Here is a 135,366-nt window from a genome sequence, read left to right on the forward strand (position 1 = left end):
TATCAAATCTATGTATCAAAATCATAACAGTTCTAAAACAGCCCGTATAAATCATGAGAGGAAACTTCTAAATATTAGTGTAAGAACCATTTGGCAGGGTGGTCTATTAGTCATTCAGGGTAGTAGTATCATGAATCATGCAGGCAGACAAAGGGAAGGGAACTTCACTTTCTTTGTTACAAGAAGCAGAGGGACAAGCTTAGTAACTATCCAACTCACCCCAAAGTGACTATATCCTTATAGGCTGATTCAGGCAAAGCAAGAATGTGAAAGACTTTACCCACAGACTACATCCCGATTTTACACTTCACCGTACAAAAGTGTATAAATCATCCCTAATACAATGTTTGGACAGGAATTTGACTTGGTGACAATAGGTGCAGGTACACCACAAGACACCACAACACACACGACTGACAAGAAGAGGGACTTATATAGGCTATACACGCATGAGTGCAAAATGACTTAAGAATAAAAATATGTGTTGTTGGCTTGAACCCGCGTTACATGAGAGACTGGAGAGTGAATTGTCCCTGTTGTGCACTGCCTCTACTACAGTGATGGCCATGTGGTGTTTCCTATTTAGTGTCTAGGCTACCGCCGGCACCCATGTTGCCTTCAGCAGTGTTATAATGACAGGCCAGGCTTAGTGAGAAAGTCATAATTACACACTGCCATGCAAATTGTATGTCTGTGTGTGTCCTAAAACAATACACTGGGAAAGGCAAAGCCCTTCAGTACTGGGGATAAGCATGGCCTGTTATAGCACGGTCACAGCAGGTTTGGCTTGGTAGCGAAAACCATGCAAGTAGATAGCAGGTTGGATCTCCAGGCCTCCCACCTTGACAGGACAGCCCTGGCTCAGTGCCCCCATAGACTCTGAAATACATGGCTGCATTGTTGACTCGAGGAATTGGGTTGGAGTCCTGATTCTGCCTGCACACACTCTTAAAAAGAGCAGAAAGAAGTCCTTGTGACTTTCTTTGTTCGTCCAAAAAGAACTTGCCGTATAAAACTTTAGCAATTCTTAAGTTGGAGGATATGTGGTTTAAAATGCAAGAAGAGAGAAAAACTGCAATGCAAACTCCAAGATGGGCACGGGAATCAAAGTTTTCCTCCTCATTTCCCCCAAAACATCTCCTGCCGTGTTACCTATTATTCTGAGTCTGTCTCTTAAGTTTTAGCCCGCTTTCATACCCTCTCTCACCTTTCTCAGCGAAAACTCCTATGGACTTCCGATTTCTCTTAGCTTCGGATGCAATTTGACAGGCTTCCCTCTGTTTGAGAGGGAGAAACTCATTGATGTTGTCGACCACGTGTCAGCAAGCTGAGGTTTGATTGACAATCCAGCAGTGTCTCCAAGGGCCTCATTAGAACCCCACACCTCATGGGTGCTTGTGTGTGTGTTTGTGCGTGTCAGTCAGAGTGTGTGTGTGTCAATGTGTGTGTGTGTGTGTGTGTGTGTGTGTGTGTGTGTGTGTGTGTGTGTGTGTGTGTGTGTGTGTGTGTGTGTCTGTGTTTTCAGTTAAGAGCAATGTGTGGTTGCATACTGTATCACTAAGAATCGAATGCATGGTGGTCTTGGACAATGGGTTTCCCCCCCCCCACACACACACACACACACACACACACACACACACACACACACACACACACACACACACACACACACACACACACACACACACACACACACACACACACACACACACACACACACACACACACACACACACACACACACACACACATTCATGCATGCATGCACTAGCAGGTGAATATTTGCCCTCCGGGCTACATATCATTGTCTTTCTGTATGGCAGTGAGCGGCAGAACGTAATATAATGCAATTTCCAAATGATGCTTACACAAGCCATGTTCATTTCAGTCATCCAAATTAATGATGCAACCGTCCCGCTTTCCCTCAGCAATGACACCTAAGTTATATTCTTAAGCTAAAATAAAAAGAGTGAAAGCATAGACTGTAGAAAAGTTTGGGGAAAAGATAAGTATTACAAGTGAGAAATATAACGGATTCATTGCGCATGTCCCAGGAGGCATAATTACATTATATCCAGAGTTCATATAGAATATACACTTATGAATGATTAATACATATCAAATATTAAATCAAATCAACATAAAAACATCACAATGAGACACATTAGAGGTCATTGGTGAATCTAAACAAGATGATTTCTCAAACATTGACACTTCTCACCCATGCACAAGTTTCAGTGGTGTGCTATTAAGTGCCATTGGCATGTAGTATTTACACTGTTGTCCACAGTAACCTGTAACAGGACAATGAGATATGACACGTCCATGAAAAATGAAAAACGAAAAAAGAAAGGGAAAAAAACACATTCTCATAGCCCTGTATTTGAAAAGGTTCATTGCAAAACGAGATAATCACCAACTGGAAGAAAAGGAAAATGATGCTTAGGCTATACTCTTACAAAATGATTGCTGGCTGTCTCAAAAGTAAAGCACATTATAGCATTACTACGCTGCACGCATCTCAAAAACCTCTGCTTGCAAAATAGTTTGATACATAACAGAATTAACCACATGAACCCTAGCGTGAATGTTCTGTTTTAACATCGGATTTGGAGTGGAGTGAAAAAAGGAAGGGATAGAGCCCTGGGCAACCCCGGTCAGCAAAGTATTTAGGTTTAAGTGGTTAATAAGTTGGGGTTTTTTAATACTTGTGAAATTTCAGATATCGAAAACCTGAAAATTAGCCTATGTGTGTAGTATCCTCTGAGTGAAAACCCTCAGTTTCCTCAATATTTCATTCATAGGCTAAACTGCACTATTAAATGAGCCGTAGCTTTTCCAGAGATTATGCTAAGTGAGTGTTTGATGAAAATGGAATGTAAGCTTTATATTCCTTACACCCACTACACGTTGTACAGTAGAAGGTTTTTTATCTCCTTTAAATCTACCTACTGTATGTATCTCTTCCTCTCTCTATGGCTCCCTTGCTAGTGTGGGATCGGTCTTAACTGGAAGCTGATGAGGGGTCAGGAGAGATGCGAACAGCCACAATCTTAGCCCGAGGGCAGATCGACTGGTGGCCAGAAAATTAATTCAGTGAGAGCTGTCCCCGCATCTGCCTTACTTTGAAGTTGCTCTCTCAACTCTGACTTGTCGTACGTGACTGTGTGTTCATTTTTTTCCCCCTGCGAAAAGAGGGAGACTGTGGATAAGTGTGAAAAAGAGAGGGATTGTGCACTTGTGTGTACACGTGTGTGCGTGTGTGTGTGTGTGTGTGTGTGTGTGTGTGTGTGTGTGTGTGTGTGTGTGTGTGTGTGTGTGTGTGTGTGTGTGTGTGTGTGTGTGTGTGTGTGTGTGTGTGTGTGTGCGTTCGTGCATGTGTGTGTGTGCATGTGTGTATATGTGTGTGTTGACATGCTTGTCCATTCCACTTACTTGTTTCTGTGTGCATTTGTGTGTGTGTGTGTGTGTGTGTGTGTGTGTGTGTGTGTGTGTGTGTGTGTGTGTGTGTGTGTGTGTGTGTGTGTGTGTGTGTGTGTGTGTGTGTGTGTGTGTGTGTGTGTGTGTGTGTGTGTGTGTGTGTGTGTGTGTGTGTGTGTGTGTGTGTGTGTGTGTGCATGAGGATTTGGATGTGTATTGGGGAGACATACGCAGAGAGAGAGAGAGAGAGCTAGAGGTGCTGTGTGCCAATCCATACTCGCTTTGGAGAATTCAAGGTCATCCTTTCATGTTTTGCCAACCATCGGTCAATCAGTTTCTGATCAAAGTGGTGCTTAATTCAGCAGTAATTCCCAGCCCAACTCCATCACATTTTTTTCCGCTTTTTCTTTTTGTGCCTCACTGTTTGAGAGGTGTAAAAGACTTCCTCATGTCATTCCTCTGATCTGTTGCAGCGTGTTCGACATATCTGCCTGTGCCAAATCTACTGTACATTATCAATTTGAACCTGAATTAGGGTTGGGCAATATAGTCAACATCAAATATCACTATATACATACATACATTAACTTTTTTATTTGACCAAATATTGCTGTATCGATATTGTGATTGTGGGGATAACTATTGGTGCTTTCACAAGATATTCACACAATGAGAGTTTTGCAAAATATTTATCAGTAATGACCATATAATAACTAAGAGGGCAAATAATAGAACCACCAGAACAATCTGGTACGTTCAGAAAATTACTTCACTTTACTGAAGTTATGCAGCCTTTAAAACCAGGAGAAGACTTGTGCTTAAGACTTATTAAAATGTCCAAAATCCCTGACGATATCTAGTGTCATTATGATATGATATAAAGTTGATATATCACCCATGCAGCCTTAAAGCTAATACTATTTAATGTGTGTCATTCTTATTGTCTTTGAAGCTTACATCACTTTGGATCCTTATTATATTATTTTTTTTGTATTATCTTGTAATGTTATATTTTTGATGTATTTTGTTTTTGCCATGTGTCCCAGCCAGGTCACTATAGTAATTATAACTATAACTATAATAGTAATAGTAGTAATTGAGACCTAACCTAGGACCCCAATGGAATGGAAACAAGACCGCAAGGACTTTTTTGGTGTTATCCTTTTAGACAAAGTGTTTGACTGTACTCGTGCTGTTTTTACATTTCTGTCTAATAAAACATTAAATCAAAATAACTGGTTCTCTATTAGCTTACCTGTTAAATAAAGGCTAAACAAACAATAAACAAATAAACAAAATACTATGCTTCAATTGTACAATTTTACATACAAAGCACATGCATGTGCATTCACACATAGAGATAAAACACAGACAGACACACACGCACACGCACACGCACACACACACACACACACACACACACACACACACACACACACACACACACACACACACACACACACCACAAGATATGCTTTCATCCCATAAGTTGTGATTGATTTTAGCCACATTATGTATTACTGGTTTGTTACAATCAAAATAAAATCATGACTTATTTATTTCCTTTAAACCATATTGGATGACAGTTTGCCAACAAAATAAGTGTGTATGTTGTTATAAAGCTCCTCATGGTCCGGCACCTAGTTTTACCTAACTGAGCTCCTAATCTCATATATGCCAGTTTGTAACCTGTGGTCATCTGATACGCCTTTACTGATCGTTTCTTTGTCAAAGTTGGTGACCAAGGGTGACCGGGCTTTGGCCATCAAGCCCCTAAGACTCTGGAACAGCCTCCACCGGTATAAATGCATGATGCCACTTTATTTTATCTATTTTTATCTTTAGTTTATTTTACTGCACAAGCACTAAGTAACATTGTTTTAAAAAGTGTGTCACCCTGCGGAGTAAAATCTGGAATGTCAATTTAACCCGTACAGGTCAGTTTTAAGTTAAATTTAATTAGCGCGGCAGAGTTTACAGTCTAGCTTTTAAATGGAACCCCTGTCTTTTGTTTAACTAAGAAGGACAGGACCTGATTTGAGCTGAGCTGCTTTGCATCACCTCTTTGCTATTAGCTCAGTACTTAATCCCAACCTCCCTCCCTCCTATCACCTCCTCAGTCAGTCATCATTGCTGACTCTGGATGGGAGTGCCTCGTGGCCTCATGCAATCACACATCTCACCAAAATAACCTCATATCCTTTTTTTTCTCTCTCTCTCTCTCTCTCCACAGAAAGATCCCCTTTTCAGGCGGGCATGGGCGTATATGGCATTTAAGACTGTGAGCACACTATTAGATGACAATTTTTACTGCCTGGAGGGTGTAACTGAAACACTAAACTGAGCTTGAGAAGGGAAAATAAAAGACCATGTTTTGAAATGTTATTCCCGCCTCTGCTTCTCTCTGGTGTTGTGTTGCGCTTAAACAGTGTACCTTTCCAAAACGTTCCTATTTTCAAGACAGGAATTTTGTTGATTGTGTACTGTGCAGTGATTCAAACTGTAGGCGTTTCTTATCCACTGAAGCCCTGTTTTATTTATAATTTGTCATACGATGGTGTCGCGCTGCGAAAATTTAGCACATCTATAAGCTCGCAATGTGTCACATCGCGACGCACTGTGAGCTTGTAAACACGTACTAAGAGAAGCGACAGGTGCTGATGTCCTCATAAAGCGATAATATTGACCGTTTTGAATACCATACGATCCACACTGATGAATCAGTCAACTTTGTTTCTTTAATAATATTTGTTCACATCATAAATTGAATAAAATATCCTCACCGTAACGTAGGCTCATCAATACTGCTTTACCAGACACTGTAGCAATATGATTGAAAGGCTCCTCAAATTGCCTAATTCTGAATTTACATGGCTGTTAAAGAAGTGCTCACAGGCCTTTTGAAATGGCTATCCGCCTTTTTCCGTATCGCAGAAGATGCTTTTAAGGAGCATTATTTCTGAGAACTTCAAAGCCCTGCCAAAAGCACTCTCCTTCTGAATGTGAGGCCTCTTGAAAACATACTTATATTTTCCAAATGGACAGGAAGAGGCCCTCAATGGTATTGAGGTGATGCTAATGCAGTGTGTCGCTTGTTTTCCATGTCGCCAGTGAGGAAGTATATGCTATAGTCATTCCTATTTACCTCTTGCCGACAAACTGTGCGAGCTTTGCACTTTAAATAGAACAAATGTAAACCGCACGAAAATGTACAGTTGTACTGTACAACTGTGCTACACTAACAGAGCAAAAATATGGCAAATATACATCCACCAATTCACAGTAGAAATACTGATTTACTTTCTACAACTCTCGAGATGCTATGACTTGAGCGACCTCTCTAATTGCTATCCACAATGCCATAGTCAGGCTCTGTCCAGATGCTGTATCCATCAGGCATTCTGCTATCACTAGTTTCATTCAGTACTTCTCAAACATTTTGTCAATGTCAAGGACTCCCATATGAATATATTAGGCCGTAGACCCCCATTGAAAAGAGTTTGTGCCAGGGACCCCCATAAGAGATTATTTTTGTTGTTTGATTAGATGTAGTACAGAATTCTACAACTGTCTGCACTGTAGGGGGAGACAGTGATACCTATGATCTGAATAGTCATTTATAGTCCTTATAACTTCTAGTGAATAGAGAAATTTACCTCTTTGCAAAAATAGCAGATCTATAATTACATTACATTACAGTCATTTAGCAGACGCTTTTATCCAAAGCGACTTACAATAAGTGCATTCAACGTAAGTAGGCAAGAAAACTACTAATCACCAGAAGTCTTAAGTGCATTCTCTTCAAAAACAAGAAACTAAGAGTATACCTAGCGCTAAGGTAAAAGTGCAATATATCAGCTACCTACTTTCTTAAACAGATGAGACAAATAGGAAAATCAAATGAGCAAGAGCTAAAACAAATAAGTGTATCAAATAAACAAGATCCAATAAAACAAGAGCTCGTGCAAATAATTGACAACAAGTAGGCAAGGCTAAGAGGAAGGGTCAGGGCAGTGTTTCCTGAAGAGGTGGGTTTTCAGCCTGCGGCGAAAGATGGGCATAAATCTCACAACGTCTTGCAATGCAACGCCATTTTTGAAAATTTTGATAGTGTAAATGAAGTATAAAATGGGGCTTAAATTGTTCAACTGTTTCTCATTTTGCTGGGGACCCCCATAACTTCCCCAGGGTCCCCGGACCCCACTTTGCAAACCATTGGTTTTATTGATCCAGTTAACATGATCGGTTACGAGTCCAGTGCCTTTAACAGTCTGTGTTTTCTCAGCTGAGGGATGCATTGCACTGCTCCTTGGAGGATTGGATGCGCTTTCCTGTGATGTAAACCCTATGCAAGTGAGAGGCTGTTGACTTTATTTAATACGTCCGCCAGATTTTTTTATGAGTGTTCCGCGAATGAAATGGTTTGCATTATGCGTGAACCATACGTTCCACAGAGGCATGCATGGCTGCAGACAGCTGGAAGTAACTCGAGCCCCTCAGTCACTTATCAGCATTGGCATCCCTGCCATTTCCCATAGCCATCTTCAAGCCAGAAGAATCCTGCCATTGTTTTCATCTCTGTGGCCCCTGTGTTAACCCAGCAATGCCTTACTGATTGTTGCAGAGATATTAAAGAAAATGGCAGATTTGTCTTTGTCCATATACCCCTGTCTTGTGACATCCAAGCTGTGTGCATGCGTGCGTGCATGCATGCTTGTGCATGCGTGCGTGCGTGTATGTGTGTCAGTATTTGTGTGTGTGCCCGTGAGTGTTTGTGTCTCTGTTGCATGCATGTGTGTGTGTGTGTGTGTGTGTGTGTGTGTGTGTGTGTGTGTGTGTGTGTGTGTGTGTGTGTGTGTGTGTGCGTGTGCGTGTGCGTGTGCGTGTGCGTGTGTGTGTGTGTGTGTGTGTGCGTGTGCGTGCGTGGTGTGTGTGTGTGTGTGCGTGTGCGTGTGCGTGTGCGTGTGTGTGTTGCAGTCAGAGAGAGCAGCTGCACCTGCCCTGTATGTCAACAACCGGGTCTGGAGCAGACACTCAAGAGGAGAGGTGGCTTTCACACCACTGGACCCACTAAAGCTGCTTACTTTCCAAAGACAACAATGACTACACTGCTCTTCTGTGGAAAGGGCCAGAGCCCATGCTTGCAGGGGAGCTTGTCCTATGGGCTTGGCGCCTGGTCTGTGTGGCCTCCAGATTATCTCCTGACTGAGCCCTCTACATACAAGCTTATTGGACTTCCTCATGTCCCCTTGTTTTTTCGGAGCTCTAAAGTTTCCAGGATGCTTTTTGACTGTCTGTTTTACACATAGAGACAGGATCCCCCACGGGGGTTGTTACAAGGTTAGAGGGGGGTAGTGAAGAGGTCAGGGAGAAACTGTCAGTCTATTTCCTTTCTCTGGCCTTGGGAAACTGCACCACAAGTTCTTTGCATATTTTTAGTGTGCACGTTTTTTTTTTTTTTTCTTCTCCGCGTCTACGAATACACAGGAGAAGATATTATTCCCAGTTTATATGGGGGGGGGGGGGGGTTAGTTTCTCTCATGGATTACTTATTATTAGTCTTTTATTTTTTTTTCCTAGGTATTGAAAGACCATGACCAGCACACAATCTGTTGGAATAATGCGCTGGGTCTGGAAGTCATCATCTTTATGTGTTGGTGTATAAAAACTTGGCTCCATTAGAATTACAGAACAGTTCTTCTGCTAGTAGTTGACTCGTACTTACTGAGTACCAATACTGTGTCTATACAGCTGTGAAATATGGGTGTGGAGGAGATGAACGCTGTGGAAAAACAAGTCATATTTAGTAGCGTTACTTACTCGTTTTCTCTTTGAGACACTGATGATGAGGCTATGATGTTTTCGCTGTAACAAATCATCACTAACTCTAACTTAAGTATACTTTTGTTTTTACACTTTTGTTTTTACTGGATTGTTATGTCTACTTGACATTTTTTTTGTTTTTCCCTTAACTAGAGACACTTTCTGTTTCTGGTGGAAAAATCCAGAGCAGAAAATTTCCAGGCAGAACGTAAGAATGACATTGAATGTAATCATTAAATGCAGAGGGGTGAAATGGGCAACGTGTTTGTTATTTACTAAATTGATGTGCTGGCAGTATATTCCACCGGGAAATGGAGGCTGGGTTGATTGGGAGGGAGGCATAGAGAACTCTGAGTACTCAAAATTGATGTGCCGGCAGAGGAGAGGGAGAAGGAGAAAAAAAAAAGTCTTGTGAGCGAAATAGTATTGGATATGTCAGAGTATTGAGTAGAGCTCAGACTGTCTCTCTTCTTTGGCCAACTCCAAGGTCAGGCCGTATTGAGTGAGTGTATTCAGCAGAGGGGAGAGGGAGAACTCCTCAGGACCTGCTGGGCAGTCACACTCTTTTCCTGTACTTTTGCACAGTGGTGGAAGAAGTACTCAGATATTTTACTCATATTTTACTTAAGTAAAAGTAGCAATACCACAATATGAAAACACTCTGTTACAAGTAAAAGGCCTGTGTTCAAAATGTTACTTGAGTAAAAGTACAAAAGTATTGGCATCAAAATATACTTAAAGTACCAAAAGTTAAAGTGCTAATGTTTGAAAATAGCAGATCTACAAGCTCACAACTGGTAAAAAGTAACTCAAAATTGTACTTAAGTACATGTACTTAGTTACTTTCCACCACAGCTTTTGCAGTCAACCTTTACAGCCAGTGGTGGAAAGTATAAGTACAATTTACTAGTACTGAACTTGCAGTACAATTTTTAGGTACTTTTACTTTACTTGAGTATTTCCATATGTCAATACTCCACTAAGTCTACTCCACTATACAACTCAGCTGCAAATAATGTACTATTTACTATTTACTACAATTATTGGAAAAGCTTTAGTTACTATAGTTACTTTGCCGATTCAGATTATTAATACAAAAGAAACATTAACCAAATAAAGCCCTATTTTGTACTTAGGCTATAAGCCCACAATGCATTGCAATGCAAAGCGTTGTGTGAGCTTGTAGAGCTGCTATTTTTTTAATGATTCTTCGAAAACATTAACAAGAACTTGAAATGGAATATTCTGCATAGTGAGTACTTTTACTTTGGTACTGTAGGTACATTTTGATACCAATACATTTTACTTTTGCTCGAGTAAAATTTTGAATGCAGGAGTTTTACTTGTAACTGTATTTACATATATATACATTGTATTGCTACTTGAGTAACAAATCTGAGTACGTCTTCCATCACTGTCTACAGCAGAACAGTCAACCTGTGGGTCGGGACCCCCAGGGGGCTCCCCACGTGATTTTGGGGGGTCCCCAGATGACAGTGAAGTGACAATTTAAGGACTTTTAAGACCTCAAAATAAAGGAAGAAAGAAAGAAAAGAAAAAAGACCATTCCTGCATCAAAAGTAATCAACAAACTAACTGGTCAAACATTGGCCAAATTGTCAAATAATATAAGAAAGAGGCAAAAAAAAATATGCGTTGTGAGCTTGTAGATCAGCTAGTTTCACAATATTTATCTGTGGAACCGAGTGAAACTAAATGTAATGCCTCAACTCCTACAATTCCAAATGCTTGTCAGGGTGGGGGTCCCCAGTTCAAATATGATTGTTTTGGGGGGTCCCCAGTTCAAATATGATTATTTGGGGGGGTCCCCAGGTCAAATATGATTATTTTGGGGGGTCGCGGGCACGGCCTGAAAAGGTTGAGATCCACTGCCATAGATCAGCTGTTCCCACACTTTTTCAGCAGGAGAACCAGCAGAGATGGGATTTTTTTTTCTTTATGAATGAGTCACTTAAAGGCAGTGGTTCTCAACCTGTGGGCCGGGGCCCACTGGTGGGCCACGAGGGTATTGCACGTGGGCCTGCTCTGACAATGCATCTGTCAGATGGGTGGGCCGCGAATGCATTCAACTTTTTCAAGTGGGCCCTGATCCAGAAAAGGCTGAGAACCACTGACTTAAAGGAGCACTTCACCCATTTTTAACATAATCTTCATATAATTGGTGCTGACAAATGCTCATTAAGAGGATCCCTGGTGAATAAGCCTTATATGCCTTAATACATTATAATTGCCCTCTGTAACTAAAAATGTTCTATTTACTATAGAAATAGTTCATCTTTTACTGAAGGGGGACAACGCCCGTCGCAAGTTGATGATGTCATTCATTTGTCCACGTGTGGTCCAGCCCTGTGGAATGCATGTGCTAACTGAAAGCCAACTTAATACTTCCTACGGTTAATATATCAAAACACAATTTTAAATATGTTTTTATTATGCATTCCACACATTCCATATGGCTGCACCACACATGGACAAATGACATGGGAGCTTGTAGATCTGCCATTTGCAGAGCGCAACCAAAGATAAAATGACTTGTCTTTTAGTTCTACTTGATCTCTTCTCCACTAGTCCCTCCCTAACATCTTTGTCTGTTTTTTGTTTGTTGATGAAATTGTCAATTATATGTAGTCTTAGTTTTAGTCATCGTAGCGTAGCCTAGTTTTTATTTAGTTCTTACTTAGTTTTCGTCAGTGAAAAAAGGTAGTCGACGAACATTTTTCGTCATGGTTTGAGTCGACGAAATCATCAACACTGCCACAGACAATACACTGCCCACAGACGTGTCTCACTCGCTCCCCCGCATTCCTACCGGTGTCGAGCTGTCCCAAGATTCACCTTAACTTAACACCTCTCTCCACGTCCTTATGCATACAACGCTCTTCCTGCAGGTTATGCAGAATGACCAACAAGCCCTGTGTGATGCCGAAGAGATAAGCAAACATTCTAAATTAGATATAGCATGAGTAAATAGGCTTATGCAACAGGTCGAACCTCATCATTAATGTGTAGTGGTATAGCTAGTTCTCTGAAATAGCTCGTGGGGGAGTTGCGTGTACTGTAGGGTTAAAAATTCGCCTACAGTATGGAATATCTAAGTAGAGTGCATATTTGGCCACATTAAAATGGTGTTAACCAGACTGTTGTTCTTATCGTCTAATTCCACAATGTAATTATCACACGGTGAATGGGGACCGTACGTGCCAACGAAAATAAGTCATTTCTGTTTAGCTTCGGCCTACCTCTCCTAATGCACTGCTCTGCAGCTGCACGGTGCTGTGGAAAACAAACAGTGCAGTGCAGCTGGGCTCCTCAAGACAGCGAAAGGGGAATTTTAATCCCCTTTTTTTTTTTCTTTGGCACCAGACAGATTTATTTGGTCATAAAGAAAGGAAAAAAGCACCCCCACCACCACCACCACCACCATCTGAGTAGGGATTGCGTGAAGTGAGAAAGCCTAGTTGTGCCAGACCCCCAGTTCTGCACTGCAGACGTACAGTGTAGAAACACAACGGACCAGGAAATTAAGCCCACGAAGGGTCAAAGTGCTCCAGGAAAATTCAAAGCACACAGTGTCTAACTGGCTCAGATAGTGGCACATTGCTGGCATGCCAGGACGGCACAGCCTGCTCACGGGGGGGTGATCCCTCGGAGCCAACCTGACATTCTGTGCTGCAAAATGTTCGCTGTGACATCGTTCACAGTAAAGTTATTAGCACCAAGAGGAGAGCAGCACCATCGAACCGACGGCTAAAGCGTACCACGCGTCCGTCATCCACGTCTCCCTGCTCATTCCCCCCGAAGCCTGGTCTGAAAACAAACTATCCCAGGACCCCCCCCCCCCCCACACACACACCCCCCAAACCATTTCCAGCTGTCACCTCCCTGCTCCAGTAACTCCTAACCTGATACGATAGGGCAGGTTGGGGGGTGAGGGTCAGGCCCGGGGGAAAATGCAGAGTATGTAACTCAAACTATGAGCATTATATTCAGAATTGCCCGTGGTTAGAAAAAAGTTTAAGATCACGGTGTGTAACACCTAACGTCGATCGCATTACCGTTTGACGTCTCACTTTACAGCTACAATTTCTAAGTTGTCAGAAATACAAGTACAAGGTTAAAAATAAGGTGCAGTCATTGAGCCGTACTCGACACGTTTTAGGATCTCTTTTCTTTTATGCAAAAGATAGTAGTAGCCTAGGCCCTATAGTAGCCACTGATCGAAGTGTACTGCTGTATGTATGTGTAGCCTACAGCAATGGTTTTTAAACTTTTGGGGTCCAAGGCACACTATTGGGCAAGTCACAAACTCAAGGCCACGTGGTGAGAAGAAGTACTCAAATGTTTTACTTAAGTAAATACTGCAATGTAGAAATACTCTGTTACAAGTAAAAGTCCGGAATTCAAAATGTACTTGGAGTAAAAGTATAAAGGTATTGGCATCAAAATGTACTTAAAGTACCAAAAGTAAAAGAACTCATTATGCAGAATGTCCCATTTCAAGTTTTCAAATGTATAAAAATCTTTTGAAAATAGCAGATCTACAAGCTCACAATGCGTCGCATCTTGACGCATTGTGAGCAAATGGACGAAATGTATATAGGGCTGAAGTGGTTAATGTATGTTTTGTAATAATAATCAAAATCTACAAAGTAACTAGTAACTTAAGTTTTCAAATAATTGTAGTGGAGTAAAATTACAATATTTGCCTCTGAGATGTAGTGGAGTAGAAGTAAAAGTATTGGAAATTGGAAATACTCAAGTAAAGTACAAATACCTTAAAAATTGTACTTAAGTACAGTACTTGAGCACATGAACTTAGTTACTTTCCACCACTGGTCAAGGCACACCTGTATTCTAAAGCAGACATACAAGCTCACAACGCGTAGCGATGCATTTATGTTGTGAGCTTAGACAGTAGATAAGCTATTTTTGCCAATTTGAGAAAACATTTCATATTATCAAAATTTATATTAAACTTTTCGCCTATATAATGACATTCCCAAAATAGGGACTAGTTGTAGTTGTTGCAATAATAATGTCAGGTTGTTACAAAATCCCAAAGCACACCTGGAGGGCACATCAGTTTGATTCGGTACACCGTTTGGGAACCACTGGCCAACAGCATGTTTTGCTGCGTTTCTGCACCGTGTACTATGCTTCAGACTGATTTGGAAATGGCAGATGAAAAAAAATCTAAATGCATTCAAATGCAAAAACATCACATTACTGTTGTTGTCTGAAGGCACTGCAAAAAAATTACTATAGATGGCATGCCACTAAAAGACAGGTAATAATAAGATGACAATATGCTATGGAAGGAGCATCTGGTATATTGTTCAAAGCCGTGGCCCTTGCATCATAAAAAAGATGAATGTGTGTCTGAAAATGTCCAGAGAGAAGTGTAATGTCTCATCCTCAGTCCCTCAGTACACTGGGTAGAGGACCAGCGCTTCAGGGCCCTAAATCTCTTTAGTTCAAGTGCAATAAACAAAAAAGTAAGAGAATATTTCTCAAAGTCTTCAAAAATAAACTGAATAACTTTACAGGAAATGTCATGTACAGGCTGTTACGCACACACAGACGCGCACGCGCATGCACGCACGCACACACACACACACACACACACAAACCTCAGCACCTGCTGCCATCCTGTAGCCCCAAGAGTGGTGCAAAGAGATTTCATTATGGTTGTAACGGTGTCTCCATTCTGATTTTATAAAAATGCCATTCTTAATCTAGCTGTAAAAACAATATTTATACGCCTGTTTATACAGTTCTGTTGAAAGGACTAGTCATTGTCAATGTAAGCACATCCAATGCGGTGCATGGATATCATAGCTTCGGTCAAGTCTGGGCTCACTGTGGCTGAGGTTGGCTGAACATTGTGTGACAAGATACAAATAGACCTTTCTTAGCTGTTTTTTTTTTCTTTCTTTAATGATACGCCTTACCCCTAATTTGCTGGTCAGAATGAATTCCTCATACTTCTGTGGGAAAGCATGCATACTATGCCCTCCATTAAAGGAAAATGGCTACACTGAAGGACCTAATAAAGACATACAAAGGACGCAAACAGGGAACAGTGGTCTACACATTGGAGCATTGACCAAAGGCAATCAGGATGTTTAGTATTAAATGGTCAGTCCTCCCCATTGTGCTTTCACAAGACCCTGACTTAGTTTCCTGAAATGCTTGAAATGAATGTGTTTCAGAGTGAAGGATGGCATGACAAGAGAGAAAAAGGACCAATTTTGGAGTTTTGTTTTTAAAGGGGGGGGTTGGGGGGGGGACGAGGACTCTTTATCATACCTCAAATCCAACCTCTTACCTCCCCCTTTGGGCCTTTAGGAGCATCCTGTGACCCCTGACCTCGCGCACAATAGAGGCCAGGACGTTTCCCAGTGAGCAGCGACGGAGCCAACAACAGGAACATGAGGGGTGCTCCTGGGAAACAAACTGTTTATTGTGTGACAGGATGGACAGGCCCCCGTGTCCCACTCACTTATACTTTCACACACACACACACACACACACACACACACACACACACACACACACACATGCGCGCGCGCACACACGCGCGCGAGCACACACACACACACACACGCGCGAGCACACACACACACACACACACACACACACACACACACACACACACACACACACACACACACTCTAATATTAACATAATTCTGGTAAATAATAACACAATTTGTATTACTCTTATCCCTGATCTAAACTACCAAATCTATTTTACCAGTAAAGAGTGGAAGAATGACACATGCTGTCATAATGTTTGAAAGGTTTTATGCTTTTTTGGTTTTGTTAAGTGGTAGTGGTGGTGGTGGTGGTAGTGGTATGTGTGTGTGTGTGTGTGTGTGTGTGTGTGTGTGTGTGTGTGTGTGTGTGTGTGTGTGTGTGTGTGTGTGTGTGTGTGTGTGTGTGTGTGTGTGTGTGTGTGTGTGTGTGTGTGTGTGTGTGTGTGTCTACTACTATCAAAAGCTAAAGATACAAAGGACATTTTTCATCATCCGACCTAAGTCATGAAATATTACAGTTGTCTGAAGTAATCAACTGAACTGAGTTCTCTTCTCCCATTTTCCGGTTCTGAGCTTATTCTATTGTACCCCCTGACAGGTCACTTTACCTTTGTACTTGACTCAAAAAGTAAATGAACCTTGTCTGTCCTTTGTTGTTTTTATTCAATATAAACAGGCCTGTGTCTCTCTACCTGGTTTCAAGGACAGAGTCAATAGTGAGGCCACTGCTTCAGTCAAGGCAACAAGACTGTGGTGAAAAATCCCAGTTAAGAGCTGGCTATACCTGTGTAGATCTGCTATTTATGAAAATTGTGACCAAATATTTTCCCCAAAATTATTTCATTGAAATATTTTTTTATAATCGATTAAATTGAATAGTTTGAATAACTTCTTCTTCTTCTTTCGGGTAATTCCCACTGGGATCGCCACAGCAGATTATGTTTCCAGCTGGTTCTGTTTTCTGCATCTTCCTCGGTCACTCCAGCCACCTCACCTGCTTGTCCTCTCTCACCACATCCATAAACCTCCTCTTGGGGCCTTCCTCTTCTCCTCTTGCCTGCATGGCAGCTCCATCTTCAGAATCCTTTCTCCCAACGTACCCCTCATCCCTGCTCCGCACGTGTCCAAACCATCTCAACCTCGCCTCTCTTGCTTTATATCCTCAAACCCTCTGATCCTCTGATGCAGTCAGTTCTGTTCTGGCCTTGTCCCCCCCTTGTCATTTCTAATGAGAATCGTAACGTCCTCAATTCTGTCACCTCCAGCTCCACCTCCTGTCTTTTCGTCAGTGCCACCATATATCCAAGCCGTACAGCATGGCTGGACTCACTACTGTCTTATACATTATTTCCTCTCACGCTGGCTGGTACCCTTCTGTCACAAATCACTCCTGTCACACTTTCCTACATCTGTTCCAACCTGCTTGTACTCTATTCTTCACCTCTCTTCCACACTCCCCCATTACTTTGGATAGTTGACCCCAGGCATTTAAACTGCTTCACCTTTCGCCACCTCTACTCCTTGCATCCTCACCATCTCCATTGGTCCATCCGACGGGACGCTAGGCCAATCAGTTAAGCCGGAGGGCTGTGTTGGCCAATCAGGGAAGCTGGTGCCCACACTCCCCAAAACACACTGAGATTGGGTGCATCCTCCGCAGGCCAGACAGATACAGACATTCGGTTCTCGGAAACTGTTGGGCCTCAGCACATCCCCAGGTCATATGAGACACACACCAAGTTGGAGGCTGTTTGGTCAGACAGTGCCCGAGCTGTACTCGTGACAAACAGACAGAAAGACAGACAGACAGGTTTCGTTAATTCTCCTCCTGGAAGTAATGAACTTGCACGATGAACGGCCGTGGTCGGGCCCTCTATGTCCAGCCGTCAGGCCTCCATTGCTCCTTCTTAGGTTATACACTGCTTCGATTGGTTTGGTTTTTGGGGAGTATACGCTGCCCTGATTGGTTGGCAAAGTTGGTCCCTAGAATATATGTATTGCAATATTTATCGGCCATTCAAATGTATAGCAACATCCCATTGCTGGCAAAGTCGATCCTTTGAAATGCATTGTGCAATGCAAAGTGTCCACAACATATTCGTTCTGGTCTCTCCACTAGAGCTGCCCTTCAGCCAGCTCTAAAAAACATAAGATCTATAAATCAGCAGGACACTCACTTCCCACAGAAAACAATCTGGCGCATTTCTGAAGCATAAGCACTATGCTAATTAGGCTAATGATGATGCCAATCTACTTTTTCCAGCAATGTATTGCTTTCGGAGATCCTTTCTCTTTTGGTCTAAGTGCAACCACAGGCATTAACATTGAAGCAAGTTACCATTGATTTTCCAGGGTATTATAATTTTTTTAATAATAATAATAAAATCTGTATGAGTGATATTTCTTATCATTGCATAATGCATTTCAATGCATTGGTCCTCATATTTGTTTATACGGAGGCTAGACCTTCTATCTGATAACAGCACTAAGCCTGTTCGTTGGCATTACCACCGCCTGTCCGTTTCAGAGGAAATCCCTCCTTTGTCTCCCAAGGAAGCTCGACAAAACTGTGAAAACCTGAATTTGTCATAGAAATTCAAACAGCTGGAACACATTTAATAATGGTTACACAGAGACGGTAATAAGCGCTATTCTAGACAATATTCCAGACTTGTTATTACCTCAAGCTCTGGGGACCACTCATTTCAAGAGCAGCACAGTAAAACAGTTGCTATAGCTGTCAATCAAAATTGCCAGACCTGAGGTGAATCATACGGACAAAGGGGGCTCTGGGGGATCGTTGTTTAAGTACTTATCCCCCAAGGATTACTGGTTCTTTATGACTTTATGTGTTGCGTTTCTCTTTCCACCACACAGCGTGATAAGGGTGGCTCAGAGAGGTGATAGACAATGGTGACTTGGCTCACTGTGTTCTCATTCAATTCCTTGACTCTTTAGTAACACAGCGTTCCAATATGATAAACAAAGAAATGCTAACCAACCAAACACAAGGTCACAGCAACAGAACTGTGTTGTCCTACAACACCATATAGGGTTCAACAAATAAACACAAGGAAGGGAAAAATGTGTGTTATTTACTATTACAATACAGCATTGTTGGCATCATTCTTATTCAGAAATCTTTAGCAAATAAACTGAACTGAGCCCCTTAAGTTAAACTCATTTAAAGACATCATTGAGCCGAACGAATTAACCACATGTTATCTCAAGCTAAGGCTGTACGCCTATTGGTCTGGAGATTTTTAATTATATGAAAAATACTTCAGCGTTGCACTAGAAAACCTAATTCTATACAATAGCCCTCTTCACCAGTTAACTAATGTCATCAGTTACATCCCACAGAGTTCACTACAGCCAAGCGCACAGTTAAAGCAAATAATGCCACTTAATGAATATATCCTTGAGGCTATAAATGTTTACACTGTTGTGTCATAGGTTTTTGCAACAAGCTCTGCAAATCTGAACATGCCACTGACCCTGGAAAGGAAAGCAGGCTAACACAGTCATGTAACATATGGTATTCATTTCCACAGATATGGAAGAAAAGGGGAGGCTACTGTAAAAGCACTCATCCCGCATCCTTAGTGGACTGACCAAGGCAAGCAACTGGAATAGGAATATTCAAGTAAAGATTTAAGATATCTTCAGGGTCAAAACGGCTGTCAGCTGCCACCTAAACGATGACAAACAAAATCAAATCAACCCGAGGAAATGAGCCATGAAAAAGTGATTGCTCTAGTCTAGTCTAGTCTATACTATAATGCCTTCTTTTTTTTTTGCAATTCCGTAACTGGAGAATTATGGGATTGTGTAAGGCTGCTGACTTCACTGCAAACATGAGAACTGCATGCGCATATTGCCTGAGTGTATAATCAAATCAAGAACATTGATACAGAAGAGTGTACAAATATCTCTTAGTATGTGGAGAACAATGGATCTTTGTTTCATGTGAGGGCTCTTTAGAAAGCTGACGGACTGGCCGAAGGTAGTGCACCTCCAGGGACTCTCAGAGGGCCACTCTGTGCTCAGCGTTAATTTGTTGTGCTTTTATTGGATAATTCAGACATCAGCAGGGTCCATTTAAGATAATTGTGTAAATTATTTGCGAGCATATGTGCTTTGTCATGGCAACCATGGGAAACGTATCACAGAGAAGATAATGCAACAAAAAAAGAGAGCTAGAGCTTTTTGGTATGACGCACAATGAATTGAGTTTGCACAATGCATGCGTCCACCAGAGATGATCCATGTGAGCGAGAAGACGGATCAGTAATACACTGTGCTTAGTGCGTAGGTCTCAAATTACAAAACTAGACTACGCTCTTGTGCAGCACCGGATAGGTCAACTCTAAGCCCCCACCCCCACCACCCACCCATATCATCCCATTGCTGATGCATCCACACCTTGGCTCATACATCAAGTTTGGATCTTTCTTGGGGCGCCAGTCCTGTAACTAAAACCTCAACTACAGGGGATAGGTGGGGATTTCCCTATACAGCCCAGCGAGGAAGATACCCAAGACACAAAGAAAGAAAGTGCAGAGTAAAACCCTAAAGTGTTAATTAACCCTAAAGTGTAAAATATTTACACTTTCAGAGTTAAAATTAACATTGGATTTTTACAGCGTACGCGTGGTCATGGCCTTGGAGGTTTCCTCCTTTGTCTGTATGGCTCTTAAAGGGATAGTTCACCCCAAAAAAAATCTTGTTTTATATCAATTACAGAGATTAAATCTCCTAAGCCAATAATTTGATGACCGGCAGAAAGATGCTAATGTCTGCGGTAGGAGACTCAAAGTTGACACTTTGAGTCATCAAATGATTGGCTTAGGAATGCGACAAAAAGAAAAAAGATTCCATGAATTCAAGTCTCCACGGGGTGTGTAATTGATAGAAAAAAAGTCATTTTGGGGTTGAACTATCCCTTTAATACTTATGTCACTCTTAAGCCCTATTTCAAAACATTGCGAAAAAGCTGATCTACAAGCTCGCGACGCATCAAGATGCGACATGTCGTGAGCTTGTAGATCTGCTATTTGAACTATTTTTTCACGATTTCGTTTTTTTTCTCCACTTCACCTATTATGACGTGCCCAAAATAGAGACGCCAGGGTGAAAGTGGTTAACACTCCTGTATAGTAGCAGTCGCTGCTAACTATGAAGGGCTCTCTTGTGGCCTGGAGTCACAAACCCCCCCAGAGTTTGAAGTGCATACAGTAGCAGTTAACAAAACAGTGCACTTTGAAATTTCAGAGGAAAAACTACAGTAAAATGACTGTGGGAAGCGTTGCGAGCCAAGGCTTCGGGCCAACAACGTGTGGGCTTGACTGAGCCTGAAAAACCTCATGCTGATAAATGGCCTTTCCAAGTAGACAAACTAGGAACACAAGGCCCCCGCTCCGCAAGACTCAAACTGCTACCTTCTACTGCTGGCTGAATCTGATTACAGGCAGCCCCCGAGGACAGTCAGGTCATTGAGAGCACAGAGATGAGCAAACAATAAGATATTATCTGAAGGAATCTCCAGCCCTTCCAAAGGAAAATGCTCCCTCTCAGTGTCACATTGACGATAGGATCCTCAACCTGACATTGAATCAGCCATTTAAGAAGAATGAACACTGCTACCCATTCATAGATACTCACTAAAATAATGAGAGCTCTTTTTTCACCCTTGTTTAAGACATATAAAGGGAAGCTCATGAGGCTTTTGCGAGACAAGGCTGTGCAGAAATTGGAGCATGCAGCTGACTCAGATGAATATGCCTTTACAATGATTGGGTATTGAATGAACAATTCTATAGTCTTTCATTACAGTTCTTTGAAAGAGGGATATAGAATACGTGTGCTTGATTTCTTGGCAATTTGCTGAGTAAGTGTATGCAAATTTGTACTTGCCAGTAAAAAAAGAAAGAATATATATATAAGAATATATATATAAGAATATATATATATATATATATATATATATATATATATATATATATATATATATATATATATATATATATATATATATATATATATATATATATATATATATGTGTGTGTGTGTGTTATTTTCATGTCAATATATGTTATGTTATATATATAACATTAAAACATTTTTTTTAAATGGTTTCTCATGTTAGGCTGGCTACTCCAGCTTATCTAATATGTTGCTAGTTTGTAAAGGACTAAATGTATTTCCCATAAATTTCCCAGCAGTCTTTCATTACTATGAGAGCTGTAGGCTGAACAAAACCTACTTCTCTGGTCATGAAGTTTTTGGACGTGGCAAATTCCACTTCCTCGTCTTTTCATACAGTGACATCTTGTGGTCATACACCCTCATGCATTGTTGAACTGCACTGAATACATTCATTGTAATGGCAATTGGTAAACATTAGTGTCAGTAAACAAACACTGCAGTGGTTCTCACCAAGGGGTCCAGGCAGGGACCCCAGAGGTGCTTGAGGGGGTTCCAGGGGGTCCCTAGATAATTGAATGATAACCAAATGTACCCTTAGGGGTCTGCGTTAAATTTACATTAAGGATTTTACAATGTAGATTGGGTCCCAGGAATTTAACATTTTTTAAAATGGGGGTCTGAGGCCTAATGGCATCTTGAAATTAAAAAGGTTTTGAATCACTGCTGTAGTCGACTGATCATAATATTCACTTACTGTATGCAGGTTGGAACAATCACCCATTGAAAATTTGACTATGTTACAACTACTCCTAGTTAAAAGAAAAACTAAAATACTACAATACTAAAAATCATCACTAATATATAAAATCCCAGTCAGTTCATAAGGACACAGAAATAGTGCACAACAAGAAGTCCTCAGCAGCATATAGGAGAAAGGTTAGGGGATATTGCGCTTGTAGGGGAGTATTTTAAACAGTGAAATAGTCTACATTACATATGTGTATATTATCAAAGCAATTACACTTCAGTCAATGATCGGTTCCACATTTCAGTCAAGCCATCCAATCAACATGTGTCCCCTTAATAACGTTGTGCTTATATGAGAAATATTATTTGGGGACACAAAAATATTGTTCCAGGGACCCCCCAGAAGCAAAGATTTTGGCAAAAAAAATTGGCTTTAAAAATATATGTATATTCAAAGATTTGCACCTATTTTCAAGATTTTTCTAAATTAGCAGATCTACAAGCTCATAGCGCGGCACCGAGGCGCTATGAGCTTGTATATCTGCTATTTTTTTTATAGCAGATATAGTATAAAATAATAGTTAAAGTGGTTAAATGATTGTGACACTAAATAAACTTTTGCTGGGGGACCCCTTGGTACACCCTTTGGTCAATGACCCCTAGGGATCCCCGGACCCCACTTTGAGAACCAATGGCCTACAATGCCCATCCTATATATGGCTGTAACTACATGGGCCCCGGCCCCCGGCCTTTCTATAGCGCGAGATAATCTGACCATAAATCCTGTTAACAGGTTTCCACAGGTGCTTTCTTGACCCACAAATGCCTTACAATTGAGCAGGCCTACTAGTACTACATGTGTTTGCGTGCCCACCCTAACTGTCCATTCTGGGCATGGGAGCATGGGGGGGCCCTCAAAGATAATTGGCCCAGCCAAGTGTCCCTTCACATCCGTTCCTGATTGTATCCAGTCTAATTGAGCAAAATTAGCTCTTCCTATACTATAACTATAATGAACAGTTAACAGTTTAAAAACGTTTAAAAGTTGCTACTTACTTGCAATTTTATTTGTAGACTCTTCATAGGATCTTCTTGACTGAATCTTCATTTAATGAATCCTAAATTCTATTATTTATCTCCTCTAGTCCAGTGGTCCTCAAAGTGGGGTCCAGTGACCCCCAGGGGTCCTTGAGGGGGTTCCCAGCTAAATGTGTTTATGCAGCGTCACAATAACTTTAACCACTTTAGCAGATCTACAAGATTGCAGCGCGCCACTTTGTGCCGCGCTGAGAGCTTGTACATCTGCTATTTTTGAACATTTTTTTTTTAAATCTTGAAAGTGTTGGAAATTTTTGATTTTAACACAAATCTTTAGAGAACTTGCTAACCCTCTGGACCAGAGGGCTCCCTGGCACAAAACCTTGTCAGATAGGGGTCCACGGCCAAATATATATCAATTTGGGGGTCCTCGGCACGAAAAGGTTTGAGAGCTATTGCTGTGCACTACACACCAAATCTCTTCGCCGAAAATAGCCGAAGAACAGGGTCGCCAATCTGCATGTATGTGGTTAAAAAGTATGGGATAAAATTAGGGTTTGAAGTTGAACTACAATCATGGAGGCACCCGTAGCAACTCTCGTAACACGTAACAACGCGATATTGCCAAGCCTGCAAGGCACAGCACGAAGAAGGAGAAGAAGAGTAGGATGATGAGAGGAGAGAAACTGAGCCAGTGAAACATCTATAGGTTTGCTGTGGTTGTAAAGCTGAAGTAAAAAGAAGAAGAATTGATCAAAACATTTTTGAACGTATAGATATCGTGCTTTTAAACCGAGAAAAGAACAGTGTCTTCAAGGGCTGTCTTCCGTTGCCAGGTAGTGATTTGAAAGCCAAGCTAGCTGAACCCCAAATCGTATGGTGTCAAGTGCTAACTGTTAGCTGTCAAGCTAGCTAGCTTAGCTTTAGCCATTGAGGGAGCAATGGCGTTGAAAAGAATCCAAAAGGTGAGTGACTAGAGTGCTCGATTATATTTGTTTGTATGTTTGTTGTATGTTTGTGTCCTATAGAACGACTATAACGGTTTTGGAACGCAAGGCGCTCGATGAAAATACTTGATAAATTACCGTATAGCTTGAGACTTATGGTGGCTGTTTTGCTTTGTGTTTTTGTGCCACAAACATACTTGGACAGTTTGCTCATTTGTTATACTTATAAGACATATTGTTTTCCATCGACACGATAGTGGCACGATCGTGTCGATGGTCTTATTCGCTCGATAAATACAATAAAAAAAGACGTATTTTCTACTTATAATAGAGGTGTTGACGCGCCTCTTCTGTCGAGAATATACGTATTGTTTGATTTATTTATTGCCGAAAATACGTAATTTTCCGCGTTTTTCATTTGAAAACAGCGTAACTTTTTGTTGTTGACACTGTGGTGCGAAGAAGTATTATTATTATTAGACAAAAGATGAGCTAAACAATGGTGGCCATTTGACGCATTGCTTGCTTGCCACTGTGGCAAGTAAGTCACAACATTTACATATTTTACTTTATCACCACGCTACTATTAAAATGGTTTAGTTGTACACATTATTTTAATGGTGGACTAGTTGATGTCTAAGGGGATCTGATTGATTTGACAACTATAATTTGCCTTGCCATGAAATAATCTTGTCAACTATAACTGGTCCTGGTAGGTTTTTGAACCACGAAGATGGTTGTGCTTGTTGCTTGACAGCTGTTTGCACGTTGCCAAAATTGAACCCCCAACGTCAATGTGGCCATATATGGGATGGCAAATGGGGCACTGGAGCAGGCCAGTGTGTGTATTTATATAACAGAATGGACTGGCTTCTTCATGTGAAGACTTTGTAATAATTCACTTTAAGAAATGCTAAGTTTTGTTTGTATTTAGCTCTTAGTTTTGTGTTGGTATCTTTGGCATGAATGGTTTTAGTAAAGCAGATATAGGTCAAAATGTGTAATGTTTACTGGTGGTATGACAAGCCAATGTGCTGTTTGTCATACTAGTTTAGATGATCTTGTCTTTATTATGCCTTTTATATATTTGCTGAATCAGCTCTCAAAACCACCAGGCTACTTGGCAACAGTCACAGAGAATTTATGTGAACTGAACATGGCTGCCACTGGAACTTGAAATGGCCATGTTTGTCAATAGACTAGTTACACACAGTATGGCTGTGTCCATTTAAGTGATTATAATTCGCCACTCTCAGGGAAATTATTGTGGCGTTTTAACCATTCAAACTGGTTATATTTAAGAAAGGCTTATCAATAACTACTCAATAACTACAAAATACTGTGCTCAGTGAGCACAGATCTCCTCCAAGCAAGGTGGCAGTTTGCTAACCAGCACTGCCACACCCCCCTTTATTTGACCAATCTGTGTAAAAAGGGTAACCAGTTCTTGATTGGCCCAGGACCAACCTTTCTATCAAGTCTTGAGCAAATCAGACAGGCAAGTGGACAGACAGACATACAGTCAGACAGGGACTGTAGTACTTAGTTGGTAGAGTTAATAATAATAATTAGACTAAAGTTGTGAGCTACGTATGTGTGTGTCTACCTCTCCGTGGCTAATTTTCGCAAACCACCTGAATGCACCAGACAGATCAGTGCCAAATGTCTTGTGCACGCTGCCAGTAGGCCAAGGAAGTAAATCCCCGGTTGTGCATATTCTTTGTTTTTTGTGAATTCATAATCTCAGATTCACCGTCCCCGCCGTCTGTATTTTGGCAAGACTGATGTTATGAATATGACATCATCAACATGACAACGGATGTTTTATTAGAGCTGGAGTTTTTAATATAATAGCATTGCTGTGAAGTTGTGGTAGAAATTAACCAGCCCAGCACAAAAGGAATGGCCTAGAATATTTTGTTGGAGGGGTATTGAGCAGTTTTACATCTTGGAGGGGGGGGGGATTGAGCAGTGTTACATCTTGGAAATGTCCTTGGTCTACTTAACATTGAATGCAATGGCATCTTTGTAAAGAATGAGACTGAATATCAAAGTTGCATTTTGCAACTGAAAGAAACATTCAGTTAAACTCTGTTTACTGATATATCTTGCTGACTTTTTTTTTTTTTTATCTAAGAGAAAACATTTCCCATGTTTTTTCATTCAGTTTGTTTGTGTGAAGGACTTTAGCACTGTTGATTTGTGATTATCAGCTTGGCTGGCCTCAGCACAGGTTTTTACCTTCATCTCATACTTAGGCACTAATTAGAGTGCAGATGTTTTTACTTATTACACAGTTTAAAATAGCCAGAATTCAATGCCTGCCCCATAGGGATGTAATGGAATTAGTGATGGGTTAATTAATGGTGGAGACGTTTTTATACTGTCTTAATTTTATTATGGATAGGAACTCACAGACCTGCAGAGGGACCCACCTGCACAGTGTTCCGCTGGACCAGTTGGAGATGACTGTAAGTAACAACACAATCGATTCTTCATCTTAACTCTTTCTCTGCCAGGAATTCACTCATTCATTCATCTATCTCCGGTCCCCTTTGCCAGCGAAAACGGCGATTTTACTGTACCTTTAAAAAAAATCATGGAATATTCTCTGTGTCCTCCTTCCTCACGGAGATTGGCTCATTACACGCACGGGGGTCCAGTAGAATCGGGGGGGAAAGAATTGGCCGGCCGCGATCCTCCATTCCAAAACTATGGCCGTTTGAATGTGGCTTGTTTTTTGAAAAACACTTAGAAAACAACAAATCTTTTGTGAAAAATTACTTTTGTGAATCCTTCAACATGGAAGCAGGCGATCTTTTTTGTTGTTGTGATCACGTGATTTCTGGGTGTACTCTTCTTCCGCTGGTGCTTGGATCATTCACAGGCTGTGAATGATCGCCGCCGCCCCCCCACCTCCACCAAAAAAACACGCTCTCGTCAAATCTCATCTTTGGCGGCGTGGGCGTTTGGACAAATTCTCGTAAATTCTTGTCGTTGGCAGCGAATGAGTTAAGCATAAACATAATTTCAGTACTTCATCAACGTTGTATACAGTGCTTGGTTTCTTGAGAAGGCACACTTATTCTCAGAATGTATTCCGAATCAGGGATTTGTTTTGACAGAAGGCACCCGCACTAGTTGTGTGCAGTTGTGTTATTGCAACGTAGCGTGAATACATGCCTTGACTAGATGGCTGCCCTGTTATTACAACCTGTGTTTTCCTTTTTTTTTCAGTGTTTCATTGGCAAGCGACAATAATGGGCCCAGTAAGTGAATCTAACTGTTCACTTATACTAAGTAGCAGATATTATTATGATTTATCTCACTAACTACCATGTTTTTACATTATTTTAACAGAATGACAGCCCTTATCAAGGTGGAGTGTTTTTCCTCACCATTCACTTCCCCACAGACTACCCCTTCAAACCACCAAAAGTAAGTAAATTGGACTGCTGTCATTATAGGTGAACATTTTCCAAAATGGTAAAAGAATATCAGATCTGTAAGCTCGGAACGCTTCGCGATGCAACACGTTCTGAGCTTGTAGATCAGCTATTTTTGTTACATAACACCATCATACAGTACAGACAGAAGTATAAAATAGGACTTAAGTGCTTAAGAATTAAAATTCAGTCTGCTTGGGTGCCCCAGTGACTCAGTCTATTGATGCATGTACAACATAATTGCAGTGTCATAATTTAGAGTCTGTCTCAAGAGCTGTGTGTGTGTGTGTGTGTGTGTGTGTGTGTGTGTGTGTGTGTATATATATATATATATATATATATATATATCCACACTTAATACTTTCCCTTCTTCATCTATTGTGCTATTGTACTCTCTTACTACTAATCTTAAAAATAAAATGATAATAATAAAGAATTTAGCTAATCTAAAAGAGATCGTTACCTGCATTAAACAAAATGCTGTTACTGTTCCATCACAGGTTGCATTCACGACAAAAATCTACCATCCGAACATCAACAGCAACGGAAGCATTTGTCTGGATATATTGCGATCACAGTGGTCACCTGCGCTAACGGTATCAAAAGGTAGGTCATGGCGGGATGTTTACTGTAAATATTTGGTATTTTGATCCAGCAATGGGATTTATTAATGTCATCATGCCTGTCTATTAACCTGTGTTCAAGATGGTCCCATAATACAGAAAAGGAAGTGTTTGTATTGGATTGTGTAACAAAACATACATTTATTTGCAGATATGAGTATAATTCTTTTTCCCCAAAAGTGCAGTAAGGTTGTATTTAGTAAACCAAATGGTACATGAGAATATACTATTCACTGGGCATAGGCATTTTTACATAGACATTTTTTTTAAAGTTTGCATTCAGTACCTGAAACTTTCCAAAGATAACCAGCTTATACCCAGTAATTATAATGAGTAGCCTGTTTTTTTTAAAGCAGAGGGTGGTCAAAATAAATGTCCCATAGTCCACACAAGTTCTGACTGAGTGTTCGAATGCCCTTTTTTGTTACACTTAAAAGCATGGTTATAAATTCTCTGTGAAGCTTTGATTTAATATAATATTAAAATATTTCTCCCACGGCGGCCGCCAGGCAAGCCGTGGGCACTGGGCATACAACACCAAATTCAGAAAAAACACATGCCTGAAAATGTCCATGGACGAATGGTGCATGTACGGGACCAACTGTTAAGTCCATGAACAAACGGCACATGCGTGGGACAAATTTTAAGATGTCCATGGTAAAACGGTGCATGTGTGGGACAAACCGCTAACATCCATAGACGAAACAGCACATGTGTGGAGCGAACTGTCCATGGATGAATGGCGCGTGCATGAGATGAACACATCCAGGGAAGCTGACACTGCAACAGTGTATGTTATCTCTCTGTGAAACTGTGTGGGTGAACGTTGGCATGAACTACATCACATTATTGGTGTTTATTACACCAAAGCATGTCGTTCGTAATCATCATACGTAACGTTATGTGATGCTGGAAGCTGTCATGACTGATAAGCTAACCTGATTAAGTGCCCATTTACCTTATTTGCAACAAGTATAGCATTTGAATAGCACTACACCACCAATCCTGATCATTTTCTACCCACTCAATGGGTGTTTATTAAACTCCATCCTTTCACACATTTGAAATATATTAAATCTTACTGCTTTAGGTTACTACAATATGAGGTTAAATTGTGTTTCAAAGTCTCCAAAGGTATTGCACAGACTGCAATACCTGCTGCTGCATAAACTCTGCCTTTGCGTAATGCTTTACACTGGAGAGAAAACAAACGCACACACAAAAACATGAACAAAGAGGCTAAAAGCCGAGCAGAACTATCTGAATCTAGAATCTTAATCCGAGTCCAATGAACACAGATGCATTCGGCTCTGTCCAGTTGAGACCTTTAGTGTTTTGTATTTTTGAAAACGTTGTGGGTGGTTTTAAAAGGATCCCTGCCTAATAAGCCAAATATGCCTTAATATATTATAATTGCCCTCTATAACAAAACTCATTCACTGCCGGAACTTTTTTTTTTTGCGTTTGCCCACTGCCAGAGATTTTTAATTGAAAAAAAAAAGTACTCAGGAGCCGAGATACAAAATGTTTAAGTTCACAAGGAAGTGTATGGGAGGCTAGATCTTCGAAAAATCATATCTCCTTGGTCTTTGGGTCATTTTTTTTTTTAAATTAAAAGTCGTTTTAGTCGTTCTTGGCAGACAGGGCTTATGGGACAGAAGTCATTTTAGTCGTTCTAGGCAGGGAATGAGTTGATTGATTGATGCAAAAAAATTTAAACATCACAATTACATTTATAATACTTTGTCTAAAAGGTCTGTCCAAAAAAGTCCTTGCGGTCTTGTTTCCATTGAGGTCCTTGGTAATCTTGTACTCAAGAGGGGCAATGCCCGTCGCAAGTTGATGATGTCATTTGTCCATGTGTAGCCCCCCAAAACAAGGTTTTATAGTTATAAAGTTATAGAGGACAATTATAATGTATTAAGGCATATTTGGCCAATTAGCCAGGGATCCTTTTAACAGTTTTTGCTGCATAGATACTTTTCCATCATTATGAATCATATACATTTATTATGCTATCTTTTGTTTTGATTTCTAATAAACTTCTTTCTTCTATAGTTCTATTGTCTATCTGCTCTCTTCTTTGTGATCCAAATCCGGACGACCCGCTGGTGCCAGAGATTGCTCACACGTACAAAGCTGACAGGGAAAAGTGAGTGTCTCTATCAAACTTAAGTTGCAATGTTCTTACTCTCATTAGAATTTAACTGTATGAACTTTCAATTTGTTGTTTGTTGTGTATGAACTTTTCAATTCTTTCCCAGGTACAACAGACTTGCAAGAGAATGGACACAGAAGTATGCAATGTGAGAGAACAATGGTGAAATCAAAAATATAAAAAGAAAAAAAAAGAAGTAAAGAAACATGTTTGTGATATAACGCAAGGCAAATGAGCAAGAGAGGGGCGAAAAAACTAATTACACTACACACTATTGTCCGGAGAAGGAGGTACAGCGCCACCTGGCTTCCATGTGCTGAGCTGCTGCCGTGTGCTCGCTGTTCTTCATGACTTTTTATGGAATCCGTTGAGCAGGACCCAATGAACTCCTGAACACCCTCCCATACGGATTACAGGAGCCTGCTCAACGATCCCTTGCCACCCACCACAATGACTACCACCACCACCTACATCACTCAGACTTAATCTATTTACTACTGCTATCGTGATTATTACTATCAGTGTTAATCGACATACTCTTATCATGATCACTGTGGATATAAATGTCATATCATTGTGTTACTGAATGGTTAAAATATTTTTTGGTTGATGCAGGAGATTGGAGGTCTCCCTCATTGTCAACGGTACTGTGTCCCACTGGATGTCTTCTTGTGTTGCTGTATTTCCATGTATGCAGTGGCCTTTTCTGTATTGTTATTGTTTTTTTCAGACATTTAGATGTGCAATTTGAGGCAGAATGTTCACTGTGGAGCACAATGCGGTGCATGGCTGTTTTAAACCAGAAGTTGGTCTGTTGCTCACATTCAGAGACTGGCTTTGCTTGTATACTGTCTCTCTCTAGCCCCCCAAAACAATGTGAAAGAGAAGAAGGATTTTTTTTATTTTTTATCATACATGGCATTTGTGAGATGCAGTAGTATTTTGCGGAGACTGGAAAGCTACTGTAGAAGCTATAGGGGGGGCTTAATTGGCAGAAGACAATGGGAATGTCCTTTTACCATTTTTCTCACTCATGTCCTTTAGGGCTGAACAGTTAGTAGAAAAATAATCAAAATTGCAATGTATGATGATCTACTGCAATTTCCAAATCAGAGGCTGCAATGAATTGCATACAAGAGAGGGGAAATGTACTTTTGAACCAGGTATTCTAGGGTTTTTAGGTAAATATGTGGCCCTTGAATCACGTACAATATTCTTTTCACCCTAACAAAAGGACCATATGTTTTTTCATGTTTAGCTCACTGTTTAGCTCACAGTCATATATTGTATACTTTATATTTCTACTGACAATTTTCCATTTTCGTGGCCTTCCACAAAGCCATTGGTGTCCTTTCATTTCAGTATGGTAATGCAAATCAACTTGCAGAGAGCTGCTTGAGAGAAGTAATCTAGCACAGTGGACTTAACATTGCTTTTATTTGTATCAGTTGCATTAATGTTGCATTTTAATGCAGTTGAAGGATACTTAGTCTTGCTGAGAAGCTTGTTTTATTAATTAAATTCCAATGCACATGACCTCATGTTGACGTGGATATTATCTATAGAAGCTTATGTTTATGTGGGCTTATCACCTGAATGTTTGAGCTACAACTCAAACTGGCTTAAATCTGGAATTATAATATATATACATGGTTGGGGAAACTGTCAATAGTAATGTAAAATATTCATGCCTTGTAGAGACATTCAGTGGGCAATAAAACCAGTATGGTCCTTAAAATATCAAATTTGTTGACAGTATCTAATGTAGTAGTTATACTGTACTGTAAAGTAATACTGTAAATAGAACAGCTTGACCTAAAAGACTAAAATAGCAAATCGAATCGCAATATTGGTCTGAAAAATCATAATTGGCACATTTTTTTATTGTTCAGCCCTATTGTCCTTGCCCTTACGCCATATTAATTTCCCATCCATGGCTGGTGTTCTAGTACAGTGGTTCTCAACCTGTGGGTCGGGGACCCCCACATGATTTTGGGGGGTCCCCAGATGACTCAAGTGACAATTTAATGAAAAAAAAAAAAAAGACTTACTGCATCAAAAGTACGGTAATCAAACTACTATAAAAACTGTTCAAACTTTGGCCAAATTGTCACATAAGAGGCAAACATTTTGAGGCTTTGTGAGCTTGTAGATCTGCTATTTTCTCTATTTATCTGGAACCGAGTCAAACTAAATTAATTCCTCAACTCTTGTGAGGGTTGGGGTTCAAATATGATTATTTTGGGGGGCGGTTACGGCCTGAAAAGGTTCAGAACCACTGTTATAGTACACTCCTACTGTTGTATTATGTCGCTCTTTCTGTAGTTATGAACATAGCTTCACTTTGGCATACAACTCAGCCGTGTGCCACCTTCTCAATATAATTGCTCAGGTATCTAGCCAAGTCATCAGCCTTTTAACGGCGTTACCGTGACCCATGGTGAGAAGAATGACCAGGGCCCATGTCGTCATACTGTACTTCAAAGAAACGGTACTGATCTAGGATCAGTGGTCAGTTTACATGACAAAATAGAAACCACGCTATGACGGAAGAGTCAAAACCGTCTCAGAGCAGCACTCTTCAGATACTTGGTGCAAATAGGCCCTGATCAACACAATACTATACAGTTCTAGAAGTACTGGCATTTTCCCTTTGAGACGGGACTCCTGCTCACTATTCTCGCCATCGCCACAGGTTTTCATTGTTTTTGAACAACACTTGGATGTGAATGTTTCTATTAAGCAGCTTTCATGCTGTTGACAAACGTGTACTGTACATGCTACTGTTTTTGAAAAATGAAATAGCCTTTGGTTATGCTGGGGGTCATTTATTACAGTACCAAGATGGGAACTTAAACAGACATGACACTTTGCAGACCTTAGGATTTTGAAATAATGTTGGAATATTTACGTATTTGTGGAAATTCTTGGTATTGTCCATGATTTAATTGGTTATTATAACATAGGCCATTGTAACTTAATTCAATTCATAATAATTGATCATATGAAGCATTGTACTCTTTTGTTCATCGTTCATGTTCATATCTAATTTATCCATGGGTCTGTCGGTTTGTTTAGTATTAACATCTTAACAGCAAAACAAGTTTGCCTAGGTGATCTATTCACAACCTTTTATTTTGATTGAAATCTTATACAAAAGCTTAAGTTTTTTTTGTCATAGGAAATGAACATGATTGTTATACAGTATGTCTTGTAATAATGGTTTAAATATAATCCCGTGCTGGACTGACTTGTAAGCATACTCCAGGTTTTGAATTAAAGTAGCCTATGGAGCTCGAAATGCTGCCAATATAAAGGGAGTTGACTTCTGCTGGAAAGGGATAGCAAAATGCTACTGGTGTGTTTTATTCGGATACAGGATAGGTGGGCACTAAGGACATCTGGGAACCTCAATGTAAATTTGGCTATTTGGTCCAAAATGTAAAAAATAAAATATTTGAAAAATTGTCTTCAGTAATGTAAAGTATACATCTACAGTACATCATTATCAGAGTAAATTTTATCCAACTTCTTGTTTATGCCCCAAAATGTCTGGATATACAGGTTTTGTAGCCATTTCTAGCCATTTTAGAAATATTAGACCTTAATTGTCAAATGTTTAAGCATGTTCTAATCATGTATACTTTACTGAAAAACATTTTCTAAATATTTACTTTTTTAACATTTTGGAAAAAATTGCCAATTTAACAGAGGTGCCCGCTCTTCCTTGGTGCCCACCTATCCTGTTACCTTGTATTCAATGGATTCATAGAGAAGGGATTAACTATAAAACGTATATGGACTTATGTAAGACTTGAGATCACAGTTTTGACGCCAAATACAATTTTCCATTATGAAGAGCTGCAGAAAAAAACAAAATCAGAACTGGATGTCCTAAATTGTATACATTTTGTCCACTCTGAATGCAGTCAAAAATCCTTATGCTGCCCGACCATCTTTGAAAACTTTGTCATCTGTTTTGTTTGCTTGTGTGGTTATTTATTTATTTATTTGTAAGCTGTGTATCTTCCAATAGTACGATTGAGAGCATTGGCAGCGCCTCGGTCCTTGTATTTCCCATTTACAGCCTGGTGTGAGTGATGCTAAACTAGATAGAGCTCATTTTGTCCAGTGTCCTCTATGGAGCTCATGTAGGCAGCTTGGCATGCTTTGCACTCTGGAGAATCTTCTCCCAGCCATTTGCCAGATATCAGGGATTTCGTTACAATTCATCTGCCTGACACCTCTGAGTAAATCTAAGCCTTAACCCTCATCTTGTATATAAGTACAGAGAACATTAACTGTAAATTTGCTATCAGGGCTGTCTCCCCCCCCCCCCCCCCCACCCCACCCTACAAAGGGTGTTTCATTTCATAAGTAGACTTGCAAGTTGCTATAAGACTATTTAAATAGTATACTATACATTTTTTGAAATGTTCAGCCTAGCTTTCTCTGAAATACAGGACCAGCCTTCTAACATGAATATAAATGCATCTTAAAAATTTGGAATATTATGTGCTTGACCATTAAGAATAAAGAAAGAAAGGAAAAAAATACTCCTTGCATACACAAAATATGGGAAAATATCCATTGACTGTAAAAACTAACAAATAAAGCTCATTTTGTTTTACTGGTCTGTAATTATTTGTGTAGGCTATCCTATAGCTGCCAACCTCCAGTTGAGGGAATGCATCAACTGTCATCCCACCATCCTAAATTGCAAAGGTGACTGTACTTGTGGGTAGCCAGGAATGAATATCAATAGTGTAGTGACCCCTCATAAGTAACTTGCTCATCTAACGTTTACCACTGTACAAGGACCTTCCAGAGCCGCAGATTCCCCCCCACATGCCCATATATGGGTATGCCCATATATGGCCATGTAACTGAGAACATCAGGGATCTCCATATGTGGGCATAAAAGGGACACAGGCATACAGACAGATGCAGAGATCTTCATATATGGCCATGAAAGGCTCAAGGACAGACAGACGGTTACAGCGGGTACTCTGACGGTATAATGGGTATTGCATAACAGGGTGGGGCTGGGCATTTATTCCCTACTTGCATCGTTCCCAGGTGTGCATTGGCACTGCCCTCACGGTTCAATTCAATTACGATTCACCAGGTAACCATTCGATTCGATTCTACGATGCATCTCGATGCATCACACTTTTCTATATTACTGCACAACATGGCAATTTTTTTATCAGTCAGATATAATGAACAACATATTTTTTTTTGAATTATATATAATATAATATTATACAGATATATTATGTATGATTATATAATCGATTATGTCACGTTGCTGCATCGATGCAGAATCGGGCATGGCCGAATCGCAATGCATTGCTGAATCGATTATTGTTGACACCACTAGGCACAGGTCTAGTCTATCCAAATGCAAGGAATGCTTCCAGGTAAGGCTTAGGCAATCAAGAGAAAAATACATTGTGCTCTGGGAGCTGTGGTGTGACAAACAAAATCAAAGAAACAACCAAACTGCCATACACACTGAGCTGCAGGGTGAGGCTTGGAAATATCCAATATGACAGTACCACTGTCTAATATCTATAATATCTCTAGGTTTGTCAAAGCATTTTGAGCATCCCTCACGCTCACAAACACTCTGAAAGCACTAGCCTGGCATGGCCAGACTAATACCACTGCGTAGATATTAGTCTGTAATCTCTATGGAACGAGCATTTCCGAGGGGCGGATGAAAAAAAATGCCTCTGGTGATAACCCCGACCCATATTTGCATACTGGGCCCTGATTGGTCCCTCACAACTTCGGAGGAAGAGAAATCTAATCTCAACTGAGAGGGGCCAGACCTAATCTGCCGAGGGCACATCTCTTTCTCCAACGGCAGATTCGTCTGGAACCAGGCTATGCACAGCACGTCTCGTTTGCCTGGCGACTCTGAACAAACTTTAGGTATTCCTGATTCCAAGAGCCTACTCCAGCTCCTCACGACGCTGCTGCACCTTGGAGGACAAGTAGCGGCACACCGCCTCCTTGGCCCAGGGCTGGAAATAGAACTCGGCCCTTCGTTCTTCTTCCGGGTTGCCGACCACATCTGTCATGGTCTTGAGGTCTCTGGACTGTGACTGCAACCAGTCGTCGATAAAGCCCTGAGAATCTCTGGCAAAGCTCTGCATAAACTCTCTCCGGGTCTTCAGCTGGTTGATGGTCTCAATGGTCTCATGGATCTTGTCGTCCAGGCCAGCTATTTCTTGCTGACTGGCTGTGGAGAGGAGGAAGGAGTTCATCTGAGTCTTCAGGGTGCCGTCCACCTCTACTTCAATGTCTTTGCAGGTCGTCTTCTTTTGATCATTATGGTCCACACAGACGTCATGGATGATGATGATGGGCTCTGGGGGCATCAAGAGTGCATGTAAACGCTGAGGGATCTCTGAGAACTTAAAGCGCTGGGTCTTGAATATCGGTTGCAGATTTTTGTCACAGTTAATGAACTCGTGCTCACGTGGATCCTGGAGCTTGTGAGTCTTGACGTACTGCCACAGGGCCTGGATGATGACAGGCCGGGTCTGGGTCTGGGTGTGGATCCCCAGCAAACCAGCCAGGTCGGGGTCCAGCTTGAACTGAGAATCAAGCATAAGCAAGACGGTGCAGCGAACGCCCACATCACCTGGCCTCTTCACCTGGAAACCATCAGTCTCCTGTGTGGTGGCAGTCCTGTGCCATTCCACCAGGTGATTATTGGGGCCATACAGATCCTTGTCCAGCTCAATCACCAGGGACTTGAAGAAGGAAGTGAACTTCCTTTTCGGTATGGTGGCATCGTACTTGGACGTATCTTCAAGCAGGCGGCCTTCTACACGTAGCTCCCATGATGCAACTGTGCCCTCTCCACCTTCAGTATCAGACTTGGCAGGGTTGAAGGTGTTGGAAACTAAAATGCGAAGCTTTCTCCTTTGCTTAATGGGCCTCTTGAGAGCCTCCTCGATGGTCTGGTCTAGTTTCCTCTCAACGGCCAGCAGATCCATGTAAGACTGAGACTCTGGGACCAGCTCTCTGATGCTCTGAGGTAGAATTTTATCAGCCATCTTCTTCTTCTTTGTATCGTGGTTGAGATTCTGTTGCTGGACCTGTTGGATCTGCTGAGGTGCAGGCCTCTTTCGAGCCGGGCCCATGACCCCAGGCATCCCAGGGCGGGACACAGGACTGTTGCCATATCCCAGAGGGCCCATGGCTAATCCCTGGGGCGTCATGCGGCTGGATGGGGGCATGCCAGGTCTCGGGTATCCAGGCCCTGGCATCGGGGAGCAGTACATCATGTGATTCTGGCCGCCCGACGAGGGTCCCATCCATCCAGAGGGGGTCCCGGGTCCCATGCCCGGTCCTCTGCCCGGTACCAGGGGTCCGGGTCCCATTCCTCCGCCACCACCTCCTGTCGGTGCCGACTGAAAGCCACCTCTAGCTGCCATCTCCTCTGAATAGCTCCAATAGCACCAATAGCACCGCTGGGGGAGACGTTATGGAACTATCGCGAGGCGTGGGTTCTGTTCCCACTTCTTAATGTAGCTCTTCGCTACCCTTTTTTGGGTATGGCAGAGTGACGTTAGAGTGATTATAAATATTTATTATTCTCTGTCCTACAAATACTGGCAAATGTGTCAGTGGCAGTTATAACATAAATAGAAACAGATGTAACCTTTGCCCTTTCGCACACACAAACCACACCACCTGAGAGGCTGATGTAGGAGAGACTATCCTAACAGGCTGTGGTTGCTAGGAGGTTGGTTGTGGTGAATTTGGGATATTCCAAAAAGAAAGAAAACCATCTCCTTACCATTTCACTATAATTTTAACACACGACTAGCGGATTAACGTGTAAACTCATTAAATACATAGCTGAAACCACAATGTCTGTCATTCAATTAGACCTAAATAGACCTGTTGTGTTGGCATCCACCACTTGAAATTTCTCAAAGAGTAAATAGGGTCTATATCTCTATATTAAGTAAGCAGTAAATACACAGTGACATCACACAAACTATGACGTTGGCTTCTGTCACCAGTGACTCACTCGTTTTTTTTGGACCAATTTGTCCCAAGATTTTGTCTCCTTCTGTCTCCTCCTTGCGTTGGCGGTCGCCTGACAACGAACTAGCCAATCACAGTGTGAGCGGCCCTCCAGGCTGTGGGATTTAGCTAGTGTTGCCAGGTCTGCTTATTATAAGCGGTGTTTTTTTGCGCTTGTTTCTAAAGTGTAGTTGCTTATTTGGGGTTGCTTCCACCATAGACCATATTCACACGGCGGCCATGTTCCTATTAAGTCAATGAAGTGCCACCCCGTTTCCACGGCAACGGGGTGGCACTTTCAATGTTAAATTCCAATATGGCCGCCGTGTGAATATGGTCTATAGGTTCTCAAACATTTTCACTTCAAGGACCCCCCCAAATTAATATGTATTTGTCTGCGGATCCCCCTCTTGAAAATATTTGATGCCAGGCAGGGACCCCCCATACCAGATATTTGTGAAAAAATGTTTTTTTTTTTCAAAATGTCTCCCAGATTTTTGGGGAAAATAGCAGATCTACAAGCTCGTTGTGAGCTTGTAGATTGGCTATTTTCAAATATAGCCAAGTGCTCATGTGGCCCATAGTCGCTTTTCATAGACCTGGTTGCTTATTTAACTAAATCTGGCAACACTGTAACTTTTGAAGTCAGCAGAGAGGGAGGAGCTAAGTCTATATGGGGAGGAGAGAGCGAGCATAGGGTTAGGAGGAGGAGAGAGAGAGAGAGAGAGCAGAGCAGAGCACAGCCCGTCGCCACACCCCCACAGAGTCCACACAGAGGAAGGGCGCATCCCGGATAGCTAGCTGGCTAGCTATAATACTGTGTAAACTAACATAACAATGGCAGTTAACCTCAGCAAAAATGGCCCTGCGCTGACAGCTGCGTACAAAGAGGTCGTGGACGAGAAGTCCGACACCAACTGGTAAGATGGCAGAAACAAACATGCACATTTTAATGTTTCTCCTCCCATTAAATGCCTATCTGGTTAGCTAGATCAGTTAGCTACATCGTTGGCTATAGCAGCGAATTAGCCATGGTTCACATGACGCTTGTATACAAGCGTCATGGTGCCGAGTCCCCCTGGTCTAAAGTTGTGTTCGATTTTTTCACATTGCCATCTCTCACATAAACATAAACGTTCAGATTTCAAATATAAAGTGCTTACCACCGAGCCACGGATGTTACAAGGCGATGCGGACCGCGATGAGTACCCGTATCTCCCGTATTGTTCAATAAAAAGCATTTTAATCCCATCGCCGGCCATTTTCTCCAAATTGTCTCCGATACTTTCAACCATGCGACACTAATGGTTGGGAGGTGTATTGCACTCTGATACATTACAAAAGAAAAAAAAAAGAAAAAAGAAAATGGCCGGCGATGGGATTAAAATGCTTTTTATTGAACAATACGGGAGATACGGGTACTCATCGCGGTCCGCATCGCCTTGTAACATCCGTGGCTCGGTGGTAAGCACTTTATATTTGAAATCTGAACGTTTATGTTTATGTGAGAGATGGCAATGTGAAAAAATAGAACACAACTTTAGACCAGGGGGACTCGGCACCATGACTGTCATGGTATGACAGTCATGTTTCAGGGCTAGCAGCGAATCAGCAGTAGGCAGAGCACTTTTGGTTATCTGTGAAGAGATCTATATCTACCCTGCAGTTATAACTGTGTTATGTATCAGTATCTAAGGTTGGGCTAATTCAGGAAGTATGTGGGATTATGTCTTAACATTAACCTCTTTCAGACATACATAGACTGACGTTTATATTAGATTTAGATGGTTTACAGGAGGACAATATAGCCTGAAGTTAACTTATTCATCCATACAAGTTCTTCTGTAATCTGAGCCAACAAGTCAACAGCAGCAGGAGCTTTAGAAAAGAGCTTGCTGCAAGCCTTTTGTCTCTTCATCTGCTTCTGGTCAAGCGTGTCTATCATTAAATTTGCAAGATATAGACATTGGACAGACAGACAGCTCATTGTTTTAGGAGCCTACTTCCTGGTGAGTGCAAATAAGTATAGTCATGATTGACAACTGGGGAAGCAATGAGGGAGATCTATCTCTGCATAATGGCTAGCAGGATGAAACCTGTTGGCCATGATGATGGTGTTTAAAGATGACCTGAATTAATTAATCTCATGGAGCAGATGTGTGTGTGTGTGTGTGTGTGTGTGTCAGTGTGTCTAGGGGTTTGCATTTCAGTGGAGCCACATGCACTCATAAAATCACTGTTGTAATTGTTCCACAATCCACATCCACTTACTGGTGAAGCTGAATTTCTGGCTGACATGGACATTTTTGTCTTCTTCTCGTGGCTGGTTCCTTCCCAGAATCACCACCAGCCACTGTTATCATTTTACGGTAAAACATATTTTAGAACTGAACAGATTTAGATGAGTGGTTTTCGAAGTGGGGTCCAGGGACTCTCAGATATCCTTGAGGGGGTTCTAAATTGACCCTTTAAAGTCTGTAAATCTGACTGTATACAAATTGAACCAAATTCTCCCACCCTGTTGACAGGCCTCTCACATAGATGTGATGCTGCTGCACTAATTGGGATTCAGTGTCAGCAAGTCACCAGTCACGTCTTCATTCTGGGAGGAAGATGATGGCCATGATGAAGCTGTTTTGTCTAATAAAGTAAAATCGTGCATAAAGCCCTTAAAACCCATTAAGACCTGAGGCCGATTTAACGAATGCCTTCTAAATCAGTAGTTCTCACACTTTAAAGATTTTTCAAAACTGTTTAAAAATGACAGATGTACAAGGCACGAATTGACGTGCTGTGAGCTTGTATGTCTGCTATTTTTGAATAGCCAACGCAAACATCTAAAATTACACGGATGCTTTCCCGGTTTAATGGGTTAAAACCACTCTAAATTATATTGTACCGTCTGCCACTCATGTCCAAAATGACACAAATCCAAAGAAGACTGTTTGATTTTTTAAGTCGTGATTGTAAAACAGCACCTTTAATAATTGAAAGGTCTGTCAGAGGAGTTGCATAATGACACTTGGTACAGTATGGTGTCCAAAAAAACATGTTCTGCAGCAACAAAAAGTCAGATCTTTGCAGTAGAGTCTGAGTCACAGTGTATTATTGTACCCGTCAGCATCTCCTATTTAGAGGAATATCCACTGCCAGGGAATGGTGGATTAGAAGCATTCCATGGGAAATGGAATATGATGGTCTTTCTTTCATTGTTGCAATTAAAGCTACAATTTAGGACATTATAATGAATGAATACAATGTATTTTATTTTAACCTAATCTATATAGAGTATGTTAATATAATAAAACGGTACATCTGCAGTGGTTGTCAGGGAGGGCACCTACTGATTGACATTGTCAATAAAGCTATTTGAAGCCGACTGCACACCGGATTGGACGCTAGATGCATCGGCATATTTTTAATTTTTTACTAATTAGGAGATTGTTCCAATTACGTCTCTCGGGAGAGACAAAACGTATGGATTGTATCTTCAAGACCACAATTTCCTTTGTCCCACATAATTGTAAGCCAAAAAGAAAATAGCTTCAGTGCTTTATTGCAATGGTATTTATACTGACGTTAAAGTTAAATATAGTATCGCTCTTATTTTCTACATGATTTGATGATGAAACTGTTAAATAATTTTCTCCAACCACACTTCCTGTTTCTAGAGCGTAGCCTACTTGCACTTCTCGTCAGCTCTGGGACCGCAGACTTTGTGGACAGGACGTTGTTTAAATAGTTTTTCCACACTGAATAATTTGCTGCTTTTGAGTTTTCTGGTTCTATGCTGTAGCACATTAGAATTTTCCAGCTAACCAATGGGGTGACTGGTCTGCACAGGGATAGTTATTCAAACATGTATTGGCTTGACGATATGGAATTGAAGTTGCAGTCTTCAGTCAATTTTCAATTTTAACTTCCAAGGGTTTATTTGATTTAAGCTACTACTGTCATATAAATATATAAATAAAACACTAGTAAATGTTTTGGTATAGTTCAATGAATGGTTGGAAAATGATGGTGATAGTTTGAAATGACAGCTGTTTTAAACATGCACATGTTTTAAAACATGGATCATTTCTGTTTAAAATATTTCCTCACAGCATGTTTCCAACTTCTATCATCTTGTGTATGGGTTACCGTCTTGCCTGAATGTGTGTTTCGTGGGCTTATTTTGGCATCTCTGTGTCTTACCGCCATTCTTCTCAACAGGGCCCTGTTCACTTATGAGGGAAACAGTAATGACATCCGCTTGGCAGAGAAGGGGGGTGAGTATTGTTCATCGTTACCAAGCCTTTTGCCGTAAACTGGTTTGGTCATGATTTATTTTCTTTTTCTTCTTACTGTGCTGCACTGTCAGCATAAGGCAGCAGCATGCACTGTAGGTTTGTTGACCTAGGCTTCCTTGGCCCATTATTTGGAAGGTTCTTCAGTTACACAACAAACCACTTGACTTTGCCACACAATGTTTGTGTTTCAGACGGGGGACTGGAGGAGTTGGTGGAGGAGTTGAACAGTGGGAAGATTATGTATGCTTTCTGTCTGGTCAAGGATCCAAACTCTGGCCTGTGCAAATATGTCCTCATCAACTGGGTTAGTTTTTCATTGTCAGCTCCTACACTCCCCTCTGTTGGAGCCGTCCTTGTTGTGGGCCATTAACTGTTGAAGAATTATTTATTTCTCCTTTTTTTTTTCCAGACTGGAGAGGGAGTGAAAGATGCCAGGAAAGGGCTGTGTGCCAGCCATGTCACCTCCATGGCCAATTTTCTCAAGGTGATTGTACTGTATGTTGTTCATGTTACAGTCTTGTTTGAATATTGGGAGTTCATCTGCCTTTTTGGCCACACAGTCTTCTCATGTTAATGTTAGCTTTGTTGGATTAACACAGCAGCCGCGTCGGATTGTGATTTATATCATGCCAGCACGACCAGGCAATTGGGCGGTGCCTGCCATAACCAAGATAATGGCGATAAAATTGGCCCGCATTCCTTTGTTTGCTTGTCTGAGCATTAGAGGAACAGTGATTTGACAGCTAAAATGCCTGCTTTATTATTTCCAGGGGGCCCATGTCACAATAAACGCCAGGGCAGAGGAGGACGTGGAGCCTGAAGTCATTATGGATAAGGTGGCCAAGGCATCAGGAGCAAACTATAGCTTCCACAAAGAATCTAACCGCTTCAAAGACACTGGTCCTCAGGGTCCTGTGGTATGCATCCACACACACACACACAGCGCACCGCACACACACACTCACTCCTTCCTCTCTTTACCCTCCAGCCGTCTAATCTTCCATCGGAGATCCTATTATCGAGGCCTTTTGAGGTCAGTGTTAAGTGTTAAGAGTTGAAGTCCAAGTCTTGAGAGCCTGATTTCAAAATTATTATATGATTGCAAGCTACATTGATTTGAACTTTCATCTCATTAACCCATTAAGACCGGAAAATTATCTGTTATTTTAGATTTTAACCACTTTAACCATTATCTTATACTTGGGCATTTTTTTTTGTGTTGAAAAATCGTGAATATTTGTGCAAATCTTTGAATATGTATGTTTTTTAAAGCGAACATTTTTAACTCAAATCTTTGCTGAAAAAAACAGGGTTTTTTTTATTAAAAAAAACGTATGTTGCTAACATAAGTGGTTCTGATATTCAAGGAGCACCCAACATGATATGCATTTGTCCGCGGACCCCCCCCATCTCAAAATATTTTGCTACAGGGACCCCCCAGAAGCAAAGATTTGAGTTAAAAATGTAAATACAGTATATATTCAAAGATTTGCACACATCATTTCATGATTTCTTTTTCAAAAAATAGCCAAAGAAATCTAAAGTGACACAGATGCGTTCCCGGTCTTAATGGGTTAAAGCCTATTGTCATATAGATGTAGTATTCACTGCAGCAGCCAAGATGACTGGCATGATCCTACGGCAGGAATGTGATTTGTTGAGAATTAGTCGGTAAGATTTGAGTACGATTTGATTTTTATTTTGATTTTGATTAGCCTAGCTCGGTATGTAGGAAGTTCTGTCACCAAACAGGGTGTGGTGTTTACAATGATGTAACTCGGCTAGAATTCAGTGGCTTAGTGTGTCAGTCATGAGGATTGTGCTGGTCTGGGGCAAGAGACACAAAATCAGACCGTTATCTCAGCACATTGAGCCTTCTGGTCGTGTCGGTTATAGAACACATCTGATGTTTGTCATATTCTCTGGCACAAACATGTACGTTTTTACAGAATTTTCCTCACCCTGTCATTTGAAAAAGTTCACATATATTTTTAGTTGCAAGGTATTGCTTATGCTTTTATGCCTAATTGCTTTTTGAAGTACACTGTAAAATATTTAGCTACGTGCAGGTGAACTTATTGATTATGTTGTAGTTAGTCTCCCAAGACAGATGTGCCCGGGTCCCTGCTTCTGCCTAACGGTCTGTACTTTGGAAGCTCTGAAAATTAGTTTCCCCACTTCCGATTCACCTCTGCATATAAATAACTCCTATTTGAAACCAAATTAGTCAAAGCCTACCTAGCAGAAATTGAAATTCCAAAAGATATTTAAAAAGATATGTTTTAAAATACATTTGCATGAACACTGCGCTGTGATTGGTCAAATATCCTTGTGGTCTGAAGTGCAGATGACGACTTCCTATTCTCAAGTTTTACCTGGCAGTGTTACACAGACTCTGTAGCGTTTGAAGAGATAGTCTGGCTGTTGTAAGACTAGCCAGTTGCAATCACCTTTCTTTTCTTAACAGGGGTCAGTGTACCAGAAGACCAATGCCATGTCAGAAATCAAAAGGACCAACAAAGACAACTTCTGGGCACAGACAGAGGTACGTCAATGTACTTGACATTTTCAGTTTATGAAAACTTCAGTTTCAGATTAAGCACAGTGAGGAAAGGGTACATGAATGATATCTCAATCCTCTTCCTCCTGAAATTTGTGATTGGAAAATAATGAGTTCCCTGCAAATGTTGCACAAGGGCTTGCATTTTTGAACCATTATTACATATAGTATTATAAATCTTAGAACCCCCACCCACACACATTCTCTAAGCAAATCACAGGGACTGACGTTCTTATGCTAACAACCTTACCACAGTGGTAAACAGCCAATCATAAAAAGCACAAAATAAACAAATCATTGCAACATTGTCCCGTGACTTATGTCGTTTTTGCCAAGCGCAACCAAATAAATACACAGAAAATGTCAGAAACTTGCCTTGGATCCTGGATATTTTGTTTTGTTTGTTTTTTGGGGGTTTCCCTTCAAAATCTTGTCTTGTAATATAATCTAAATTAGCGTTTTCCGAAATAGAAGTCTAGTAGTCAGTCACACACATCTAAAATGGTGCTGGGCTGAAACAACTTCAAGGGGTAAAAGTATGCAAATGGGTCAGACCTGACAAAGACCCCTATAGCCCAAAGCCTCATTACATTTAGCTTCCAGTGGTGGAAAAAGTATTCAAATGTTTTACTTAAGTAAAAGTATCAATACTGCAATATAATTTACTTGAGTAAAATTACAAAAGTATTGGTATCAAAATGTACTTAAAGTACCAAAAGTAAAAGTACTCATTATGCAGAATGTCCCATTTCAAGTTTTCAAATGTATAAAGATCTTTTGAAAATAGCAGATCTACAAGCTCACTGTGACTCATTGTGAGCTTGTAGATCGGCTATTTTCAAATGGCCGACGAAATGTGTATAGGGCTGAAGTGGTTACTGTGTGTTCTATAATAATAATCTAAATGTACAAAGTAACTAGTAACTAAAGTTTTCAAATAATTGTAGTGGAATAAAAGTACAATATTTGCCTCTGAGATGTAGTGGAGTAGAAGTAAAAGTACTGACAATTGGAAATACTCCAGTAAAGTAAAAATACCTCAAAATTAGTACAGTACTTGAGTAAATGTACTCAGTTACTTTACACCACTGTTTGCTCCTAATAAAATACGGTATCATGTGAGATTGTGTGCGGTTTCTTTACTTTTTAACAGTACAACAAAAAAAAACGAATCAACCAGTCGCACTGTTCTTGCCTTTTTTTTAGAAAGACGAGGAGAAGAGGCGACAGGAAGAGCGTAGTAAGACGGATGTGGACCGCCAATATCTTGAGAAGGAGCGGAAGGATAACGATGCCAAGGAGTCGGTGCAGAGAGACAAAAGGGAAAAGGACATCGCCTCTCAAATTGACCAACAGAAGTAGGTGTCCCATTGCTTGACCTGCAAAGTGCAGTATCACTTAGCAGTAGCAGTTCCCATTCAGCAAAGCGTTCAGCCTCCTAAATGGCCATTTGTTTGACAGGAAGTACCAGAAGCAACAGGAAGCTGAAAACAGAGACCAGGAGAAGCAACAATGGGTGAGTTGTCTCGTTGTGACTTGCAGTATTGCCCCGCTATCTTGTGTGTGTGACTGTGAGTCGACGTTTGTTCAGACTAGCTTCAGCTCTACTCAGCTAGACTAACTACACACTGGGCTGATGCCCATATGAAAAGATCTAGGGTGCATTCCTGAATCCATTGATTCCACAGACTCTACTGTGGAATCAGAGCGTAGACTTATTTTGTCATTTACAAATGGAAATCCAGACTCAGAGTGCCAAGATGGCAAACTAACATTTAGCCATGATAGAAAAGATAATTTCTGTCATTTTAGAGGGTTTTCGAGACGGCGAAGATGAGGAATATGTAAATAACAATGTTACTTTGTAATAACAGTAATGTAAGAGGTGTAATGTGTCGAAAGGTGATCAGGGGTCATGAATTACTTAAAGAGGTTAATCATATGGTTCAATTTACTTTGACGCTCACTTTGAACAGTGATGCTGATAGATGGATGTTTCAGTAGCATGCCAACGTGGTCTAGAAGGGAGCTAATGTCAGCAGTGTGACGTCAGTGTGATCATTAAACCATTAACATCATCAGGAGGTGCAGGAGAAGGAGTACCAGGCAGCCCAGAAGAGAGGAGTCAAGCGAGGTGAATCTGTGGAGAAGGCCAACGTGAGTCCCCCTGCCTGGAAACGGGTCTCCTCTGGTTTATGTTAAAGGCCCAATGCAGGATGTCTTTAATCGTATCAATTAGTGCTACCTTCACATACAAGTCTTACAGATAGCAAATACAATTTATAACTTTATCAAGAGCCGAGTCATTCCCATAGAGAGTTATTCTGTATAAAAATCATATCTCTGTTTACGTCTGTATCTCTGATTGGGCCTTTAATTCTGACACAGTCAACAGAACTGTGCCTAATTTAAACTCTCTCTCACTGAAGTTTCACTTGCTTATTTAAACTCGAGAACAACATCACTCATCATATCTAATTTTTCAACAGACGGACACACGGACACACACACACACACACACACACACACACACGGAAGTAAAACAAATTGTTACTTGTTATTTCCAATTTGCAATACTTTTACTTCTACTCCACTACAATTTGAAAACTTTAGTTACTAGTTACTTTGCAGATATACATTACTATATTATAAGACATACATTAACCACTTTAGCCCTATTTTATACATGGGCTATTTGAAAATAGCCGATCTACAAGCTCACAACGTGTCGCATCGCGACGCGTTGTGAGCTTGTAGATCTTTTATTTTCAAACATTAGTACTTTTACTTTTGGTACTTTAAGTATATTTTGATGCCAATACTTTTGTACTTTTACCCAAGTAACATTTTGAACACAGGCCTTTTACTTGTAACGGAGTATTTTTATATTGCGGTATTGCTGCTTTTACTTAAGTAAAATATCTGAGTACCACTGCAAAACAACAACTCTTTATCTGTCTATTCAGTTACTCCATGCTCTTTTCCTCTGGTCTACAGCCATTACAGAGAATGCATGGTTAGAGCATTTTATGAACATTTTGTTCATCTCTGGGGGAAAGTGCTCGTGACTCCAGTAAAGAGCATCACACACCACTCATAGCCCACCGCTGTCTAGTGTGCTTATTATTAACTCTCACATCCCTGTTTGGTTTCAGGAGGCGGCCTCTCTCATCTCTCAGCGTTCCATGAACCCCAGAGAGATGTTCAAACAGAGGGAGCGGGGCATGACTCCTAGTGACTCAGAGGCCCCTGCTTCTGCTCCTGCTGCTGCTGTTGCTGCTGCCCCCGCCCCCGTAAGCCCCCAGCCAGGTAGGACCCCAGTGCACACACACTGCCCTGTCTGTATAGCTGGGCTAATGCTAAGATGGCAAAACACAGCTTTTCTAGCATTACCACAAGGCTGTGTAAACCAGTGGTTCCCAAACTGTTTTAGCTGGAGACCCAAAAGAGACATTTGATGTCTCACCAGGACCCAAACTTAGGGAAAATAGACGATCTACACATCGGCAACATGGCCGATCTCACAATGCGTCGCATCTTGTAGATCGGCTATTTTCACTGCTTTTAAAAAAAAAGGAAATCAAATGTATGGAATTTCTTAGATTTTTTTATTTTATTTATGAAATTCTCTTGAAAATGTTTTGAAATGTCTTTCTTCTTTCTGAAAATGTTCGATTATTTTCTTTTTAGAAATATTTTGAAATACAATTCAGTTTGTAGTAAACAAAGGGATATTTACTTAAAAATGGGTACGCGACCCAAACATGGGTCCCCGACACAGTGTTTGGGTCTAAACCCCCAGCGCTCAGGTATGGGGAGAGAGGGTGTGGCCTGTCAAGCGGTCGTCCCAGCCGTCGTCCCAGCCGTGTCAGAACACGCTAGAGGAGATGGTTGTCTCTTATAACGCTGCCCTTTCTGCAGAGCTTCAACTTTTCCATCAGACTGTCTAGCCGTAGTCATAGTTGACTCTTAACTCATCCAAACCTCAAGCCATTGTATGTTTCTGCTAGGCCTGTCACAATTATTACATGATTGCCTAATCGCAATTACTTGAGATAATCGCAAGTATGTTTTGCATATAATGCAATTTTTTTATTTGAAAAAAAAGTGTAAAACGATTAACTCATTCAGTGCCCAGCTTATTTATGGAATTTTGGCTCTGAGTGCCACAGCCAAAATTCATTGTAAAAAAAAAAGTGCTTAGGAGCCGAGATACAGCCTTTTTCAGTAAGAAGTTAAACAAAGAGTGAATGGTGCAGCAAATCTTAAAATCATCATATCTTGGGTTCTGAACATTAAAGTGTGTGTGTGTGTGTGTGTGTGTGTGTGTGTGTGTGTGTGTGTGTGTGTGTGTGTGTGTGTGTGTGTGTGTGTGTGTGTGTGTGTGTGTGTGTGTGTGTGTGTGTGTGTGTGTGTGTGTGTGTGTGTGTGTGTGTGTGTGTGTGTGTGTGTGTGTGTGTGTGTGTGTGTGTGTGTGTGTTTTAATTGACGTCCAGTGGCACTCAGGGCTTATATCAACGGACGTCTTAGACGTCCAGTGGCACTGAATGAGTTAAATATGTCATTAATTTCTTTGTATATTTAAGTTATTTGTCATTTCTGCCCTGTGCAATTTCTGCCTTCAAAGCCTAAAAGGCTTATTCATATGTTCAATGCCAAATAAAACACAATTAAATCGTTAATCGCCATCATTGGAGCGACAATTAACCGTCAAGTAAAATGTCATAATCGTGACAGCCCTAGTTTCTGCTTCTCTGGACAACTTGTCTGCAAACCTTCTGTTTTTTTTTTTTTTGTTTCTCTTTGTTCCATGATGCGTGTCTCTCTCTCAGGGCGCCTGCAAAGCCCTTTTCTCTCTTCTAAGCAAGCTTGTGAGTCTGAGCGAGCCGAATCACCCCTGCGCCAACCCTCTCCTGTGCCAGTAGTCTCCATCTCTCCTGTTCCTGCCACAGGTGTGAGCTCACACACACACACACACACACACACACACACACACACACACACACACACACACACACACACACACACTCAGGCCACGTTTACACGGTAACGACCAGAACAGAAAACGACAAAGTGCTGTTGCGTTCTCACTTTTTATTCTGCGTTCACACGGACACGCAACTGAGATTGTAAAATCTGTAGTGTGCCTGCCAGGTGGCTAGGTGGCAGTGAGACGCACTGCCATATAGACCAGTCACACATGTATAGAACCACTCCCGTTCTACTACCTATCACAGCTCTTTGTTTACACCAATGTAATGGCATTACGCGGCGTGAGCCGTTTTTTTTTCGGTTTCCCCCTGTTTACATGGAGACACGAGGCGGAGCGTTTTCAAAGATTTCCACTCTGGAAGGGGGTTTCACCTTTTCGCCTTTTGAACTCCTAAAAATGCTGTTGCCGTCTAAACGGAAGGCTTATCTGATATTTTTATTTTGCCTTTTTCTCTAGAGACTGTTTCCGTCTATACGGGGCCTCACACACACACTCTCACTCACAGTGCATGTAAATACATATCATGCACAAATAATACACACATACGCTTAGATATGTGTACATAAATATATGTACGCCAAGAATACACGCATGCATATTATTTATGCATGCAAGTGCATAAATAAATACATACACGTTGTGCATAAAGAATAAACACACACACACAGATCTGTGCTTCATTTCTCTGTAGTTTTTTTTTGTAACGTCATCCTCATTCATTAATTTTTAACCACTTAAACCCCAGCATCCGAAATTGGCCGGAAAGCTTTCGCAGAAAATGGCATCAGCCACAATAACAGAAAACAGAAAATACACTAGTCTAGAGCCCTGAGGGACTCCGCTCAACCATATGGGGGGTTTAAATGGTTAAGCTTCAAGCATCATCCGTCCTGTCCGCGTTCTGTCCATCCTGCAAAAAACTATTTGTGCCTGGCTTCCAGAGAAGGCTTTCCTGCACAGACGAGAGAAAAGAAAAAAAATCCCAGGAATGTCCCATATGTTTGTGTATTTGGTTGAACTTCATGCATGCTGTTGGTTGTGTGTGTTTGGTCGTGTGCACGTTGTGCGTCTGTGTTTGTGTTTGCGGTGATAAGAGCCTGATGTGGATGATGATGAGCTGTTTGATGATGAACAGGAAGTTCAGGAACCCATTCCCATTCCCATTCCCCAAGAGCCGCCACAAGGTGGGACCCATTTCACTCAAACCAACACACACACACACACACACACACACACACACACACACACACACACTCTGAGACTGCAACTGTAGTTTATTTAACAATTAATCGAGAAGCAGCTTTTAACGTTTTATTTTTCATATATTGAATAGATTTCTTTATAATTGACTAAATCAACAAGTCACTATCGTGCAACAATTTCAAACTAGATAGTGAAAATAGACAATCAACAAGCTCACGTCACGATAGTTTGTAAGCTTGTAGATCTGCTGTTTTCACCAAAGAAAAAAAAGGGAAAGAAAAATAGGCAAACTGACATTCTTTTTTAAATCATCGATTAAATCAATTGGTTTGTTTAACTATTGCACCCCTAAACTCTCTCACACACACACACACACACACACACACACAATAGTCTCTGTCTGTACACACACTATACATACACATCAGATCTCCCATCAGTGGATGATGGATCCATCTTTATTTTCACCATGACCATACATACCCGCCTTTCCCTCTCAACCGGAGGTCTTCTGCTTTCAGGATCAGCTGCTGCCACCTGCTGGTAGAATAAGACCAATGCTTAGTTTTAAATAATTGAACCAACAATGTCTGTTATTTGTTACAGTTGTTCGAGAGGAGCCGCCACCACCTACCAAATCTCCGGTCCCGGAGGCACCCATCTATGAAGAGCCACCTCAGGTGATTACCTCAGTACGTGGCACACAGTTTGACATCATTTAATGATGGGTTTGCAGCACAGTTAATGCAAAGGCTGTTTTCTTTCAATGCCTGTTATTTATGAGTGGTAACCTTCCTCGCCTCTTCCTTTCCCAGATGGAGGAGGAGAATAACACCGATGACGTGCCTGCAGATAGAGGCATCTGTGCCAGAGCCCTGTATGACTACCAGGCTGGTATGTCTTCTGTTCCAATCACCGCTTGTGCTGAAAACCAATGTTTGACACTGACTCTGCAAATGGACAGATGATGCTAACCATTTAAAGGGGAATTTTGGACCACGGTTTTCTTACCTTTTTTCTATGATGTTATGATATCTTAGGATGTAAAATTTCATAACTCCATCCCGCTCCAGTTTAAAACGTGTGCCAATAGGACTTGCGTTAGATCGTGTATTTTAATAGCTTTTCCCCCCTTTTTTTGGGGTGAGATCTCACGTTCATAGTGACAGAACACTATGCAAAAAAGTCTCGCTAAATCTCGTCTAGCGAGACTTTTTCCCGGTTGCATAGTGTTCTGTCACTATGAACGTCAGGACAGGATTAAAATACGCAATCTAACGCAAGGCCGTACGTTTGGAGTACGGCTGGCGTACGTTTTTAGCTGTGGTGGACCCGGGATGGAGTTATGAAATTTTTCTACTGTACCATTCATCCAAGATATCATAACATCATAGAAAAGGTAAGAAAACCGTGGTCCAAAATTCCACTTTAAGCCCTATATACTAGTAGTGGGACAACGTATATCGGAAATAGCCGATCTACAAGCACAGTGATTGTGGAATCTCATTTACTAACGTTCGGATTGGTACTCTTGGCAGTATGGATAGCTTTGAAGCATGGGATGCTGTAAACGTAGGAAGTTGATCAGTTGATCTAGATCAGTGGTTCTCAACCCTTTCTGAATCAGGGCCTGCTCGAAAATTCACCCATCTGACCGCTTAACACGGCAGCCTATCGGTGGCCGTGTTAAGAGGTCAGATGGGTGGGCTGTGTGCAATTTCAGAGCATGTTATGATCAATTAATCGGATTATGTTACGGCATGGATCAGTGAAACTAACATGGTATACTTTAAGTCTCTATTTAGCGTTCTCACAATGAAAACTCATGGTTTTAATAAATGCCTTGAAGAAAAGGAATACACCTGCACACTCATCTGCTCCAATGTAATTTAATGAGTCATTAAATTACATTGGAGCAGATGAGTGTGCAGGTGTATTCTTTTTCTTCACAGAATTTTCCAACCCAGCACCTCAACCAAGTGATATGTGTATTCTATTAGTTTAAAAAAAATACTGTGACATTGTTTTTTTTGTACATGTTTTTTTTTTATATTAATGTATTAAACTTAAAATAGTTTATTACTGATGATGATGACAATGTCTATATATATACCGTAATAATAAACAACCAATAATCAAATATGAAAGAGGAAGGGGGGGGTGATATTGCAGAGAAATTCATCCCTTTCCTATTTTGTGTCTTTTCAGCTGATGACACTGAGATCTCATTCGATCCCGACGACATCATAAGTGGCATCGAGATGATCGACGAGGGTTGGTGGCGAGGCTACGGCCCGGGCGGCGGTTTTGGAATGTTCCCGGCCAATTATGTAGAGCTTGTCTAAAAAAAGCTCAGTCCGGTTCAGTGCACTCACTAGACCAGAGCACTGGCAGCCCTAGCCTAGCCTAGAGGACCTTTATAGCAGCAGGACCAACACACAGCCAAACCAGACCGTGTCACCCTAGTGAGCCGGTCGAAGCCTCTCCATATCATGGACCAATGAGTGAATGATTGGTAATCATGGGGCCACATAGATGATATAAAAAAAAATACCTAAACTCTATTCCTGTTAAAGGAAAGCAATTAGCATTGTTGTTGATGTTGTAAACCTTATAATTGGATAGTTTAGGGATTTGTGAAAGACCAATAGGCTGGCCTACACCCCTCCCCCTCCACACACACCTATCCCTAAAAAATACCTTTATCTATAAATGTGATGCGGTAAAATGTCAAGCCTTTTTGTTATTAATGGTATAATCATAAATTCCATTGTGAGCATTGATGGCACTTCACATTCCTTAAATGAGTGAATTCAGTTTGATTTTCAGGTATATCTTTATTCTTATTTGTAGTTGTTGTTCCTGTACATTTCAGGAAAAGAAAAATCCTACACGATGGTACCGGCTACTGTTTAATCTTTGCCTTTATTTACAAGACTGATTTTTTTCCTCTTTTTTTTTTTACTATTTTTGTGGAAATTATTTTGTGAAATTTATTTTGGTTGAACTAAAATCCTGTGTGAATTTCAAACGGCAACAGTTTAGTATTGGAATCAAATATTTCAAAGCAGTTGCATTTGCTGTGCTGTGGGTGGCAGACTTCAGTGCTTCATGAGTGAAATGAGCTTTTCATTGTACAACGGTTGTTTCCATGCACCCATATCACCTCCTTTCTCTCTTCAGTGTGAAAATATTTCAACTTTTCAGGGACTAGTTGAAAAAGAGTAATACTTTCAGCATAATTCTGCTCATAACTTATTTCCTCGTTCTTGACGTGCCATGTTTGCCATTGGCCCAAATGAAGAGGATACAAAGAGCACTAATCGAATATGACAAATTACCAAAAAGGAGTAGGTCTAATTGAATGGGGCAATATCCTCCGAAAGACATTTTCTCACCATTAATCTGTCTATAATATTCGATAAATAATTTTAAAACAATTATGCAAGTTGAGTGTTTTATTCCAAACATATATCCAAATCATTGTCATCTGAAGCGTTGTGCTCCCTTGATGAAAGGAAAATGAATTGTGAATAAAAAAAGGGCATGTACTTATATTATTCCGTTTTTGTTTTTCAGAGTATATTGTAATGCAGAGAGACATTCTTCATAATAAAAATAAAAGTTGTTTTGTGACATCTTTCTCAAGGCCTTATGCATAGCATTTGTTGCGTGTTAAGTGTGTGAATTTGCAAGAGCTTGTACGAAACTGGGTGATTTGAGGGACTTTCAACAAATTAACTGTAACTTACACTTGTACATAACTTGATCAATATTTGCTCTAAGATTCGTTTACTGGAATTGGACCATAAAGGCAACGACTGGGGATTTCACCTCTATTTCACAGGTTTCACTTTCACACAAGAACTGTTTTTACTTTTCCCACATCCATCAAGACAACCTCTAACCCTACAGTATTTCAAATAAAGTGCTGAGTGCCCAAAGAGGTTATTGTCCCAATTATACTTGTATAATTATACTTACTTTTTATACATATACTTCATAGAAAGCAATACATGACATTTGACAGCAAGGGAAAAGCAAGCTGAATCTGGGCTCTGGAAACTTTAAATGTAACACGATGAGCCATAGCTAGATTACAGATAACAGTGATCAAGGAACTTATTAGAAGTTAACTTCCGTTTAGCTTGTTTTCACCACAAATTTATTTTAGTGTTTTAGATATTTGAGGGGGCTTTTTTTGCCTTTATTTGATAGTCACAGTGGAGAGACAGGAAACAGAGAAAGAGTATGGTAGTGACAATCACCAGCTGGCCGGTAATCAAACCAGATTCTAACTGTCAGGCATCATACAGCCCATGTGGTACCACTCCGCTATCAGGTTGCCCCATTGTTCTGACTTCTAGAACAAAATCTGTAAAGCTTCTATTTTTTATGTTCTACCTCTGGATAATTCACTGCATAACTAGAATACAAGTACACAGATGTTGAATTTGTTTGACTGCTTAGGTTTCAAAATCCTGCATTTTTCTTCAATATTAGGAGGCAAAGTATACATAATATAATTATATTGCCATACTGCCAAACTTTAAAAGCAGCATGTTTATGCTGTTTTTTAATAACAGCATGTCGTGTGTGTGAGAACTGTATGAAAGGAACTGTTATGATTATTTTCCTAGGACACCACTGACTCAAACCTGAAGACATTACTGATTGGAATCACAGCCGTTGTCTCACTTCTTCTCAAACTTATACGTTGTGCTGTCCTCATCACATAAGCTCTATGTCTGTATCAGTGAAAGGCTCAAATGAATAGCAGGGGATTTTCTCAGACGGTTTTCTTTTTTTTCTCAGCCACTCAGGACGTTCTGACCACATGCTGTTACAGTATGTGAGAGACAGACGTCTCAAAAGAGCTCTCTTACCCACACCACAGTGTAGGAAACACTTCTTAGAGTGATTGTATCGTGAAATGAAAGTAGTGCAAGTGAAATTTCCAATAGCTTGTTGTAATTTGACATAAAACTGTCATTAACCCTGTATGACCTGAGACCGATTCTACAAATGTCTTCTAAATCCTAACAGTTTTCTGAAAAACTTATGTTGCTATATCAGTGGTGCTCAAACTTGTTCATGTCAAGGACCCCCAAAATTATATGTATTTGGCCACCGATCCCCATCTAAAAATATTTTGTTCCAGGGATCCCCAGAATCAAAGATTTTAGTTAAAATGTTAATTTTAATATATATATATATCTATATATAGATATATATATATATATTCAAAGATTTGCACACATTTCAAAAATAGCAGATCTACAAGCTCATAGTGCGGCACGAAGTGACGTGCTATGAGCTTGTAGATCTGCTATTTTTGAATAGCCAAAGTATAAAATATTGGTTAAAGTGGGTAAGATCTAAAATGACACAGTAAGCTTTCCCGGTTTTAATGAGTTCAAGTGATTGTATCGTGAAATGAAAGTAGTGCAAGTGAAATTTCCAATAGCTTGTCATTTGACATAAAAACATCATTAAAGGTAGACGTAATTCAATGGAAATCGCATTGTATCTGTCAGAGTGAAGCTGTGACGTGAATGTTAGCAGTTGTCTTTTATTTGTATTGTTTGTACTTTTCATTGAATACTTGCAGTATAGGCAGCCTATCAGGATGTCATGCAATTGCCAAACTGTGTTGCCAAGGTGTAAATTGTGTCAATTCAATAATATAGGATCTAGGAGTAAATATAAAGAAAGTATAATTACTGGGGATGTAACATAACTGCATCGATGCATCAATTTTAATCAACAATCGGAAGTATATCGAAATGTAAAAAGCAACATATCGTATCGTTTGACTTTGTATCGAATCGTTTTGCAATACAAATAATCGATTCCAAATCGTTTTGCAATGCAAATAATCACTGTGTTTACTTACAGTATTTATATCCATAATAATAAATGTTTCCCTTAAAAAACCTGCACTATCCACACGTTTCACACAGATTTAATTTCTTTGCTAAGTAGTTACTGTATCGATTTTAAATCATTGAATCGTATCGTATCGCCATGAATGAACCAATATCGTCCATGTATCGTATCATCAACCATGTATCGTGATGCGTATTGTATCGCTGTTAAAATGTATCATTACACCCCTAATAATTACAGAAAGAGCCTTGTTGATTGTGTTCTGTAAAATTGGCACTCTGAATCACACACACAAAAAACTTGCCCTGGGTCTCTCAAGCAACAAAAAAAATCCCTCCGACATCAGGACAATGAATATGAATAATATTTTGACATTTAAATGTTGATCAAATTGAAATGTCACACTCTATCCGCAACAGGTGGAAAAATAGGGCATCCCCATTTCACTGAGATCATAAACAAGTCAAGCAAACTTGGATCAAGTGTTGAGCGACAGCACAAATTAGATTTAACATTGTAAACAACAAAGTTCAACAGTGTTGCATTAGTTAATAGTGTTACATTTGTTGCCATTTTAATGTAGGACTTTATGTTAATGTAGGTCTACTGTAGCTGAAATGTTTTTTAGACATCCAGTCAAAATCTGCAAGAGAGATGTGAAAGTGAGATTAGAGAAGAGGGATGGCACAATACTGATACAGAGGCAAATTCTAGCCCACAATACTAAGATTCAAAGATTGAAAGACTTTATTTGTCACACACTCATTGTCACGGGGCAGCCCGTGCCCTATATACACATATACATATGATCTGACTGCTTTCTATAACATGTAAGGACTGCAATAGTTTTAAACTTGTGTTTTGAAACTGTAAATATTCACTGATTGTTTGCTAGTTGTCTCTATTCCCTTGATTAGGAAGGGGCCAAGTGCTGTGAAGTAGAGGGGTGTTGCCTATGCTTGGAGTAATGTGTTTATTTAAATTGTCATTGAGTTTTCACCTCAAGTTGTACTTGGAATGTTTTAGGAATGTTTAGGTAACTTTTATGCAATGGGGAAGTTACAGAAGCATTATGGAAGAATTGTTGCTAACTGGTTCTGTGTCCTGTGGTAGGATCCACTCCCTATTTAAAGTCTCAGACAGGTCAATGTTGTCAGGAACACAGGTAACATCCCTGAGGGAGAGCTACAGGGCCTTGTGTGATCAAGGTTAGGCCTGAAGAGAGTTATTTTAACTGTTTGAGTTTTGTTCATTGGTGTTTGCCTTAAGTGTTTATTCTATTGTCTCATTTCTCTATTTTTGGCCAGTATTATTTTCTATATTTTTGCACTGGAGTTCGGTGGAGGAGTTGGGCAAAATAAAAAACAACAAATTGCATCTCTGGACTGTTTTTGGAGCCTTGGCGCTTCAGGCAAAACTCATACTTGTATGAGCAGTGAAATGTTGGTGTGGCAGACTCTGCAATCCGCACCAATATACTGTACTGCATACATGTAGATAGCACTAAAGATTCAAAGTCATAATACAGATCTAAGGCGGCAATGGCTCAGGGGTAGAGTGGCCGGTAGCGAGGACGGATGGAAGCTGTGAGGTTTCCAGTTCGATCCCGGGCTCCCCCAGAAGAGTTACTCGAAGTGTCCTTGAGCAAGACGCTGAACCCCTAATTGCTCCCGATGAGCAGGTTGGTGCCTTGCATGGTTCCTCCGCCATCGGTGTATGAATGTGTGTGTGAATGGGTGAATGTAATGCACAATCCATGTGAAGCGCTTTGGATAAAAGCGCTATATAAATGCACCATTTACCATTTACTAGGATATAGTAAGTTATACATTAGTAATGTGGTGGAGTCTCTTGAGGAGCAAGGTACCCCAAGCAAGGATGACAGACCAGTCCACATGTTCACTATTTATTCAGCATGAAGTACGCTTTACAACATTCTAGGTCTTATCTAGCACACGCACAAGCAAGCGGCGGAAGCGGGCAGCTCCCATGTCGTTCCTGGGTGCTTATATACCCTCTTATCATTCCCTATCAGGCAGACAGAATCAATCTATTCTTACCTACCACTCACAAGGTGTTTCAATATGAGCCTCCTGCCTCCATCATCAGAATTCATGTTGTTGCAGTCCTAATATGTCCAGTCTGTCCTCTCATCTCTATTTGAATCATAGCCCTTTAGACGCACAGTGTCCGGTGGCTGGTCATTGTGACCCTAGATATCATATTTGTCATCATGTTGCATGAATCTTGATATAGCATTTCAAGCAGATAGTGATGACGCAATTCTAGTTACTACTGCAGTCTCTAGTCTATTGACCAACAAACATGTGTGTATGTGTTTACACAAATACATACACACAATGCACAATATGAATCTGGCAAATCACCGCATAGCAGGCCCGGCGTGATCTACAGTAGTAGGAGAGTGACGACGCTAGCATAGACTCCCATTGTAAGACTAATGGAATGCGGAAATGCTCTGTCTATCTCAATGAGGAAGTTCCAATGTTTGGAACTTGAGCCCATAGCGGCCCGCTTTGCGGAGAGAGCAAAGCATGACGGAACTCCCTCTCTCTATGGGTCTGAGTAGGCCTATAGAAACTCCCTAACAGTAAGTAGGCTAATAGCATTTATGAGTGATTGAGTGTCCACAGACTGGGAGTAGTAATTAAGAATAGCACTTTCTCTAGGACCGAGGATGTGAAGAACTAGGCAGATACCCGAAGGGCACTGGCCTAGTTCTTTATATCATACTCGGGGGCCACGGGGGCCACGGGAACGATGCAAGTCGGGAACAATATTATGCAATACCCGTTGTACCCGTTGTCAGAATCTGTTCGTCAGTGTACCTTTTTATGCCCGTAGAGATTTCTGTATCTGTCAGCCCGTGTGCCTATTATGCCCATATATGTGGAGTTTATGTGGAGTTCATGTGCGTCATGCCCAAATATGGAATCCAGGCCATGAGTACTGACATCATATTGATGACATCAGGGTACTACAATGGGTACTGCCTTCCCAACGGGCGCTGGCCTAGTATTTTACATTCTAAAATATATTAAATATACATATTTTGCACCTTTCACTTTGAGCACAGAGCACTTTATGAGCATGATAAAAGAAAAGTTTTTTCTTAGTCTCTGTCTAAGGATCATCCTTAAAGTTTTTGTGGAGTGCGAGTCTTTTTCTGCCAGTTTTCCTTTATGTTTTTGAGACATGCAGTCAACCCTGAACAAAGGACAAAGAAGGGAGCAACAGTTTACCCTGGACTATATTCTAAAATGTGGCATAGTGCTGTTGGCAACCCTGATCAACAAAACAGCATACCTTCAAAAAACATTAAAGTGATTTGTTGATCAGCGGTTGCAGGGTTGGGTATAGTTACTTATTGTCTCCACCAGGCCGAAAGGCATGGCGAGAGAGTATGTTTTACCCCCTGTCCGTCTGTACGTCCGTCCGTGTGTCCGTCCGTCCGTGTGTCCGTCCTGTCCGTCCGTTAGCAGCTAATCTCTGGCACCGTTGGCCCGGCCGCTGCGAAACTGTGCACGCACACTCCCTGGATGCCAATTCAGAACCTCTGGCCCAAATGTTTCAGATTGGCCGGTTATAGCGCCACCAGGAGGCCGATATATGCAAAACACATTTATTGATACTACTCCTACAGATTTTGTCCAAACATCACACAAATCGGTACACAGTATCTCTATAGTCCTGTGATCAACACAGATTTATCCGATTTCCCATATTCCATCCTGATTGGCTTCCAAAGTTTGCAGGATTGGTCCGTTTTGAACAAAATGCCTCAAATCATGAATGCAGCCTGCAATTTCCGTGAAATTTCACACGCACATTTCTATAAGGCCGAGGAAGAAATTCCACCCTTTTCAAATTGGACTGTTATAGCGCCAGCAATGCCTCAAATCATGAATGCAGTTTGATTGCAGTGAAAAGCCCTGGCTTGAACAAATGGCACCCTTTTCACATTGGCATATTATAGCGCCACCAGGAGGCCACAATAATGTACCTGACCTGGCGGAGACCTGTGCTTTTTCTAGTTCTATATGTAACATTGCATGTTACAATAATCCGTAACAGTAAATAAAAGTAGGACTTAGGAACACTGACAGCTTCCACAACCAGGCCGGCAGTCCTGCTGAACAAACTGCTGAAAAGACGCAAACAGGCCTGAACTAATCTGAGTTCCCAGAAGTTTTTCGCCTCGCATACAAACGGGAGCGGCGAGGAACTTCTGGGCCAGAGCCCTGGTATTTGTGGGCGGGATGTAACTTACGCTCAGAATCTGAGCGGACACGTCACTTACCGGTCTGAGAGCTGTGCAACTCGTCTAAAAAGTCCGACGAGAGGCAAACAGCAGTACACAACAATGGCGGCCGCAATGTCTCAAGGGGAAATTGCTTCCCGTCGCTCCTATTTACATCTAACACCCACTGCATGTGGATCCCGCCCCCTTTTCTTCATTGGCTGTTGATTTGAATCAGAACTCAGTGGCCGCGCCCCTGTTGTTCAGGCTTTGAGCCGAAGCCTCCCAGACTAGGCCTGAACAGGTGCTGAGCCCTGTCACCATGTTAGGCCATCACATTGGCACTATCACTTTGTATGACTGTGAATAGCTATATATGACTATGAATATACTCCATTCCCACACCTTTAATGCAAACTTGATAGCTATTGCGTGAGTGCTCTGCCTTATTGATTCATATTTTAAGTACACACCTTATGTATATTTGATATTTTTATTTGACATTTTTCTTATGATTATCTTTTGATATGTGGGAGATTACACAGGAAAAACGTCTCTCTTTTACACCTGTAAACTTGTGATGTGACAATAAACCTGACATTTTATTGTATTGTTGAACCTTAAGATTAACAAAGCATGTTAAATTCCTTGTATGTGAAAACATTACTTGCGGAAAAACATGTTTTCAGATTCTGCTTCTGAAATAACGGAACATGTAGCAAAGCTACTGTAAAAAGAAAACTAACAAAACAATAATCAGCCCAGTGACCACGGATAGTCTTGTTATGCTTGTTTGACTACTCACAGGCTTTCAGAAAACTGACCTTTTTATGTGTTCCTTTTTTTGTAAGGGACATAGCCAGTAGACACAAGCATCCACTCCATAGGAGGAGGAGTCCACAGGACCAAATTAAAAAAATGTGAGACTTCATGTGGGGACAGAAAACTCAATCTCCCAGACCCACTTGCTCTTCTACCATGCATGTCAACCAATGAAACTGTCCTGTGGAGACACCTTCCTATTTTGTGGTTAAAAGTTGAAAAGGGTGGTGCATGAGCTACTCGAAGAGAACTCACTGACGTCTCAGCACTTGTAAGCAACACATCCTCTTGAAATGGGTGAGAATTATCTTTATTTGGATGATAATCATATATTTTGCATAGATTTCTTTGTTTTATTGATAATAGCAAATACTATGCTGATTGTCATAGCCAGCATAATTTCTGGCTATGACAATCATTTATATAAATATATTAATGTAATAATAATCATCATCATCATCATCATAATAAACATTTAATCATGAAGTGCAAATATAACTAATCCATTTTAACCTCTTCAAGGCATATTCAGAAATTCCATCAGTAACGCTAACACAACCGATTAAGAAGTAAAAGTAGATAAGATTGACCTTTATTGATCCCGGGAGGGTAATTGAGGTATCATAACAGTAAGAATGAAACACAGGAGGTGAGAGTAAATAGTGATATGACAGCCAAACCAATGTAAATAAGAATAAATAAGAAAAACATATTAGATGAAATACTAGAAATTCTATCGATATTCATTTAAATCTGATATTAGTGTAACAGAAGTTTGCGCAGACATTTCTTTAACCTGAGAAATGGAGAAGTTAACAGGTATTGAGAGCAGAACTGAAGGTTCAAGCCACAGCACAGGAAATAAGTGATATTAAAAGAGAGGCATATTTGTTCTGCAGACAAATGATATCACAGAGTGTGGCCGGTGACAACCGTTTTGTTGTTAAATTTAAGAGTTATATGGTGTAATGCTGCTACTGGTTGTAGAACAAAAATAAATACTGTAGATTGTAGATTACATTTTTACTATACGGTTTATCATATTCATATTATACAGGTTACCGCACAAGAGTGGTTTGGCTCACAAGCAGGAAGTGGTTTTGTAAACTGTGGTTTTCTGTCGAATTTGACTGGGTGTAGAGGTTACTGGAATGTTAGGCAAAATGTTTTAATTATCAGAAAAGTTTGTTTGATACTCACTTCTGTTCATTCAAAATTTACTGAGTAAAGGTTAAAAAGTGTGGGTATCAAAATGTACTTGCAGAATGTCCCATTTCACAAGTTCAAAATGTATAAAAACTCTATTTTCAAATGGCTGAAATGTATATAGTAACTAAGGTTTTCAAAGAAGTGTAGTGGAGTAAAAGTACAATATTTGCTTCTACTTATTGTAGTGGAGTAGAAGTAAAAGTATTGAAAAATGGAAATACTCCAGTAAAGTAAAAATACCTAAAAATTTTACTTAAGTACAGTACTTAAATGAGTAAATGTACTTAGTTACTTTACACCACTGAACATGGTTCAATAAAAAACATAGTTTCAACCCATAATGAACCTCCCTATTTCGAGACTCATGATAAATGTGTCATATTCCTGTCTTGTCTCGTCTTGTGTTTTTGGATCACATGTTAGAACAAGAAGAGGACCAGAGTGAGATGTCACAGCGAGGAGCTACCAGCGAGGATGAGAGAATGAATATAAGCCAGGTATAGTAAAAGACCTTTACTAACATTAATGTCATTCAGTCTCCTGACAGGAATTAGGCCAACATACAGTACAGTAGCCATAACAGTAGAAATCTGTCAGTTACTGCCAACTTGAATATCTTGGGTGTGATGAACTTGAAATCGCACATGTGTTTCCCCTTTTCACTTGAATGTCAGATTGTGGTGAATTCGGAGAGCTGGCACAATGGTGCCTAATTTTAAAATGAGGAATAAGGAATAAGTGATCTCTGTGAACTGCAAAAGACATGAATCACACACACACACACACACACACACACACACACACACACACACACACACACACACACACACACACACACACACACACACACACACACACACACACACACACACACACACACACACACACACACACACACACACACACACACACACACACACACACACACACACACACACACACACACACACACACACACACACACACACACAGTAGGCTACATAATGCAATTTCTCACTGCCTGGACCACACATATAGAAACTGCAGGATCTCTTCACACAGGCAGCAGTTCTGGTAATCAGAATATGAGAAATTTCAAAGTAAGCTCATCGAATTTCCAGAGCAGTGAGATGGAAATCAAAACCACAATTTCTCATGGTGACCAATGCCCTGCTGATTGCATCGACCCAGCATGCCACCAACAGTCATTGTGAGAGTTGTATATTATACAAAATGCTGTCATCAACACAACCCACACACACACACAAAAAGTGAGGAGAAAAAAAGTGAGTTTGTGGTGGAAATTAACTGCATTTCTCACAGCGATATTCACCATTCTTCCATCAAGAGTGTGATACAATGTCGGGGCCTACAGACTGCAGATACTTCCTGTGGGAAACCACTGTCACACCAAGGCTGTTGTGTTGTGTTGCCCAGATATTGCACAAACTAAAACTAAACAAAAAGTTGTTATTTTGGCTCGTAATCATAGGGGAACCTATATAACACCTACCTATGCTATATTGAACCATTGTCATAATGATGCTGTACTGTACAGCATAGAACTATTAGAGGTGCATGAGCTAAGCTGAAGAACCAGTGGAGGACCTCAAAGGGGCTTAACAGCTTTTTACCTCAATCACCCAATAGAAGCGTCCATGCTTGCTCAATGCTTTATAAATGGTTGTTGTTATTATTATTATTATATGAAAGCAAGCTTATTTCAGCACTTCCCAGTAAAATATATGAGATAGCAGGCATACTCTAGTTCAGTCTGGGATATAAGGAACGTGAATGATGTGAACCCTTTTAGTATTATCAATGCATGTACAATTCAGGAGTGTTATATAAAAAATACTGCACATACGTATATACAGCACACATACATTATATATTTTTAGCTTAGCACTGCAGGTGTGGCATAATTGAAAATGTCTAGTTTTATTGGACGGACAAAATGATGCTCTTTCTCGCTATCTATGTGCTTTTTTAAAAATTTTGTTTTAAATGTGTTCATATCAGCACATAATACACACCAGGCCAGAGAGTGGCGCTCACTGTGGCCTGAGCCTGACAGTTAAATATTACGCACATGTTGCCCTTTATCACATTTATACTGTATGATAATCAGAAAGGGATAAAACTTTGAGAATTCTGGGTATGATGACAGCAGCATTATAAGGTAAGAGTGCAAAGAAGGAGATGGTGTTTGATGTCTGGGAACACGGAGCAGCTGTATCGCACTGTGAGTCAGTCAGGACCAGCTCGGTTAGAGGCCAACACCTTCACTATTACTCACTCAAGTCTCTAGAGGCCCACTTCTCGGAACCAAACAACCACAGAGAGGAACTTGATTCAATATGAAACTATGTTTGGGAGACGTGTCATACACATCGGTGTGACAGAAACACACAAGTGATCTCTATATGTGTCAGTTCAAACAGAAATATTGACATTTTGTCCACTGTGGTGTTGTTGTTTGATATCCTGCATCTTTCTAAATGAATCTCCCACCACCGTCAATAATAATGTATGCAATTAACAACAGATCTGTTATAGCCTACATGAGGCATGTCTGTAATAAAAAATATTCTACTATTCTGGATGTCCAGATTCTGGTTATGTCCATATTCACACTGAACATGTTAGAAATACCATCTTATTGGCGAAAGGGCCTACTCTGTGTGGAGTTTGCATGTTCTCCCCGTGTCTCCTAGGGTAGTTAATACCCTCACAAAAACATGCAGTAATCCTGGTCACTATATCGCCTCCCCCATGACAGCCGGGGCGCCTGATGTAGGGGAAGGGAACTGGTTGGAATAACGTGTTCCTTCCACGCGCTACGACCGGAGAGCCAACTGACCTTCTTATCACCCTGTCAGGTGATAAGAAGGTCAGTTGGCTCTCATGCATTGAAGGAGGCATGGGCTCGACCCTGGGCTCCCTAGGCTGTGGGGGGAGTGTAGCGCCCAGGATCACTTAGAAAATTGGCACCGGGTGAAAAAAGGGTTACAAAATCGTGGGATAAAAACATCTTATCCCTTTCATTTCCCTGATATTTCTAGGTATAGAATGAGTTATGCGATTTGTAATTTACAATGGAGGAGTGACTGATATTTTCCTTTGACTAATACAGTAGTAGTTGGAAATGCAAAAGGACATGTGTGATATTATATTATTGCATCAGTAGCTTCATGCAGGGCACTTCTCTTCTTAATCACTTTGAAACTGATTTCTGCATACCTAAACTGTTTCATTTCTCATTTCTTGCGAACCACAAAGGGTGTCTTTTGTTTTACTTGAAATTCCATATAGGATGTTGTCTACAGAGACACTATATGTACTTCAGAGGAATACATTTGGTAAAACAAAAGCAAATCTTTTGAATTCCAAATATGGATATCCTTTGAAGGTTTGGCATTTCAGTGGGATCCACTGAGTAGAATACCTTTAAAGCAGCACCATGTAATTTTATTTTAATTTTTTATTTTGTCCAATCTGCATGGTAGTGTTAATGTTAATATAATATATGATTAATTGGGGTGGTTGTAATTTGTCTCCCTGCTCTTCTATTGAGACATTTAGATTGTGTCAAAGGTCATGTCTCACGAGACACAGGATCTGACACACATTTTTACCTGATGGTCAAGATTCAATGTATCCCTTGAGCAAGCAGGCAGGCTCCATTAGCTCAATGGTAAAAATGTCAGCACTCGCACAGGAAACCTTTTTCAAATCCGGGGTAGAAGAGAAAAGTTACACAGTGCTGCTTTAAGGAGTATTTGTATGCCTATGTATTAGTGAGTGAGTGGCTGGGTGGATAAATAAATATACTATTATCTAATGTTGGGTTATAATTGTTTTTCAGTGTGACGTTTTTGGTATCAGAGACTGTTACATCTAGAGTCTAGACTGAAACACCTCCTGTGCTCTGGCTCCAGACAGGATGCATAGTGGTTATCTAATGAAAGTAGTGGTAAAAGCCTTACTTCTACCTGTGAAGTATTATTTCAATTTGTTTCCGCTGGAGAAGACAATCTCACATTGTCTCAGTTCTCTGATAATACCTTCCCATGAATAGCCTGAATAGTGCCTACAGTATCTTCAGTCTCGCTGAGTCTTTCATCTTCCTCCCTTAGCAGCCTTTATGAACATATGTACGTGTATATTGTCTCTGACCTATAGGCTTCTTCCACGATTGAATGTCACGATGACACAAGTGGTGAATGTGAGGCAGAAGCGAGGCCCAGCCCAATGGAGATGGAGCTGGAGGAGAAGGCCTTTGTGTCGAGCCTGTACAGTTTCATGAAGGACAGAGGTACACCCATAGAAAGGATTCCACACCTGGGCTTCAAGCAGAGTGAGTCGGCATTCATAGCTTTGCTGTTCATCAATTCATCACCCAAACTTGCACCACTTTAACTCTTGTGTTTTGACAGTTTTCAACATAATTCTTCTTTTTTTTAAAGATTTTTCAAAAGAAAATATTTGTTTTGGAAATAGCCGATCTGCAAGCTCACAACACATCACATCATGGTGCGTTGTGAGCTTGTAGATCGGCTATGTCCGAATAACCAAAGCAGGCTAATAAACGGAACAATGCATTTCATTGTGAATGATTCAAGTAATTTGTTTCTGATGCATTTGTGTTTGTTTTTGTTCTTCTTGTAGTTAATCTGTGGAGAATCTACAAAGCAGTCGAGAAGCTTGGAGGTTACGAATCAGTGAGTAATAGTATTATAGTTGGCTTGTTTGTAGTAAACAAAGCGATTCATCATACAAGTATGAATATGAAAACATGGCTAATCTATTCTGTATCTTGCACTATCATGCATCAAGTTAATCAGTGTAGTATTTATCAGGTGAAATACTACACTTATTAACTTGATGCATGATAGTGGAAGATACAGATTTCATCAATCATAATATTTATATTCACAATTGTTTTACAGATTAATCATTGCTTGTGGTTTTTATATCGTAGGTATTTTTATATCGTAGGTACCACTGGGGGGTACCACTAAATTTCATTGTACATTGTGCAATGTCAATAAATGCATTCTATTCCAACTGTATGCTGCAAAAGGTCATTTCAGTGTCTAGCGGGTTGTCAGTGGAAAACAAGCTATGGGCCAGACGCAGCAAACCACCAGTTTCCACTAGGCTACATTAGATAAGCTATTGCCAATCGAGCTCTCATTGTAGTCATTTGCCGCAGTCTTTGATCTCCGATGACTGGATGCTGTTTCCACTCTCCATGCATGCATGAGATGCTCAGAGAATCAAGGCCTTTTTTTTATTGAAATGCCACGAGTATAAAAGGCCAGAAGCGTTTTCGTGTTATGCAAGAAGACCACCATGTCTCGTGTGGTGAGCTATTGAACAACTGTCAGCTTTCTTTGAATGGAAATTAGTTAGGTTTGTAGTAGTTTTGCATGAATGCACTTGCTAACCGTGACGTTCCCTTACAGGTAACGTCTCGTCGTCTTTGGAAAAACGTGTACGACGAGCTAGGAGGAAGCCCTGGGAGCACCAGCGCTGCCACGTGCACGCGTAGACACTATGAGAGGTGAAGATGTCTGCCCCATGCACCGAATCATTTCCACATCCTCAGGCGGTTATTCCTGATCATAAAAAGATAATGGGTTTTATTGTATTTGTCGCATCCGTAGGCTGGTGCTGCCGTTTGAGAGAAGCCTGAGGGGAGAAGAGGACAGGCCCTTGCCTGCGAGCAAACCACAAAAACAGTATAAGAGGAACTCGGACGGCAAGATCAGCAAGCCTGAGGGGAAGAGAAAGAGGACACAGTCAGATAGGGACACGGATTCTGAGGTAGCGTAACACTCTCACAAAGCCATAAGTGCCAAATTTGCATATCACGTCTCCGGCTATTGCTCATATGCTATTCATTTCATATTCTGAAAGTGACCCCTGTGTTTTGTTCTGTGTATGTATTCTCTATATTGGTTACAGGCTCTGGAGCAAACTGAGGCTGCTAGCCAGTGTGAGACAGGAACACATGCTCTTCCCTCTGCATGGACTATCGCTCCTGACAGACCCCATCCTCCAGATGTCTCTCAGCCGAATAGAGGTGCTGACAATCTCTCTGCTCCGGTCCATGCGTATTCCCACCAGGTTTCTACCCAGTGCCCCTGGAGTGGTTATAGCTCGTCTGCTGTCGCCGGGGAGGTCATCTCTCCTCTTGAGAAGAAGAAGCGTGTTGCCCAGGCCAGCCTCGGCCTGCCGCCAAGCCCGCACTGTGATGAGAAAGACAGGCCCTCTGTCATTCACTCTTCCCAGTCTCCGGGCCTTGCTTATTCCAGTCGTAACTGTAACTCCCCCGAAGGTTCCCCGCTGCCTCTTTCTTCCTCCTCATCCTCTTCCCGCAGTCCATCCCCCTATTCGGTTTCATCAGAGGACTCTCTGGTGCTTACTGAAGATAAGCCTGGATCAAACGCGGTATTACCGGCAAACAGTTCCAGAATCATCAATGATGTATCTGGCTGCAGCGAAGAGAACAAGCGTTTGAGCTGCAGTCCAAAGTCCAAAGATCTTACGGGAGAACCTAAGGATGTTCCCTATGTCTGCTCCGGATCACGAAACAAAGGCTCCTTCAAAGGCCAGAGCAAAGACCCAGGATGGAGGCCTTCCTCTAAATTGAGTAGCAAAAATCCCACTCATCTGTGGCCATCGTCGACATCCGCCTCCTTCCCCATTAAGTCTGACTGGATTCCGGCATCGACCTCCAGTTTCACCAAAGTCATGCCTAAAGCCGTACAACCTCTACGACCCATTCCCTTTCCACCGAGCTACAAGCTCCACCAGAGCAGGTCGGTGCAGCACGATGACTCGCTGGCCTGTGCAAAGAAACTGCATAATATGTCTCCTTGGTTTCATCACACAGAGAAAAGGGAGAAGGCCAGGACGACACATGCAAAACCTCTAACAAGTACCCAGCAGCAGCACCCTCTGTCCCATTCCCACGCTGGCCTGCCGGTGTCTTACTACCTGGCGGGTTATGACAGGTCAGGGAGAGACTCTCGGAACCAAACCCCCATACCACCACCGGCGTTTATACACAGCAGAATGAGACTGCCACTCTCTCATCCAGTATACCGACACGTGCCGGTGGGTCCAGCCCACTCAGCGCTCATTGGGTCTGCTATCTATTCATATCCTTACCACATTCCAGTGTGGGGTCATCCCCAAACCGCATACAGTCTACCTGAGTCCATGTATCCTCACAAGCTCTGACGTTTTGGTAAACGTACAAGAAGAAATTAATCAATGAAGATTCAACTTTTAGACTAATTTCTGTGTTGAGGAAGTAATGCTGTGATTGTTGTGTGCGCGAAGCTCCACCCTGTGGCCTGGAACTGAACTACCAATGTTGAGTGACTTAACCGTCCACTTTAATTAACTTTAATACTTGTTGAAACATTGCATGTATTTGATACAATTGATTTAAATAGTTTTCAGTGCATTTTGTTTAATAATGCTGGTGCAATGGAACAGAAAACACATTATGCACAGAACCGACGAAAACCTATTGAGCCATTGCATAATTTCTGTACAGCCATCTGTGTTGTCTTTATTTACTGTACAACCTTTTCTGGTGTTATGTCTTGGAATGAATGTATTTAATAACCTTAACTGATTATCTTTGTATTGCTTTGTACAGAAGTGTGTCAAATGAAACTACTCCCAAAATTGCATTTTGTTTAAATTTCATCTGTAATCAAAACGTAAAGGGGCTCTACCGTCCAATGTCTGAAATCATTTTCATACATTTTTATTTTATGCAAATAAAATTCAAATAGATCAGATGTAGCCATGTGGATTTGAGCAAGGTTTTGATATCACAATGAAAAATCTTCCAGCTACTGTTATCTGTGGGCTGTTTGTCATTATTTAGCCATGTAGGCTACTGTGTATCTCCCACACAGCAGGTTCTGTTGTCAGTCAATAACTTTGATTCAAAACTTTCATTGCTATATTTTACTACGGCAATAAAACTGAAATGTTTGCGCTCTAGACTCAAGGCTTAACAGAGATAAAACCAGGTGCAAGGGCCAGCATTACAGTCCAGAATCACAAATCAACAAAAAAAAAAGGCGTGCACACTGACCAAAAGAGACGTTCAGACATCAGGACTCATGGTGATGAAATATCCACTCACCTTTTTTCACCACATCACCTGTTTCGCTTTGTTAAATAAATATTTTTGCATTGTCCACGTCTTTTTGGTCAGTGTGCAAGCCTTTTTTTTGCTGATTCTATATTTTACTATTAAGGGCCTGTCAACATAATAAAGGGAAGATAGCCTTGCTATAGGCCACATGAGGTGATGTGTCTGCAGAATCAATCACACACAAACTAAGACCTAAATATAAACCTATAGAGGCATGATATTTTGCTTACATAGACAACTATTTTATGCAGACAGAGGAAAAAGACAGGGACATCAAAGGGTGTAGAATAACATCATATAAGATTCATGTAATTTATATCAGCCGAAGCACCACATGGCATCCTATGCTATCAGGGTTTTTACCAAGTTATCAGCATTTCAGGATAGCATAGAGTAGATGTGATCAGGGACTTTTGAGTTAGACGTGACTGTAGAGCTAAAGCAGAACAGAAAGCATCATTAGACAAGCTATAGCTAAAAACGTGACATGTATCATTACATTAGCTGCATGCGTGCATCTATTTGTGTAAGCTTTCCATTAAGTGCATATGGGACACTTATGTAACGTGTTACACTACTGTACAGTATGGTATGGATGTCAAATAGTCCAGACGTCTCTCCAGGCTATAAATCTTGCTCTGCTATATTCTAGTATTACTAGGGGGCTCATTCCTAAGAATAGGTTTTTGGTTTTGGTCAATTAATTCAGTTGCTCATTTGAAAAATTTAAATAAATCTCTGCAATTGTCTGCAGACTGAGGGCCATTGCCTCCTGTAGGTTGTAAAAAATGGAAATGGTAGGTAAGCAGTCTCACACTTTCACTGCAGGTTGTTATGAAGTATTGGTTTCGAATCTCGGTCAGGCAGGCAGCTTTGAAAAATAACTCGCTTTATTGCTGGTGTGTGTGTGTGTGTGTGTGTGCACGCGTGCGTGCGTGCGTGCATGCGTGCGTGCTCGCTTGCGTGCGACTGTGCGTGTGTGTGTGTTGGGGGGGAGACTCCCTTTTGCAAGAACTGTCAGATTTGAACCCATTTGAACTTGAACTCATCATTTACTGATGTACAATTTACTGATGTGTCACTATGTGACAGTAACAACTTATTTTGTTCTGTCCAGTCAAGCTCTCTTTAATGAAAAGTTGTGCTACATATGACGTCTCTTTTATTTTAAATTATGAAAAATAAAAAACTATTTAAAACTAATTATAAACCTTTTGTGTTAAAAATGTTTAGTGCACTTTTTTCCGGATTTTTCTTTTTGTGTGTCAAGAAAGAAGATATGAGGAACGATTACAGTAATTAAGTATAGTGTCATGAACATTAGCTGATTAATTATTGGTAAATTGAATCTTTACGAGATTGACGTTGTGACGTGTTTTGAGCTTGTAGATCTGCTATTTCCACTATTTTTGAAAATCCAACATAGAAATGATTATGACGATTATGCAAACATAATTGCGATTATCTCAAGTAATTGAGATTAGACGATTATGTAATAATTGTGACAGGCCTAACTGAGATTGCAAAACAAACAGATCCCTTGCAACGTGCAAGGTACTGTATGTATGGCATCTCTGGAGCACTGACATGCCCTGGCAGGCACTCAACAGTTGTTGAGTGCCTGGGCCTGTGTCCGCCCGTACATACCAGGTCAGGGCGCCCCGTACCCTGTTCTTCTTGGCCCTTGGCCTGCCAGCTCTTAACTTTACAGTCTATGGCTGAGGGCTGAGGCCGATGACTTCACAGTCAAAGTGGTTGACAATGTTATCACAAGAAAAGAGGAAATTAACTGCCTGGGTTGTTTTTTAGAGGAAAATCTTTCCAGTGAAAAAATGGCAACTGAAGAAATCAAAAAAGTCAACCAAAGAACAAGATTTTTGTACAGGATCTCCTCTCTGGTCAGTAGCAAAACATTGAGGACTCTATAGCAGGAGCACTCATCCAATGTCACTATGACTATGCATGCACTTCATGGTACCATGGCACCACAAAGGCCTTAAAAACAAGGCTCCAGACATCCCAAAACAAACTGGTCAGGCTACTGCTTGGCCTCACACCAACAACTCATCTAACCGCTGCTCACTTTGCTAGGGTGGGATGGCTCAGGGTAGAGGTTAGGTGATTTTAGGGGGGGCATGGGGGGCACTTGCCCCCCCCTGGGGACAGGAATATTTTTTTAATATATACATTTTTTATATTTAAAAAATCACACCCTGTGTGAAGTGGGCGGTGTCTTGCTAGCTTATCACAATACTGAATGGAGTCAACCAATCATGTACAAAAGATAAATACATTTATTGAAACACTCTTTATAATGGACGAAACCATAACTTGAAAAAAACAAATGTATGTTTTTTTTCAAGTTATGGTTTCTTATATAGGGCTATGCACATGTGTCATGTGACACTGGCCAATCACAGTCCTGAATAGATTGTGATTGGCCAATCACAGCGCAGGATATTTGTACATTTTTCCAAACCTCACTTATAGGGGCGGTTTCACCGCCCAAAAAAGAAAGAAATACGTCTCATATATAGCTTATATTATGTCCACATAAATGCCACATATAGCCTATGGATATATATGTACATATATGTACATATGCAGTTCAACCCAGATTTGGCTCAAACAAGGGATTCAATTTGTTAAACTGTTATGCCACCAAAATGTGCGTGCGACTGTGCGTGCGTGTGTGTTGGGGGGGAGACTCCCTTTTGCAAGAACTGTCAGATTTGAACCCATTTGAACTTGAACTCATCATTTACTGATGTACAATTTACTGATGTGTCACCATGTGACAGTAACAACTTATTTTGTTCTGTCCAGTCAAGCTCTCTTTAATGAAAAGTTGTGCTACATCTCTTTTATTTTAAATTATGAAACATAAAAAACTATTTATAACCAATTATAAACCTTTTGCGTTAAAAATGTTTAGTGCACTTTTTCAGGATTTTTCTTTTTAATGAAAAGTGCCTATAGGTGTCAAGAAAGAAGATATGAGGAACGATTACAGTAATTAAGTATAGTGTCATGAACAGCTGATTAATTATTGGTAAATTGAATCTTTACGAGATTGACGTTGTGACGTGTTTTGAGCTTGTAGATCTGCTATTTCCACTATTTTTGAAAATCCAACATAGAAATGATTATGACGATTATGCAAACATAATTGCGATTATCTCAAGTAATTGAGATTAGACGATTATGTAATAATTGTGACAGGCCTAACTGAGATTGCAAAACAAACAGATCCCTTGCAACTTGCAAGGTACTGTATGTATGGCCTCTCTGGAGCACTGACATGCCCTGGCAGGCACTCAACAGTTGTTGAGTGCAGGGCCTGTGTCCGCCCGTACATACCAGGTCAGGGCGCCCCGTACCCTGGTCTTCTTGGCCCTTGGCCTGCCTGCCAGCTCTTAACTTTACAGTCTATGGCTGAGGGCTGAGGCCGATGGCTTCACAGTCAAAGTGGTTGACAATGTTATCACAAGAAAAGAGGAAATTACCTGCCTGGGTTGTTTTTTAGAGGAAAATCCTTCCAGTGAAAAAATGGCAACTAAAGAAATCAAAAAAGTCAACCAAAGAACAAGATTTTTGTACAGGATCTCCTCTCTGGTCAGTAGCAATACATTGAGGACTCTATAGCAGGAGCACTCATCCAATGTCACTATGACTATGCATGCACTTCATGGTACCATGGCACCACAAAGGCCTTAAAAACAAGGCTCCAGACATCCCAAAACAAACTGGTCAGGCTACTGCTTGGCCTCACACCAACAACTCATCTAACCGCTGCTCACTTTGCTAGGGTGGGATGGCTCAGGGTAGAGGTTAGGTGATTTTAGGGGGGGCATGGGGGGCACTTGCCCCCCCTGGGGACCGGAAGATTTTTTTAATATATACATTTTTTATATTAAAGAAAAGAAAGAAATATGTCTCATATATAGCTTATATTATGTCCACATAAATGCCACATATAGCCTATGGATATATATGTACATATATATGCAGTTCAACCCAGATTTGGCTCAAACAAGGGATTAAATGTGTTAAACTGTTATGCCACCAAAATGTGGAATGCCCTACCAACAGACATAAGTGTCAATCCTTACTCTCCTTCAAAACTGCTTTAAAAGAGCACTTACAGGTGGATGCAATTCACAACTGGCCCCTGTAAAAAGTCTAAGCATATCTTAGAAATATCCAGAAATGCCCCTCACCCCCCAACTGTTTACTGTACATATTTGTTTTTACTACTCGTTTATATGATGTTTTTGCATATTTCGTATATTATTCTTGATCGATGAATTGAATACACAGGACCCCAATGGAAACAAGCCAGTGCCTTCTTGGGTTTGTCCTTTTAGCATCTTTGTATAAAACTGTACCTCTTTGCTTTTTTTGTGAACTGTTAATAAAGTATTTAATCAATCAATCAATAAAATAAAATAAAAGTTCAATGCCAGTGGTGGAAAATACTGTCATGTAGAAGTAGAAGTACTCTGTTACAAGTGTGTCCAGAATTCAAAATTTATTTGAGTAAAAGTATTGGTATAAAAATGTACTTAAAGAAAAGTACCAAAAGTAAAAGTAGCCTACTAAAATGTTTGAAAATAGCAGATCTACAAGCTCACAACGCGTTGCCCGTTGTGTGCTTGTAGATCGGCTATTTTCAAATAGCCTAAGTATAATATAGGGCTAAAGTGGTTAATGTATGTTTTATAATGTAATAATTTATATCTGCAAAGTAACTAAAGTTTTCAAATAATAGTAGTGTACAACATTTGCCTCTGAGATGTAGTGGAGTAGAAGTAAAAGTACAGACAATTGGAAATACTCCAGTAAAGTAAAAGTACCTCAAAATTGTACTTAAGTACAGTACTTGAGTAAATGTACTTAGTTACTTTTTACACCACTGTTCAATGCTACATGATGCGCACTTCTGCGCATTTTGATCCTCATGAAGCTACTGTTTCTGTGGCGCGAGTATCAACCGGAACCAGGAAGCCGCTGCATGCATCTGCAGTCACTGTTTACAACTAGAACGTGTAGCACTCACTGTAGCCTTGGGTTAATAGCGATATTATTCTATTTATAGCGCCTTCAAGGCTATAAACTATTGTAAATCAACTAGCGGTCTTTTACCCACATCTGCTCATTTAGTTTATGTATGTTTATTTGGTCTTCCCCAGTGTAAATAGGCTATAATGTCGGACGCTTTGTCTGACGCGGGCAGCGCCTCCAGCGGCCATCAGGAGGATGACAGCCAGGAGGAGGTGATGACCCCGGCGGAGCTGATTGCTAAACTAGAAGAGGTAAATAAATGAGTAATTAAACGTCATTAAAATCATCCTTTACTTACCCCACCTGTCATTAAAACGATCCTTTAGTTCAGGGGTCTTCACTCTTCATAGCCACCTGATAATCGGAACCTCTCCCTCCGCTGTACAGCTCCGACTCCGAGATGAGGTTCCACAGTCTCTGTTGCCGAAAGGTGACGACACCAGCGAATATTGATCACTTTGCATATTTCTTACCCTTTTCCGCACATCGTATCCAAAAAGTGAAGGTCGGCCTCCCTGCTCTCGAATGTAAAAAAATGTAGCGGCCACGAAAATCTAAGCGACGGGTTAAACAAGCGTTTAAATAGCTTATTTAGTCATTCCGTGGCCAGTCAACCCCCGTCCGCATGCGCTGTACTGCTCCCGTAAGATTGCATTGGGAAAACATGGCACAGGGGCTAACTATAAAAGCGATTTAAACGCTTGTTTCAACCCGTCGGTTAGATTGTCTTGAGCGCTAAAATGTAAAACATCTGGGAGAAGGGGGGCTGACCTTTACTTTTTGGATACGACGTTTCTTACCTACGACGATTCTTACCTTCTTTTAAGAATCATGCCTAGTGGCCGATATTCGCCGTTGTCGTCACCCGAGACTGTGGAATCATCTCGCGCGAGGCGTTGTGAGCTTGTAGATCTGCTATTTTCAGCTAATGTCCCCCATCACACAAAGATTTGGCGGACCCCCTGCAGTAACCCCAAAATAATCATATTTGAACTGAGGAGTGGGGACCCCCCACCCTGACAAGAACTTGGAATTGTAGGAGTTGAGCCATTACATTTAGTTTGACTCGGTTCCACGTAGCTCTGAATCATAAGATTCAGGATCCATGGATAAATATTGTGAAAATTGCAGATCTACAAGCTTGTGACCCTGTGGGTGACCCGACCCACAGGTTGAGAACCACTGGTTTACAGGGTAATCGGGTACAAAAAAACTGGCGGCCATGTACATGTCCTTTTTAATTACATTTAACGCCTAATATTTCTACAATAATTTCTACAAATTGCTAGAAAACCTGTGGATCATCACCAGTAATTATGGGTATAAGAAGTTGAAGGGTATTTAGGTTTGATAATGATGTACCTTGCAAGTCAAATCATGTATACTTTACATTATTTCCGGCCATTTTCCACAGCATACATTTATTGAAAATAGCCAATTTAACATTGAGTTGCCCTCAATGTGAGTGAGGTACCCTGGGCACCGTGCCCACTCGACCTGAATCCGTTTACATTTTATGCATGTGCAGACAGTCTCTTATCCAGAGGGACTTCAGGTAAGATAAGATAAAGCTTTATTGTCCTCAAGGTAACCATCAGAATAGCAGCAAGGAAGCAAGAAGGGGGGGGGGGGCTCACAGCTACAGGTGATCACTGTCCCATTTTGTTTGAAAAGCCAATCGCTGATGGAATAAAAGACTGTGGTAAAACCTCCAACCTGAGGGGAGCAAATGGCACTCTGTGTGTCCAATAAGCCTGAGCTTTCTCTGTGGTTCTGTCAAGACGGAGACATGCAAGGCCCTTACTAAAGAGTGAAGACGGCAGTGGTGAGCCTTTTAATAAATACACTATCTATCATCTGTGTTTACTCCCGGGGACTCCTGTCCAGGACGGGTTTCAGACACGCCTCGTGCAGGAGACTTGTATAATGGCAGCTTTTACATGTTACTTTATGTAAGTTAAACAGATCAGGAAGATGCAGGACTCAGTTGTCAGGAACCAAACTCCATACTTTATTGTAGATCTCTTCACAGCAGAGAGAGACTAGTGTCTCCCTCCACAGCTTCCCCCATCACTCCCCAACACCATTCTCTCACAGACATTTATACAATCAGGAGAAGTACACAAGAGGTAACTACAGATGGTCACTCCTTACATGGGCTTTATTCTATAACTGACTCACCCAGAGTCAGTATGTTTGAAATAGGTTTGCATGAGTCGACTGTTTGTAAAGGAGTTTGTCAGGGAGAGGAGTTTAACAAGGAAGAACAGATGATGATTGTTGCATCTACTAATACATTCAATTAATCAATACCACAATGACTGTTATATGAATTTTATCCACTACACTTGGCTCAAATCTGAACCCATTTGGTGCCCATGCCCTCACCGCATGCCCTCGCTGACGTCAACCCCAGGCAGAGTTTGAACCCAATGCACTATACACGCCTCGTGCAGGAGACTTGGCTCAAATCTGAACCCATTTGGTGCCCATGCCCTCACCGCATGCCCTCGCTGACGTCAACCCCAGGCAGAGTTTGAACCCAATGCACTATACATGCACGAAATGAAACACATCTGCACCTTCCACTGTTGTGACGTAGCCTACACCGCACTGCACTGCTAATAGACAATATCATTATTCTACAACTACTAGACTATCTCTATCGGTCTACATCAAACTACACACAGCTTAATTATGAATCACTTGTTTATATACATGTCAAACTGCTGGACATCAAACTGTCACTGACACACTAATCTCTCAAGAACAGATTCAGAGCTGCGCTACTGAAATAGCACAAATTCAAAGGTAAAAAACAGCAGAGGGCGCTTTCTTTTTGACGATGGGTTCCCAGATTGCACCCACACTGAATAAAGTGACAAAGATCATTTTTAGATTATCACCAGTGCAGTGCACCTTCACAATTCTTCCCAGCATGTTTTGGCTTTTCACACTGAGATTGCAAAACGGATCCCTTGCAACGTGCAAGGTACTGTATGTATGGCATCTCTGTCTGGAGCACTGACAGGCCCTGCCTGGCACTCAACCGTTGTGTGTCAAGGGTCAGGACGCCCCGGCCGTACCCTGGTCTTCTTGGCCCTGGCCTGCCAGCTCTTGGATTATGTGGCTACACTGATTTCGCAAGATGGCCTTGCACGGCACCAACTTGCTACTTGCAGGGAAGGTCTTCCCCAGTAAAAGGCACTAGCTCAGTACATTGACAGGGTAAATGGTCATGTAAATTGAATGCAAAGAAAATAATTAAGTGCTGCAAAGTAACTACGATACCAGGTAAGCACCTATGCAGTCTAAATAACATACTGTACTTGGCATCCGTGATCAAGTAAACGGCAAAATAACTAGCATCTATCAAAAAATGGGCAATAAAAAGTGTTATAAGGAATGAGGAGTGCTAGGGGGTGAAGTGGAGTCTGAAGAGTTGAGTTATCAGACTGGTGGAAGTTGAGGAGTGAGAGTCTACAGTCGTGACTGAGGGGAGGTCATTCTACAAGTCGATTTGAGTGCCAGGAGCCAGAAAAGCCTACTATAGGTCACTTGGAATGTTGGACGGGAAGGTCATACATCTTGTGTTGGCGGGTGTAAGGCTAGATACTGTCCTGCAGGTACAGGTTTGAGGTTTGTTTAAACTCACTGTAATGTCCATTTCCCTGCACAGGCTTGGCTGAATGAGAAGTTCTCTCCGGAGTTGCTGGAGAACAAATCGGAGCTGGTGGAGTGCGTGATGGAACAGCTAACTCATATGGTAAATGGAGTAATGTACAGCCTCCTCTATGAGTTACAGTATAGTATGTATTGTAATGATGTCTGTACACAACTCTGTTCTGCACATTTGCATTCTTGAATTCACTAAAGGTCTAAAAGGTCATAGACTTAGAATAGAAATATGGATATATTTTCCTGAAATCTCTTCTGAATATAGAAGCAATAGGGAAAAGGGAGCGGGAGTCCCGCTCCCGCACTCTTATCTTCACTTACAAAGAAATGTATTTAAGATGCAATGTTTCGGTCGCTCTGACCTACATCAGGCACCATGAAGGTCTGAGCGACCGAAACGTTGCATCTTAAATACATTTCTTTGTAAGTGAAGATAAGTAAGTGAAGCGGGACTCCCTCTCCCTTTTTCCTATTTCTTCTGTATTCAGAATTCATTACTCCGACGCACCTGTCCTTCCGTAGGTGTGCAAAAGGACATTTCTTCAAAGTTTGTGCCTGAAATCTCTTCAAAATCAAAAGCCTATGAATCATCATATAAAGACATTTACTTTAACTTATCATAGGCTATGATAAGTTAAAGTAAATGTCTTTATGTACAATAATCACACAGTACTATTGCTTGATTTCCTATGCACAGTGTACCTAACTTACTGTTGTAACAGATATAGTAGAACAAAAAAGCATCAGTTATACATGGATGGTGTTTATGCAGCCAAAGGTACAGCTGAGTTTAACAATTATACGTGCATCACTGCAACAGCAAGTCTACAATGTACTAGAGGTCTGTCCTGCAATCCTGCAGGCAGTTATTTTTACTGGCCACGTTTGAACACACAAACGCCTAGTGCATTTGATTTATGAGAGCGTCAAAGTCTTCACAACCTTTCCCTTTTTACAGGAGGCCAACCTGCAACGGGTGAAGAAAGGGGACATGAAGGCCAGCGTACATCGCATGGAGATAGACAGGATACGCTTTGTCCTCAGCAGCTATTTGCGCTCTCGCCTGCAAAAGGTCAGCCACGCCAGTGACTCAGAACATTTCATGGGGCCTTGAGGGTGCAGACGACAAATAATACTTGCATAAGCTCCTGTCGTCTAGATTATTGCAATTTCTTCATTGTCCTCACTGTCATTAGCAAGACATTTCAGGTGATCCAAACTGCAGCAGACAGAATTTAAACTGGCACTAACGGCCACCATCTGCAATTACCTCTTACTGTCGCCAGAGACATATCGTTCCCATAGCTACATAACTGAGAGTGACAAATTCTGAAAAGCACATAGCAAAGAATGTTTTGAGAAAGAAAGGTGCTATATACAGTATATTATTATTATTAATGCCATTTGTGACACAGCAACCTTCTGTTGTTGAATTTATTTAGATCGAGAAGTTCTTCCCTCATGTCCTTGAGAAAGAGAAGTCTCGAGCTCAGGGAGATCCATCATTCCTTTCACCCGAAGAGTTTGCCTTTGCCAAAGAGTGAGTATATGCCAAAAATATCATTTTTCATATGATGGGAACATGAGAGAGAAGGGGAAGCTGTGTGTTTGCTAGGGGTGTTTACCCATTCTGTGTTATTGTTGTTACATTGTTTTCCTGATGCTCTACATAAAGCATTAAAGGGTTGATTTTTCTGTGCAGATACTTTGCGAACACAGAAACCTACCTGAAAGCTGTAGCTCTGAAACACATGCCACCCAACCTACAGTCGGTGGACATGCAGAAAGCAGGTAAAGACTTTCTATCTGTAATCGAGCATGGATGAATATCACATTCTAGGGATGCAACAATGTGACATTTCAGGCCGATACCGTCAATCGATTAATCGATAATCGTTAACATTGCTGTCATGGTCGATAACCGATATTTGTCGGATATCTGTAAAAATGACTGTAAAAACAAGTGCATATGTTGTCCTTTCTGAAAAAGGCATATAAACACTGAATTTGAAAAAGCAATGCCTCTTTATTCCAAAACTAGGGAATGCACCGTTTTTTAAATGTTGGCCCATATCCCAACATAAAAAGCTTGAATCTTAATTAAAAATGTTCCAACTTGTTGACCCTTTTGAAAGCTTCCCCAGAAAACACTGATAGACTCTGCAGCCTTCATCATCACAAAAGGCTTTTTCAGCTTCACATTCAAACATAATTATTATAAAATAAAATATTGGCTAAACAGATATATTCTTTTGAAATCGGTTCGATACCGATATTGCATTTTAAGGCCAACAATGGCTGATACCGATATGATGACCAATTAATTGTCCATCCCTGCGCATTACAGATATATACTTTATTGATCCAGAAGGAAATTCCTTTCAAATGTGTGACGTTGCATGCATTTTTGTCTTTAAATGTTTTTTTTGGCACGCTGAACACCAATTCAGATATTCAATATTTCCCCAGTTCCTGAGCCCTGCTTGGACTCCTTTGTGTTTTTACGAGTCAAGGAGAGACAGGACAACATCATGGTGGAGCCTGAAACAGATGAGCAGAGGTATGGGTCATTTTGAGTGGGTCATCGAGTTCCCTTTCAGTTGACATTTCACCAGATATTTCCCACTGTTACTTATCTAGGCCAGTGGTGTTCAGTTACACCTCTGACCGTAAACCCAATTGCTCTTCTGGGACATTAATAAACTTGAACCTTGTGTTACATGGCATGGAGGCCCAAAGGCTATTTTAAGGTTTCATCACAGCCCTGACGCTGGACTTTCACTTTCTGACTTCACTTCCTTTTAAAGCAGGGAGTGTGGAACAAGTAATGAAATCAGCTGCTGTAGTGTTCAGGTTGTTGGAACAAAAACCTGAATATACACTCCATGGCACACAATTGCTCGCCACACCACCACCAGTTAAGATACAGCAGGTGGCAGTGTTGTTAACCTTCATGCATTCAGTATCTGTAGATCTCACCATGGTTCACTGAATAACAATTGACTTATTAACACTTTAACACTTTCCAAACGGTTTGTATATCTCCAGAGAGTATGTGGTAGACCTTGAGGAGGGCTCCCAGCATCTGATGCGGTACAGAACCATAGCACCGCTGGTGTCGAGTGGAGCCGTGCAGTTGATTTAACTGTGGAGGCAGGTAAGCACGCAATCGTACTGTAACTCCTCAGTCCTCACACAATATAAAACCTAATTTTAGAACTCATTTAAATAGTTAATAGTATATGGGTGGCAGTAGAGCGGCCATTTGGGAACCGAAAGGTTCGCGGTTGAATCCCCGGCTCCTCATGGCTTAAAAGGGATAGTTCACCCAAAAAATTATAGTCACCCCATGGAGACTTGAATGTTTTTGTTTTTGTTGCATTCCTAAGCCAATAATTTGATGACCAGCGGACCGTTAGGCAGCAGTTCCGGTAGGAGACACAAAGGAGACTCTTTGTGTTTCTGACCGGAACCGCTGCCGGTCATCAAATTATTGGATTAGGAATGTGACAAAAACCAAAAAATATCCACAAATTCAAGTCAACATGGGGTGACATTTTGGGGGTGAACTATCCCTTTAATAGAATATGGGTGGCACTAGAGAGGCCATTTGGGAACCAGAAGGTTCAAGGTTGAATCCCAGCTCCTCATGGCTTAAGGTCAATGTATTCTTTAAACGAAGTGTCAACTGATGCATCGCATCATGACAAAAATGACAAATGTGTCTCGTAGGACCTTTGCAGATGGTGCCACGTACCTCTGGAAAAGTGAATTATTAAGCTCCAATGCTCCATTACCACGGAGATGCACAAGAAGACCACAGACAACATTCACTTCCTTGTTTACATTTTTGTGACGATGCTGTAGGCAAGTCGTAGACAGTATGAATATTCATGACTCAACAATGTCCTGAGACACGTAGTGTGGTGATGCATCGGTCCACACTCAAAGCATACATCGACCTTTTTTGTCAAAGTGTCCTTGAGCAAGACACCAACAAGACACCAACTGCCAACTGCTCCCCGGGTGATATTCAGTAGTTGTCCCACTGCTCCTAACAGTTAGGAGGGGGTAAATATAGGATGAATTCCAGGTTGGAGTGCAAATGTACTTGGCATTATACCTCAACAACAGCTAGTGGACACATTTATTATTATGTTATACTGTGGCCACTGCTCTGTTGTGTCATCTTGCTTTGTTTTTGAACTGTCTCGCGTAGATCATGCTTGACAGTTCTCTTCTTTATAAACCCAGTTATTAAAGTTATAATAGGCAATTAGAGAGGCAATTTTCATTTTCAGTCGACTGCACTTGTGGCTCAATTATGTTGGGGTTAGGGTTATTAATGATAATAATACATAGAATTTATATAGCGCTTTTCTGAGTACTCAGAAACAAGCTAAAAACTACTTTATTACGAAAGAAAACCTAGTTAAAAACGTGGGTTTTGAGTGTTACAGTTGACACATTTTATATTTTAGCTTTTTGTTTTTCCTTTATTTCAGGTCCTCCTGTCAATGGGAATCTATTATCCAACACATTATTACGATTATTGGATATATAGCACATGCTCATTTATGTCAGGAGGAATGGACAATATCTCATCGTTCGAGCTTAAAGAACTCTGAACTGGAATGGCTGACCTGTGACCTATGAGAGCTCTGTGTGGAGGACACCCCACACCTTTCACCAGCGCCCTCTCTTCAGTGTCTTTATGGAGGCTGACATTTGAGACGACATTAAAAGAGACTTGTGTCATGAGTGCAAGAAACGGGACTTGTTGGGACAAAGTTGACTGAAGCATTGGCTCTCTAGCCGTTATTGTTACAAGTCAACGCAGGGGAAGCAAAGTATTTCAGAAGTGATGTAATGTAGAACATGTTAAATATGACCACACTGTAACTTTGGATACAATCAATAAGGATGTAGCATATCATAGATGTTCTCAATGCTCGAGTGTGATGTGCCTTGGTGGTATCCTGTTCCAATCAGGACAGTAGTTTTGGATAGGCCGTCTTTATGATGGCACATTATAGCACTGGTTCTCAACCTGTGGGTCGGGACCCCCACATGATCTTTTATTTTGGGGGGGGTGTCCCCAGATGACAATGTAAGGACTTTTAAGACCTTTTAATGCCTCCAAAAAGAAAAAGACCATTACTGCATTAAAAAAAAATCAACTATATTATAAAAACTGGTAAAAAATTGGCCAAATTGTCAAATAATATAAGAAATGGGCAAAGATTTTGAAAATATTTTCACAATATTTATCTGTGGAACCGAAAATGTAATACCTCAACTCCTACATTCCAAGTGCTTGTCAGGATGGGGGGGTCCCCAGTTCAAATATGATTATTTTGGGGGGTCACAGCCTGAAAAGGTTGAGAACCACTGATTTCAAGGACCATACCAGCGGCAATACAGGTCACTGTTTATTCACAGCTACTGTAGCTGTACGATTTTTCTCAATAAAAAAAAGGGTTAGTTCACCTGGGGTGAGTAATTGATTGGAGTCATTTTGGGGGTGAACTATCCCTTTAATGGCTTTTGTTATGTCCCAGACTGGTGGTCTAGGGGGGGAAAGGGACGTAACATAACCAGTGATAAATTAATAGGAAAATAAACGAATGAACATCGTGATTTGGTGTTTATTTTACTTTGTGAAGGTAAACGGGTACATAAAATAGACTATCACCGTTATTGATCCTGTGGGGGAAATTCTGTTGCCAGAGGCAGCACTGCACTTCAGTTACAGATGCAGGGTAAGGAAAAGTATTGCAGGGTACAGCAGATACAGGGATAACGATCACAAAAAGCACCATCAATAATGAACCAACGTTATACAGTAGTAGCCTATACAACTGTACAAAAGCCTGCACAGTGGCAGAAGAAGTACTTGAATAAAAGTATCAATCCCACAATGCAAATAACTTACAAGTAAAAGTGGTATTCAGAATTTACTTGAGTAAAAGTACGAGTATTGGCATCAAAATATACTTAAAGTACCAAAAGAAAAAGTACTTTTTATGCAGAATGTGCCATTTAGACCTCAGGCCGATTCTAAAAAGGTTTTCAGATAAAAAAAAAAAAATCAAAAACAAATGTTACACAAAGGGGTTCCCGGATTGAAAGGTATAACAACGAATGTTGGTGTTTCAGGTCTAAATGGGTTAAAGTTTTCAAAATGTATAAACATCTTTTGAAAATAGATCTACAAGCTCACAATGCGTCGCATCATCGCAACCTATTGTGAGCTTGTTGATTGGCTATTTTCAAATAGCCGAAATATATATATATATAGCTTTAGTGGTTAATGTATGATTAGTAATACAAATCTACAAAGTAACTAGTAACTTAAAGACGGGGTGCCGTGATTTTCAGTGATTTCCCCCCCCCCCCCTAAAACATAATCATCAGGTATTATGGTTATACTAGGAGGAAGATTTTTTTCAAAAAAGTGTACAGAAATTGTTAAAATTATGTTTTTATGTGGACACGCCTCCAGTTCATTGAGTACACCTGGTTCTCACCTTAGCACCTCCTCCACCACCTTAGCACCACCCACCTGTCCTAGTCCCTCCTCCTCCTCATGCCAACACCCATAGATATAGAAACCTAGATACCTCATTGGCCTCTGCAGTTCGTTGGAGCAACTTGTATCGCGGCCGCCATTTTTGCGTAGGCAAACGGACACTCAAAGTGACTACTGGCCAATCACAGCGCGTTGACTACAGGCCAATCACAGTGCGTCTTTTCTAAGACCTGTCAGAATCTAGTTGTCCCGCCCCCACCTGCCTCTGATTGGCCTACCGAACGCCCCCTTCTGTGACACACGCGGAAGCTTCAGGGAAGCTCTCCTACGCTAAAATGGCGCCCAAGATACACATGCCTCAGAGCCGAAGGAGGCGTCTACCTATATATGTCTATGCCAACACCTGTTGTGTTATGATAATGAGGGGGAGGGTATGTTTTTACTATGTCACTAAAGCGCTGTTTCTCTATTGGCACGTTTGACCCTCAAGGTTTCAGCCTTCAGGTAGAAACTCAAAATAGTCAGAAGACATAAAACACCATAAAAACACCACCAGGGGGCTTAATGAAGTTCTTTCAACCTCATAGACACATGAAAAACAGAAAAAGTGCAAAACCATGGCACCACCTCTAAGTTTTCAAATAATTGTAGTGGAGTAAAGTACAATATTTGTCTTTGAGATGTAGTGGAGTAGAAGTAAAAAATATTGAAAATTGTAAATACTCTACTAAAGTAAAAATGCTTCACAATTGTACTTAAGTACAGTACTTGAGTAAATGTACTTAGTTACTTTACACCACTGAGCCTGCACTATGCTTAACAAACACAACACAGGGCGGTGTGAACTCTGGTTCCTCTTAACACCTTAAGGAGCCAATAACACCGGACATCGATTGCAGGCTGAAAAACACTTTTTTTTTTGCAGTGTACAAAGCAGAGCAGCTTGCAGCACCTTCCGTCTTGATGTTGCCAGGCAACCAGCTATGCACCGGTCACTCACTTTCAGGCAGGGACGGCGCCAGGGGGGGGCTTGGGGGGGCACAAGCACCCCCTGGCGAAAGCCTAGCCCCCCCTAAGCACCCCCTGCCACAAACCCAATTTTTAAGAAAAAATATTTATGGAATTTTTTTTCTTTTCTTTTTTGAACCTGCACATTTTTGGACCCGAAACCGGGCTGAAACCGCAAAAAAAATCGCGCGAACGCTGCGTGCGCGCGCATGCGTCAAGCCCCCGCTGGAAAAAAGTCAGCCCCACATAGCCCCCCCTGCCAGAATTCTCTGGAGCCGTCACTGCTTTCAGGCCTCTGCCCCGATCACACAGGAGCTGTCTCTTTCTTATCTACTTTTTTTTTAGTAACAAAATCATACAGCTCCGGAGTAAGAACCAACAGTCAGTCACAAGCATCTTTTCCACCATGTTCAATGCCATTGAATGTTACAGAACAGAACAAGCCTCTCAACTCTTCCGATTGGACAGTGGGAAAACTGCAGCAATGATCTGGAGCTCTAATCTCTTTCTATTTTGACTCACAACGCAAAGCAGCAAGCAAAACGCTGCACTCAATGATAAAATTACAAAAATACACCCACAGAGACTGAAACAATGTCCTGTGTGATCGGCCCCTAAATGCTTCATCAGCGGCGTGTTCACCTGGACCCAATCCAGGTCCTTAGCGAAGCGGTTTCTTTTAACGAGTAGGAGCTTCTAGAAAGTCATGGATGTTCTTGTTGTAGATCTCACAGAAGGAAACCCACAGAGAACTGAGTATTTCTGTCCACGTCCACCACATACAGGCAAATAATAAACATGATCCAATGATGTTCAGCATGTTGAATTACCTACAGTATCTCAAGCAAGTTTCAAGTCTCTGCAAGTGCATTTTCATGGCATACTGAAATGAATAGAATCAGTGACTCCCTCAAAAATCCTAACAAAACCACAGTATGCTTTGGAAAATGGTCAGCAGTAATGTCAAGTTCTTGGGAAAGATGACAGCCAAGGTTTTGGGGTCAAACGATTTATTTCCTGCAAGTTACAGAATCTCACACAGAGAGAAACTGCAGACCGAATCATCATGACATCACTAGACCACAACCAAAAATGTATTTCCGGGTAAATGACGTGGGCAGCGTCGCATTGGAGCAGTATTATTCATTAACCTTAGTTCTGAAATGACAGGACACTTATGTTATTGCAATTAGAAATATATTATACATATCCACAGGTTGACAAGCTAGACATAGTTGATGTTCTGGACACTTTATTTTATATTGTGAAAACGTCCACAGACATTCTACTCGGAAATACCTGTTTGTTTACAAACATTCAAACATCCTCTATAGAGAAAAGAGGAAGTGCTGTGGGTTCGTAATTATCAGAAACTGAAAACAGGGGCTCTTTGGGGAGGGTTCAATTGTAGGTCAACACATTTAAGTTCCTTCCCTTGTAGTAGTAGGCTGACTTCCAAGTAAGAAGAACAGGTGAACTTAAGAAAGATCCAAGGCACAGTTTTAAAAAGCCTTTATTTTGTCATGGCTTTTAGCTTGGCAAAGTTAAAAAACGCACGTGTGATCAACGTATTTCGGCTCAAGGGCCTTCATCAGGGTCCAAAAGATCAAACATCCTGATCTGGTCTATCAGATCAGGACTACCAGATCAGGACATCCCGCCTGGACTACTGCAACTCCCTCCTTGCTGGTGCTCCGGCATCTGCCATCAGACCTCTGGAGCTGGTTCAGAAAGCTGCGGCTCGTCTGGTGTTCAACCGCCCCAAGTTCTCCCACACAACCATCCTTCTCCGTTCTCTACACTGGCTCCCCGTAGCAGCTCGCATCCAGTTCAAAACCCTGGTGCTAGCCTATAGGGCAGTGAAAGGAACAGCTCCTTCTTACCTCCGGGCTATGGTCGATGCCTACACCCCTGCCCGACCACTTCGGTCTGCCACCTCGGGGCGACTGATTGCCTCGTCACTCAAGGGTCCTTCTGGCCGATCCACACGGTCACGACTCTTTTCTGTTCTGGCCCCACAGTGGTGGAATGAACTTCCCACTGATGTTAGGACAGCAGAGTCACTGCCCATATTTCGCCGCAGGCTGAAAACCCACCTCTTCAGGAAACACTACCCTTCCTCTCTGCCTGACCTACTTGTTGTTAACTAGTTATACGAACGCTTGTTTTCTATTGTTGTATTGTTTATTGGATCTTGTTTAGTCGATACACTTATTTGTTTTAGCTCATGCTCATTTGATTTAGCTATTTTGTCTCATCTGTTTAAGGAATTAGGTAGCTGATATATTGCACTTTTACCTTAGCGCTAGGTATACTCTTGGTTGCTTGTTTTTGCAGAAAATGCACTAAAGACTTCTGGTGATTAGTAGTTTTCGTTCCCTACCTATGTTGAATACACCTATTGTCGCTTTGGATAAAAGCGTCTGCTAAATGACTGTAATGTAATGTAATGTAATAACGAACTCCCCATTGCAGCTAGAACTGCAGACTCACTCCCAAGCTTCCACCGTAATCTGAAGACTCACCTCTTCAGACTACACCAAGGCTAGCACTTGCCCTAGCCTTGATGACCTTGCAGGCTTATGCAACGGCTAAAATGGAATCCCACCACACAAGTATACTGAGTTGCAGTCAATGGGCTAAATATGTCAGACCACTGGTATGGTCCTTGTCACGGGGCAACCCGTGCCATTAATGTGGAAAATTGCATGCACACACACTGCACAGCTGCTTCCTGATGCATTTACCATCAAGCCGGTTGGGAAGGGTGTTTAAGTAGTGTGGTGTTGCATGTTTCCTTATATGTATATATCTGAAAACATTCAAACACTCAGTGGCTGAAAGGGTTTTTAAATGTTTATTGATTTACATGCATGGGGAAGCTAAATTGTTTGTGTGGTCACCTGTCTCTCCTCTGCAGTGCTGGTAATCCTGTTCATTGGAATGGGCCAAGCACTGTTGAGGAGGAGGTTTGTGTGTTTATGTTGGTATTATGTTTTTGGCTTTAGTTAACAATCTGTGTATGAATTGGCGCCTGGGGAACATTGTAATAAACATGTTCAACTTACTTCATTATGACGTAATTGTGTAAAATATCTCATGGGCCTTAGTAAGCCTTGTTTGAGTTTATAGAGTTACCAATTAGTAATCATGTGATGGTTTGCCTCACCTGATTAAAATGCGTGCTACAGGTAAGGGCACAAGTCAGTTTGGTTTGAGGCTAGCCGTGTAGAACATCCTGGGGAGAGCTACCAGGGCCTTTGTATAAGGTTTTCCTTGCTATAGTTTCTTAAGTTCCTGGTTTGTTTAATTTCTTTAGCTGTCAAGTGTTTATTTGGAGCTTGTTTTGGTCAGTATTTCATTTTGAGCTATTTTTGCCCCGGCCTGCACTGTGAATTACCCTGCACTTTGGAGAGGTAAATAAAATGCAAAAACCTCCATTGGTGGACTCGCCGTTCGAGCCTTTTCACAGTCCTTTTGAAGAAGTTGTTTCATAACCTACTACAGTACAATCTTTTAAACGTTGCAAATTTACTGTGTGCTGCTGTTTGGTGTCTTTGGAACAGGTTGAAGCAGGTTTAACCGGATATGTGCGACATATGTACTTCCCGTTTCTTGACTCAGTTCAAAGGGCTTTTTCTATGTTTCTTAATGAGATGCATCAGATGTGAATGACGCAACTTGAAGTTCTCATTACTGGGAAGCAGCTGCTTTTCTTTATACTGAAACAATTGAGTCATGCAGTACGTGTCAAAGTGTATGCACCACTGAGGGAAACGAATGCGTTTTGATCAAGACCTTAAAGGTATCATGACATTCATTTTCACTTTTTTTATTTTCAATGTTTTATTTGGGGTTTTATGACCTCAATTACACCCAAAAAACCTGAACTTAAAACATTCAGTGGATTTTCTGTGGTCTGGGGTTTTCTGAATAATTAGGCTGAAAAGTAATCTGAGCTTGGCCCTTCGACAGTGAGGTCACTGTCGAATAATCCCGCCCACTCTCCTCCTCGCCCCTCCCCTATCCTTTCCTTTGGGGGGGGCGGAGCAGAGGCGATGATTGACAGGCAAAATCCCTCACCAGCGACACCCGCAGGCAAAGATTTCTTTTTTCATTGCAGTTGAAAAGGCTTTAGAAATGTGAGAGAAAAACACCTGCCATTGATCACTGGAATGGAATTTTCACTTAAAACTTTTTGTACACTTTTGAAGGACCAGGACAAAGACTTTGAATGTGGTGTAAAAGTGAATGTCATTAAACCTTTAACCAATTAAAACCGGATCTGTGTCGTTTTAGATTTTAGCTGTGTGTGTGTCACGATTTTTCAAAAATAGCAGATATACAAGCTCATAGCGCATCACTTCGTGCTGTGCTATGAGCTTGTAGATCTGCAATATTTGAAAAATCGTGATGTTTTTTTGCAAATCTTTTTATATATATATATATATATATATATATATATATATATATATATATATATATATATATATATATATTATACTATTTTTCAACTCAACTCTTTGCTTCTCGGGGTCTTAATGGTTTAATGAGATGCATCAGATGTGAATGACACAAATTGAAGTTCTCATTACCAGGAAGCTGTTTTCTTTATACTGAAACAATTGAGTCATATATACAGTACATGTGAAAGTGTATGCACCGTTGAGGGAAACAAATGCCCCTCAAATAACCCTGATGAGTACAGTGGGCAAGAAAACATTCATGGAATCTCTGCTATTATCTGCATGCCAGCCTTGTCAACCAGACTCACTGTTAAAACCAGTGGAGTGTGCTACGTGCAACTTGACACGGCACTGCCCTTTCATTTAACCATCTGACAAACCAGATTAGGCATACCAGAGTGCTGAGATAACACATGAGATTATTTGCCTCTCCATTGCAATATAATAAAACATGAATAATGTTTTGATTGTTTCACATTATGTTAAAGCCAATACTTTTCATTGTCTAATCACAGCTTCAGCCGGATATTGTACATAAACACAATTTTGTCTTAGTTTCTTTCCAAAGTCATTACATTACTAAGTTTACCTGAATAACTGAGTACGTTTTGGCTAAACAAAACAAAATGTCATACATCTTGCATGGATGTTTAAGTTGGGTTTGGAAATCAATCTTTTTTACAGGGTGTGACTTTTGAAATCTAAATGTTATTTAGTGTATTGGATTACATTTAAGCATGTTGGAATTCCTGTTTAATAGCAATAGAATCATCTGAAACAATGCCTTCTCTGAAGGATAATTGTAGTAATCTCCTTGTTATGTAAGGTTTTTATACTGGGGGTATTTATTCAGTGCTTGTTGTATTTTCCTTAACACAAATTGCCCCTAACACAAATTGCCAAGCCATCGGAACTAATTAAGGATTGAGAGACAGTGGCTTTGTGCAGCAAAATGAAGCCGACTTTCAGCACATTGTCATCTTTGTGAACTGCAGTGTAAATATACAACACACTAACTACATTAACCACATGAACCCTGACGTCCCTACCCTATTCTGGGCATGTTATAATAGGCAAACATTCAGCAGACAAATAGCAGATCTACAAGCTCAGAACGCGCCACCACATGTCGTGACCTTGTAGATCAGCTGGTTTTGGCAAATAGATGTGGTGTAGAGGGAAGAAAGGAGGGGGCCAAGTATAGACCCTTGAGGCACCCCGGTCAATGAAGTATATAGGGTCGAAGCGGTTAACATGGAGATTGCAGCTAATTTACTGTTCTGTGTTACCAATTTGACTGAAGTAGTCAGACGTGGGACTATCATTAGGGTTTTTAGCTGAGCTGCGAAAAGATTGTAACGAGGCTGTCCTTGAAACGTCGTATTAGATCACTCAGTATCTGACAATTTAATGGTCAAGAAGGTACATTATGAACCTAGCCCTATGTACTTACTTGTGTCATAAATAGATCTACGAGCTCACAGTGCAACCTGTTGTGAGCTTGTAGTTTGTGAGATTTTATTCATGCTGCTCCTTCAGCTTGGAACACAGTGCAAATTGATTTAAATCTAGGAGCACTAGAATCATTAGATGTTTTTAAAATAATGTTGAAGGATGAATGGGAGGCAGACGGTGACAAATCAGGCTGTTATTTTCGAGTTAATCTATTAGGTTTTGTTTTAGCTACTTTTATTGATCAACATCGATCATAATTAATGTGCTGCTGCCTTTAAAAATGATGCCAAAGTTTGGCAATGTTGCTCAACTATGCACACCTCTATGTTGCCCTTGTGTGTTAAAAGACTCACCTCTCAGACCCTTAGCCCGTAGCACTTGCCCTAGCCTCGATGACCTTGCAGGCTTATGCAAAGGCTAAAATGTCATTTAGATAGCATGTTATGTAGACCGGTGCCCGGTCATTGTTGACCTGGCATCCTATGGTGTGTGTAGTTTCAATGTACAGATTATTGACTTTTTTGGGGGATATTCTACTGTTAGACTGATGATGGGTTCTTGGTTTACTTATGATCCTAGATTACTATTTCTATGCGTCTGATGTATTACCTTGTGTTGTCCTTGCTTACTGTAAATCGCCCTGGATTAAGAGCATCTGCCAAATGCCTAAATTGTAAGTGAATCGATTCACCTAAATCACCTAAATCATCCCTGGACTGAATCCCTGAGCTGAACAAATTCATATCACTATAAACAAACATCTGTCTGACCTTCAGCGTGTAATGGATTGCTTTCTCTATTATGTCCACACACCACTGTCATGGCTGGCTCTTGCCACGACAAATAATAGGGGAGGGAGACCAACGGAAAGTATAACCAAGATATTTATTAACTAAGAAACTAACCAACAACTGAGGAATAACTGAACATACAGGGAAATCATAGCAATAAAGGAATGAGGTGTGGAGTCAGTAAATCAGTAGTGTAAGTGTGGATGAGTGAAACATGGTGTAGTGCAGGGTGTGTGTATGGATGAAAAGAATAATCAACTAGAACAGAACAACAGCATGGGGCGCAACTGAAGAGGACGGCAGTCCTCTCTCCTCTGGATCTCAAACTGAACTGCTCATGGGCTGGCTTTTATAGCCTCCTGGAGGCACCGGGCCCAGGTGCTCTCCAATGAGCCATTAGTACATTGACTGCCACACCCTGTTCACCTAGAAGGACAGCATTAGTAGAGCACACTCCCATACTCCATATAAGGGAGTGGGGCATCACACCACCCATCATCACCTTAATTACTGAGGGGAAATCTTCAGGCTATTTCTATATTTGAACCTTACCTTGCATGTTTAGATTGAGATGCTTATGTCACACAGCAGCACTGAGCTCAGCACTGTTACCTAGGCTGAGCGCTAAAGAGGGTCTGGCGGAATCAGAATCAGCTTTATTGTCACATCACAGGTTTACAGAAGTAAAAAAGTGGGTGAAGGGTCAAGGGGGGAAGAAGAGCAGTGCCACACTCTCCTCCTTGACATGCAGAATATTTGGATCATCATGAACCATCATGACTGGGACCAGGTGTCCATTAACAGCCAAGAATAGTGCACGTGGTTGACAGGAATAGATTCCCACAATGTAGCAGGGGTTTGAATTACTGATACATCACCTCATCCCTACGATCAATGCAATGCACTTCTGGAGTCTTGTGAATCCATAAATGTACATCTTTCTGGTTGATGCCGTTTTGGGTGTGAAAACAAATAATGTCACGTGCCGAATCAGGTGCAATAGAGAAAGCTCAAACAAACTGTTTAACCCATTGAGACCTGATTCTACAAAATGTCAGTTTTCTGAAAAACAGTGGTTATCAAACTTTTTCATGTCAAGGACCCCCAAAATTATATGTTTTTGGCCGCCGACCCCCATCTCAAAATATTTTGTTCCAGGGACCCACAGAAGCAAAGATTTGAGTTAAAAATGTTCTCTTTAAAAATATATATATATTCAAAGATTTGCACACATTTTCACGATTTTTCAAAAAATAGCAGATCTAAATGCTTAGCGAGTCACTTTGTGCCGCGCTATGAGCTTGTATATCTGCTATTTTTGAATAGCCAAAGTATAAAATAATGGGTGAAGTGGTTAAAATTATTCTGATGCAATATTGTCTAAGATGACATAAATGCTTTCCCGGGTTAAGTGTGACAAAGTGAAACTTGATACCATTCCCCCAAACATAATAAAACTAAAGCTTTGCTGATTGGCCAGAAGAGAGCCAGTGTTATCAGGTGGTTTGCTGAGCTCATGGTATAAATAGGATGGTTTACCAGACAACTTCAGAAACCAACTTCCTACTTCTGGTCGGATAACTTGTTGAATGTAAGTAACACAAAATGGGCTGTATTTTTCTAAATAACCCACCCCCTTGCCCTGATAGTATGTATACATTTGTGAATGTATATGTTTATAGTTTATAGATTGTATTTATGAAGCAATCACTTCATATACTTAAAAAAAAGTGTGTTATTGAAATATATATTTATATAAATAATAAATATAAATGTAACCAAATAATTGGAAGAGAGGAAAATAAATTTTTTAAAAAAAGATTTTGTGATGTTATGTAATATGGTAGTTACCATTATATAATAATTGTAATAAACCTTGTTATATAATTTAATTGTGAAAATAAGTACTTAATTTTAATAGTGATGGTAAACATGCTACTAGTGATATGGCATATTGTTATAATATAAATAGTATAAGGTATATATACTAATTGTTTCTTCTGTAAAATTGATGTAAAGCTAAAATTTGGTTTCCTTTGTTCTGAAGAGTAATATTTGACCACCTACATAATGACTGTTTGAAGTTATATTGTAGCCTTGGAAGAAGTTGCATGCTGTTATAATGGTTATGTAGTGAAGTGCGTCTGAAAATGTCTGTTTATTTTGTGCAGACAATAACCTGGCTGACAGTGAGAGGTGCGTCTGTCACTCAACACCCGTCACAAGCCCCATACAAGCATGGACAGGACAAGCACAACGACGAGTGCAACGTAAGTGCATAACAGAAGGATTTCATGAGTCTGCTGGTGTGAGAAAGATTTTCTGGCATAGAATTGATGTGAATCAATTCACCTAAATCATCCCTAAGAGCTGAACAAATTCTTATCACCAAACAAACATCTGTTTGACCTTCAGCTTGTAATAGATTGCTTTCTTAACTATGTCCACACACCACCCATCATCACCTTAATTACTGAGGGAAATCTTCAGGCTATTTCTATAGTTGAACCTTACAGTACAGTCTTAAATGTTTAATTAAAATCGACCTTTTGGAGCCGTTGTAGCTGTGGGAGAATGCCCTTCAGTTGTTGACCACCTCACTTGTCTATTCACAGGCTCCTAGATAATATGTTTGGATTTGGCTCGATGGCACATTCTGCAGGGCTTGTGGAGCTTGCTGTGACACTGTGCTTGAACCAGCGCAAGGAATTGTGTCCTCATGTGTGGGTGCCTATCCTTAAGCCCCAGCGACCGTGCCTCCGGGCTCCAGTTTCAGAACCGCTCTCATCTGACCTGTTAAGCCATGCGTTTTTGACTTCGCCCATGTCTTATATCCTGGATGATATGGACGACGATGAAATGCTGATGCCCATCATCAAGAACAAACGTGTGGTCTTTGCCGACTCCAAAGGATTTTCCCTCACCGCTGTTCGGGTGTTTTCTGAGGCAGAAGATCATGGTGGCTTGGAGCACCCACTGCCATCCCTCCAGGATGATTTGGGAACCATGACAGATGTTAGTTACAGCTGCACTGTCGCCACCTGTTGCCCGGGGACTCAGCTTATACTGGGCTTCCCGCAGCCCTCTGCCGACTTTCAGGCCTTTCGCGCCAGGCTGGCCGAGAGCATGGTGATCCTGGAGAACTGCAGCGTGAGCGACCTGAGCCTCCAAGGTACCTGCCGAGTGAAGAATGTCAGCTTCAAGAAAGATGTGTGTGCACGCGTCACCTTCAACTCCTGGCACAACTACAAAGATGTGCCCTGTGCGTACTTGGAGAAGCGCTACGGCGGACCACAGACGGACATCTTTGAATTTGATATTCCCATTCCAAAAGTTGTCGATGCCAAGAAGAAGATCGAGTTCTGTTTGAGGTACTTGCCTGGCGGACACACCACACCTTTTTGGGACAATAACGGTGGACAGAATTACAGCATTCTCGTGGCTGTAAATTCCAGTCTCTGCCACAGCTTTGACAAGAGTCAAAGAGAGAGTGCATAACTACCCCAACATGTATACACACACACACACACACACACACACACACACACACACACACACACACACACACACACACACACACACACACACACACACACACACACACACACACACACACACACACACACACACACACACACACACACACACACACACACACTCACACACCCTAATGCTGTTCTTATTGCATCAGTTTTCCTTTAGCAGAGCTATTGAATGATGAAAAATGAAAATGAATTTTATTTTCCGTTGAACTGAACGTTAGAATAATTCCTCCCTGTAGCTATTCTGTGCACTTTCATACTTTCATCCTAAATGTTTAGACATTATAGGACAGTTTCATTAAAAAAAAGTAAATCATGAGTTGGATTTGCTTTGTGTTTTTTATTTATTTTTTGTACACACACATTTTCTGTGAAGTTTAATATTAAAAAATATCTTCCACAGTAAATGCAATTTGTTTATTCTTTATTGAATTTTTTAAAATCAAATGTTCATAAACTATTGTCAATCAAACTTCACTGCTAAGCTTACATATGCAGGCTATGACCTACCTGGCCACTGATCAGTTCATGTATTTTGGCATGTGCATGTGGTAGACGGGGATCCCTTTCATTTCAGGCATCGTTTACATCTTGGCATACAAGTGTAGGTCAGAAATTATGACACAGGCGAAATCACAGACCCCACGGGAGGCGAGAGAAACCTATCTTTGCTCAGCACTGCTGTTTATAGAACTGACTCCGATCAGAGTGTGCCTGCGATGACCTATGACATTCTCTTTTTCTTATATCTTAAAGAGCCCGCTGCACAAGACATTGATTTAAAGGCTGACTCATAATTTGTTGTGTGACAGAGTTACGCTCCCAAAGAAGCCGATCTGCAAGCTCACAACACGTTGCAGATTGTAGATGACTGTTGTTGACTATTTTTGCCATGTGACTCTGTGCCACATGACAAAGCATATTTCCACCTCTGTTTTTGGGGATCACGACGCAACAGCTGATTTGAGGAAACTACTTTCACAAGGTTGACTTCCCTATATTATGAAGTAATGTTATATTTCACTAGTTGGTCACACCTTTGTGACCTAATCTTACATCAGTTCCGATTTGGTTACAGTGATGTTGATATGGTGGCACTGAATAATAGTCACAAACAAAATAATCTGTAGAGGCTATTTGCCACTTAGTGCTGCTATCTAGAAACTCAAATTAAATGTATAAATATACCTTACCGGAGATATGACGTACTTTGTGCTGTAGGCTATAATGTTAAGACTATTTGAGTAGGTGATTATTTTAACTTTTGTTGATTCCAGCCTCTATAACAGTAAGAATGTTATACAGTAAAAACTGTATAAGTAAGAATAAATACAGTAGAAACAAGTAACCAATTTTGAGTCAAACTAAATAATATCATAAAAACAAAACATAAATATTATGAAAAAAAATGCAAAAAGATATACAGTATAAAAAGGACATTAAGTACACTGTAAAATCCTGAGTGACACTCAGAATTTTACGGCGCACAAACTTAATCAATGAAGAGGTCAGATTGTTCTCATATCAACTAAATCCCCAAAAATAGTCTAGAGACAAAAGTCTCATTCTAGGTGCGATCAAGGCGATAAATGGACTTTAGTAACACACCTCTAACACTATCTATGCTAGTTAAGGGAGGGGGAGGATAGGGAAAGCAGCATGCATGCACCCATCTTACGACGGCGTTGTGCGTCACAAATAGCAGATCTACAAGCGTGTCGTGAACTTGTAGATCTGCAATTTTCAGTGCGTGAAGCCATCATTCGAAGATGTATAGATTAAGCAATAGGCTGTCCCAGTAACACAGGATGAGTTCGGTCATTTAACCAGATTTCTCAGAGTCAGTTCCCCTCAGCGGCCCACGCTGATGTTGCACACCTTGCAGCTGGGGTCCTTCTTGGCGTTGGCCGTGGTCAGACTCATCAGCTGGTGGTGCCCGCTGATCTGCTCCACGTTGCCGTGGTCCAAGTGGATCGGCTCGGTGAAAAGCACCTCCAGGATGACGTCGCTGGCGTGGCAGAACAGGGCCTCCTCCCCGGGTCTCTCGGGGGCAATGTACGTGAGGAACGGATTGGAGGCGATGTCCAGCATCGGGAGTCGGCTGCGACAGAAGCTGTCGCCCTCCGATCCGGCGGGGGCCAGCACCAGGACCACGTAGTGGTAGGCGGTGTACATGCAGTAGAAGTCTGCGAAATACAGACAGGTGTCGGGGTTCAGCAGGTGTCCGGCGGGGATCTGGAAGCGCAGGGGCCCGTAGGGGGAGTCTTTGGGTGGAAGGCCCGTGTCGAACTCTGTGTTGCAGCTGAGGAAAACGCCGCTCAGTTTGCCGTTAATCGGGGAACCGTGGCTCCCGCTGTTGTCTTTTAGGGCCGGACGCATGAGTCCTCCGCACTCCTCCGTTCTAATCGAAAGAGACATGGAGGGAAAGGGGGGATTATTGACCATACTCATATTCTGGCCATTTTGTGCGGCCATTGGGGGGTGGTAGAGAAACCCCAAGGTGAATGCCTTATGAATGGAGAAATGCAAAATGGCCGCGCCATGTGAATATTGTCGTTTGGTGCTTCGTTTGCAGTGGTGGAAAGTAACTAGGTACATTTACTCAAGTACTGACCTGACATGTTGAAAGTAGTCTGGGTGCTGGTTGCGATAGAACACAGACAATTTCAACAGCCTTCCTGCATGGTCTTTGGCCTTGTCGAGAAGTTGCTGGAGGTGATCCATGGCGTAATCTGAGACATTTAAAAAAAAAAGCTCTGTGTATTATAATTGGCTGCAGGTGCTGGTGAACACAGCACAGACATTTTGGCGACAATCATGGACAGAATTACAGTTTCCACCTTTCTGAAACTTCACAACCTCTGCAGTGGGACCGCTCTGTTTTTACACTATCAGGGTTAAATTGACATTCAGGACGTTGCATTGTTTAAATGTGCAGATAATTATGGAAAGTGACATTTATACTTTGGTTCACTTGAAACTGACCTTTTAAAAACATGATTCTGCTTGGTGTTCAGCTCATTATTATACAACAAAGGAATACAGAGGACTCCAAAGGACTCGGGTTAGACTCAGGGATAATGTTCATCCACACCAAGCACTATAACTATAACTATAAATATATTGTTCACCACTGTTGTCATTTTAGTTGTGGTGTGGACTCTGCCACCCTCTTGAGTTAGAATGACTTTTAAAACAATATACACACAGTATTTATAGTTCTAGTGCTCGGTATATGGATGACCCATAAGACTGCAATGTCTACTTTTCGCTTTTCAATGCTAACAAATGTAAAGTGCTGAAATGGCTTTGTTTCTGACTGCTGCTGTGCAGAGAAGAGCTTCCCTTTGTTCCTCAACACATCCTGGCTGTATCACTTTACTGTCATAGTCTCTAATGCATAAATTATTAATGTTACATAAGCTGTAGCATATCGTCTCTGTCGGGTGGAAACCTCATATGTCCAAAACAGCTGTACTTTTCAGGATTAAAATAAAAAAAATTGCGTTAACCCATTCAATCCAGGAACGCATCGTGTCATTTTAGATGGCTTGGGCTATTCAAAAATAGCAGATATACAAGCTCATAGCACGGCACCGAGTGCCGCGCTATGAGCTTGTAGATCTGCTATGTTTTTTTAATTCGTGCAAATCTTTGAACATATATTTTTTAAAGCGAACATTTGTAAAATATGTTGTTCCAGGGAAGCAAATATTTGTGTTGAAAATGTTACTAATATATGTATTCAAAGATTTGCACAAATGTTCATGATTTTACAAAAAATAGCAGATCTACAAGCTCATAGCGCGGCACTCTGTACCACGCTAGCTTGTGTATCTGTTATTTTTGAATAGCCAAAAGTATAAAATAATGGTTATAGCTCAAATCTAAAATGACACAGATGCGTTCCCGGATTGAATGGGTGATGTTTAATTTACGAGAAACAAAAAAAGATGGAATATGGAGAATTGGAGATAGGATGTTTCTACTCTGACCCGACAGACAGCAACATTATGTATGTATGTCATACCCCCTGTGCAGAACTCCACCACCTGACTCCATTCTGACACCAGGTAGTCCGCGTCTGGCTGGCGAACGGCGGTCTGGACGGCGACGCAGTACTCTGTCCGTGGGCTGAGGAACCAGTGTCCCCTCACCGCCATGGGGAGAGGCACGGCCTTGGCCACTAGTTTGGTTGGCACGTCCTGTACGGAACAGAGCACATGGGTGGTAGGGTGTTAGTTCATCACACCACCAGACGACGTCATACATATTCAATCTTATATTCATATCGTTGCTGTCGGGCAGAAACCCCCGTATTTAAACTTTTTGAGTTTTTTCTTAAATTAACGCCCTACTTGATCATGATACAGCGTCACACAAAAGCATCAAAAGTAGCAGATCCGCAAGGTCGAAACGCGGCACAAAGCGACGCGTTTTGAGCTTGTAGATCTGCTACTTTTGCATTTGCTTTTGAATCCTGAAAAGTAACAGTTTTGGACATATGAGGTTTCCACCCAACAGAGACGTTATGATATCCATATAATTGGTCCTCACTAATGCTCATAGACGGCACCATTTCCGTATACGCGCTCTGTGTGTCCGAGGTGGGCTGTGGACAGTTTAGAACCCTGCCTACCAATGACATGATTGGCGGGGATTCCAAGCTAAAGTAAATTATAACTTTTCTCTTCCTCAAATGTTGACATGCTGAAATAGAAATCATTGTTCTTGCATCAATAAGAAAAGTAGGGCGCTCGGGCGGTGCAGTGCTAAATAGCTGCCCGCCACCATGGAGGTCGTGGGTTCAAATTCACTGCAGTGTATCCGGCTTTCTCGAGCGTCCACACACACAAACAAAATTGGCCCGTGTTCGGGGGAGGGAAGCCGGGCAGGGAGAGTGATAATTGGTACAGCACATGATCCTACGGGCTCGGGCTGGGTGGCACCTGTCAGCAGGGAGTGTTGAACGAAGGCTCTACGTCCTCACTGGCAGGTCAGTCAGTAGGATAAGGATACAACAGCAGTGACAACACAGAAATGTGTGTGGGGAGGAATCAATTGGGGTAACTAAATTGAAGGAACAAATTGATTAAAAAGCAAAAAAAAAAGTTTGAAATCTTGTTTGAAATGACCACTTGGAGATCATCTGTAGGCACATTTTAATTTTTTCAAACCATCCACAGTCTACCTCTGAGACATGTAAACAGAAAAGGCACTATCCCATAGTGAGCATCAATGAGGACCCATTTATAAAGATGTTGAAAAAATGTTCTTTAAAAGATGATAATACAATGCTATACTGTATGTTGAACGAAATGTGTTCATAATAAAAGAAAATGTAAATCATGTTCTTCTATTGTTATTCAAATCAAGCTAGCAAACTGTTAAATGCAATTCATCGTTTTACTCCATAAACCACAGGCGGCGGTCCGTTTGAAGCCCACAGCACTTCAAATCAGCGGCATTATATTGACCATGGCTTCTCAGAGGCACAGCTAATTACAGCAAGCTCAGAGGGGTACACATATCCATGGCAACACGGATGATGTTTTGTATTCGTCACTTTTTATTTCAAGTCCTTCAATCATGGTTATTGTGGTCCTACCCCTGCCGCAGCTTCGAGAGATGAAGCATATGACAGGCAAGAGCAAGCCATAATTGACATCAACTAAAGAGATAAAAAGGAAAGGAGGAGAAAAAAAATAGTTCAAGATATGGGGAGTTTTAGTTGCTGACAAAAATAAATCATGAATTACTCTAGATGAAAGGATCTGGGTATAGCATGAAAGATGACTCCCCTTGAGATGAGACAATACTGAGTGCAGCCAATTAAAAAGAAAACATTAGTTCTGATCAGAGATGGCTAAATCTCTTTGCGGAACAAAGAAGTTTAATAAGGGGGATTAAATCTCTGTGCTGTAAAGACAATTACTCATCTTTTTGTGTGCGTGCCGTGAACAAAACTTTGAGTGTTAATTGTTTATTTTGTGATCCCAACTAATTACATTCACTAATTGGTTATGTTATACAACAGTGATTAATGTATCATCAGAGGAAGCCCATCATAACCCCCCCCCCCCCACACACACACACACACACACACACACACACACACACACACACACACACACACACACACACACTATTATTAACTCAAATGTATTATCAAATGTATCACTAATTTCACTGTTATGCTTGATGTGTATCAACGTCATAGAATAATGAGCAGGTATTGACAGATGCTGCTGCTGGATGAAAAGCAAATGCAAAACAAAAGTTGAATTAACACCAGACCAATAACAACTGCAGCTATATTCTGCATTAAAATCTTGTTTTTCTATAGGTTTCTTCTGGCCCTTCATGTTGAAAACAATGTGCATGTGTGAGTCATGTGGCCTGAAGCAGTTGACTGTGCACATTTTCCATTTTGCCTGTATTGGACCGACGTGACTGTCATGGCATCAACACTACCCCCAGATTACATCATTCTGCAGAGCCATGTCAGATACACTCATCTCAAGGTACAGTAGGTGCTGTAGGCTTTTTTAGCTGTTAACCCATGCTATAGACTGCTAGATAACACCATGCAAGGTCTCCTTTGAACCACCCTCTCATGTCTAAAGGGCAGCTAAGGAGAAGATGCCAGTGTGTGTATCATATTATACACATCATGGAAAACAAGACATGGATATATGGACTTGAACATATAGACACTTTAACCCTGGCATACCCTGGCTGTGGACAGAAACTACCAGAGACATCATCTTGTAGATGGCTAATTGTATTAGCTTGTAGATGGCTAATTTCAGTGAAGAGATTTGGTGTAGGGGGAAAAAAGGAGACGACCAATATACTGTAGACTGTAGATCCCTGGGGTAACCCCGTCAACGAAGTATAAAGGGCCAAGTGTTTAAATGGTTAAACAGCAGTAAGCTAGTTAATGAGAAGACAGACAGGTGACAGGACTGAGCGATTATTCTATCGATTACTTTTTCAATTAACTGAATAATCGAGAAGCACGTTTTTTTTTAATATAAAAAACCCAGATTAACCACTTAAGCCTTTTTGCCAATAATGATAAAGATCGATAACTAATTATTTTTTATAATAGATTAAATGGATAAGTTGGATGAACTGTTGCACCCCTACTGCAGGTACATGCAGGGGTGTAGTGTGGAGCAGTTCCAGTCCGTCCCACCCTGTGTTTGAAGCGGACGTCTGAGCTCTCCTTCCGGCTCAGGTCTATGAAGAAGTGTGTGGCCCTGGCGGTGTCCTCTGGGGTCATGTCCCACATGATGCGGAAGGAATCACAGGTCACCTCACATATCTGGATGTTATGGGGGGTGGTGAGCGGTGTGTCCACCTCTGCCATGTTGGCTGTCAAAGTAAGGAGGAAAAAGAGATATATCAGACCATCATCAGGCCAGATGTAATGTAACCACCTGGAACCATTCCACCCATGCCACGGAGAATAGCCCCGCATCTGTTAAAGAGACAAAATTGTGTCAGACAAATATTCAAAGTGAGCAACAACGGGGGAAATTGTCAAACAATTCAGAAGTGCTACTGCCACGGTTGAGTGCACCGCAGACAGAATTCAATTAACCTTTAATCGTCAACGGTCCATGCAGTGTGTGGCCACGTCGTCTCGAGTTTTATTTTTTATTTGCTGCCCCCCACCACCACCACCACCCCCAACACTATTGCTCTCCACTGACATTTTCCTCCCTGTAACAAACAACACTGTAATGAGCTCCGAGCCTGGTGACTGGCCCGCTCAAGATCCCCCGTGCATTTCATAATCCACCTACAGTACAGCAGTCTCCTGGCAACCACAGTACGTTGGACTCTCGCTGAGTCTCGCACTCAATCAGTCGAGCACAATCTCTCAATCTTGAATGTGTAATTCTGGGACCAATGCCAAATTTTTGGGTCTTATGTCGATCCCGATTTTGGAGAGTCACCACCGATTATCAATGTTTTGACCTGTATTTTGTCAAAAAGTGCAAAATGGGCCCAGGACGCTCGCGTAGCGGTCCGGGCACCTATGCTGTAACGCAGCCTGACAGTGTGTCGTGGGTTCGAATCCCCTTCCCGACGACCTGTGCTGCGTGCCACTCCCCGTCTCTCTCTCCCCATTTCCTGTCAATCTACTGTATACTATCAATAAAGGCAGGAAAAAAAAAGTGCAAAATGTTCTAATCAATTTCTAAAATGTAGATTTGATTAAAGTTTCTATTTGAGAACATTTAACTTCAGTAATAAACACAAAGTAGAAAAGTGCGCCCCTCAGGTTTGCCAAGTCCAGGGCAGTCAGTCATAGCCACTCTGACTGGAATATGAAAACTATTTGACTGACACATCTTGATCACGTGACTCCAGAGATAATAAGTAGTAGTAAAAAGTGTGTTTTGAAGAAAGCGCAAAATGGTGGAAAATCTAGCCTGACACAAATGGCCTGGGGTCTATATTGGGTGTTGGGAACAGTCATCAGTCATGTCATGATGACTGTTCAACCTACGGTTCAAGAGTTATAGGCCAAAACGTGGAGCGACCTTCGAAACTTTATTCAAGTAGGTCGGAGAGGCTTATTGTCAATATCAGCTGAGAACACGTTACCATGTGCTAGACCCATAGAGTAAAAAATTATAGAGAGGGCACCGGAAATCCCCGCCCATCCCAATTGTACAGAGTTGCTCACCCATGGGGGCTTGGCTAGAACCCTGGGAGATGGATTGCTGAGGTGGAGCACCACACCTATGATCCCAGTATTTACCGCACGACTTGCCGCATCACTCACACGCTGAGTTGGCAGTAGGATCAAACCCATGACCTTGCGGTCCAAAGGTGAGAGCTCTTTTGACTGAGCTATTTAACTACTTTATTCCCTGTTAAAAAAATCTAAATAGACGATCTTCAAGCTCACAGTCACAATGGGTCGCAAAGCGACATGTTGAGCTTGTAGATCTGCTATTTTTGCCCAAAGTAGGGACATCAGGTTGACAGTGGTTAAAAATCTGCACATTTTGAAAAAAGTAAAATAATGATCGATATATCGTCCAGAGTAGGCTACATACCGATATATTGGCCACAAAAGACAAAACACTCATAAACAAGCTCTGCCAAACGTCTTGGCCAGCGAAATGAAGCAAGTGGCTGTAACTCTTCTTTAAACTATACATGGCTTCAAGTTCAAGCTCGCTTCCCACACAAGGGCACTTTGAAAAAGATAAAAGCTGAACAAGAATGTGCAGCTCAAGGGAGAGCTACAGGCAGTGTTATGGTGTTATTTAGTGTTTGGGTGGAAATAGAAAAAGGCTTATAGTATAATATTTGTCAGCAGCAGGTGATATATGATCATATTTATTTATTTACTTGTCAGAGCCAGTGCATTCAAGCCGGTGATGGCAACCTTGAATATCAGCTGGTGTCTGTAATCTGGGGGTCACGCTATTGTCTTTGATTAGCTGTCATCGTCCCACTGCCAGACTGATGGCACTGCAGCTCTTGCAGCGAATAAAATAAATTATCCTCTTTCGCTATATGAGACTTGGCACACATCAATTTTGTCTTTGCTTGCTACTTCATTTTCACCCAAATAGATTTTTTTATTTTTTTTTACCCGAACTGAAATAGCCTTATCCAATATTGCTTAATCCCAGAAAGCCATTCCCCTCCTTTATTCTCTCTTCTGCGCCCTATTTATCACCAACCCCATGAAAGCCGACAGTCACATCACAACACATGGCATATTTCGCTTATAACAAGCCCACTCTCGACTGAGCATATGCTGAATCAGTGTGGTGCCTATTAATAGCCTCCTACAAAATTACAATTTAGCACACGCAATGATTTGTATGCCTATTACACACTGTTTCTCAACATCAGGTTCGGGAACCACCAGGGGTCCGAAACGGACACTTATGGGTCTGTAACTCTCAGTATGAATGTTTGCACACTCTCAGAGTTAAATAAATATTGAGCATTTTACAGTGTAGATTGGGGTCCTAGAGATAAAACTTGATATTCAAATGGGGGTCCGTGGCTTAATGCATTGGTTCTCAAAGTGGGGTCCAGGGACCCCCAGGGGTCCTGGAGGGAGGGGGGGGGGTCCAGGGGGTCCCCAGCTAAAGTAGTCAATATAGCATCACAATCATCTTAACCACTTTATCCATTTATATGTTGGCTATTCAAAAATAGCAGACCTACAAGCTCGCTATTTTAGATTATTTTTGATTTTTGATTTTGATTATTTTTTAACATAAATCTTCTCTTCTGGGGGTCCCTGGCACAAAACATTTTCAGATGGGGGGTCCGCGGCCAAATATGGGGGTCAATTTGGGGGCCCTGAGAACCACTGGCCTAATGGATATCAAACTGGGGGTCCTTGGGGGTACTTGTTTGTGTGTGTGATTGTGGACCACCACACTGATGTGTTGCGGCCGCCGCTGCTTCTGGGGGCGAGGGGCTGAAGAGATGTTCTTGTCCGACTGATGATGGACAGGCTGCAGAAGCTCATTAAAACCCCTGAACTGTGAAAAGTGCCCGCTAGCTCGTTCACACTGGGGCCAAACGAGTGAAATGTGGCATCACATCACACCCACGCTCGCGCACACACACCCACGCTCACACACACACACACACACACACACACACACAACACCACACGCTCGCACACAACACACACACACAATCACACGCTCTCTCGCACACACACACACACACACACACACACACACACACACACACACACACACACACACACACACACACACACACACACACACACACACACACACATACAGTTCTCACACATGTTTTTATGGGTCTATTTCCCAGCTGCACTACCCATTTCTCATTTTGGCGTCTCTCGTACGCAATATTTGGGGCAATAGGAGGCTCTCAGAGGACACGCACGGTAAAATCTTCAGTGCTAATTTAACTCAGAGAGTGTACAAATGGAACCAATTAGACCCGTAAGCTAAAACTGACACTGAGGATTTTACTGTGCAGTCATATCAAAGCCCCCTCTCTCTTCCAGCTGTGTGCATGCCCCATTTTTATGTGGAAGATGTAACCTATATTTCAAATGCAAGATTCCCATATCATTTACACATTTCCCCAATGCTCTCAATTATAAATCTGCATCGGACATTTGTGGGTCAAAATCCTTTCTGAGAGACATTTCATAGTTTATTGCTCCAAAAATCAGGTAACCGGGTCTCAGGAAGAAAAAACATTAAGCAATTCAACTGTTCAATAGAAGCTGGTTTATCCACCTGAACCCTATTTCAAAGGTAGTGACAAAAGCCGATCTACAAGCTCACAATGCATCGTGATATCTTTTGAGCTTGTAGATCTGCTATAGTTAGATTTTGAGATTTAAAAAAGATATAATTTCTGTCAATTCTTGAGCATTTTCGACAATTTTTTAGATTTCTTGAAAACATGCCCAAAATATAGGGACCCCAGGTTGAAAGTGATCAAATCTCCACTCATGCGTGCTGATTCTGATTCACTGATTCTGATTCACTGATTCACACCCATTCCATTCATCTCAACGCGGCCATTTGTACAGCAACTGTCTTCGTGACCTGAAAGTCCTCAGTTACATGCAGAGATGGTCTTATCTTGAGGTGAAATACACATTACGCCAGTGTTACTATTTTTATGACACACTATCGCTGAGGATGCAGCTCCGCACTTCAAAGAACATTGAATATCAGGTGGAGACAGAGCGAGATAAAAGTCCCATCACTTGTGCAGCGGGGTGGAAGGTATAATTTAACACATGTGTGATGTTCGGTGACTCGGTCACTTGAGCAAGGGCGAGGGAGCACTGGAGGCGAGCTTTTTGTCTGTGCAATTCTACCATGGAATGGAATTGTAAAACAACCATTTATATTCATTATTCAGTGGAAGATTGAGCATCACCGACACAGCTTGAACTATTATCTGTATTTGCCACTGGTGTGACACAATAATTTACACAGATTTATTTTGTTACATTTCTTTTTTAAGTCATACATAGATACATGCAGTACATGTATCCATGCATACAGTGTAATCGCATGTGCATGCTATAAGGAATATGAGAGGCTCACAAGTTATACACATGTATAGGAACATGCATGTACAGTAGTACATGTATATATGCATACAGTATATTTACATGTGCATGCTACAGTATAAGCATTGTTAGAGGTTCACATGCAACAATTTCAGGTGCAAAAGGGGAAAAAGAGACCATCAATTCATATTAGATAGTGTTATATTTTTAAGTCAAATAATAATAGAAAAACAGATTTTTAGAAATGCACTTCTCTTCAAATTAATGCAAAAGAATTGCTTACTTGTACGAGGCTGCAAAACTGTGATCACAACAGATGAAGATGCTGTGGTATTCTACTACCGTCCTCTTCCCTTTTGTACTTGCCTCTTGTGCTGCAGTCGATGGTTACAGATTATCCCCCTAGGAAAACCGATTAGGAGGTTCAAACCAACAGCTTCCTATCTCTCTCCCTCTCTCTCACACACAATCACACAGTCTCCCCGTCCTCTCTTCTGTTCTCTCCTCTCCCTCTCTCGCGCACCCCCTCCCCTCCCAGTCTCCTTTTTGCTGTGGGCTTTGAGCGTGATGTTTACTTGACTATACAGCTGGAACCATGGGTGAGCTGAAGTCAAACAGCAAAACGTGGAAGATTTCCAAATAAAGGCGGCGGGGTGATGCACTCACTCGCCCACATCAGCATCATGTTCCATCCTGACAAAACAGTGATACACTCCAACCCACTGACTAACCCAAGGCACATGAATCTACTGACATCGTGGCACAGACAACTCCTCAAGCGAGGAGGACATGTAATCAACCAGATGAGTGGTTTTCAACCCTTTTTATATCAAGGTCCATTATTTATTGGGTATTTGAGCCACGGACCACCATTTGATGAGATTTATACTCTCAGACCCAAAACGGTTTCGCTGTCGTTTGATCAGATTTTGTCCACAATTCCATGCTGTATTGATGTTGGTACCATAGGAGCGATAACAGGCAAACGTTGATCAAAATAACAATTATTTAATTAAGTAATGCAGATGTTTAACAAAAATGTAACTCTTGAGAGCGTAAAATGAAACCAAATGGACCCGTAAGGGTCATTTTACACTTTTGAGTTAAAGATCTACAGTATAAGGGTCCATTTGGTTAACAACTCTCCATCTTTTAGCTGGGGACCACCTGGAACCTCCTCAAGGACCACTGGTGGTCCCCAGACCACTGGTTGAGAACCATTGAACCAGATGTATATCAAATGCTGTATTTTAGATTAAAACAGCATATATCATTATCCATTCTCAGAATAAGGGATGATGTGAGTGATATCCCAGCAAATACGTTTTCAAGTATTTTCCAAAGGAGCCAAAAATAGCCGATCTACTAGCTCACAATGCGTTGCAATGCATTGTGAGCTTGCACATCAGTTATTTTTCTCTATTTTGACATTTTGGAAGCACAGAATGGGGCTTAAGTGGTTTATAAAAACAACAGTAACATCCCCAGTGTGCCCCAGTATAGAGAGGCTCAACGAGATGCCAAATGCCATGCCAGATGGGCTTAATGCCCGACAGGGTATCAACCCCAGTCCATCCGGAGGCAAGGGAAGCCCTCAGTAAACAGATGGATACTGGAATTAATGGTGAGAGTGATATTTTTTTTTACTGGTTCAGCCTTTCCATCAAATTAAACCATTTCATTAGGATTTCATTAGAGATTAAGAAAATAAATGGTGAAAGACTCATTCCTGCTTAGTGGCTCTGTAATCTGCTGCTTACAACCTTTTTTTTAAGGATAAAACCACACCAAACAACAAGGGACAAAAACATGTCAGGATGATGTGTAGCTTTAGGAACTTACGGTACGATGATTCATTGTGTTTGTAAAAATGAAGAGAAGGTACAACAGGGTCTATCCACAATAGTTCCCCAATGTGTGAGAAATTGCAGACAGTACAGCAATGATGTTATGGCTAGCAGACTACAGATAAATGAGTGTAATTAAACTCCAATCATCCATCATTAGATATGCTGTGACAGCCCCAAGGACAATAGTAGAGGTGGAAGCAGGGCCTTTCATGCAGCAGTGGAAGAATTAAGTATAGCCTGCTCAAATGTTTTACTTAAGTAAAAGTAGTAATACCACAATATAGAAATAGTCTATAGGGCCTGCATTCAAGATTTTACTTGAGTAAAAGTACAAATGTATTGGCATCAACATATATCTTATAGTGCCAAATTAAAAGTAGGGGGGGGGGGGGAATAGCAGATATACAATCACAACTCATTGTAGATCGGCTATTTTCAAATAGCTGAAGTATAAAAAAGGATTTAAGACGTTAATGGATGTTTTGTAGACTGTTAATAATCAAATCTGTACGTAAATAACTAGTAGCCTAACTATGTCAAATAGCCTAATTGTGGTGGAGTAAGTACAATATTTGCCTCTGAGATTAGTGGAGTAGAAGCATAAAATATAAATAAAATGGAAAGTAAAGTAAAAGTACCTCAAGATGGTACTTAAGTACAGTAGGCTACTTGAGTATACCACCTGACTGGCCTATGTGTAAGCTATAGTAGGCTATATGACTGCAAAGGACATCAGCCAGATTGAGCTTTTCATATTTGTAATCAAGTATACCATAGTGAGAAATGAGAAAGTATTAACAGCAAATAATTTGTCATATTAGCCTGCCATGTTAATACAAATTGGCCACCTGTCAACATTCATGTAAAGAGGTCATAATTACTGAAGCGTTTAAAATTAATACCAACAGTATGATGTGGAAACATTGCTGTTACTCTCTCTTTAATCTTCAACTAAAAAAAACGTAATTTATGCACAAAAAAAGGTTTATTTAAAAATGTCTTTACCTGTGGAATAGATAAATGCTCTGTTATAGGGCGTTGGAGTATCCCATTTCTATTTACTGTATACTAACTAACTAACTTGGTGTAAAGTAACTAAGTACATTTACTCAAGTCAAGTACTGTACTTGAGAACAATTTTGAGGTATTTTTTTTACTTTACTGGAGTATTTCCCATTTTCAGTATACTTTTACTTCTACCCCACTACATATCAGAGGCAAATATTATACTTTTATTCCACTACAATTATTTGAAAATCTTAGTTACTATAGTTACTTTGATTTACTTTAGATTTTTTATTATTATTACAAAACATACATTAACCATTTCAGCCCTATATGCATTTGAAAATAGCCGATCTACAAGCTCACAATTTACACATTTGAAAACTTGTAAAATGGGACATTGATTCAGCATGACGAGTAGGCCTACTTTATACTTTTGGTACTTTTAAGTACTTTTTGATACCAATACTTTTGTACTTTTGTTCAAGTACATTTTGAATTCCTGACTTATATGTAACAGAGTATTTCTACATTGCAGTATTGATACTTTTACTTAAGTAAAACATGTGAGTACTTTTTCCACCAGTGTTGTCGACGCAGCCAAAATAATACTGCGCACATTTGATCCGCAACAACACTAACGGCTACGTCCAGCGTTGCCATATCGGCTTATTATAAGCGAATTTGGGCTTCTTTCCTGTAAAAGTTGCTTGTATATATATATTGGTAGTTGCGGCGGGTTGCGTTTTTTTGGGGCTATTGTTTCTTATGTGTAGTTGCTTATTTAGGCTTGCTTCCAAATGTTTTAATTATTATCTAAACGAGTGGTTCTCATTTTCATAAATGCTTTGTGCCAGGGTCCAGGGAGGGAGCATTTGTGTTGTTAGAATGTTTTAAGTTCCAAATATTGGACATTTTATTGCAAGAGTTTTTGAAAATAGCAGATCTACAAGCTCACAACGCGTCGCGAGCTTGTAGATCGGCTATTTTCAAATAGCCGACGCAAATAGGTTTAAAAGTGGTCATGTAGTACTCATGTAGTACTGTAGTTGCTTCTTTTGGGCTTGTTTTTCTAGACCTGGTTTCTTATTTCTATCACTAACTCTGGCAACGGTGTAAGTGTCATGGCGCTGTACGGCATGCAGTCACATCACAGATAGCACACAGTGACCGGTGATATTCTAATAACATCACAGCTTCATGAATGTTACACAAACTTTGGAGTTTATTTTAGATTTGGCTGAATATCTGAGGAAACAAGGTAAAATATCCGAACTCACATGATGTCCTTTGATAGTGTTTGTAATCTTGCTCCATGTTCATGGTGGTGTGTGTGTGTGTGTGTGTGTGTGTGTGTGTGTGTGTGTGTGTGTGTGGGTGTGTGGGTGTGGGGCCATGTGTGTTGATTTTATGTTGTTTGATTGATTGAATACTTTATTAACAGTTTGCAAAAAAGGTACAGTGGTACAAATGTATACAAAAGGTGTTAAAAGGATAACACAAACAGCCTTTAAGGGGCTTATTTCCACTGTGGTCTTGTGTATTCATTGATTGATTGAATACTTTATTAACAGTTTGCCAAAAAAAGCACAGAAAGTACAGTTCTATACTAAGTTCTAATGTCTGCTAAAAGGACTAAACTCAAGAAAGCACTATGGCTTGTTTCCATTGAGGTCCTGTGAATTCAATTCATCGAGACATTTAAAGACAAACAATACTATGCAAAACATCATATATACTTGTAGTAATAAAAAAAAGAGAAATATGTACAGTAAACAGTTGGGGGGCATTTCTGGTGATGTTGACTTGCATGCCAGTCATTGTCCCACTCAAATACTGAACTTTGAATGGTCATATCATGGTTGGACATAGAAAATAGTTGCCACATTAAGTTTTTACAAGATATAAATGTAAATATAAGCAATTTTGGTGCATATGACTCATAATGCCGATGTGTTGGTATTGGTAATCATTTGATTGATTGATTGAATACATGATAAACAGTTTTTGAAAATAGTACAGTGGTACGATTGTACAATGATGCTAAAAGGATAACACCAAAAGCCCTATAGGGGGTTGTTTTCCATTATGGTTCAGTGTGTATTCAATTCATCAATCAAGTGGGAGGGTGTAGAGACTTGATCAATTTGTTTAATTTGTTTTGATTGATTAAATAATTTAATAACAACACTTTTGAAAACGTCAATGTGGATATACACAAAAAAGCCAACGCTTGTCTCCATTGTGGTCCACCTACTCCATTTCGTGAAGCAATCAAGGGGCAGTTATCCGAAACACTGCACCGTCTACAGATAACCCTGACAATGTTATCAAAACACGTTGTTGTAGAACCGTTTGTCAGCCACTGACACACAGTTCCATTCTGTCCTTTGTACTCAATGTATTATTGCTCCAGACAGTTGATCATGGCTGAATCAGGCTCCAATGACTCCAGTGGTCAGCGTCCCCCATCCACACCTGGCGGCAGTGGCAGGGCGCAGACGATGGGACGCAGACTGCCAGCTGCCCTGTCTCCTGGACGCCTCCCCACCATGCGCTCCAGAGACCTCACCTTGGGAGGGGTGAAGAAGGTAAAACACTATTCATAATATACAGTATATAGTCATTCACAATGAGTTTGTGCTAGATGTTGCTAATTGTGCATTGATTCTCAACGTCGGGTCCAGGGACCCTCAGCGGTCCAAAAAGACTCTTAGCGGGTCTAACTCTTGAGTGTACAAAATATGGAACCAAATTGGTTCCATCTGTACACGCTCAGAGTTAAATTAACGCTGATGCTTCTGGTTGCGTCATGTGAAGTGGTGTTCAACTTGGTTAAAATCTGCCACGTTTCACGCCTCTGCATGCACTGGCCAGTGCCTGGCCACTACCCTAACATCGTGCAAGTGTGACCGTACATAAGGCTACTGTTAAGACTTGACAATCCTGCATCTGTTTTAATGGCTCTCACGTGTGGTTTCTCTCTCCCGCAGAAAACTTTCACCCCAAACATTATCGGCCGAAAAACCAAAGAAGAGTAAGTTCAGTTGAGATGTTGAGATTACAAATGTATCATTTATTACTTTATGCCTATTGGCCACTAACTTTGTCTTTTATGACAGCACGAAAGCTGAGGGCGGACCAAGGAGAGAGAGGAGGGATGGAGAACGAGGGGGCCGGGGTCGGGGTGACAGAGGCAGAGGCAGGGGTCGCCCAGAGGTCATCCAGTCCCACTCCATCTTTGAACAGGGTCCTGCGGAGATGACGATGAAGAGGAGAGGTAAGAGTTTGTCCCCATTTGACAGAATAACCAGTATCATTGTACTGCTGTCACATTTTGAAAGCTTATTAGCTCAAAAGGGAGTTCACAGTAGATGAGATTTCCAGAGATTTAAGTTTTTCAATCCACACAGATTATAAAGTCTGTGCTTAAAATAAACAAAAACTGTGTTGATTTGTGGAGATTATCTTGTTGAAAGTTCCTGCCCACCACTGTGGGGAGTAAGGGTTTGAATCCTCTGCAGTGTTTCTGGCTTTTGCTGGGCAGTCCAAAGAACACAATTGGGCTTGTTTGAGGGTAGGAAGCCGGCCATGGAGGGCACTAGCGACTCCTACTGGTTGGTCAAGATGCCTGTTCAGCAGGGAGCGGAACTGGGCTGGATAACGTGTTCCTCTAGCCTACTGTCAGGAAAATAAGTGGCTGGTGACTTAATGTATATCAGAGGAGACACGTTATCGTCTCTACACTCTCCCACTTGACAACTGTGGAGATTGGCAATCACACTGGGGGGGGGGGGGGGGACTAGGAATTGGCATAATGGCTATATTGGAGAAAAATATAAATAAAATAATAATAAAGGAGGATAGAATGTTCCTGTGTTAATGTGTAAGGCTTGCTACAATTTTTATGCAGGTGCCTATGAAAGTGAGAAGGAGGCCCCCAGCCAGGGACCCTCACCTATCATCAATATCAAAAAAGAAAAGAGGGAGACAGAGGAGGAAACCAAAGAGATTCTACGCGCTCTGGAGCGAGACAACGTGAGTCCCTACGTGTCCTACTGTTCTTGTGAAAAATTCTTGCGAAAAATTCACTTGCTACTTTTCGTTCTGTATTCATTCGTTCATTAATTTTTACGATGTGGCTCTGCAGGAGGTTGGCATTTATAAGAGGGTCGTTGTTGTGTGTGCATGTATTTGTGTATGTCCAGAACTAATCTCATAAACCGCTGGACCGTTAAAGCGTCATAGATGATCATCATCATCATCATCATCACAGGCTGGCCACATGAAGTCCGAGATCCACGTGGGAACTACGCCGTTCCTACGTCGATTCCGACTCGAGATCTACACGATTTGATTTCTTTCCCCTTTGCCTTCTAGTTTATAGATGATCCTTTTTTGAGGAGTGAAGAGAGAAGCTGTCCTGTTCAGCTCCCCCTAGCTGTATCCGGATGGGGATTCAAGGAGGAATTTGCTGATGCTCTTCCTAAAATTGAAAAGTTAGAGGAAGATGATGGAGACATGAAAGGTACCACGTTTCTCAAGTCATTATTCCTCCGCCTCACACACGTCAATGTAATACCCACCTAAAGGATGTCATGACTCGCAATCATGACATTTTTGTTGATTATTAATTTTAATACAAATAATTGCTTTCATTGGGAGAAGCGTATTGTTCAAACCGCTCTTGCCATTACTGTTTGTTATATTTAATTAACTCATTGATCATTGTAAGCAGCATTTTAGTGCTGCCTAAGGGCTTGCATAAATATTTTGTTGTTACTTTGAGATAGTTTACAAGTAACTAATTTGTGTGGTGCAACAGCTTTAATTTGAGTAAGGCTAACTAGGCTATCTTGGTATCAGGTGGTGCAACTGGCTACTGTATACACAAGTGTCCAGTAACAGGTCAGTTTGACCCTTCTATCAGCAGCTTGCAATCTGTTGATACTGGACTATGGATATTTTTAACATGGCTTCTCATAACAGTCTAAATGAGAGCTCAACTGCTACTCAGTAGTCTGTCTGATCAATAGAACATAAATATGAGTATTTACACAAATATATACACACAAGACACAATGTATGATGTGCATTGTGGATTCTGAGTATCACCTCATGGTATAGAAATAACATAACAATAGATAGTCTATTACTGAAATATACAAAGAAATGACTGCCAATAGCGTTCACAATAATCAAAATTAATGATATAACTAATGCTTAAAAAGGCTATATACTTCATTTTATAATTTTAATTGTTTTCAAAAATAGCAAAAATAACCAACCTACAAGATCACAACACCTTGTGAACATCACGACTGAATAGCTTGGCTATTTAAGCTATTTTGAAACATTTTTCAACATCTCTGAAATGTTTTGCCCAAATGGCCAAATTAGGGATGCCAGGTTGAAATGATATTTTTGTGAATTTCATCCAGTTGTTTTCATACAGCTGAATGGAAACGATTCTAATGACTATGCAAAAATAATTGCTACTAGCTAGAATAATTGCAATAAGGCGATTATTATGTAATAATTGTGACTGGCTTACACCCTTTTGTCTTTTTTCAGTGAAACAGGAGAATGAAGATGGCGCCCTCCCGACTAAGAAGGTGCCAGGAGAGAATTCGTTCAGGCCTCCCCCTCTCCCTGAGCCTGAGTTTCTGCCTGACCTCCTGCACAACTTCAGTCTCAGCAAAGGGGAGGAGCTGTTCTTCATGCAGCTTCCCGACTCCCTGCCTGGCCAGCCCCCCACCATAGAGACCCGTCCAGTGACGACAGAGGCACGGACGGAAGACGGGCAGTCTGTGCTTGTGAAAACAGAAACTCCGGTACAGTAGATCAACTGTTTACCAATATGAGCCGATCTATTCTTATACATTGTATCTATGGTGATGGAAACCATAGCCAAATGCATGTTTGTGTAGGCATTGTCATAAGGCGATAAGGCTGAGTCTGATTTTCTCAGTTCAGTGGTTCTCAACCTGTCGGGACCCCAACATGATTCTTTTTAGGGGGTCCCCAGATCACAGTGAAGGGACAATTTAAGGACTTTTTAGACTTTTTTTAATAACTCCAAAAAAAGAAAGAAAATAAAAAAGACCATTACTGCATCAAAGTAATCAAAAAATATATAATGTGAAAACTGGCCAAATTGTCAAATAATATAAGAAACAGGCTAAAAAAAATGAAAATAGCCGATCTACAAGCTCACAACGCCTTGCAATATTTATCAGTGGAACCGAGTCAAACAAATTTGAATGCCTCAACTCCTACTATTGCAAGTGCTTGTCAGGGTTAGGGATCCACAGTTCAAATATGATTTTGGGGATCGCTGCCTAAAAAGGTTGAGAACCACGGATTTAGTGCACAGTGACAATACTTCAAAAGTGTTCAAAGTGTTCTTTTACCTGTTGTACAATAGGAAGAGCAAGCAGAGGAGAATAATTGCACCCTGCGTGACCTGAGGGAGGGTCTGGTGGGCAAAATGGTGGTGCGGAAGTCTGGCCGCGTTCAGCTCATCCTGGGAGACATCACACTGGACGTGGCTTTGGGCACTTCGTGCGCCTTTCTTCAGGTTACATACATAATACATTATATATCGCTGTCGAGCTGAAACCTCATATCTCTATTTAAACTTATTTTTTCATACAAGAGTATTGCATAAAAGTAATGAAAATAGCAGATCTATGAGCTCACAACGCGTCGCATCACAGCGCTTGTTTTTTTTTAAATATTAAAAAGGAACGGTTTTGGACATACAAGGTTTCTACCTGACAGCGACAATATATAGTTTGATGATATTAGTGTTGGTGTATACATTATGATTATGTATGTGTATGATCGGGCAGAAACCTTGTATCATTTAATTTTATGGGTTTTTTTGATAAATGAAATGCCTTATTTTAAACTTCATCGTATGACAGTGTCACGCAATATGTTGCCAGGTTGAAAGTCTGTCTGTGGGTTTTATAAAACTTTTAACCAATGAAAAGCATTAACAAGAGCGTTTGACTAAAATAATAACTACATTGGATTCATTGGAACATTGGTTATTTTTTCCATTTCCTGTAAAGTAAAAATGTTCGAGTTATGTTTTTTGCCCAACAGTGATGGTGATATAACATTTAGAGTGTTTACTTTAATTTGGAACTTTTCCACTGATTTTCCTGCCCAAAAATATCCCTTCTCTCCACAGGAACTGGTGTCAATTGGGACAGAGGGACGGACAGGGGACATGACGGTGTTGGGACACATCAAACATAAAATGGTTTGCTCTCCAGACTTTGAGGCTCTCCTGGAGAGCAGAACATAGCCAATGGAGTCCACAAAGTGAAATCTTTATCGTTAATTTAACTCGAAGAGTGTACCAATGGAACCAAAGGGACCCACATGGGGGCCATTTGGTTCCATTTGTACCCTCTTTGGATTTTGCAGCATATGTAGATGCAGCACAGTGAAGGCCCATTCGATGCTACTATGCCAGAGAAACCCCAACAAGGTCCTAATCATAAAAATGTTGTTTGTGGATTGCGCTTCTGCACAGACTTAAATCTATATTAAATCAAAATATATTTTATTTGTGATATGGGAACGTTTACATTTCTTTTTTTATATACAGAACATATTATTATCCCCTTGTGGTGGATTAGAGCTGTTTCAAGCTGAAAAGATCTCATTAAAAAAAAAGTTGGTGTGCCAAATTGAAATGCTGTTTATTTTGTTTGGGTGGAGTGACCTGTGTAATACAAACAAAGGCACATGAAGGCAATAGCCATTGTACATTGATGTGTGTGAATAAACATACTTATAAACTTAGTCATCCCAATGTATTTTTATTATGAAGTTCTTTAGTCATCCCAATGTATTTTTATTATGAAGTTCTTTGATTGCTCATTTGTATTAACCACTTAAACCCCAGCATCCATATTGTGGGGAAAGCTTTCGCAGAAAATAGCAGATCGACAAGCTTACAATGCTTCGCGCTGCGACACGTAAGCTTGTCAAACAGTTATTTTCAGCACAATAACAGAAAATAGAAAATACACTAGCAGAGAGCGCTGAGGCACTCCGGTCAACCATATGGGGTTTAAGTGGTTAATCTAATTATGTTGGTCAGGTAAGGTCAAGTTTACTATTCAGTTATTCTTTGGGTGGTGCATATTTTCACCACCAGGTGTCAGAGTAGAACAGACCGATATTCTAGCTCTAAATAATGGACTGAACCACATTCAAGTTGGAGAGCCAATGGGATAGTCTAGATCCCACTGACCGGTGGTACGGTGGCGCTGTGATTGGCTAGTTGGTTGTCAGGCAACTGATACTTTTTAGCTAATATGAATTATGACTTAACAAATGTTTTGTTTTTCCTTTAATAATACGTGTATATTAAGATTTATTTTATTTCAACTTTTTTTTTATAACTTGTTTTAGCCACATTTAATAAGTTTTGTTATGTCATTGAGTCGTCATACTAGCCTGCCCGCCCCTCCAGGCTATGGGTAGCAGTGTTGCCAGGTCTGCTTATTATAAGCGACTTAGGGGTTTGTTTTTCTGTAAAGTTGCTAGGGTTGCATTTTTTTTAGGCTTGTTTCTAAAGTGTAGTAGCCCTGAAACATACAAGCGTCATGTGAACCATGGCTAAAAGTGTAGTTGCTTATTTGGGCTCGTTTCCTTATGAACCTGTGCTTAAACATTTTCATGGCAAGGACCCCCAGATTAACATGTATTTGTCATATAGATGTGTCCGCAGGCCCCCATCTGAAAATATTTTGGATTTTGGAAAATATTGGACACCCATACAAGATTGTTACAATTATTCAAAAATATTCATAAATTGCCTTTTCTTATAGCAAGATTTTCAAAAATGTAAATAGCAGATCTGATGCAACGTGTTGTGAGCTTGTAGATCGGCTATTTATTTCAATAGCAGTAGCTGGCTACCGCTATTGAAATAAATAGCCGATCTACGACCTAGTCGCTTCTTTTGGGCTTCTTTTCATAGACCTGGTTGCTTGTTTCTCTCACATCAACTGGCAACACTGCGTATGGCTATCATCATCATCCTCATCCAGCTAACCGCTACCCGCCTGTCAGTGTTATTCCACCGGGTGGAGACAGACATCCTCTATGGTCCCAACAACACTAGACAAAAGAGACTGATGAATAGGGACGCCTCACATCGACAGGGAACAGTTAAAAGGTAAGTGGGCGCATTTTACACCCTGTAAATACAACACAAAAACGACTGTAAACGGGTTAGAAACGCTGGCACTTTTATTTGGTACACACAGTTCATTTTAGAAGGGTAGGGGGGGGGGGCTCCCATAATAGAATAGCTAGCATGTTGGTGAACTAGTGAAGCTTCTTTTTTAGCATCCAGATAGTATAGCATAGTTAGCTCACAATGCTAACTCCCAGCATAGACTTTTCGGTCGTACAGTACAGTACAGTACATTTTGGCTGCATGGGGGGGGACTATAATGTGACTATAACGTGACATTGCGTACTGCTACTGAGGCATTTGTGTTGAATTGACTTACTTGGTCAGTAACTCTACTAGGTGGATAGCCATAGCTACACGTGTATTAGTACCAGGATAACATAATAGCTTCCAGTCGTGTTTGCTTTTAGCTTGGCTGTGGGTGGTGGTGCTGCATCGGGTGGATGATGGTGGAGGAGGGGGCCCAACGCATCATCATCATGGGCCTGTTATCTCTATAATAACGTTCCCCAGGCAGCTTTATCTCTTTGTCCATATGATTATGAATGAGCCCGTCAGATTAGATTGGATCAGAGGTTCTCAAACCTTTTTTTTAATTTAAAAATAATCCCATAACCCAACAGTGTAAAATGGAACCTAATAATTTGGTTCCATTTGTACATTGTCAGAGTTTTTACAGACCCTGTAAGGGTCCATTTGGAACCCCCTCTAGGGAACTCTGAGGGTCCCTGCATGGACCACACTTTGAGAACCACTGTATTAGAAGAAAAAATAATACATGGAATTAAAAGGAAGTATTTTACAAACTACTGTAGAACTCAAGGCACTGGATTTCCTGAATTAATTCCTGGGGGTTGGTCAAAATATAAAGAGAGGACATTGTCTTAATGGAGTTGTTTGACCCTTTTTTGTTTGTGTCTATTTCAGGTCCAGTGGAAAAAGAACCAACCTGCTGTGCACTGTGAATTGCCTTTGGCCCCATTGTTGACATCTCGTGGAGCAGCTGTTCTCTTTACAAAAAGAGAAAGCACATGCTGATCTGCTGTTAAGGGTTGTTTCATCATCACCTTCCTTATTAAAGCGCTACCTTGATTCCATTCCCCGGGCATTGGAGGAGCAGAAGTGATCTAATGAAAAACTGATGGGTGGTGAAAAGTATGAAATAATGTTAAATTTGCCCAGACGGGCAACGGCAGCAACGTATCCACTTCTGCAGAGATGGATTCCACGGTCCATGTTGTGAGGAGATGCTTGATTCCACAGACGTCTTAATGAAGATATTGTTCTGACAACAGAGACTAGGGCCACGTGCGGTCCAACAAGTGCAGACATACTGTCCCCTGTTCTGTTCTGCGGTTGCTCAGCCTATAGGTTCTAAACAGGTGATCACTTACCTACATCTTCCATCTTAACTGCATTCAAGATGGAAATTATTTTCTTCAACCCTTTCGACAACCTGTTGTGCATTCTCCTGGGCATCTCCCTCACCGTGTGGTTCACCCTGCTCCTCGTCTTCATCATCGTGCCCGCCACCTTGGGCGTCTCCTTTGGTATCAGACGTCTCTATATGAAGTCTTTGTTAAAGATCTTTGAGGTAAGAGTTTGTCATGCAACCCATTAACCACTTAAACCCTTGATATACTTAGTTGACCAGAGTCTACCAGGGCTCTATAAAACACCCCCCGCCTGTTTTCGCTCCACATTAAATAATATCTTTGGCCAAAATAGCTGATCTACAAGCTCAGTAGATCTGATCTTGTAGATCAGATGTTTGCCCCAGGATCGGGATGCTAGGGTTCATGTGGTTTAACTGATTTGTGTCAAGAAAGAAAGTAGTATTCGAAGGCACTTATATATGTATAAAAGAAAACACTGACTCCTTATGTTTATCAGCAGCAGTTCAGTTTCTTTTCTTTTTCTTTTTTCGGGGGGAGGGATCTACGAATATGCCCGTCCCACAAGTGTGTTCATTATTCAGAATCGGCTTTATTGTCACATCACAGGTTTACAGAGTAAAGAAGTGGGTGAAATTCGTTTTCGCGCATAGTTCCCATCGTATCATTATTTCTATAGAAGAAAGGGAAGAAGAAAAAAAACACAATAACAAGCCTGAGTCTCTGCTGGGATAGATTACATCATGGCCAGGAGGCCTATTCTCCATTATTATGTAACTAGACTCTGGTTACTAGAGAGACCAGACCATCAATAGCCACTGTCTTCAATTGTTGTCAAATTAGTCTATTCTCCAACCTTCCAGAGGACTGCTGTACAGCTTCAGTGAAAGATTCCAGTGTCGGCTGCCGTTCCTAGGCAGATGCTCACTGTTAAAATGGAACCTTAGATGAAACTAGAGAAGGTTATCTCGTCTCTCTTCTCGTGCTTTCTCTGGTTTGTCTTCAGTAAAGCTGTCAGCACTTTTCCAGCATGTCCCTTGAGAGCAGGATCCTGTGCCAGAAATAAATATACCTCAGGGAGACATGACAGATGTGTCATATCTCAAGTACTGTATCTACCATGCGATCTAGAGAAAAGGTGAATTGGCAGTTGTTGTAGCTACAGATAATGCACTGAACCCCATTGCATAATGTTTTTATTTTACGTCCCAATAAGTGAAAAACATGAGGTGTGTGCCTGGTATTCTGTGGATTTTGTGTTAAACTTCAAGTGTTTGTATGCCATAGACTGGCATATACATAGGTCAATTGAGGTTATATGCCCCCAATTGACCTGGATGTGTGCTTTCCTATAGTTAATCCTTTTAGGGTAGGGGGGAAATTGACATCAGATCAATACTAATGCTTGTTCAATTACACTATTAGTCACTTCGGCAGGTGACTGTCTATCATGCTGAAGTTGTAAATTAACTTAGCAAAAATCAGCTTAGCAAAAGGCCGGTGTGTTGAGTCATTCATTGTCTTGGACGTCACCAAGTATATGAGCAATACAATCCGTTTTCTGACTGGTGACACAGAACGTATTGCTGTCTACAGCAGTACAATGACTTGGTACTCATCATTTGAAGAAAAATAATTTCCAGTGTGCCTCAGCCTGCCTATTCCGTGCATTGATTCATCCCACACTTGCTGCTCTACGAGTATTACATAAGACTGCTTAGTACTCGGTGTCCCGTAATTCTGGAGCCGTGTCCCAGAGTGATCCCACTTTGCTCTTTTTCAGTTCACTGACTTGAAGCAGCAGCATATATACTCCTCCTATAACACCTAAAGCAAGTTATGACTGCATTTTAATGTGATTATTCAGTTACAGTATACCTTCATGTCATGGCAAAGTCAAATGAGGACACTTTAAACATGTTTGTTAACTTATGACTAGCTTAAAGGGATAGTTCACCCACTTTTTCTATCGATTAGTCACCCCATGGAGACTTGAATTAATGGGTATTTTTTGGTTTTTGTCGCATTCCTAAGCCAATAATTTGATGACCAGCGGACCGGTAGGCAGCGGTTCCGGTTGGAGACACAAAGGAGACTCTTTGTGTCTCCTACCGGAACCGCTGCCGGTCATCAAATTATTGGTTTAGGAATGCCACAAAAAAAGAAATATCCATGAATTAAAGTCTCCATGGGGTGCAAAAAAAAGTCTTTTGTGGGTGAACTATCCCTTTAACTCTGAGAAGTATGGTCCATCAGGATTTTGTAGGCGTAATTAGTTGGCCTCTTTAAAAAAAAACTGACATTACAGTGGAGAGGCAGCAAAGAGAGATGGGGTCGTGACATGAGAAAAGGCATGAGCTGGATTCAAATCCATGACGGCACAATTATGCGTGTAAACTTGTGGCATTACCAGGAAACACATGGTCACGCTTTCTGGTGAACGTCACTTCACGCATGCTTATCTTTCTGCAGAAAAATGGGCTAAATTCCAGTTCCACATTCCAGTAATAGGGAAACGGTACCAGTTTGCACCAACACTGTTTACAGAGATAACCTTCAAAATCCTAACTTTGCAGGAATGTAGCAAAACAGTGGTCTGCAAGTTGATGTTCAATGTTGACTTTCCATGTGTTTCATAGGTCACAGTGAACTTAAACTTGTGAAACCAGTATAAGCCCACGTAAAGTTTGAACCTTCCAAGCAAAAATAAATCTCCAAAACGTTTATCAGCAGCAGTTTTTCACAGCAGCAGCAGGTACCTGCTTCAGGCATAGCTGTCATGGTGTATTGCTTAACATTGCTTGCATTCCTCTTTAAATGGGACCTTGGGGTGTTTCTAATGGCATTTAGCATGGACAAAAACACAGGCTTAAGTATTGGATGTGATGAGGCTATTGCAACCTGGCTGTGTCAGTCGATTCCCTGGGATGAATGATATGTGAATTGATTCACTGACGTTTTGTCAGTGTATACATTTTAAGGGAATCTCAAAAACCATGGTGTGGTGGTGTGATCCGAGTTTGGAAAGGTTGTGAACAGCAAGTCCTCCCCTCCCACTTTTTTCTCCTGATATGTTCTGCCTGTTGTTGCTAAGGGAATGGGAACACTCTGTCCTTTTCCTGTCTCAGCAGACACGATCTGTTTGTTTTTGTGTCAATGTGTGTGCACAGGACCCTAGGCTTTCATACATCATCAAACATGACATGGTAGGCCGCCTGTAGCACATAATGGTGATGAATGGCGTTTGGCAGATAGTTCTGAAATGGGAAGTTGTTCTCACATTTGCCATGTGGACCATTAGCCTAGTAGTGAGAACTCGCCCTTCTCAGTTCGGAAGCTGTCTTCCTGAAACTTAATACTGTTTGGTTTATTGCATGATTGCAAAAAATAATCTAGATTGCCCATAATAAGCTCTCTTATGACCTGTTGGCCGACTGCTTTTATTATTGTTAAGATAACAAAACCATAACCTCTTAAAGGAATAGCCTACTTCACCCCCAAAATGATTTTTTAAAATATCAATTAATTTCCTTGTGTTGCCTTAAATTCCTGGAGAATTATTTGTTTCTTGCATGCCTCCATGGTAGAATGAAGAATCCCAAACTGAGAAAATGCTTGATCAATTGACATTAATGAGGGCCAAATTTAAAGCTCAGAGGGACTCCTTTAATGAATATAGTGTTATTTTAACCAGTCTGTATGATGAAGTTTACTGTTAATACAGCATAACTAGCACACCTGCTGTAGTTGGAGTTGCCCTCATGGACAGACCGGGCCAATAGACCATATTCACACGGCGGCCATATTGGAATTTAACATTGAAAGTGCCGCCACCCGGGGTCATAGATATAGAAACCTAGATACCTCATTGGCCTCTGCAGTTCGTTGGAGCAACTTGTATCGCGGCCGCCATTTTCGCGTAGGCAAACGGACACTCAAAGTGACTACTGGCCAATCACAGCGCTCACAGCGCGTTGACTACAGGCCAATCACAGTGCGTCTTTTCTAAGACCTGTCAGAATCTAGTTGTCCCGCCCCCACCTGCCTCTGATTGGCCTACCGAACGCCCCCTTCTGTGACACACGCGGAAGCTTCAGGGAAGCTCTCCTATGCTAAAATGGCGCCCAAGATACACATGCCTCAGAGCCGAAGGAGGCGTCTACCTATATATGTCTATGCCCGGGGTGGCTACTTTCATTGACTTCATAGAAACATGGCCGCCGTGTGAATATGGTCTATTGAGTCCGTGCCCAGGGGCCCTTGACAACCACTAGGGCCCTATCGACAATTTACTAAAATTTGTATATATACTAGAGGTTCAGGTCACTACGCGGCCCTCACATCTAGAGTTTGGGTACTTATGTGCTTCGATATATAATAGTCGTTGTTCAACTTAATTCTTTGTTCATCATGGAGGCATGCAAGGAAATTGCAATTGATATAAAAAATGATCATTTTGGCGGTGAAGTATTCCTTTAAACCTGTTGTCTGTCTGTTAAAGGTCACGTATTACTCATCTGTCTATTAAAGGTCACATATTCTACTACTTTTCAACAAGTTAATATAGGTCTTTGAGGTCCCCAAAACATGTATTTAAAGTTGTTTGCTGAAAATACCACTCAAATTATATATTCTAGCATGCCATGCTTATATATATTGTTTCAGTCTTTTCTTGACGGGTCTTTTCTGTGTCCCTGCCTTCCCATGCCCCACTCCAGAACTGATTGCCTCTACACGGTTCTCATCTCATGTAACAGCCCCACATTGCCCCTAAATCAATGGCTATTATGGGGGGGGGGGTCTGACTGGATTGTTTTCTGATCTAGTCAGCCCACAGGAAACTGAATGGGTTGTCTTATTTCACAGCTTTGGTAGTAAGGGCACCAGAGACCCAAATGTATGTGCACAAGCACTGAAAAAGTGAGTTTTTCATAATATGTGACCTTTTAAGCTACCTATTACTCAACTTCTGAAAATCTGTTGCTTTGGATGGCAAGTAATGTGTTTGCTGAGTCTGATTTGTTTATTATGTGCCTCATGCATGTCATGTTGACAATGCCTCATTTGCCTTTTTTGCTTCCTTTCAGTGGGCAACAGTTAGGCTAGAGCGAGGAGCAAAAGAGAAGAATCATCTCCTGTATAAACCCTACTCAAATGGTAAGTAGTTAGTGATGTTGACTTGAGGCTATGTTCCTGCTGGAGTGTTCAGAATGTGTTGCACTGACAGTAGATTACCCTTCACAGCCATCATCGCCAGGGAGCCCACCTCCTTGGTGGAGGAGATCAAAGAGATCCGGCGTAGCGGCAGCAACCGAGACCTGGACTCGGCCTCGGACTTCGAGATGTCCGACATCTTCTACTTCGCCCGGCGAGGCGTGGAGAGCATCGTGGACGACGAGGTGACCAAGCGCTTCAACACGGAGGAGCTGGAGTCCTGGAACCTGCTGACGCGCAGCAACCACAACTTCCACTATATCAGCCTGAGGCTGACGGTGCTGTGGGGGCTGGGCGTGGTCATCCGCTATGGCTTCCTGCTGCCTCTCAGGTATCTGCCCCATCTCCACGTCTCAGGCCACGTTACCACGGCAACAATCAGTATAGAAAAACGACAAAGTGCCGTTGCGCTCTCACTTTTTATTCCTCGTTTACACGGTGACGCAACGGTGATTGAAAACGCTGGAGTGTGCATGCGGTGGCGGTGACGCGTTGCCAGTCACGTATGTGTTGAACCACTCCTCTACTACTTCCTATCACAACTGTTTCTTCACATCGATGCAATGGCGCATGTGGCGTGAGCTTTGATGTCACACATTTTGTCGCTTCCCCCGTATTGCCTGTTTCAGACATGCAAACTTGTAGCTTTTCAGCTACAATACCTGTTTTGAATCCAAATAGGGCAATTATGTGACACCTGACCCGAAAAAACAACAACATGTTGTCACCTTTTTCACCTCGGGGCTGTTTGCATGCCTGGAGACGGTAGGCAGAGCGTTTTGAAAGATTTCCACTCTGGAAGGAGGATTCATTTTGTTGCGTTTCAACACTCGTAAACACTGTTGCAGTCTAAACAGAAGGCACATCTGATATTTTAAGACCGTTGTCGTCTTAACGGGGCCTCAGATTCTATGTTAAATGTAACGGGAACAGCTTCAATCCACCTGGACACCTCCTGCACATCCACACATCAGAGTTAATGATAAGTGTATCGGTCGCTAGTAAAATGCAAATAAATAACAAAAAATGCCACCCTTTTGGGGAAGTCTCCATGTCCTCCTGGACACGGAGAACAGAAGGCTGTAGTATCTTGCAACAATGTAAATGTGCTCTTCACTAATAGACTTTAGAGAATGATGAGCCCAGTTAGTCTGTCCACAGTCCCACATAACTATGTGTGGACTGTGATCATTTGCCAATTGGCAGTTACTCACAAATTGTAGGAGCCGGAGCACAGTGCTCCAGCTGTCTTGGATCAAGGACAGTGTCACATTTCTTTCAAAATAAACACAAAATGTGTATATAAGATTCTTATTCTCAGTACTCAATTTCTAGTGATTGATTCTGAATGCTCTTGATATTCTGGGCTATTTTGCAAGATGCAATAGCCCACTTAATTCAATACTAAAAGTCACAATTACTTTGAAACTAATGCTTTGATTGCATTATTAGTATTCAATTGCAAAAGAAAACATTTCTATATATCTTTATAATAATAAAAAAAAATGAATGTTACTATGAAAGTTAGTCTTGTTAATCTTTATCTACATGAGTTATTTTTGTCAAATAGCATTTTTTTCAAGTCCAAAGTTTTACCAGTGTTAGATCACTGTTTACTTTTACACACTTAACTGGTTCCAGGTCATCCAGGTCTACTCAGGTCGTTATAGCTGGAAAATAACTACTATGAGCCTAACACTACTGGATGACAAATGAGAAGAGATAACAAAAGTAAAAATTTCACTAAATGCCATGACGGCAAGTTCATGGTTCATGGTTTTCAGCCAGTGCGAGTGAGGCAGGGGTGAGAGAGAGCCCCATTCAGGGGCCAGTGTCAGGTCAGTGAACCAAGGCTGGTCAGCGTGGCCCCAGTCCATTGATAGGTGGGGAGACATCAGGCCATCAGTGTGCAGACAGAGACAGTACTGTAGTCTCATGGCTGTGACTGTGTGCTAGACCTACTTACTCAGTGCTTTCCCTAACTTATAGACTGGCCTCCCTCAGGTCATTGTCACCCCCTCTAAGCTGTAGCGTCTCCTACCCTGGATGATTGATTCAGCAAGATTTAGCCGGCTTGCCAGAAGGCTTATATAACCATTGTCTCATGTGCTCTGTTACAGGTCTCTGTGCTGCACGTCGTAACCAGTACTGAAAAAGTACTTTTCAGATATACTGTACCGATCGCACTATACTCTTTTTTTTGCTTAGAACCTATACTCTTAATTAATAGTGTTTTTGGTAACGTGTATACTGTATTTACTGTTGTCAGTTTGCATAAAGTTCACCCTCACAAAGTAAAACTATTAAACGTATAACCTGTGTTCCAGATGATTCATCATGTGCTCTCTTATGACCATGCTGTTTAGTGGCTTTCACGCAAGAACAGGGGGAGTTATGTCAGCATTACACATTTGTTATTGTCAGCTGCTATTTGCTGAAAAATTAAACAGCTGTCATTACAGTCTTGTCAGCAACTTGGGTGATATTACATATTTCAGTTTTCATTGTCGTGTCACCTTGACTTGATATTAATTAATGCGGGGGACAAATCTTGATCATTAACAAGTATAACAACTCTGCCAGGTGTGCGAGTCGGCTAAATTGGAGGCATAGGGGAATAGCATGGCCTTTTAGACTAAGAGGACTGCCATACACCAGCTGTTATCATAGTTACTCTCCTTTGACTACAGGTAGTGACAGTGTTGTTAGCATTTTGAAGGAATTAACTGTGAGTCCTTAACAAGGACCTTGGAGAATTGGCACCTCTGCCAGCAGTAAACACTTGTATTCGGTGATTAGACGCTGTCTAATGCTGCATTCACACGGGCAGATACAAAGATACGCAGCATATCTGTCACTTTGTATCTGTGTTGCTCAACAACGCGGTTGTTGACGTCATCAAGCGCGCGTCCGTCATCGGAGCCACAGTTTTGTATCTTTGTATCTGGAAGTTGAACCCAGCTCAACTTCAATTTGTAGCTTTGTATCTTTTGTAGCAGCTACAAACGTCAGATGTTGCTTTGTATCTTCATGTCGCTGGCTTCCATTGAAAAGGAATGGTAGCATGTATCTTTTAATCTGCCCGTGTGAACGCACCATTAGAGTCACACAGCGAATATCTCACAGAGCGAATACTGTAGCTACTTCCCTCTGCAATCTTTTGGGTAGTTTTGGTTTAGTTTCTATTTAAAAAAAATATAAATCGTTGCAGTTTTGTTTACTCTGGGGCGAGATGTAAATAGTTTAGTAAATGTTTCATTGTTGTTTTGTTCACGTTAATATGGGGGTATTTGTCTGGGGCGAGATTTAAGTTCAGAATAGGCCTTGTGTAAAACGGACACATCACCTTGTGAAGGCAATTGACTCACAGTCATGTAGGCATCCTAGTCTCAATTAACTTTATGCACCAATGCCTCATGCATGTCATGTTGACAAATTCACTAAAACTAAAGGCATGTTCTGTATTTTAGTTTGTTAGTAAGTACACAATATAGTTTCACTGTCTTTATTTTTTATTTTGATTAACTTATTATTGTTTTATTCAACCACTTACAAGAGAAGTTCCTATTGTTCTCCTATAAACACATCCCTGTTTTTGTTTTGCTTGTCTGGCAGGGTGACTCTGGCCTTTACTGGGGTAGGCCTGCTCGTGTTCCTCACCTGTATCATAGGGCTTCTACCAAATGGAAGGTAAGACTTTTAAAATGAGTTTGTTCTTCGTTTGATAAAATCACATTTCTTTTATTACCTGTCTCAGGGCTGCTGAATCTGGTTAACCACTGTAACCCTGACGTTCCAATTTAATAAGCGAAAGAATTTCACAAAAAAACAAAATGTGTACATTCTTTGAAAATAGATGAGGTAGTGCTTAAGTGGTTAACCCATTAAGACTGGGAAAGCATCTGTGTCATTTTAGCGTTGGCTATTGAAAAATAGCAGATGTACAAGCTCACAGGACGTCACTTTGTGCCATGCTGCGAGCTTCTACATGCTATTTCTGGAAAAAAAAAAATCTTGAATGTGTGAGAAATATTGATTTGGAAGGCATTTGTAAAATCGGCCTCAGATATTAATGGGTTCATCACTAGTGTTGTGTTCTTCTTCCTGAAGGACGAAGAACTTCCTGAGTGAAAAGGTCCACTTGATGTGCTACAGAATATGTGTTCGAGCTCTCACTGCCATCATTACCTACCACGACAGGTGAGGAGCAATATGACTCTTTCATTTCTCTGTTCTCTGTACTTACTTTGTTTTTGTGGGCAACACTGGTCGCGACGCAGTCCCTTCATTTCATTCAAGTGTGCCTGGCTGCCTTTCTCTTTCCTCTCTCACCCTGCCCGCATTTTGTCACAGAACAGTTTTTGGCAACAGTATACGGCAGCCTGACTGTCACACGCTCTCTCTCGTCTCGCACCACATTAATCTAAGCATGCTGCCTGGCAGCTGGCTCTATCCAAAGTGACGGACTGACGGTCTCTCTGGCTGAAATCACTGCTCAAAGTCATGCCGCTATCCGGTAAAATTACCTTATGCGTTTTCACTTCTGGGAATGTTTTATTCTCCCAGTACTTTCGGCAAAAATTACTAGGCAGATTGCCGTAAAATTTCTAATGCCAAAACTTCCACCACACAAGTTCAGTGGCCGTTTTCACATGAGGTGAATTTCAAAATTTCCACTGTACTTCCTGCTCTTTGGCTCTGTGAAAATGGGGCTTATGTGCGATAAACAATCACAGAACATTTCTTCAAAGATGATATACTGAAACTGTGAGCTGTGACTCGGTTATTGGAGCTCCAGCTCACAAAATAATGGCTCACATTCTGCTCTCGCTCCCACGCAGAGGTACCCCTAAAGGTTAAAGAAGTAAACTTTACCCTGGTCAGCCAGCTCAAATCTCTCCAGAACAACTGGAACATTTGGAGAGAGCAAAAAGTGAAAGAGAAATGTTTTCCTGTATGATGATCATGGCCCTAAACCTGTTCAGTGACAAACGACACAAGACTGCAATTCTATTCTTGCACTGTGGTACTTGTAAACAAAAGTATGGCTTTTTAGTTTAGAGCTTGTAGATCGTCCATTTTAGCTATTTTTGAAAACTGATATTAATGGCCGAACCCCTAGTCTTTTCTCTATTCACTTGCACTGGGCATGGTCAGCTTAGAAGAAGCCCAGAGGCCTGCAACCATGGGCCTGGGCTATAAAACCAGGATGTGTTGGGCTACTCTGTGATGACTGTCTGCTCTTACTCAGGGCATGGAAAGAATCTCATAACATCATCATAACATTGCAGCAAGAGAAAGAGAGAGGTCATGAGGGAGGATGTTACACCCTACAGGAAGTGGATCAGGAAGTCTATCTGACTTTATGTTTGCCCCTGACCACAATGCAAACATACTGGTGATATAATGCACTTTACTGCGTTGTAAAACGTGTTTGAAGTGTTAATTCAACCAGATGTAACATGCTCCTGTGAGTTCGAAAGTATGTAAAAACGAACTCGATAATCCGGTCTAGCATCCTGTCACACATCTATTGATTTGTCTGTTTTTGAATTGATTCTGACTTGTTGTGTCCAGGCTGCCAGACACAACCACACAGAGCTTTAAGCAGGGTCAGATCTTTTCACTGAAAACAAAGCTACACCATGCATTTGATAATTAAAGCTTTTTCTCTTTACCACTTTATTATGCAAGTCAAATTTATGGGAAATGTAGCAAGCAGAAGTGTTGCAATCAATTGGGAAATGTGCAGGATGTGCTTATGGTTCAGATTTTGAAACTGATGAAGCCATATTGAATATGACAAATTCAACACTAACTTGGTCATCTCAACACAAAGGAGCAAAACAGTCCCAATATCCAGACATAAATATTGTCGTTAATGCAGGTATTTCCAAACTTCTCCGTGCCAAGGACCTCCAAATGG

At 41.1% G+C, this 135,366-nt stretch overlaps 8 protein-coding genes and 1 pseudogene across 13 annotated transcripts in view; 7 read left to right on the plus strand and 2 right to left on the minus strand.

Annotated features, from left to right (window-relative positions):
- The first annotated feature begins 24,166 nt into the window (after positions 1-24,166).
- ube2d4 (ubiquitin conjugating enzyme E2 D4) lies at positions 24,167-33,992 on the plus strand. The gene is made up of 7 exons (XM_080432066.1): positions 24,167-24,482; positions 26,872-26,935; positions 27,702-27,733; positions 27,825-27,902; positions 28,411-28,516; positions 30,592-30,685; positions 30,798-33,992. Exons 1-7 carry the CDS (start codon positions 24,459-24,461, stop codon positions 30,841-30,843), a joined length of 444 nt encoding a protein of 147 aa, XP_080288192.1. The 5' UTR covers positions 24,167-24,458; the 3' UTR covers positions 30,844-33,992.
- Positions 33,993-36,627: 2,635 nt separating this feature from the next.
- On the minus strand, positions 36,628-38,145 carry LOC308087849 (SWI/SNF-related matrix-associated actin-dependent regulator of chromatin subfamily D member 1-like; annotated as a pseudogene). Its single transcript has one exon. The product of its transcript is annotated as an SWI/SNF-related matrix-associated actin-dependent regulator of chromatin subfamily D member 1-like (transcript).
- Positions 38,146-39,492: 1,347 nt separating this feature from the next.
- Positions 39,493-55,427, plus strand: dbnlb (drebrin-like b). Of its 3 annotated transcripts, none has more exons than XM_080432054.1 (15): positions 39,494-39,663; positions 42,959-43,014; positions 43,227-43,339; positions 43,445-43,519; positions 43,806-43,952; positions 45,503-45,580; positions 46,802-46,953; positions 47,057-47,111; positions 47,678-47,752; positions 48,751-48,904; positions 50,428-50,547; positions 51,683-51,772; positions 52,398-52,483; positions 52,607-52,685; positions 54,000-55,427. In XM_080432054.1, the coding sequence occupies exons 1-15, from the start codon at positions 39,581-39,583 to the stop codon at positions 54,134-54,136; spliced, it is 1,500 nt and encodes a 499-aa protein (XP_080288180.1). In that variant the 5' UTR covers positions 39,494-39,580; the 3' UTR covers positions 54,137-55,427. The 3 variants fall into 3 exon arrangements, with proteins under 3 accessions (XP_080288182.1, XP_080288180.1, XP_080288181.1); XM_080432055.1 differs by having other exon boundaries at positions 52,398-52,471; XM_080432056.1 differs by lacking the exon at positions 50,428-50,547 and having other exon boundaries at positions 39,493-39,663.
- A 7,599-nt stretch (positions 55,428-63,026) lies between these two features.
- On the plus strand, positions 63,027-72,062 carry arid5a (AT-rich interactive domain 5A). 2 transcript variants are annotated; one of them, XM_080432053.1, is made up of 7 exons: positions 63,027-63,060; positions 64,402-64,469; positions 68,137-68,311; positions 68,623-68,675; positions 69,423-69,520; positions 69,624-69,783; positions 69,925-72,062. In XM_080432053.1, exons 1-7 carry the CDS (start codon positions 63,057-63,059, stop codon positions 71,203-71,205), a joined length of 1,839 nt encoding a protein of 612 aa, XP_080288179.1. In that variant the 5' UTR covers positions 63,027-63,056; the 3' UTR covers positions 71,206-72,062. The 2 variants fall into 2 exon arrangements, with proteins under 2 accessions (XP_080288179.1, XP_080288178.1); XM_080432052.1 differs by having other exon boundaries at positions 63,032-63,060; positions 64,396-64,469; positions 69,925-72,061.
- A 5,124-nt stretch (positions 72,063-77,186) lies between these two features.
- Positions 77,187-85,658, plus strand: gins4 (GINS complex subunit 4 (Sld5 homolog)). Its single transcript, XM_080432065.1, has 8 exons — positions 77,187-77,457; positions 80,886-80,972; positions 81,843-81,956; positions 82,327-82,424; positions 82,587-82,675; positions 83,354-83,444; positions 83,933-84,041; positions 85,390-85,658. Exons 1-7 carry the CDS (start codon positions 77,350-77,352, stop codon positions 84,027-84,029), a joined length of 684 nt encoding a protein of 227 aa, XP_080288191.1. The 5' UTR covers positions 77,187-77,349; the 3' UTR covers positions 84,030-84,041; positions 85,390-85,658.
- An 11,021-nt stretch (positions 85,659-96,679) lies between these two features.
- ppp1r3c2b (protein phosphatase 1 regulatory subunit 3C2, duplicate b) lies at positions 96,680-98,777 on the plus strand. Its single transcript, XM_080432064.1, has 3 exons — positions 96,680-96,727; positions 97,308-97,406; positions 97,752-98,777. The coding sequence occupies exons 2-3, from the start codon at positions 97,375-97,377 to the stop codon at positions 98,632-98,634; spliced, it is 915 nt and encodes a 304-aa protein (XP_080288190.1). The 5' UTR covers positions 96,680-96,727; positions 97,308-97,374; the 3' UTR covers positions 98,635-98,777.
- A 1,752-nt stretch (positions 98,778-100,529) lies between these two features.
- On the minus strand, positions 100,530-106,053 carry phyhip (phytanoyl-CoA 2-hydroxylase interacting protein; the record flags this gene model as incomplete). Its single annotated transcript, XM_080432063.1, has 4 exons — positions 100,530-101,072; positions 101,289-101,410; positions 102,709-102,883; positions 105,880-106,053. The coding sequence occupies 4 exons, from the start codon at positions 106,051-106,053 to the stop codon at positions 100,530-100,532; spliced, it is 1,014 nt and encodes a 337-aa protein (XP_080288189.1).
- An 8,674-nt stretch (positions 106,054-114,727) lies between these two features.
- Positions 114,728-121,427, plus strand: polr3d (polymerase (RNA) III (DNA directed) polypeptide D). Of its 2 annotated transcripts, none has more exons than XM_080432062.1 (9): positions 114,728-114,867; positions 116,027-116,197; positions 116,600-116,643; positions 116,729-116,886; positions 117,520-117,644; positions 117,987-118,134; positions 119,181-119,440; positions 120,034-120,186; positions 120,808-121,427. In XM_080432062.1, the coding sequence occupies exons 2-9, from the start codon at positions 116,033-116,035 to the stop codon at positions 120,922-120,924; spliced, it is 1,170 nt and encodes a 389-aa protein (XP_080288188.1). In that variant the 5' UTR covers positions 114,728-114,867; positions 116,027-116,032; the 3' UTR covers positions 120,925-121,427. The 2 variants fall into 2 exon arrangements, with proteins under 2 accessions (XP_080288188.1, XP_080288187.1); XM_080432061.1 differs by having other exon boundaries at positions 114,734-114,867; positions 116,023-116,197.
- A 1,248-nt stretch (positions 121,428-122,675) lies between these two features.
- The window catches only part of LOC308087851 (glycerol-3-phosphate acyltransferase 4-like), a 20,644-nt gene continuing 7,953 nt past the window's right edge, over positions 122,676-135,366 (plus strand). The window contains exons 1-6 of the mRNA XM_080432057.1: positions 122,676-122,811; positions 123,760-124,426; positions 129,314-129,383; positions 129,471-129,771; positions 133,056-133,130; positions 133,551-133,640. Of these exons, the coding sequence (XP_080288183.1) occupies positions 124,256-124,426; positions 129,314-129,383; positions 129,471-129,771; positions 133,056-133,130; positions 133,551-133,640 (707 nt within the window). The 5' untranslated portion in view covers positions 122,676-122,811; positions 123,760-124,255. The remainder of the gene's footprint in view (positions 122,812-123,759; positions 124,427-129,313; positions 129,384-129,470; positions 129,772-133,055; positions 133,131-133,550; positions 133,641-135,366) is intronic.

The sequence above is a fragment of the Gymnoscopelus braueri genome (assembly GCF_963280865.1).
Source record: "Gymnoscopelus braueri genome assembly, chromosome: 7".
Classification (NCBI taxonomy): domain Eukaryota; kingdom Metazoa; phylum Chordata; class Actinopteri; order Myctophiformes; family Myctophidae; genus Gymnoscopelus; species Gymnoscopelus braueri.

Excerpts from the sequence above, each read along its gene's own strand:
- dbnlb (XM_080432054.1), top strand. The coding sequence starts at position 39,581 with ATGGCAGTTAACCTCAGCAAAAATGGCCCTGCGCTGACAGCTGCGTAC. Across the intron at positions 45,581-46,801 it reads ACTTCTGGGCACAGACAGAG|AAAGACGAGGAGAAGAGGCG; the intron begins GTACGTCAATGT and ends CCTTTTTTTTAG. Across the intron at positions 48,905-50,427 it reads CCCCGTAAGCCCCCAGCCAG|GGCGCCTGCAAAGCCCTTTT; the intron begins GTAGGACCCCAG and ends TCTCTCTCTCAG.
- ppp1r3c2b (XM_080432064.1), top strand. The coding sequence starts at position 97,375 with ATGGACAGGACAAGCACAACGACGAGTGCAAC. Across the intron at positions 97,407-97,751 it reads AGCACAACGACGAGTGCAAC|GCTCCTAGATAATATGTTTG; the intron begins GTAAGTGCATAA and ends GTCTATTCACAG.
- polr3d (XM_080432062.1), top strand. The coding sequence starts at position 116,033 with ATGGCTGAATCAGGCTCCAATGACTCCAGTGGTCAGCGTCCCCCATCC. Across the intron at positions 116,644-116,728 it reads GGCCGAAAAACCAAAGAAGA|CACGAAAGCTGAGGGCGGAC; the intron begins GTAAGTTCAGTT and ends CTTTTATGACAG. Across the intron at positions 118,135-119,180 it reads AGATGATGGAGACATGAAAG|TGAAACAGGAGAATGAAGAT; the intron begins GTACCACGTTTC and ends GTCTTTTTTCAG.
- gins4 (XM_080432065.1), top strand. The coding sequence starts at position 77,350 with ATGTCGGACGCTTTGTCTGACGCGGGCAGCGCCTCCAGCGGCCATCAG. Across the intron at positions 80,973-81,842 it reads TGGAACAGCTAACTCATATG|GAGGCCAACCTGCAACGGGT; the intron begins GTAAATGGAGTA and ends CCCTTTTTACAG. Across the intron at positions 82,425-82,586 it reads GAGTTTGCCTTTGCCAAAGA|ATACTTTGCGAACACAGAAA; the intron begins GTGAGTATATGC and ends TTTTCTGTGCAG.
- ube2d4 (XM_080432066.1), top strand. The coding sequence starts at position 24,459 with ATGGCGTTGAAAAGAATCCAAAAG. Across the intron at positions 27,903-28,410 it reads ACCCCTTCAAACCACCAAAA|GTTGCATTCACGACAAAAAT; the intron begins GTAAGTAAATTG and ends GTTCCATCACAG. Across the intron at positions 28,517-30,591 it reads TGCGCTAACGGTATCAAAAG|TTCTATTGTCTATCTGCTCT; the intron begins GTAGGTCATGGC and ends TTTCTTCTATAG.
- arid5a (XM_080432052.1), top strand. Across the intron at positions 64,470-68,136 it reads AGAGAATGAATATAAGCCAG|GCTTCTTCCACGATTGAATG; the intron begins GTATAGTAAAAG and ends TCTGACCTATAG. Across the intron at positions 68,312-68,622 it reads ACACCTGGGCTTCAAGCAGA|TTAATCTGTGGAGAATCTAC; the intron begins GTGAGTCGGCAT and ends TTCTTCTTGTAG.